Here is a 117,858-nt window from a genome sequence, read left to right as displayed (position 1 = left end):
CATGAATTTAAATGTGTTTTGAAGCATTCTCCTGAAAAGTAGCACTGCTTTTGTAAAGCACTTCTTTACTGCTTGTATTGTAGGTGAAGGGAAGACTTGAAACTATTTTCAGGCAGGGGGTCCCCCAGTGGAAGGAAAACATATCTTCTTTCTGTGGCAGCTTGACCTCAAAATCAAAAAGTCTAAAATTTCCAGGTTTATATTTATTAAATAGCTTGCCTTAAAAAAAAAAAGCCAACCAAAAAACAGGGTATGTAATTCACACAATAAAGGTAGAATTGGATGACAGGACTCCAGGAGTGCAACTACTGCTAAAGAAAAGCGGCAACAAGCCCAGTCACCCACGTGGCTCAGTCCCAGCTGGGGTGGGCACTGTCCTGGCCAGCTCTGGCTGCTGGATGGGTTTGGGGATGCAGAGTGCTGGGGCTGCCCCCAAAGGCAGCATGGGCATCTTTCTTCAACCCAGGGGGGTTGCCTCCCTTGTGTCCCAGCATCGCACCCCTGGGCACGCAACAGGTCCCCTGTTTCATGTCACAAAAAGCGCCCTGCTGCACAGCCCTTCCATCTTCCAAGACCTAGGCCTGGAAAAGCTTGCAAAAATATTGATTATGTCTTTGGTGGGGCTAAAGAGGCACCACGAGGGGCCCGGAGGGGACCCAGGGCTGTGTGCTGCATGCCATGGATGCGGGCAGCCTGCTCCCAAGCCAGGCACAGCCGTGTCACCTTCACAGGCTTGTCCCCCTGCCCTCCTTTGCTTCACAGCAGTAGATACCTGAGAGGAGAAGGGCCATCAAAAGTTGCACCTTCTTACATGCATGAGTACTGAGTGTAGCAATTTCCCATCAGGAACCTGGGGATTTTCCACCTCCCTGCAAACAAACTGACTCAGAACTTGGTGTTTCCCCCAAAAGACTAGAGGAAAAGTTTGGCAAGAAAGGAACAAAGATTTGTAATGACAGGTTTTCCTCTGGGTTTTTTCTGAACAAAGAGTGAAATCTGGCTGCACGGAGCTGACGAAAGGCCTTGATACCTTTATTTACTCACTGAATTGCACAGGAGGCCAGGGGAACCTCCCTTTTCTCGTCTCCTGCCATGTCAGGTGGACAAAATACTGGAGATGGAAAGCTGTGGGCAGAGGGCACCGACGCCTGCGTGTGGGGATGTAGCAAATGTGGGGGGCAAGCAGGGGTGAGAAACCAGCTGGAAGAGCAGGAGGGGGAAGGGTTGGTGCACAGAACTGAAATCGGAGCTCCCGTGATACGCCAGCTGCGTGGGACGGCTGAGCCATGGGCACGACCCATGTGCAGCTATAAAAAATATGGGATTCTCGTGGAAAATTTATGCGTGTGAGTAAAAATGAGCACTGCCGGTCTGAAGAAGTTTATCAAGTTAGGACGGAGCGATGGCTACTCTATGGGCTCTGCTGAAGGGCTCCTGGCCACTGCAGTAATTTGTCAGGACACTTGTTACTGACCAGTGGACATCTCATGTCCCCACAGGAGGGTTGCTGGTCTTAGCACCCTCTTGCTACGGTCCATCAGGATTCAGTCAGTGCCCGTCTTCCTCATCTGACCGTGCAGGGTTGCCCGTCAGCGTCCAGCGCACTGCCCCGATGCCCTGGCCTTGCGGCCGTTGCAGCCAGCCCTGGTCCCTTTGCTGTGCCAACCCCTCGGCCCGGAGCATTTTGTCATGTTTAATGTACCCAGAGCTGCTCGAAGCGGGACTGCTGTTTGCTTTCCCCGGCTGGTATTTAATGCCTGCATCGCTGACCTTGGGCTGGCCACTGAAGGGAAGGACGGCCGAGGGGGAAGGTCACGCAGGAGCGTGGGGGTGGCACAAGGCTGGAGGTGAGACCATGGCCCGGCTTCTCCTCCCGGGGTGGGCAGCAGCCCCGGCACCAGTTTTGAGGGGATCCCGGGGCACGCTCTCCCGCCCAGCCCAGGCATGGTGGCGGGCAGGGCTAGGCAGGCTCCATGCGTTCTCCCTCTCTTGCTGACCTAGGCATGAGCAAAGCAAAGCCTGGCCTCAGGCAGGCCCAGACTCTCCAAAAAAGTAATGGAGAATGTGTTTGGGAAAGCCATGCTACTATAATGACAGGTAGCTGAATTTGTACGTACGAAGAGGGAGGTGAAGGCCCTTCCTCCCCCATTGGTTTGCACAATTAGCAAGCTTGAGTAAGAAGCTTGAAGGCCTCTTCTGAAGCACCATGTTTTAAAAGCTAGATCCAGGCTGAGATGTTATCCCTCGGAGATGTTGCCCTGAGCAGACACGGACGCTGGCACGCCTCGGCCAGCGATGGCTAGGCCTGCTTTACCCAGAGCTCCTCACGCGCCATACCTGCTTGTGCTGCTTTAGGTTTGCCCGGCACCGAATGGGAGCTCGGTGTCAATGTTAATAAAACATTAACTTCGTTCACTCGCGATAACGGCACCGATTCCTCCCTCCTGAGGAGGCTGAGCAGGAGGTGGTGGGGGAAATACCAGGAGGGACAGGTAACTGCCTGCTGCCTCACCAGAGCACCGCCAGCGCCATGCCGGGGGCCCAGCCTGCGGGTTTCGGGCGGCCCCATGGCGCTGCCTCTCCAAGCGCCATGATTTCGGCCTGGGTCCCCAAAAGAGGGGGTTGCCGGGGGGGTCGTATGTTAGGGCCGACATTTGAAGTGCATCTCCTGTGGGAGAAATGAGGATTTTGCGTTTCGCTTTGGCCCGTGGCTGTCTTCTGTATTAAAAGGTCAGCAAGTGATCAGACGTGCCAGGCTTGCTCTGCCTTTCTCATGGGGATGGTAAAGAAGATTTTCTGAAAATTTCTGAAATCTAAAATTTAGAACGTAAGAGTTCGCAGCAGAAATCATTGCCAGCGCTTCAGATGGTGGAGCGTGGTGAGGGGATGCTTTTCATGTCCAAGGTTGTATTTTGCTTAGGAATTTGGGGGTTTGGGTTTTTTTTTTTGTTTTTTTTTAGCTGGTTTGTGTGTTTCACTAGCAATCCCTTTCATTTGCCTCTCTCCTATGTTTTGCAGGTTGACAAGAGAAAACGTGTTGGCATTTTTCAGGCTTGGGGAACACAGTTATTCTGCATTTGAGAATAAAGACATCAGATCTGCAGCCTGAGCAGTTCAATGGAAGAAAACAGTGAAAACATCTTGGAGTTTGGTGTGGTTTAACCCCAGTCGACAACTAAGCACCACACAGCTGCTCACTCACCCCCCTCCACCCGGTGGGATGGGAGAGAGAATTGAAAGGGCAGAAGTAAGAAAAGTCATGGGTTGAGATAAGAACAGTTTGATGACTGAAATATAATAAAATAAAATAAAATAAAAATAAAATAAAATAAATAATAATAGTAGTAGTAGTAATGAAAGGAAAACAACAAAAAGAGAGAGATAAACAAAACCCAAGAAAAACAAGTGATGCAACCGCTCACCACCTGCTGACCGATGCCCAGCCAGTCCCCGAGCAGCAATCGCTGCCCCCCGGCCAACTCTCCCCGGTTTATATACTGAGCATGACGCTATGTGGTATGGAATATCCCTTTGGTTGGTTTGGGTCAGCTGTCCTGGCTATGCTCCCTCCCAGCTTCCTGTGCACCTCCTTGCTGGCAGAGCATGGGAAGCTGAAAAGGCCTTGGCTTCGTATAAGCAGTGCTTAGCAACAACTAAAACATCAGAGTGTTGTATTTATTCTCATGCTCAATCCAAAACACAGCACTATACCAACTACTAGGAGGAAAATTAACTCTATCCCAGCCGATACCAGGACAGAGTTGAACTGAACTGATGTTCCCACTGTTTCCAGCCTTGGGCCAAGTGATAAGAGAAAGCAGGGGGTTTGGCAGAAGCACAATGCTGGGCTTAAAATAGCACAGAATGATCAGGGCTGTGGAAAAGACAAAGCAGCCTCTCTTCAGGGCTGACCTACCACTCACCCTGGTTCTCCAGAAGGAGCTTGGCTGGTCTCTGCTTTTCTGTCCTGCTCCTGTTTGTCCAAGGGCTGCTGAGCCCAGTCCACCATGAGCCCAGCCAGCTCCCTTCACACCCCCTCCGCCGCCTGAGAAACTAAAGGAAATTATTGCTATGAAAACCTGCTAAATTGAATGCAAAAATAAACCTAGCAAAACCCACTGATGTTCCTTTCAGACACGGTTGAGTGCCAAAGCCTGCTGTTGTAGGGGCAACATACTACTGCTCACAGTCTCTTTCAGATGATGGCGAGTAACGGGGTCCTTGGGAACATTAAACATCCCATGAAACACCTCCAGCAGTTCTGGCTTCATCAACTTTCACCAGAGGGATTTCTCCATCTGCACAGACTATCACAGGCCATAGAGTTTCATGCGGCGTTGCAAGGAAATAAGCCACGTGCCCAGCCAAATGCCCATCTGCAAAGCTGCACCCTGGCTCTCATTACACTCAAAATCTTGTTCATGGACAAAAAGTATGCTCATCAAGTAAAGCCAAGAATTTATTGTTAGTGTAATTGAAATTTTGAGAGTCTAATCATTATTACTCCAAATCTAGCTGTTGCAGGAAAGAATAATGATGCAGTTAAAACTGTACACACACTTTTTAGCCTCTACCCCTTTTCCTGATGTTACGTTCCCCTTTCCCCTGCTCCTTAGGGTCCTGAGGTTGGTGGTGTCTTGCTGTTGGGTCTGGTGGGGGCTATGGAGAGTCATGAGCATCTGAAGTCCTGCACTAGGACCAAAGTGATGTCTGTCTTGATGGCTGCTTTGGTCTCACTCAAGGAACCACACAGGGTCATTTTTATGTTTGCAAACACGCTTTTGCACCTTGTTCTTTCTTCACTGGTCTGCAGCTTCACGTTGCATCAGAATTTGCTATGCATGGTGTGTACTGTCTGTGTTGTTACCAGTTATTCTGCCTGTTAGGCCTGGTTTCTCTGCTCTCGTCCCGAGCCCTGAAGCCCCTTCTGCCCAGCTCCAGGCCGCATATCCTCACCTGCCCCTCCATCAGCTCTTGACAGCTGGGGGGGTCTCTATGTATGAAACTATATAGTATGAAGATAAAAAACAAGTAAAGCAAGTGTGCCAAGGACACCTGGTCCACTAGAAAAGCTGCTGCTACAACTAAACCAAGTAACCCAGATCTGCTGGCAGGTCGAGAGAAGCCCAGGCTCAGCACGCCCAATGGACCTCACTCCTGAGACTCATTGCCAAGCCCATGTCCGGCCAATGGTGATGGCAGCCCTGTACCAGGGGCACCCCGTCACCCCTGGGCAGGCCAGGCACCCCTTGGGGACGACAGCGCATGGCTGGGGGGGCGTTGTGGGTGGTGGGGACCTGTTAGATGGAAATCCCATCATATTTAAGTTATGGTGGGCTCAGCCTTCAAATCTGTCCAGATGTGCCGGGCTGGGCTTCTCCTCAGCTCTGGCCTCACCATGGCTGTAGTGGCACCACCACCTTCTCCTCACCTTTCTCTCCTTCCTTTATGCCTCTCTGCTTCAAAGACTGTTAAGATATTGCTTAGCCATGCTATTAATAATTTAATAACTCTTCAATCGTATTTCCTAAGCCAGTTCCGCCACACTCTGTTACTGCCATTTTCCTTTGAGCTTCTCCCAGCTTGTCAGTGTCTTGGGGGTAATAAGGTGCCCAAAATTGAATGGTGTTCAAGATGTGGCCTCACCAACCACAAACCCACTAAAATCTATGGCAACGTGCCCATTGGCTTAAATTTACTTTGGGATCTGGCCCAAGGAGAAGAATACTGCTTTTCAGCTTGGTAACATGATGTCTCAGCATGAGCCACTCAAAATGACTTAGGGCTTTTTTTTTTACACAGCTCTATGAAATTGCAAATTTGCGTATACTTACTATCCAGCAAGTTCTCCAAACCGCTCTGAGTGCTGCTTCTTCTCACAGTCCTTCCTCCCATTGAATTTTAGCCATTCACATACTTGTCCTCTGGCTTAGTATCTTGTACTTTACCACACTGAAATCATATTATTTTCTAGCCAAGTTTCTAATCCTGCCAGACCTCCCTGTGCTCTTGCTTCTTTTTTGTTGCCGAAATCCCCTGCGGACAGGCTGACCATCTCTCCTGCATCGGTAGCAGATGCGTGTTGATTCTCAGTTTTTAACTGCGATGAAAAAGTAACAATGCAGAGCCTGGGTCTTAATTTTAATGTACCTTGCTTAGTCCTCATCCAAACATGTCGAAAGAGCCTCATTTTTAAAGGACACCCCGCTCAATTCCTGCGCCTCTTTTTCAGAAATGAACTCTGCACCCAGCAGAGCAAAGGCAAGCCGCTTCACCATTTGCTGACGTGCTAAGGACAAGAGATGGGGAAAGCTGTATGTGACAGCACTCAGGCAACACCAGCCATCACTCCCATGCGTCACTCCCTTGTTCTGGTGCAGCAGGTCTCTATATTACAAATGATACCCTTCCGATTCATGACTGCACTCTTCACCCAGCCCCTGCTAGATAATTAATGACACTATTCAATAAATCCATCACTAACTCAGGTAGTGCATTACCAGTGATGTAATGGTAAGGAGGTAATCAAGTACCAGTTCCTCACTACACCTATAGTGTATTTTTAGGGAGAAAGATTCCTTCATTCAAGAATACCCTCCCAGTTTACAGGAAAGCATGGATAAGTACAGATAACTGTTGAAACTCCGCTTTGAGAAGAGGTTTTCAAATGCTTGTGAACTCACCTGACGGTTATTTCACCTAGATCCCATTGTCAAAGTTTGCTTGGAGAAATGCTAAGTGAAACAATTTAAAACCTTACCTAAACCAAGATATGCCGAGTTTACCACCTGCCCTCCTAGGCAAAGCAAGAAATGAGACTGGTCTGGCATTTTCAGCATGACTTAACTCACCCTATGAACTTGTAGGTATTTATAAACTGATTGTGTAATCCTTTTTCTAGCCTATTCATCTGCATTGAAGTGGGACTGACTTATTTCCACAGGTCCTTCCTTTCTTTTTTTAAACAAAGGTGGTGTATGTACCTGTCTTTGGGCCACTAGGAAGGCGGCTGCTCCTCAGCAAGATTTTCAGAGATTGCTTTGGCTCACTCCTGAATTGCTCTGCTCTTGGCCAGCTGGAAAACACTTGTTTATCTACACGTTCTTTAACCTTATCTCGCTTTTTTCTGGCCTGCACTCAGTCTGATACTGGGCTGCTGCTGCCTGCCAATTGCTACATGAGCTTCCCCCAGGTAATGGGTGAATCAAGGTATGGACTCCCCTTCCCCCCCAGCCAAAACAGATGAAGGATGTGACCTGATGTCAGCCAAAGCGGACACCCCCCGACCATAGCGGGGCCCTGCCAGACCCAGGTGACAAGATGATTGTTTTCTTTATCACATCTTCAGAGCTGGGTCCTCTGCAGGCACTGAAGGCTCCTGCCCTGCCCACCACCACAGACAGCCCAATCGAGGTAAGGAGCGGCCAGCTGCAATTGCCTGGAGGCATCAGGGTTTGTCTGCACACAGTGGGTTTATGCAGCCTTCGGGTGCGCTGTTTTGGACGTTAACTCTGCGTCAGACTGGGCAGGGAAAGGTCAGCTTCAACCGGGTAAGAAATCGATACCAAGCAGAAAGCGGTGTCTCAGGCTGTGGGTGTTAAAATACCATTGGGAAAATCTGCTTTTACGCATGCCCCTCAGACTCATTGACAATTTCCCTCAGGTATGCATGGCTGATTCCTCCTTTGTTGTCAGTCCGAGCAATACTGTATTTGTTAAGAGCTAAATTCCCATAGGCCTTATTTCCCCTGCTGGTGCCAATGATATATATGTATGAAAATATATGAATATGTATAAAAATACTTATATATGTATGAAAATATATGAATATGTATAAAAATACTTATATATGTGTGTGTGTGTGTGTGTATATATATTAAAAATATATATATATAAAAAAAGGCATTTTTTCCAGGCTGATACAAGAAAATGAGGCCAGCTAGAAAGTATGGAATTGTCTTCCAGTATAACCACAGTGGCTGGTCAGCGGTTAATGAGCTCACTTTAGCATGCAGACATCCTTCTACACTCCCTGTCCCTCTGGAGCTGCTCAGCCGTCCTCCTGGCTTTGTTATAACAACAGACCGATGCTCTTTTAATTGATGTGGCTCCTGTCGCTGCATAAAGAGATACTTGTTTGTGTTGAATAAAGTATTCTGAGCTATCAAAAAGCATGATGTAATGGTGCTATGCTACAAGGGACCCCAAACTCAGGCCAGGCTGTTTCTCGAAGAGTCACCTCACCTCTTCTTGTGGCAGTAGGGGTGATGGTGGGGCTGTGTTGCTGCTGTCCTGCACCCGTTCACGCAGCAGCAGCAGGGTGCTGGCACGGGCAGCCACCGCAGCACCCCTTTGGGGCTGCCCAAGAGCATGCAGTGCAGGGGGAACAGCCCCCAGTGTCCTCCTCAGCGAGCTGCGCATGATTGCACGGTTCTGGAAACCACTACAGATCTCCCTTTGCACATCTCCTGAACCATGCATGCTGAGAGGCTTTTTAAAACGGTGCCTAAATGATTGAGGAAATGGCAAAAATGATGCATTCAGTCTTTATCCAGAGGCAGAAATATTTCTCTTGTTCCAGTAAATGTTAGGAACTGGGAAAAGACGATGAGGTTTTTCCTGATAGTGGGACTGTAAGTGCTAAGGAGGGATCCTCAAGAAAAGAGGAGGTGAGAGAAATCTGAGGACAAGGGCTGAGCACAAGCAGGTTTTAGTATTAAATGATCTCTGTGTGCCTACTTGTGGAGCTATTAAACCACTGGTCTAAACTACACCATCTTCTGTACCAATCTTATATTTAGTGACCTGGCATTAAAAAGGTACATGGCTACAGATGAAACAGTTCCACTTTTGGCTATTTCACTACAAGACTTAGAAAACTCTGTTTTCAGAGAGACAAGATGAACAATTTTAACGGAGATGTCATTAATACAAATGCTGGCTGAATCAACATTTCAAGGGAAGGCCAGATTGAGAAAAATTATTCTAAAACTGAGTGTTTCGCTAAAATGGGTTGGGAGCATTTATGGCACTTTCATGTTTAGCTGTCATCCTGCTGAGATGGGAACATTTCAGAATATGGCTATGCATCAGAATTTAAATATCCGTGCATCTTTATATAGATTTGAGTGCCTGGGATCAGCATCCATAATGGATAATGAAGCTTGTGATCCCAAGGCACCATTATGAAGACCTGGTATTTGAATTAACTACTGCTATAAGCAGAAGTTGTGGAGATACTTGTGAATACCAGGCCTGGCTCTCGAAATGTATCCCAGTTGCTATAAAGAGCTTGTTCTGTTCCTAAACTATAAGACTGGCACAAAGATGTATTTGTTGCATTTATCAGTTGCCTCATACCTGTAGCTAGATTTTTTCCTTCCTAGAAATAAGTATTAAGATTGGCAGACTTGGCAGGATCCATGGCAAAGATCGCTGGCCACCCTGCAAGACAGCGAGCCTGATTCTCATGACGTTTACAGCATGGCCAGAAAGCCAAACTTGTAAACCTGAACTATCAACTGCAGAGAGAGAAGACAGCAGATCTGATTTAGCTTTCAATTTACCCCAATGACTTGAAAGACCTGTTTGAGATTCGTGATACAGATTTCAATAAAAATTCCGTCGTCCCCCCCCGCTGGGTAGGGCTCTTCTTGCAGAGGGTATTCAGTGAAGTGAGCCATGGCGAGCCTGTGGCAAGTCCAGCTTCTCAGATGCCAGGGTCACATTTCAGTGAGTTTCTTTTAGTGAAGGAACAACAAATCAAAACACGGTTTGAATAAGTAAAGAGCTTTTGATGCCATTTTTAATGCTATTCAGAAGGAAATATGCGATAGATTCAGTAAGCCCCTTCAGAGACCAGTGCTGGGCAGTTCAATATGTAGGAGTCTCTCTACTGCCAGATCATTGGGGCAGTATCTGAGAAGCGTTCTTACCTCTACATTAACCAGGGAGAGATGCCTGAATAATGATAGTCCTCAGAAAACTGCTGCTACCAGAGGAAAATATTATAATGGAGAGAAAGTAAAAGATCACAGAATTGTTCATTGGCATCTTTTAAATAAAGGAGTTAAATTTATCTTTTTAAGTAGTTTATACAAATTGCAGATCAACCAGAAGCACACGATGACGTGGTCCATACCAGGGTCACACAGCATCTTTCTGCAAGCCTGGTGTGCTCTGTGCTGTGCACTGCCCCTCGCTGCCGGGGCTCTCTCCAGCCGGGCGTCGTGGGCTGCGCTCCCACCTGAGACGATGCCCGGCTGGCACCGGCGGCACGGCAGCACCCGATGGTGAGAAGCCTGCACCAGGGTCCTCCTGCCAGGGTGCCCTGCACATCAGGCATTTTGGTGGCCTGAGGAGGGCAGCCCGGGCGTCCGGTTTGCTTCCTACACAGGAGCCCTCGCATGGCACCCACGGCTTGCTTTGCCGAAAGGGAGGATGTGTACGTGCTCAGGGAGGGAGGCAGAGCTTGCATTTCACAAGCATTAGGTAAACTATGTGCTTATGAGCGTGGGGTCACACCGTGTCAGCCGGCTGCTTTTGGTCCCACGGCGAAGCCCCCATTGCCCTCATAAACCTGTGGAGCACAATTTGACCTCTGATTAATGAAGCTTCCTTAGCCCTAGTGCTCTGCGTACTCTTAACGAGTAACAGCACCACTTCATACACAGCAACAGAGATCCACTTACCCAGGACCCTAAAGCATTCTCAAAAGGAGGGCCAGCACCCCTATGGCATGCTTACAGAGGGGGACACGGAGATGGGAGGCATTCATGAGACTTGCCAAAAACATATTTTGGACACAAACGTGTTTGATAATTCTAGACAGGCTTTTTCCAGCCCTGAAACACGTGTCCAGAAATAGATTTTATCTAGTATTTTTATTTCCCTCCCTGGCCAGATTTTCAGCTGGGCATGAAAATGAATCATAAGTTTATCTTTCAAGTTCAGAATTATAATTTCAGGGCTTTCAATTAAATTGCAAGAGCTTATTTATTTGCTCAGTGAGTGAGTCTGAGCAGGTAGTCATAACATTTTTTCAGGTTATTCTGTTTACATGGATATTTGTACTTTATATTCCAGGACACACCCCGGATGAAAAAAATACCTTGCAGATACAAAACTGTGATGAAGACCTCAGGCTGCAGTGTGGCAGTGAATCAGATGTTAAAGATGGGGTGATAACCTCTCACAGTCTGTACTGAATACTGTTTCCATATGAAGAAAAGTGAGTAGGAAATATCTTCTAAATAACTGATTTCAGCAGTGCCGTAGGTTGTTGTCCAGAGGCATAACGGCACAGGGTCTTTGGTCTGATTGCCCCAAATCACTGGCCTATCTACAGACGGTGCCCTTTTTTTGTTGTTTTTCCCCTTTGTTTAACAATTCATGTTTTTCCTCCTGCCCTTTAAACTCCAGTTTGCAGTCCACTGCTGTGAAACTGTTACAATCGAAGCCTGACTTCGCACTTGAAATGCAGCTCAGTAATAATAGATCATTTGGAAAGTGTCTCATGTAATAGCGCTCAGCTAAAAACAGAAGGAGTGGAATGACGCACAGCAGAACCAGGGGGAAACAAGCACAATAAGAGAGGACATAATGACTAATATCTATGACAGGCAACAAGATACTTTCCAATTAGAAAGCCAGGGAATTAGCTGAAGAGTTTCTTTCAGTTTAGAAAGACATTAAGGCTTGTCCTAAGGGTAACCATATACACGCAGAAATCCAATAAAACTTGTCTTTACTTCAATCACTAAAGTGCAGAAACATCTTCATAAGGACATAGGGGGATGCTTTTTATAAACCTACTTTAGGACAGCAGAGAAGATTATAAAAATTCTCCAAGTGCTCTGGAGAATTGCAGACTGGTGGAGAGACATCTCAGGGATGGCTCACAGGGAAGTCAGGCTGCTAAGTAGCAGTTAGTAGTCCTTTCTCTTCTCAGTTACCTTGTGTATCCTTGGCTCTTCTTGCGCATGCAGTGGATAAACAGACCTCCAAATGGTCTAGCATAGACTCTGCTCTTATTTTGTCATGTTGTTTTTGCTTCCTGCCCTTGCTCTCAGCTGTGAAAATACTCCGCAGTGCTTCAGTGAAACTTACAGCTTAGATATCCTGGGGGATCCGGACCTTAGGCACGCAGGTGCCCGTGCCTTGCTGAAAGTGGATAAAATGTGGATGGCTAGGGGATGCGTTCCTGCTGCCTGCCTGCTGGCATGGGGACGGAGCACCTACACGACCAGGCAGTGCTCCCTGCAGAGTCAGCGGAGAAACAACACCCAATTTGTGTTATCTGAAGCTTATCTGAAGCTGAGTATAAATTACTTATTTGGGATCATTTCTGCATTCCCCAGGCTGGATGGAGGCCATCTTGCGTGAATTCTGGCCCTGCCGCTCTGCTCGTGCGGGGTTTGCCAGGGCAGAAGGGGAACTGTGTGTACGCACACGGAGTGGCCCCACAATGAATACCAATGTTATTGTAGTGCCTGGGCAGGCACGTCAGGGGAGATCAGTAGCTTTATTCATAGGTTTCCTTAGTCGGATTTGGAAGTTTTCAAGTTCACACTCTGGGAAGCAAGCTCAGTCTCAACCCGACTTGGATCAAGGTGGGATCCAGATACAGCCTCCTTTTGTCTCCTTGTTTTGACAGAGCATGAAAAGAGCCCTGCAGAGACTAGAGGAGGGAAGCAGTAGGCTGCAGCTGGACCCTGGAGAGGCCAGATCCCTCAGGCACACAGCAGTGCATGCTTTTAACTAAGCGAAAGTGATCTGCAAAATTCAGATCTGGGCTGCTGACATATCCCTTCAAGCATCTAGACTTAGATGAAAAATCCCTTAAAGCTCATGCCCATTCTCAGCGAAACCCCATCATGCCTTTGGTCTGAACTGCTGCCCTACTGCTGAACTCCCAAGATTTGTAGATCCACAAGAAATCCCATTTCACATTGCCAGGACTCTGTACTGCAGTAACGTATGTGGGTCCAACCACTGTGGCATCTTAGCACCTTGCAATACTCCTGTGAGGATGGGGGGGAAGGTTGTCATCACGGTTTTCAGGTTGGGAATGGAGGCAAAGACAAGCTCAGCGATGTGCCCAAGGTCACACAGCGGCAGAGGAGGAACTGACAAGTCCCTGAATAACCCCTGCATTAATGGTTGCTCCAATTGGCCATATGGGCAGTCATGACCTCAGTTATATGTGGAGCACTAAAATGTCCTAAAATCCAAGTCCAGTTTCCCTTCTTCAGCTGTGACAGCAATAGCATCATTCAGTGCACGGCAAAACTGCTGAGCGGGCTGTTCCTTCCCGCGGCCCCAAGACAGCAGCACCCTCTTAGGTGGGGACGTACGGGGCGGAAGGGCTCTCCGATGATCTTTGCTGTCTGCCTGCTTTATGACTATGCCCCTGTAAGCAGCTTCTTTTTCTTGACTTAGTAAAGTCACTTTAAATGCCAATATTGCAAAATGCTGTTATGGATAAATGAATTATTAGTGGGCGGCTCTGAGGATGGGTAACAGGATACGGAGACTTTCAGCGAGAGGTCACAAGACCTGAGCTGAGGCCAGGGTGCTATTGTGGACACTTAACACTTTGTGGCCTGTGTGGATGCCTGCTGGGCTCCAGAGCTGGGCGTGGGGTGCAGCTGGGTGGGTACGAAGGCTGTCAGCTACTCTTGGAAAGGACGGCTGGGACCAGACACAGGCTGTGCTGAGCTGGGGTCCAAAGTTCCCCAGTGTTTTGCTGCCCCCCTCCAGCCAGCCAGCACAACTGCACGTGAGACGGTTTCCAAGCCTTCTTATGTCCCAATGACCCAGTTTACCTCAATGCCCTTAATTACCAGGTATTTCTAACCTTGGATCACTTCCATAGATGCACTTCTGCTGGCGGATTGGGGGGAGGCAATATCTGGCCATTGTTGAGTAGGTGGAGACGGTGCTCCCCCCACCTTTGGGGCAGCAGCCTGGCCTGCAGCCCTGGCCGCAGCTTTGGGGGCAGTGGCTGCCCTGGAACCCCGTGCTTTGACTCTGCCAGCATTTCCTCACATCCCCTCATCTCTCCCACCTCGTCCTTCAGGCGCTGCAGAGCCATGGGGGCATTTCCCCAGGGCGCCTTGCAGCAAGAGCTGCCCTGGTTACAATGAACACCTACAACCACACAGCCAAAAAATTGGGGAAATGTGGGTAATTTTCAATTCCACCAGAACACACACATCCTCAGGGATCCAGAGCTCTGGCACTGAAACCTGGATGAAGCTGATGAACTTTGGGAGAGAAAGGAAAACTTTTGATGCACCTTGAGGATAGCAAAGAACGCAGTTTTGCTCCCTGTTGAGGTTGCTCACGCTTTCTCCCTCCTTCTCGTCTGCTGCTCTGTTTCTCTCCCGCGTTTCAACTTCTACTTCCTTGCTCCTCCTCTCTGCTTTTCCAGCTGCTCTGAGATCCTGCTGCTCACCCAGATTCCCCTCCCACCACGTATCCTGCTGCTGTTTGCCTCCCTCCAGCTTTGTCTGTCTTGTGCTGCTGCCTATGGAAAGCTTCTGAGGGGGGCACCTGACCTTGTTCCTGGACATGGCAGCTTTCACATCACGGGTTGTACTAAAGTTGCTGGTTTTGGGGATTTCCATCTTAGTCATATTAACTGCTTGAGGGGCTGTCAGGGCCCAGACCACAAGGCCAAGTGCATTACCTGTGCTCAGTAGGCAGTATTCCCCCTACGCTGCCAGCCAAAAGCCCTGCAAAGAGGATGTGCTTCTGCTCAGCATATTCTGCATATGCTGAAAAGTGCTTGCTCTCTACTAAGGGCCTGAAAAGTGTGGGCTTGTCTTATGTAGGAAGTAATCTAAAATAATTTTTGTAAATGTCCAGAGTGTTCCTAGTTGAATTCCTATTTACATCCCCACCAGTTCATTGCAGGACTCACTAACAGATACCAACACTCACCCAGAGTTCCCGCGCCCCCCAGACATACTGGACAGAAACGGGGTAGCTGTGTATATAAATATATTCCCATCGCTGACTTGTATGCAGTCTCATTTCATTGAAACACATAAAGTCTAGTTGTTTGGATCCTATGTTGCTGGGGCTATAGCAGGGGGAGTATGGATATAGACTGACAGCATTTCTTTCTTTATTTACGTCCATGAGGAACGCATGTGCATGTGTCTGCTCCTTCCTAAGCATTTCTGCAAATATATTTGTAAATCGATGTAATTTCATCCAGACAGCCAAGAGGATGAATAACCACTAGCACTCAGCATACTATACAGCATTGATCCCCCTCTCTTACCTGCACAACATGGAGTAAAAGCAGAGTGTGTGTGGTAGCTGTTAGAAGTTGCTTTTCAAACTACACATTTCATGCGTGCGCATGTGCAATTGCACTGATCTGAAGGACTAAGGGCTAATTCGGTCAATACATGCCTTCCTCCTAGACAGTGAGAATAAATGAGATGGCAGACTGTAATCTGGCACTGCATTTCCAGAACAGCATCACGGGTGCAAAGATTCAGCGTGAAGAGTGGCAGATGGAGAAACCTGTCAGGGCATTCATCGAACATGGGAGTAACAGCTGCTGTGGGAGGGCACTCCTGCCAAATCAGACCTGCTTCTGAGGGTGAGGACACGTGCCTGTACAGGTGTCCTTAGCGCAGAGGAGGAAACAGAAAGGCAGAGCTTTTTGGTACTGGTGTGTTTCACCATTCGTTATTGGTCACCTTGCAGAAAGGGCATGATTAATAGAAAAACTTCTATATTCTAAAGTAAGGTTCATTTTCCATTGAAGCTGTTTTTACTGATACTTAGGGAACTTTATTGGCTGAAAGCTAGGGAAATTAAATTTCTCCAGAGCTAGGTGTGAAGTACTGAGTATCAACATTTTATGTGCTTATGCCCTCCTCGGGAACTTTATCCACAGGTTTTCAATTGTAATCAGCTTCCGAAACTGTAAGCTAAGAAATCACTGTAGCAGAGACGGGTGGAATTTCATGATGTGTGTTGTATAGCAAGGAGTAGGAGCAACCAGGAGGGCTTTCTCTGGCCTCCAGCAGCACTATGAAGCAGTGTGGAAAGGGTAAGGAAGAGTCTTTTGGGGACAGTACTGAGAGCTCAGCCTCTCAGCCAGCAGGGACAAGCACTGCCAAACTTTTTCACCAGCAAGTTTATGGACTGGACATCTTCTTAGGTGTCTATTGCCTGTTATTTCTTAGGTTCTAAGAAATGCAAGTCATGCAGTGAATATGCGAAAGTAAAATGTTTTTACATTTTAGTTCTTTTAAATTTATTTTTAAATATTAGAAATTAATACATTTCCCTTGTTGTCGTCTTCTCTCATTGGTTTAATGGATTTGCTAAGTTCAGATGGCTAAAGACAACCCAGTTTCATTAACCTATGTTGACTTTGAGAAGAGTTTTACACAAGGAAGAAAAGTGACCTTATCTAATATATTATATTCAGGAAATTATGATTTGCTTTCCTATAATACATTATTCTTATTTTCCTGCAGTTACAGTAACAGCTGTTGGCTCTCACAACAGACATCCAGAAACTCCGGGTCATGGATGCTGTTGACTCCAGCAGGATGCTGTTCAACGCTGCTTTTGCAGCATCCCTCCCTGTCAGCTCTCAGGGTTGGTCTCGTCCAGGCTTTTCAGTTGCCACCAAATGGATGGAATCATTAAATAATGTAAATCTGACTGTTTGAGGAGCAACCTGAGGAGGGCATATAAGGTATCACCAGTGCACACATGGGATGCCGAGGGAGCTGAACATGATCATGTGTGCTCCGGGTCCCAGGAGGAGGCTCAGAGGCTGGGATGAGGGGATGGTCTCCCCAGCACACACGCTTTGCATTCAAATTACTTTTTGGGGTTTTTGTACAAATGGTTTGCAGGACATCGCAGGACAGGTATGATGTGGGTTTTTCCTCAGCTCAAGTGGCTGAGCCCTGTGAGGGCCCTTGGTCCAACAAATGCTCCACATCCTGAGACCGCTCTCCCAGCGAGACACAAAAGGGTCCCCTTTGGCATTATCCAGCCCCACCATGTGCCGTAGGGCAGGAAGCCCCGGAACATCCCCACGCTCAGGCGGCCACCATGGGCTGGGCTGGGGGTGGGAGGCAGCTGGGGGGCTCCTGGCAGCCTTCCTCCAGCTGCCTGCCATCATGTCTGGGCATAAGACGCAGACCCAAATGCCTCCGAGGGATAAGGGGACAGAGAGACACTTCTACCATCTGAAGCAGTGGTGATGACTTTCTTTTCAACAGGTCTGGGTGCTTTCTGAGCTCAGGTGACCTTTTAGCCTACAAATGGCCTCTGGCAAGGCAGCCCACGGATTACCTGCATATACCTGCAAATACACAGGTATTTTTCAGTCCTTTAAAACTGCTGCCTGACAGGCTCACTTGCTGCCCTGTGCTTCTTGGACTAGGAGAGACAGCCGGCAACTGTTCCCCGCTGGCTTTCTTCTTGCCATTCGTGGTGTTACTGATCTCCCTCATGCCACCCCCACTCATCTCCTCTTCAAACAGAAGAGCCCTCCTCGATTTAGTGGTTTCTGGTGCAGAGGCCACTTGGTACCTTTGATCATCCTCACTGCCGATGCACAGATGCATCCTGAGGCATCTCCGCATCTTTTCCAGTTCTGGATGTGGGGAGAAGCACACAGTATTCAACTTAAGAAACATCTCCTCCCCCTAAAATCAATGTATCTGTCCACTGCAATATTAACGGTGCCTATCAGTCACTTACAGAGCAGAAAGCAGGATGCATCCAGGAGGGGCAGACAGATATTCAATCCCATTAAAGCCCAATAAATAAATGATAGATTGCCTAGGAGAGCAATCTGGGCTATCAGATGTCCTTTCATAATAAGGAAGTGTAAAGCCTTGCTTCTTGCCGAGAGAAGGTCCCCCTGCAAGCAGCACTAACCTGCCTGGGGAGGTATTACTGGCTGCTGCATGTCTCCTCGCTGGGTTTTGATGGAAAACTTTGCTTCCCCCTTCCTATACCTGCAGTCCACCATAATTCCTTTCAGTGGATTTCACAATTTTTCCAGGACATTGATGAGATACTGTGACACAAATCAGCATCGTTGCTTTGTATTCAGGAAACCAGCCGGTATACCACCACTTGTGTTCACCTTAACTATGCCATATGGACTGCGTGGAGAAGAAATGCTGTCCTCTTCTATATAACGGCATAGACTGTTTGAGAAGCACAATCTATAACAAGAGAGGAAGAAAGCTGACTTACTTACTTTTTACTTTTCACTAGATATTCCTTTTCTGTAAGAGCTTGGCTATGAGCACTCAGCAATTGATTCTTGAAGGGAACAGTGCCAGGGATGCCTCCTGAACACTGTCTATTCGAGTTGTTCTCAAAAGAAGAACAAATCTGCTTCTGTGGATAAAACAAAACTGAGCTGTACTGAACAAGTCCAGTACACCTCATCTCTTTGTGAATTTATTGGGAGACTGAAAGACACAGAGGCAATTCATCTACATGCAGACATGCACTTGATGTTGTCAGTGTGAACGGTCCATCCCGGTTTTTGAAGTTAAGACGATGGGCAGAGGCTGTTTCCCGTGTTTCTCTCCCCTGTGTGACTTGTGGTTGCTCTTTCCTTGAAACTCTCCTGCAGTGACTGCACTAACTTACTCCCTCTCCCTTCATTATCTGGTTGCCTCTTTGCCCAGCTGTGTTATCCTTGAGAGGTCCAGCCCTCCGCCAAGTGTGATTATGTTTGGCCGCTGGGTTCAAACGTTATTACAGGGGACTGATAGACAGCACAACTGCACAAGTTTCAGCTCCAGGGGAAACAAGAATGAAAATCCCGCAGAGAGAACAAAAAGAAGAAAAATAACCTGATTTAAGAAACCTCCAAGCATTCATTGGCTAAAACGTGGGTTGAGCAGGGCTTTCCCAGGCAATGCTCTTCCTCTTAAACACGTGGAAGAATACCCCTGCGTTGCAGACAGAGTTATCACACAAGGCTGGAACTACAGATGTTGTATGGACAGATATGTTATCTGCGTATCAGCTAATAATAATCTGCAAAAGAAAAGGACCTTACAATTATTCATAACATAGAGACTGTAAAAACCCATGAGTTTAGTGATGTCCATTTTGGAGTGCGAAATAACAGTAGACATCTCACTTAAAGGGGCCTCAATTTCAAAGGGGCCAAACCTCTCCCAGGTTTCAAGAGGCAAATCAGCTGCATGGAGGATTTTCATTTGTAGCCGACATGCAAACCCCGTGCTTTATTTACCTCATCTAACCCAAGCTCACCAGTCCTTGAACACTGTGCATATGCGTGGGTGTGGATTTGCTTTCTCAGTTCAGTGAATGTGACTCTGGAACCAGGGTCCAAAACGCCAGAGCATTTCCGTAGGTGAGCTCAACTTCTTGGTGACTGCCTATTTGGGAGGTAGGTATCTCTGTTTTCACCCCAGAAAAAGGACAGAAGATCTCAGATTCCTCCTGATACGGGATGAAAACTCATTTTTTCCATGAGGCTGATTCTTGCTTTGTGGCTTTATTGCCTCTTTCTGCAGTGATGCCCTTTAGAGCATATAATGTATTAAGCGAAGTCTTTCTAAAGGAATGAGATATCACCTCGGATAGTCTTAGAGCTCCTAACTGGCAACCTAAGAAACCCAGCATTATTTATAAATGAAAGCAAAGCAATCAATAGCAGCAATACAGACTCAGGATTCAGTTTCCCTGTCTGAAATTTCCAGCATTGCTCTACTCAGCACCGCAGCTCAGAGCTGGCTGCTGCTGGCTATTTAGTGAACTAACAACTCAGCCAATATGAATTGTACTTTCCTTCAGTATTTGCTATCTAACTGGGTAGGATACTTGCAGTACTTAGGGATTTCGGGTCTTTTTGCTCCTGCAGAGAAGTCTGGCTCCAGTCAAGCTCTTTCTTGCTTGTTTCCCAACTTCCAGATCAGCTTCTTACATGCCAGGTGCTTGCCAGTTTTTTCCCTTTCATGATCTGTAATATGAATAGATGGATTTATTATCTCTTTCATTTATTCCTTTCCTCTGCTCCAGCCTCCAAGTGATGGCCTAATCATCTTCCTGGCAAGGAGGGCTGGCTGTCTCCTAGGATTTTAAAAAAGAAATGTATTTACTTCAGTGACTTTGAGGCAATTCCTCTCTGGCTGTGTGGAGGGCTGGCGTGAGGATTTTTAGACGGCAATGACGGCACATATGAAGTATTTCTTATGAGTGCATTTTACAACCTGTGCCATGCACTGCTTACACTATGCCGGTGCCTCTGGACCACGATGCAAAATCATTGCTTCACCTAACATCTCGGGGCTGGCAGCCACCACTATGTTTTATATTTGCCCTGTTGAAGACAGGCAGGACAGTATGGTACCAAAACTGATTCCCATTTTGTAGCTCACAGTACCTTCACTGTTGGGCCTGCCGAGCTATTTGAAGATTGCCACCACATGCAGGTCGTGCTGGTTCAGGGTCTTCATCCCCTGAGGTAGAGTTCGGATCACTACGCCTGCAGGAACTGCTCCTGTTCTTGGCCAATGTCAGAATCCAACAAGTCTGAGCTTCAGGCGAGAGATGAACAGCACTAAGACAAGTGGAGCCTCAAAATCCCCAAAACAATCTCTTGTACCCAAAGATGGTAAGAAATAATTTGGGGCCTTGAGGCAGGTCTGTTGCAATTACAGAGAGACAATGCAAAAGATGAAAAGCAGATGAGGGAAGAGATGGAGCATGATCAGAAGCAGTGGTTAGTAATCAGATAGAAGGCACAATTAAGAGTGACTGTTCTGCGATGCCAAGTGGAGGAAGGGAGATAATCCAATTCCAGAAGCGCTGCCAGAGCACTACAACACTCTGCCGCCCATTTATTTAGGCAACAGGATAGCACTACCAAACGCACATCAAATTAGAAAAGAAGCATTCATTTCTCTCTTGTTCACTGTGCAATTAATTAAAAAGTTATCTTTTATTTGTAAAGTCACCATAAGGTTGGGCTTAATTTATGTCTTGCTGAAAGCACAGTCACTATTTGAGGAGTTAAAATGCTGCAGCATTTATTACCTGTGTCCCTCCCGGCTCTCCCTAAATCCTTCCTCTGGCATTCTCCTTCCTCTGCCAAAGTCTTGCCTTAGCCTCTTGGTCCCGTATGACCCCCTATCCCACATGACGTGTCCTTCTGTGCCTGCCCCCGCGCTTATTCACCCGAAACATCTCAGAGGGTGTCCGGCCACTTGTGTTGTGTGCTTTGAGCTGAAGTCCAGGGGTGCCCCTTTGGCCAGGGTTCAAAAGTTGTTAGTGAGACACCTCCCAAAAAACACTTGCAGGCAGCATGACTGCTTCAGCCACGTTTCCAGAGGAGAAAATCAAAACAAAAGCAAGCAGGACATGGCCAACCTCCAACCCAGTTAAGATTTTCATGTCCCATTTCCTTTCTTGCCATTTGTGTTTCTCCTTAGGTTTAGGCTTTCTAAAGCAGGCACCGGTCCTTCTTTTATCCTTCAATGAGAAGCCAGGACAGGCTGGGTGCTGCATGAACAGCACATACACAGCAGACTAACCGTACATGTTCTCCTAAAGGTGTCCTTCTTCAAAATGAAAAGGATAGAAGTTTCCACAAACAACTGTCATGCAGAAATAGATGAGGAGGTAATATTAAGATTAAAGACCTGGCATCCTTGCTTGGTAGGGGAAATGTAGGATGCTGTTTAGCAGGAAATTTTTAACACAATAAGAAAATTGCAGCTTATAAATCAACAAGTAGCTTCTAGTTAAAAAACAAAAGTCTAAGTAAGAAGTAAAAAATGGAACAAAGTGCTCTAGGAAGGAAATGCTTTGTGTTTATTTATGGTGCACTATAGTTAAAAGGATAAAAGAAATGGTAGGCATTTATGTCCAAAGCGGAGCTGAACACCCACATGCATGCACGTGAATTGTTTACTGATAATTAAAAATCTCTGAAGGCTGGGTTAGATTAAGCTTTGTTGTCAACAGGTAGCCATAATCTTCCAGACTGATGAAGACTGTTTTGTTCAACTGTATGGAAGTCCTCTAGATTTATGAGGATTCTGTAGTAATTAAAATTATTAAATGTTTGTGTTCGGAAAGAACAACCTAAATATATCAGAAATTAGAAGGTGTATTTTTATTTGACTTCTTTCAAAAGTTGCTTGCATTATGGCAGGAATCTTGGTCTCAGCTCTTGTTTTATTCCCATCGTTTATGCTGCTTTATTATCATTTTTCAAATTAAATATCTTTTTTTCCAGTGAGGTGGAAAGCGGCCTTGTGTTTATCATGGATAAAAACCATGCACATGGGCAAGGCAGGAATCTGATATATATAAAATGTAAACTCTAGTTCAAACCATAGTAAAATGGGTGTTTGCCCATAAGCTGAAGATCCTACAAGTTCTGCCCAAATTGAACTCAGACCTCTGAAACAGAGGCAGCCCAGGGACTGTCATGCAGAGTATAGGGAGTTAGGCTTTCGCACATGGCATCCCAAATGTTGAGCACGCTGAGGAGGGGCCATGAAGAGCGGTTTATAGCAATCCTATACTCCAAGACTTAGATACATCCCAAAAGGCTGCAGGTAGGTGCCTCTGTCCATTTAGTCTCCTTTACAGGGCAAAAATTCCCTGCCTTTGCTTTCAAAGCATCAGTGGAGCTAACACTTTTCTATAAAGGCTTGGCCGAACACGTGGAGACTGTGGAAGAGATGGAGTACGTTGCAGCAGGACACTGTATTTTAGTGGTTAGAATACTCGTCTGACGTAGGGCAGTTGTGGCCCATATGCCAAGAGCTATTTGTGCATTTTTCATTAAATACTGGCAGGATCAGAAACAAAATCAGTGCCTCCTTGGTGGCCGAGGCAGTAATGATGGCTCACCTTCATTAGCAAATGTAAGTAGCAGCACATGTCCTCCTCCCAAAGTACTGTTGGCCTAGTGAACACAGGCTGTCCTCAGACAGAGGCTTTCCACTCTCCAAGTGAGCAGTGTTGCCACGAAACTATTAAATAAAAAGTGGTGACCACCTTATTTTTAAAAGGCGCTTGGGCTGAGGAGAGGTGCTGAGCTGCTCGGGCTGGGAATGGCCCAGAGGTGCGCAGAGGTGGCACGCTGCTGCTGGAGTCAAGCAGGGAGATGCCTCCGGTATTACCTGGCAGCTGCCCGCGGGCTTTTTGGGTGACAGCTTTGGCCATCAGCTAGCCTCAATGTAGTTTCAGTTCCAACCCTTAAGCTGTTTCTTCTCATCCTAAAAGACTATGGCATTTCATATGAGTATAAACACTCAAGACCAGCCTACAATGGCCAAAGGAACAGAAAGAATTTGGCTTTGTAGGCTGGATTTTGCAGTCACCATCTCAGCTGTAACATGTAACAACCCCAGTGGTATTTCTCCTCTCTCGTACTACAAATGAGCCAAAATGGGGCTGAGTTTTTGCCCGGGGATGTTTGTGCCGGCGACATGTTCAAAGGCATCCAGGAGAGAGAAGCTCTTGTATTTCTGTATCCCACCATAGTCAAGGGCTACTGAGGACCTGGATTAACGGTGTGCCCACTGTTAATGGTGAGTACAAACCATAGCCCTGTGACACTCAGCTATCTGCTGCTAACAAGGTAAGTATAAGATTTGAGGGAATAATTGCCAGCAACTTGCGAAGAGAGTTTATGTAGAGGTACGAAATGATGCCTGGCAAAAGGAGCTTTTCCAAAACCAGGTCTTTAAAAACACTCTGTCCTCTATGTTGATATTAAATAACTCTAACATTCATATTGCAGTTTACGAGTGAGTTCTGTTGGTGTTCCAGCTTAGTTCTCTCTGAGTGCGTTCAGGAAACCTGTGTTCAGTTTGAATCCTGAATACCATCAATAGTTCCCTTGTTTTCTTCTGAACAGTGTGAAGTTCTGGTTTCCAAAGATTGTGACTTCAGGCTTAGCTCATTTGACTTTGCTAACCTGAACCGTGCCAAATTCTGACATCATGTGTAAAAGCTTCAGTACAGATGTAGGAGGGGTCAGACTCAAAATCTTAAATTACCCTAAGTGTACTGTCAGGGCAGAGAGCCCTTTGGTCTGATGCCACTTCCCTCGTGCACGCCAGGCTGGCATCACGCTTAGCAGGAATTTGGATGCAAAGGAAATGCAAAATCAAGGTCCATAAAAGCAGGCTTGGTCTAGGACATAAATGTTCCCAAGTGACTAGAAAGTGACATTGGAAACGTGCATCTTTAATCTCTGCTCAGAAAGTCCTCCAGGGACAATAGCCAAGTGGATCAGTAAACTTAGTTATTACTAAGGGAGTTATGTTGAGAGAAGAATGCCTTGACTTGAAAGAACCTAAATCAAAATTTAACAGCCAAATGAAGGCCCTTTTGAAAGTTTTATGAAAGGAGAAAGCAGTGAGTACCTGTAGCACTTGAAATAAGCTGCTATATACTAGTAGCTGTGATTGCATCTACTGACTCATTTGGACCTTTGGGGTAAGTATTATTTAAAATGAAAGACACACATAGTATGTGGAGAGCTGGTCATTCAAATGCAGAAAGCAGCTATTTTTAACTAGGTCCTCTGACTCCTTTCTGTCTTGTACAGCCCAACAGATACAGGGAACCACAAAACTGCGCCCTTCTCCAAAGCCAGAGCTCTCTTTTGTGAATGTTGATGCAATTCAGGTTTACTGCAAAGTCCCGGTTTCAAGGTCGGTTGGTTTTTTTTTACTACAGTGAGCCCAGTACTAAACAAGACTCACAACCGTTTCTTCTTTATAACTGCTAAATGTGTAACTTTTGTTACATGTTGTTTATAACCTTTGTGTGGGTGAGATTTTTTGTTTGCATAGATGCTCAGGAAATGGCTATTCTCTGTATAAACACATATACTGATTAGCAAACAATAGTATAGGGGGTATGTCAAATTGTGATTCAAGTTCATTTTAAGAGGTTTATTTTCCTTGGCAAGGTGCAGAGGCACTGGGACAGGAGCAGGTATGTTTGTGCAATGAGGGCTGAAACCTTGGGTTTGGGAGGCATCAGGTCTCCCTCCAGCGTGGCGAGGAAGCCTCATGTCTCCTTGCACCTCAGCGGGCATAACGCGAAGCTGAGGGTGCACAACAACACTGAGGGAGTATTCTGAAGGGAAATCCTTCATTCCTTCCTTCTGGGGCAATCCCATCCCGTGACCATAGGAAAGGCTTAGAGGTAGATGACTGATCAGACACAACAAAAAGAGAGAAACAACAAATAGATCAAGTAAATGGCTTATTTCTCGTTTTAAATTGCGTCCTTAGGATCAATTATGGTAGCAAATATATGTATAGAGCTAAGGATCAATTCACAAAGAAAGAGTCAAAGTAATTCAAAGATTTACAATTAGCTGCAAAAAAAAATCCTACTGACTCTGAGCCCCACTAAGGACTTATGGTATGGCTCACATTTTTATGAATCCAACAACATGTTTTAATGGGACACATGAGCGTACATATTTAAATAGAAATAGATATGCCTATATAAGGGAGTTATGGCAGTGTGACAGCTTTAGCTATGTGCAATTACATTTCATCCACCAGGCGTGGATGTCCCACTAATCTGTATCCTTTGGGCCCAGTTTGCACACTATAAATCCCTGATACTTTCAAACTGCTGCTGCCACGGAGGATGAACAAGTGATGCCCTCCCACCAGCAAACGCTGCCTTTCTGAAGATGGATCTTTCACCGACTCCATCTCACAGGCTTTTCTGCCTGTCCTCACGCCCTTCGCCATCCCAGGCAGTGAGGCAACGTAGCATCCTCTCCTGAAACAGTCAGGCTTAAGACTTGAAATCTCCACAGGCAACAAAGCCAGGACTGAAGGCTTTGTGCAAATGGAAATGGAGATTCCCACCTTTATAGCCGATCTCCTGACAGATGGTCCAGCTCCTAAAACTGAGGTATTATTGCACATGGAAAAGCAGTTTTAAATAACTGTCAGAGGATTCAGAAACTTACCAGTCAGCTTCTCACTCTCTTTTGAGTCTGGTCCCTCTGTTCTAAGGCAGATGGCAAGAGAGTCACATGAAAACTGTCAGCAGCATAGTTTCTTAAGTATTTTTGCAAAGAAGTACCTACAGCAGTTTTTCTACCACTGTCCAGTATATATAATGTACCCTTTCGGAACTGCTTGGAGGTGGTACGTGTTAGGGATAGCCTTTCTAAAACCTTCAGGCCTTTACCATATACCAGTTGCTCAGGCATTTGCTCAGTCATACTAATAAATCTTTATTACTGCACTTCTATCAGTTCTTTCTCTATATATTGGAAAAATAAAAGCTTATAAGCTTATAAGACCCAATCCTGCGCTGACTTGTGTGCAAAGGGCACTTACATGTTTTAGAGACCCCCTGAAGCCCATGGGCCAGGCTGAAGTCAGAAGAATTTGCCTGTGGGTTTGCAGGATCTGCCTTCTTCACAGTAGGACCACAGTAGAGGTGCTGTGGGGTGTCCATGGAAGCCAAAGGGACGCATCGTAGGGCGGGATGTTAAGCAGAAGCCTACTAGGTTGCTGGATCAAGGTTTTCAGTATCTATTTCAATGGCTTCATTGGTAACAACAATCATTTAAAAAATAACACTTCCAGATGTGACCTGAAAAAATACGTAGGAAATCAAGATGTTACAGAACTGCGCGAAGAGATATTCTCTGTTTTATCAACTCAAAGTTTCACAGAAGATGAGAAGATACAGCAAAACATAATAATAAAGACATGCTGTTGATGTTCTCTTTAATGGCATTTGTGACTTATTTATAATAACTAGATAACACCGAGGTTGTTCTTGGAAAGGGAAAGAGACATGAATGTTAGCATAAATAAATATTCAATATTGTATTCTTGTTGGAATTGGCCAGCACATTTTTCTAAAAGTTCCTTGCATTATTTGCACAACAGATTCATTGAAAAAAAACACAGACGCTTGAAGATGATTTATGAAAAAAATAGGTTTATTACAGCTTCATTTATCTTATCAACATAAACAAAAGCTCAATTTGCAGATAACTGATTACACTCTTGTAGATTCTCAGGAAAAAGGGCCAGAAATCCATGAATCATCTGTTGCTGCTGCATTTATGCTGGAACCAAGCAGATGCTTGTGGCTAAGGGGAGCAACCTGAAAAATGATGTCTCGATCAAAATCTGGAAAGGAACTGTAAGGGACCTTGGAGGCAAACCTGTAATGGCTACTTACCACCTGAAGTTTACATTTATTCAAATGAACAGTTAATGTAATATAGATGTAAACCATCATTCATAGTCTGTGAGGCAAAAGGATGGCCTTATTTATCAAGGTATCTGTTTACTATGAACAGTCAGCTCATCTCCAAATATAACCTATTATTTCCTTTAAAAGTCTATGAAATCAAGAACGACGCTGGGCACCATTTACACATTTACCTCTGCAGGTGTTTCAGTGCATCCAGCCCACACAAGCTGATGGATTTCACCTCTCACTCTATTTTTTCCCCACCCATATTTCAGTGACCGTTTTTTTACTGGCACTGGAAAAGGGCACGATAGGGAGACTGGTTTTCTGCTCTCACACTAGTTCTCTTATCTATCCGCTTTCATCTGTGAATAGGCGAAGAATATGTCTCTTGTTTTGCTATCCAATGCTGTAGCTTGTTTGCTGAGGAGGAATACAGCAGCTAATTAAAAGGCGGCTGTCTTCAGTGGCTGCACTCAGAGAGTTTGAAACTCCTCCTGAGCAACTGCATTTGTCACCTTTTGAACTGCCTCCCTGGGCTGTCACCCTTCAGCTACCCTGTACCACTGCCAACACCGGCAGGGCTTTCTTCCAGGGTAGCAGGCAGTTCTGCATGAACGAGAGCAAGCAAGACAGAAGGGCTTTGGTTTTGTCCTACTTCTTCAGGAGCACCCTCTTCATCTCTGCACAACCCCTTGCATCCAGCATCCTAAGGGCTGCGTCTGTGGGGTCCACAGACAGGAAAGAAGGACATTTATTAACGGGGATGCAGGCCTTGCAAATACCAGTGTGACTCATGGTCCCTCTAATCCAGTCTCAACATTTATTCACGGCTTAAATCTTGTCAGGCTAGAGAGGTTTCTCTTGGGTTCTTGCGGGTGCTGTCCTGCACAGTGGAAAATGCTGTTCTTGTGGTCTAACCGCATAAGGTATGGGGACTCTGCTGCTTAAGTCACAACTTCGAGATCAGGAGAAATGTCTATGACTGACAACTGAAGGAAACAAAAATTAGGGACAGAATAGTGATGTGTGCTTCCTAGACTGAGTTTATTGCTATCATTAGCATCAGAATATGATGACTTCACAGAACACTTTGTTGGGACAATGAGGTCGGAGGGAAAAAGAGGAAGACATGTAATGTGTTCCCCTTAACCACTCTGAATATGAGGGCCTCAAAGCTGAAAAAAAGAGGAGGAAAAAAGGAAGACACTTTTAAAAATCTCCAGATGTAGTTTTCTTCTATGCATTTTTTCCTTTGTAAAGTGCTTTGGGCTGCAGTGGCTCTGCGTCTTTTGTCCTCTACTTGGATGTCTAAACCTCCATGGCAGCAAGCCATAGTCCATCTCCTGGTTGGTTAAACCTCCCCAGCAGCAAGTCATGGTCCACCAGCTACTTTTAACTCTTTCCCTTATTGACAATTTAGTCACAAAACAAAGTGCCTGGAAGACTCTAAACTGCTGCTGAAACTGTCTTGGCCCTGAGGGTAGAGAATGCATTTTGAAATCTGTCACCTTTTTTTATTTCAATGCTACATCTCCTCTTTATCCCCACAAGCAGCCCATGTCACTACATGCACCATTAATTCTGGTACTTTCAAATCAAGCAGAAGAAATAAACCAGGCTGTAGCCCTTCCTTTGTGCTGCCATAATGAACCAAGCTAGGAATTTGGAAGATAAAGCGCTGACATTTTAACTTTTAATTGAAGAATTTCTTCCCCCCAGGGGTATCAACAGGGAATGGAGCATCATCCTCCCTTTTAAAATTAAAGGCCAAGTTCCTCAGCTGTTTTTGAGCCAGCAGGGGTACAGCCACAAGTGGGACGGTGTAAAGGCAGCCCCTTCTAGGGCTGAAAGGCGCAGCTGAGCTAAAGCAGTGGCCACTGTAAGTCACTGGGCTAGCTAGTGAGGCTGGTGGAGAGCCACCTCGACTCTGACAAACAGAACTCACTTGCTGTTTGCGTATCCTGCACTGTCTCCAGCTAAATGTGATTCACCCCGTTCACTGCCTTATTCTGCCAAGTAGCCAGGAATCCTCATCTCTCCAGCGTCACACAGTGTCCTGCAGGAGGACCCAGCCTCTAAGTCTGGTTTTATGGCCTTCTTTCTGTTACATCTTCACATCTTTATTAAATCCTAAACACCAGCTTTTAAGAATTGGCAAGCTGCTTCTCTCCTGTGCGAAATAAATGCTGCCGTTGTGGTCTTTTCAATGGATGTGAGCACTGTAAAGACCCTCAGACACTGGACTACAATAGAAGCCCGCCATCTTATCCCCCTCTAAACACCCGGGTGGTTCCTAAGGACCCTTTGGGAGGGAGAAAGAGACCCACTCTACATTACTGGGATCCCTCTCCACGGCTGGTGCATTTCCTTCTAGAGTGAGCTTCAAAGGCTGACCCACTCGTCTCCGCTCACCCTCTCCCTCTGCTCTCTTCTTCCCAGTTGAGCCACACTACCACATTCACCAAACTTCACTGTTCTCCTTACCAAGACATTTGTGATACAGTGGAAACTGCAGTGCATGTCAGAATATTACTCTAATTTCATATTTCATTTTCCAGAGTTTCTGAAAAGTACTGTGAGTTATTTAAGAAGTACACCAGTAAAACAACTAGGAGATCAGTTTAGCAAATGTTGCAGTAGATGAGAACTCTCGAGGGGGTTCTCAGTGTGGAACTTGGCTCTTGCCTCTCCTGTTTCCATTAAACTGTAAAACAGCCCATCAAGGGAAAGGAGGAGAACCTCGTAACTGAGACTTTAAAACTGAACTGAGCAAAGCTGTTCAGAATATACTGAGGAAACAACCTTGCATGGAAGAGAGAGGTGCAAGGAGCTCTTTTCCCTCACTGAGACTGTATTATACTTCGTCCTTGACTTTAACAGTGTCTACTACAGCAGACACGAAGGGCGCCTGACTAAATTAGGCACCAGCTCATACGAGGAAAGGTACAGGATGCCTCACTTACTTCTGGGCTTTAAAAAAATTTATAATTTGAATGGATAGTATAATTCACTGTGCTATTAAAGGAATTTTTGAAGATGCCTTAAGATAGGCAAAATAATTAATCAAACTTTATGTTTACTACTTAAAAGTGTAATTGAAATTATGCCTGTTATAAAAATATCATTACCACATCTGTATTTCAGATTGAATTATTCTTTTGGTGATGGCGTATTTTTTAAATTTAAGCTGCATTTTGCAGAGCAGTTTCCTCATGCGTTCCAAAAATTGATGATCTGTTCCTGTTTGGACTGGTATAAATACCTCTGTATATACATTTTTACCTATGTACAAACTAATGTAACAGTTCACAAAACAAAGGGCTTTTTTTGTTCAGTCACACTTCTGATGTGTTATTGTTGGTGCATTTCAAACATGCCTTTATTAATCATCTCGCAGAGGTACACATCTGGCTTATATAAATAAGAATATTTAAAAAACAGGTATTTCTCTGAAAACCTTTTTTAACTTTAGTTTTCAGATATTTTTTCCAATAAAATGGCGTTCTGTTGTGCAGTCTTCACTGTAACACTGGATTATTCCTCCAATAGGAATTTCCTGACAAAGGTACCTCTCAGTCATTGACCTACAACTACCCAAAGAAAGTCACTTTAATCTATCAAAGGAAGAGTTCGATTTTCACAGATTTTATTTCTGTATTGAGTCAATCCTTTGGAAGGCACCTGAAAGAGTGTTTTACTCCTGTTTTACTAAAACCGTGTTGACTGTTCCATGAAGTAAGATTAGGGTACAGTGACTTCATTTAGTTGTTACAGATTTATGCAAACCCTTAGCATGTTTCATTTTCATAGTAGCACATTCATATAATGGGTAGCATGTCTTCTGATATTTCATGTCTTCATAGTCTGTGTTAATGGGGACATATCATTATTAGGACTCTAAATATGTTATATTTGACACCTTTGCATTTTGTTATGCTTTTCTCCAAACTACTGCAAAACACCTTAATCTCTGTCCTTTGGTTACCCCTTGCATTTTGTTTTGTCTTCCTTTCCTAAATCCTTTGAATGGATGAATTCCCTTCTCTCACTGAGTGATAAGATTTTCCTGAAGGAAGGAGTGTTGTCATCAGCCCAGCTAAAAGCCAGTTGTCAGTCTTCAGCAAAGTCAAGTCCATTCCCCACAATACTGTTGCCTTGATACGGTTATGAGCTACACCACAAGAATGGTCTCCAGTGCATCATCTATACCACTTCTCATTATCTAGCTTTATTAAGAGATAACTAACATAATGACTTTTGGTATCATGTAGCAATTGTTTTTTTGTACGGACAATGTACCTTTCCTCAGGTACATTCTGCTATGACTCTAAATATACCTGACATTTAACCTGACTTTTATCTTGCTCTTTTCTATTTGCTTCTTGCTCCCACTGGGATATCCCACTTCTTCACACAGCACACAGATATCCATGGAGCTCCTTGTCACAATATGTTGTGAATGCTAAAAGTTTATACAGTTCAAAAACTGACTGCACAAATTAATGGGTGGAAAGTCTGCTGAAGGCAATTAGAGACTTTAAACCTGCTTTTGACAAACATATACCTGTGCGTCATTCATTTATCTCAGATGCCTCTGAACAATGTTATGAATAGCTATGCCTTCTCAAGTCCCTTTTTAAGCTGGCAGACAGAGTCTTTTAAAACTTCTGCTAATAAAACCACACCACACCACACCTTGGAAACTGGCTGCCACCAGGAAGAAGAATTTTTGAAGTGACTTGTCCAGCAATTGTCTTTTAATAGCCATTGACTCTTTCAGTCAAATAGTCAGTGGCCATTAACCTCAATCTCATGGCTACTCCTCTTGTTCCTTTCACTTCCTGCATGATTTCCTTATACTGCCCATCTGAGCTAAGGCAATGTATTCCTAGAGGGATTGTACCAGTAACCATGCCAAAAAATCCTATTTATAAATTATGAATAAAGGAAATCTACTTACCTCATTGCCATGACCCTGTGTGACCGGGCAAGCTGGCTTTTTAAGAATCCTAAGTTTAGCCTCAGCCATGACTGGCTGACCTTTCTGTTGGAGGTTCAAATAATGGGAGGAGGAGACAGGCCCCGAATTTTGAGGAATACAAAAGCAGTCCAAGTACTGTAGTGAACAGTTAAGAGCATTGGGGTCATTTAAGCTGCTTCACACTGGCAGTCTCTGTGACTGGATCTCTGAGCCTGGGCCTGTTTCTCTGGGAAACAAAACCCTGCTGAGAGCAGGAGTCATGGAGGAGGGCTGGAAGGAATGTTTTTTGCTTTGAATTTTACTAAAAACAAACAAACAACCTTCCCCCAAAGACCACCAAACACCACCACCACCAAAAGCCCGCAATGGATTTTCAAAAGAGGTTACTGAGAAAATAACTCTTGCAAGAGAATGAAGCCAATATAACAGGACTTAGTACAGACCAGACCAGACCCTCCTACAGAGAAACAGTGTAAATGACAATACTACACAAGGGATGAAAAAAGTAGTTGGAGAGTCATGCCTATCAACGGTTCTGGAAAGTGCTGAGGTGCTTCCATTGTCTGGTACTATTCAGTATTGTCACTGGTGGCCTTGGGATATAAGGCATATTAAATTTGCAGAGAATATAAAGTTGGGAGAAACTGTTGAGTATCTTGGAGGAAGTATGTCAGTAGACAGAATTCGAAATAATTTTGAATATTGCCCAGCCATTGGGCATCGCCCTTTAAGAAAGATGGGGCCCACACAGAGTGTGATGACACAGAGACTAGAGGGAAGCAACAGAAAACATGATCTGTGAGGAAAGACCAAACAGATTGGTCTTGTTTAAAATAAAGAAGAAAAGACTTCAGGGATACACAGGATACAAATTTCACGTGTGACCAACCTCAGCTCCAAAGCATTCACCAGCATAATGATGACCTGTAGGACAAAAGACAAAAACCTTCAAAGCTGCAGTGTGCCACAGGAAAGGAGCAGGAGACATCCCGAGCATCATGGAGGCCTTCAGGCCCATTGCTGACAGGGTACTTTTTAGATGAGGATGCAAAGATTATCCTGACAAATAGACCATGTTCCATGCAACACACACATTAGAAGAACTCTTAACAGCCTTGCCAGCCTAACCTTGGAGTGTGGGGACTCCTTCTGGGCACAAATCTAGCAAATAATTTAATTTTGACGTATAAGCAAGGTACATGAGCCAGGCATCTGAGAAACAAAGACCTTAAAAATATTAATTAAGAAAGTTCAGGTCCAAGTTACACATCTCAATGGTGAAAAAAATCCTTTTGGCTTTAGAGACATCCAGTAACATAAATATAAAATGAAGTTCTGCCACACTTACAATGCATTGAACTAATTAACAAGTATTAAATAACACATCCTAGAACACATCTATTTAGCAGTCTTTGCATTGGCATCATGCAAGCACTGTCGGTGATACACAGATCCCTCCTCAATTTCACTGAACTGGGGAGACTCCAAAGTTACAATAAAAGTTCTCATTGTTAGTTTTTAAGTGTGTAAGCCCCCACCTCAACCCATTTCTAATATGCTAGTATGCTCCTGATCCCGTAGTCCTCAGTACTAGCAATGTCTACCAGCTTTGTGATGGTCACACACTTCATAACCACACATACAATCCTTAAACCCAACAACACCAGTGATCTTGCCTCCAGACTGGTCCCTGAAGTGCACCTCAGACAGCCTGCCTTTTTCAGTATCTTGGCTTCCCTTTAGCAATCTCCATACCTGATGGTGACCCGTACTTGTAGCTCTCTGCTCCATGCTAAGTCATTTTCTCTGAAGGACTCTATTAAATGTGTAGCATAATCCAGACAGATTTGCTTCACTGCATTGCTTTTGCCTCAGGAATCACTTACCTTATCAAAGATCTTGTTAGTCTGACATGATCTAGCTTTGATGAACCATACTGTAGTTGAACCCATCTTTCACTAACCTCTAAGACTTTCCGCAGTTAAATTAACGGGGCATGGAGTTGCTCTTCCCCTCACTCCCTCTGCCTTTTTATAAGAGAGGATTCTTATTCTCCAGTAATAGTGCTTCACCTCCAACTTGGCTGATTCATGAAAACATTGCTCAGGACTTGAAAAGATAGCTACCAATTCTTTCAACATTTGGGGTGCAATTTTCCTGGGCCTGTCACGAGAAACAGCCAAAGTTATCCTTCCACTTCACATCTGTTAATGTAATCATTTATGTTATCCTCACTTGCTTTAGGTTCTCTGCCAATACCCTCATATAAATCATTTTTTGACTGAAAACTGAGGCAATGCATTCATTCAAGATTTGGAGCAGCCTCAATCTTCAGCCCATTCCTGGCATTTAGCAACGATACATCTTCCTTCTTTGAATCGTTTTTATTTATATAGTTGAATAATTCTTTGTTATCTGTTATCCTTTTCTTTGCAACATCTGGCTCAGCTAGATTTTTATCCACTCTTTCTCTCTCGTTTTACAGTTCTACAGTTCTAACCCTGCAAACTGTAGCTCTGCTATTTCCTTTTCTGTAGGTTCATTCTGTAATATTTCTGTAATATTCTCTTTCAGGTAGTTACTTATCCACTAGGTCTCTTTGGACCTGGGACAATAGGACAGTTGTTCTAGTCCTATTCCAACCTCTTTTAGGATATGAAAGTGCTATACAGGATTTTTCATTTTGGATTTAAAGTAAGTCCATGATTCCTCCACATTCAAATGCTTGAGTTTTTAGGTCCAAGCAGCCTCACCAATCATTTTTCCATAGTTTCTTAATGTTTGCCCTCTGATATCCAGGACTGTAGGACCAGATCTATTTTTGACTCTCCTGAAATTTGAAGTGAAAAACATAAGTCATTCATCAAAGGCTATTTTCTATAATCAAATTATTTTAAAAAGGATTTATAATATCCTTTTTGTTTACTGAAAAGAAGTCTAAAGCAGCTTCCCTTTGGGCTGTTGTGTCTGTTCAGTGGCTGCTGGTAGAAAAAGTTTATTGCCCATCACACCCAAGAATACATGCTGCATATGGTATTTGTTTTCCAAACTGTCTGGGGAATTAAAGACTTCCCCAACCCTGTTATTTACTGTTGATGGAAATCTCTATCCATAGCCATTCCTGAACCTCAGGGTCCATACCAGATTTTGGGGCTTTTTTTATCACTCTTATCACTTTTATCACTTCCAAAGAAATGTTTTATTTGTACCATCACCTTTTCTGTCTTCTCAATCCCTTACTTCATTAATTTCTATTAATAATTAGCAGTTAATGGGTAGTACAAATACTACCTCTATCCCCATTTTTCTCTTTTCTATACAGACTACAGCCTTCAAACCCTCTAGATTAGAGGACGCAAAGTGAAAAAGGTGGCTTTGACTTGGAGTGGAAACAGTTTGTGGTTGGCCTTAGCTCCTGGCTTACTTGGCTTCATAGACTAGGGGTGGTACCTGAGAAAGTTAGAATCATAGAACCATAGAATCATTAAGATTGGAAAAGACCTCTAAGATCATCGAGTCCAACCATCAACCCAACACTCCCATGCCCACTAAACTATGTCCCTAAGCGCCTCATCTACACGTCTTTTAAATACTTCCAGGGATGGTGACTCAACCACTTCCCTGGGCAGCCTGTTCCAAGGCCTGACCACTCTGAGTAAAGAAATTTCTCCTAATGTCCAATCTAAACCTCCCTTGGCGCAACTTGAGGCCATTTCCTCTCGTCCGATCGCTAGTTACTTCGGAGAAGAGACCAACACCCACCTCACTACAACCTCCTTCCAGGTAGTTGTAGAGCGCGATGAGGTCTCCCCTCAGCCTCCTCTCCTCCAGACTAAACAGTCCCAGTTCCCTCAGCTGTTCCTCATAAGACTTGTGCTCCAGGCCCTTCACCAGCTTCGTTGCCCTTCTCTGGACATGCTCCAACACCTCAATGTCCTTCTTGTAGTGAGGGGCCCAAAACCGAACACAGTATTCGAGGTGCGACCTCACCAGTGCCATCTAACCATTTTCTGGGGAAATCAGCCAAAAACTGAAGAAGTTAAATACATAGACACATAGACCTTTAGAGGTTTGTGCAAAAGACAAGCAAGAATGTTAAATAGAGTTGTGTTTGTGGCAAGTGGGAGAACACACCTTAGTGTAAGCAAAGCTCTTGCAGCCTATCAAAAATATTGTCCACAAGAAAATGTGCTTACGTTCTCTGCTATGGGGAAGTCCAGCAAAAGGAACAGCAGGCACCAAAACAGCACAGCGTCTGTTGGGTGTTTCTTCTCAGTTGTTCCCAGACTCTTTCAGACATGTCACACATCCCTGCAGTCGGTAGCACTAGAAGCAGCAGCTAGCAGTTCCTGGGTAGCAGCAGGACAAGTGGCAAGATTTGCTGTGGGAATGAAAACTGAGAAGGAGAGAACCAGTGAGGTTGAGAAATTGATAGACACCATGTAAGAAAAAGAATAGCCCTACAGTATCTCTTGACTATTGACGTTGCCTGTCTTAGCCTACGCCTACTTTAACCTACGTTTCCGAGATGCCTGTTTTTGTTACTGATTTTATTAATATTTCTGGTTGCTGTGTGTTTTATTTCTGATTGATATTGATTTTTTTAAAAAAGGGAAGAGGAAAGCTGAAAGGAAAACTTGATAATTCTGATCTCCACCAGGTGACAAATTGGTCCCCTGCCATAGGCCAAGAACAAATCAAGAAGCGAAGCCAAGCCTGGGGCACAGGTAGAACATATAATGAATTAAGTTTTGACTGCCGTGCAAATAAAGACCTAGTCCATCCCCCTCCCTCCCCTCCCCACAGGCTCAGAGGACAGCCTGGAAATGAGCTGCTTACGGTAGTCGGGAGGAGGAGGATGCCGAACCAAAATACAAGGAGAGCTGTGCCTCGTAAAGGAGCAACCAGAAGGCAGTGAGGAAACGGGCCTGCACCCGGAGCCGACCGGTGGGACTTGGTGCCACATCTTAGTTTTCGGCCAGGGTGGGTGGACACGGGCAGAGGCCGAGGCCGGGGAAGGGGAGGTGTGTGGTGGCTGAGGGACCCTGGGCAGAGACACCCGGTGCGCCCGTCCTGCCCACCGGGGCCACAAGGGAGCTCGCCAAGAGGGTCAAGAGGTACCGGCTTGGGCCGCTTTGTTTTACACGGGCCATGGAACCGCCGTTGAACGTGACCCTCTAGCGCAGGCGGTGCCCTGACCGCTGCGGCTGCCCCTGGGGGGCTGTGGGCGGGCGAGGGCGGCAGGGCAGAGGCGCGGTGCCCGCCGGGGGCCGCCCCGTTCCCCCCGCAGGGCTGCGGCTCCAGCCGCCGTTAGCCGTTGGGCAACGGCCGGTTCGGCGTTAGGAAACGACCCTCGCCACCGCCGGGGGCAGCGCCGCTGGCCCCGCCCCCGCTCCCCGCCGCGCTCCCCCGCGGGGCGGGCCCGCCGGGCCGCCCGCACCCCGAGGCCAACACCGGCCGCAGCGCGGCGAGGCGCGGAGCGGAGCGGAGGCGCCCGCGGAAGATGATGGCGCCGCCGCCCGCCCCCTCGGTGTCGAGTCCGCTGGCCGTGCTGGACCCCACAGGTGAGCCCCGGCACCTGCCCCGCCGCAACTTTCCCGCTCCGCCGAATGCGTGAGCCCCGGGGACACAGCGGCGGGGGCGCGGAGTGGCGCCCACGCCGGCGGCTGAGGGCGAGAGCGGCAGCCGGCAGCCGGCTGCGGGGGCTGGACGGCCGGGCGAGGCTGGAGGGGAGCTGGCGGCTTTCCCTGGGGAGGCGCAGCTGCCTCCGCCTCAGCGCCTCAGTTGAGGGGCGGGAAAGGCGCAGGCGGGGGCTCTGCCCGGGCCGCGTCCCGCGGAGCGGGGCGCCGGCGCCGGGGGATTTCAGCCCGAGCTTGCCAGCCTGGTTCGTGCTACCGCTCTTCCTCTCGCTCACCGAGGTGTTTAAAAACACCAGGTTTTCTTCTGAGCCTTCCGCCGCGCTTAATGAATCGCTGTGCGGATGGTTTAACGTTAGAACGAATAGCTTCATACGGGACGTTAATAGAAAATTAACGTAAGAGGTGTCCTTATGCGCTCGATGAAAATGGCCAGTTGCTGTGCTGGAGCAGGTGGAAATGTCCGCGGGTGCGGAGCGGGCTGGGGGCGGGTGGGCGGCCGGGACGGCCGTGGCGCGGCGGCTGGCGGCGGCAGGCTTTTGCTCTGTGTTTCCACTCATGTCGTGGTGCCTTGCTAAAGTGGTGTGCTGCTGGTGTTTGCAGCGTACGTCCCGAAAAATGAAGACATAGGCAAAAGAAAGGACAAATATGTCATTATTCCGGTGAAACTCATTAAAGTCAAGAAAATGCAGAACGTATTGCTAGGAATTACTCCGTGTGGTGTTTGAGAGGGTAAACACAGATTTTGCTAGGTACCCAAGGATTGTAACAGCCAGATAAAAAATGTATTAGACCTTAATTTTTGTCTTAAATTTCGAGGAAAAATGGTATCCGTGTTGAAAAGGTAGCAGTGGAAGATGTGGTGTAACTTAAGAACGTTTTCAGGTAATTGGCAGAAAAAGAAGAATCTGTATGCTAGCTTTAAACTAGTGGTTAGCTGCTCATTAAATTATTTATTAGTGAAACAATTGCTGCCAAAGCAATGAAGTCATAGTGATACTGCATGATATCCCTTGCTATAGCTATACTACATGGTGTCAAAGCAGGGTTTGTGGCGGTTTTTTGCTTGGTTTTTGGTTGTTGTTTTTTTTTTTTTAATAGATTTGTAAAAGCACAGCAGTGTTTCCTATGGTCTTGAATATATAACACACTCACGGATTCTTCCTCAACAAATTCATAATAAAGATAAGAGACAGGCCTGATAAAAGCTGCTATCTTGTGGCTTGAAACAAATGCTGTTGCATCTGGTTTAATTAGTTCAGCACTCTGGACCAGTCAAGCATTTAATCAGAAAGGGGAAAGTAATCACCAATAGCAGGTGTGAATATCTCTTTTAAGCATTTCAGTCCATCACATTTAATTTTGGGAGGCAATGTAGGATTAATTCAATTTCACTGGCATAAACCATTTTTGAAAATACCCAATGAAAACTGTAGCCAAGAGAGAGATGGCACTGAAGTGAGCACTGCAGTAATTAAAAATTATTAATTTAGCTCCAAAGATCTTCCCTTAATATTTTCTCGATAGCAGCAAAGCAGCGGATACCTTTGATACTATACTCCTCTGTCTCTGGTGAATTTCTGCTTAAATTATCTTATATATGGTTAATGCCACTCTCTGAAACATGTCACAATTTTTAGTAGTATTCATTAGGTAATAAAAATGCACTGTTTTTTCTGCTACAAAACTTTCCTCCCTTATCTTTTCTCATACTACAATGCTAATATACATTGGGCTGGGGCATTATTTGAAACAAGTGTTTCCATTTAGATCACCTTAACTAGATCAAAGAGGAAGGTATGAAATTGTGTGGTTCTAACAGTCAGCAAATGTGATTGTGATCCCAGCAAATTGCTCCATCCTGCAGCGATTCTTTCCTTGCCAAAAATCGTTCCACGGTTTTTAATAGACTATGACATTTAGAGCTGGATTTTAAAAGGAGCAGTGAAGTTAGCAAAGTATAGTTGCCTTGGTCTAAATGTAGACTTTCTTTGAGTTAAATTGCAGATCATATGCAAGTTTTCTAGAGTTCAGAGATGCTGTTTCACTCTATTCTTTCTTTCCCTTGACCATTGGACACATTCCATACCATGGACACGTTTCATCGTAAATTTGTTCGTTCTCCTTTTAAACTCACCTTTTGCTTCATTCAAATCCAGACCCTACCATTCGCCAATAGATCTACCACTTTGCATTCTACCACCAATCTGATCTATACCCTCCCCACAAAACCATTCATTTTCCATACTGTTCCTACAAATTGAATTTATCCTCCGGCCATCGTGAACAGAGCATTGTAAATACAATTTTGTTTTCTGCAACTGATGAACGGACAAAAGATTTTGCTGAGTCCAGCAGAGCTTTGTCTTCAGCAGGCACTTTTTCTTTTTACTCTCTGGAGGATGATCTCTATTTCTGTGCTCACGGGCCTTTCTCTGTCCCAAGGAGACACCAGTCTGGTGTCTCTCCTCCTTGTCCTGACGGCGTTCTCTTGCCTTCCGTTGGGGTAGCAGGGCTGAGTGGCTCAAGCAGGTACGTTGCCTGACAGACATTTAGCAAGCAAAGCAGAGAATGTTTCTGGAACTGTTCCTTTTCATGCACAATTTAAGTCTATATGCCAGGCAGAGCACAAGCCATGATGTGGAAGCAGCATTACCTCTCTAATTTATCTCCCAACTTTTATTGTAGTGCCCATTGCTGCAGTATCAAAACTCAGTTAAAACTTCGCTGGCCAAAACTGCTGAGCAATATTGTCAGTAGAAGGTAATAACATGTTCACACCCTCTATTGACCCCGGCCTCAAGCTAATGCTAATAAGGATATGACAAGAAGATTTCTTTCTTCATGCTTGATTTTTGGTGTGCTAGAGATACAAATTTGAAGCTATAACTAAATTGGAGTAAGGTCCAGGCTAAGAGTTTATATGTTCATACTGAATCATTGTTAAAGAATTTAAAGGGGATAAAGGTCAAAATTCTTCTAAGAGTCACTTCAGTATTAAAAAACTGGAAAGTCAATAGCCTACATTAACTGTTTTCTGCACTACAGGAACATCAGTGTTGGAAGAAAATTCAACCTAGAAATACTGACAGCAGCATTTCCTCTGCTCTTAATTTAACTGCTGTTCTTGTATATGGTCAGCCTTTGGTCCAAGCCCTGCCACAGAGAGTGTCAGGGAAGAAGGCTGGGCCAGCCCCTCTGTCTGTGCTGTGGACAGGGCTCCTGAGGGAACAGCCTGGCGTTGGGTTTTGGCTGGAAGGGACATTAAAAACAGATCCAAAAAACTGTATGGTAACTGCTACAAACACCAGTAAACAAAGACTCGAAAAATCTTGGGAGCCAATATGACCGAAATAGCAGAAGGGAGCTAATAGTAGGAACCCGTTGCAGCTGTAGCCTTTCTTGTCTGAAGATATTATGCTGCTTTACAAATATTACTTAGGCCTCAGAATATGCTGCTGACTTACATATGTGTAATTATACACATTTTGATAGATACAGCAAAGATTTTTATTGGTGTGACAGACAGAGCAGAAACCAATTTAGACCTGATTTCTACCCATCTTCTCTGAGCATGTGACAGTCTTTGAGGACAAGGGCTTGCATCAGTCTCTGCTCCAGAAGGGACCTTTCCGTGCTGCTGCCTGTAAGTCATGTCCACTAAGGGTGGATTTTATAGCTAATTACATGTAGTTATGAGAGTTTCCAAACTGGAGTATGAAAAAGAAGAGATATGATTGGATATTTGTAGCTGATTTGAAATGCAGCTGGTAGTAGATCAACAAATCTGAGGATTGAAGGGTATCACATACATAAATTGATTATGCTTTCTGGCACACATACATTTTGAAGTTAAAATGTAGCTCAGTCTGAAAAATGACCCTACAAATAATGATATCCTTTTCTGTTTTATCTCACTAAATCCACATCCGATTTACTTCAATTACAAATAAGAGTGTGCTTTTCCTAAGACATTTTCCAGCAAACTCAGTCTGGGCAATCAAACTCATGTCTTTCTTTTTTGCACATCATTATTGATAACCAAAACTCTGGAGGGCAGGTTGGACCCTTAGTTTATCTCCATGCAATCTGGTTAACCTTTGCCAGTACAGTGTTACTTGGAGAAAAATGTGAAGGCTTATTTCCTCAGGTACTTGTCATAAAAGCAGACATTCAGTGGTTTCAGAAACACTTGGGTGAGGAGCGTCTGTCCCATTGACTTTCAGAAGGTTTGTGTTCCTACGTCCCTTTAAAGTATGTCTACATTGCAGCTGCAGTTTTCATAACAGTCGATATGAGTGCACATACCCAAGCCACCTTTAGTCTAGCTGTCTTGACTCATAAAACCGTAGAATAATTCAGGTGGGAAGGTGCCTCAGGAAGTTGCTGGTCCAACCTCCTGCTCAAAGCAGGGTCAACTATGAGGTCAGACCAGGTTGCTCAGGGCTTTTTCTGGTTGGATTTCGAAAACCTCCAAGGATGGAGACAGCACAACCTCTTTGGGCAACCTGTTCCAATGCTTAACCATCCTAATGTTGAAATTTTTTTTTTCCTTATACTCAGTCTGAAACACCTCTTGTGTTTCAGTTTATGTCCTCTTGCTGTGCACTGCTATGAAACGCCTGAGTCTGTCCTCTTGACAACCACTTCATAGGCACTAGAAGACTGCTACTAGCCCTGCTAAAAGCCATCTCATCTCTAGGCTGAGCAAGCCTTGTTCCCTCAGCCTCTTCTTACACAGCGAGTGCGCCAGCCCCCTGACCTTCTTTGGGATCCTCTGTTGAATTCACTGCAGTTAATGGATTTATTTCCTGTACTGGGGGCCCAAAACTGCATGTAATATTATATGTGGTCTAAAAAGTGCTGAATAGAGGGGCATAGTTACTCCATAGTTACATCCATCTACTGATGATGCTTCTGTTAATACAGCCCAGGATGCTGCTGGCCTTCTTTGCTCTCAGGGCACACTGCTGGTTCATGTTCAGCTCATTGTCTACCAACACCCCCAGGTTCTTTTCAGCAGAGCTGCTCCACAGCCTGGCAGTCCCCGACCTGTGTCATTGCAAGGCATTATTCCTTCCTTTGCTCAGGACTTTGCATCTATCTGTTGGATTCTGTAAGGTTTCTGCTGGCCCATTTTTCCAGCCTGCCTAGATCCCTTTGAATGGCAGCCCTGCCTCCAGGGTATCGACTGGCCCCCCAGTTTTGTGTCATCTGCCAGCTTGATGAGCAGGCATGCTACCACTTTGTGTAGGTCATTGATGAATACGTTAAATGGGACAGGTCCCAAGACAGACCCCCACGGTACCCCACTTGTTACTGGCCTCCAGGTAGAGTACAGTCCATTAACCACTCCCTCTGAACCCAACAATCCAGGCAATTTTTTAACCATTTGCTTGTCCACCCATCCAGGCCATGACATCCCAGCTTGGTTATGAGAATGTTGTGGGATACCATGTTAAAAACCTTGCTAGATTTGAGGTAAAACACATCCACTGCTCCACAAGTCCAGTCATTTTGTCACAGCAGGCAGTCGGGTTGGTCAGGCATGATTTGCCTCCGGTAAATCCATGCTGACTGTTGCCAATCACCTTTTCCTTATGTGCCCAGAAATGTCTTACAAGAGGATTTGCTCCGTATTTTTGGTCCCAGCCTTCCAGGAACCAAAGTGAGGTTGATTGGCCTGTAATTCCCCAAATCCCCATTTTGGCCTTTTTTAAAGATAGGTGGAGCATTTGCCTTTCTTCAGTTATTGGGATTCCCAGATCTCCATGTCTTTCAGAGATGACAGAGTGTGGCAAGGACATCAGATATTTTTTAAAATCTGGTAGATATATTGAATGAATCATTTTAGTTTATGGGAAGGGAAACTGATTTGTGGAGTTAGAAGTCTGCTTTCCCCTCTTGGCCATGTGAACTGGCTTCATTGAAAGAACTGCCTTTAACCCCATACACTTGGTGAAGAACTGATTGATAATGAATAACCTTTCCGTTTCCATGTCCCCAGTGACCCTCCATGGATTAACAGGGAATTGCCAGAGGAATACAGCTGGGGCACAGGCTGGAGGGGAGATGTCTGGAGAGTCCTGTGAATTATTTCTTGATCTTTAGCAGGAAGACTTTGTACATGCAGGCGAAAGAGACTCGTGTAAGCTCAATAGATGATACTTGTCTTCAGTAAAGTTGCTTGCATTTCATACTAAAAGACTGGACTCATTTTGGCTGGTTGTTCTACTGCAGAAATGTAAGCAAACACAGGTTTTTATTATAAATGCATTTATTTATTCATTGAAATTATTTGACTTGGTTTGCAAACATCACCAATCTAGCCTGGCTTTTGAACTGTAAACATTTATCATAGAATCACAGAATAGTTTAGGTTGGAAGGGACCTTTAAAGGTCATCTAGTCCAACCCCCCTGCTGTGGGCAGGGACATCTTCAACTAGATCAGGTTGCTCAGAGCCCTGTGCAACCTGACCTTGAATGTTTCCAGGGATGGGGCATCTACCACCTCTCTGGGCAACCTGTGCCAGTGTTTCACCCCCCTCATTGTAAAAAATTTCTTCCTTATATCTAGTCTAAATCTACCCTCTTTTAGTTTAAAACCATTCCCCCTTGTCCTGTCACAACAGGCCCTGCTAAAAAGTTTGTCTCCATTTTTCTAATAAGCCTCCTTTAAGTACTGATAGCCTGCAAAAAGGTCTCCCCGAAGCCTTCTCTTCTCCAGGCTGAATAACCCTAGCTCTCTCAGCATTTCTTCATAGGAGAGGTGTTCCACCCCCCTGATCATTTTTGTGGTCCTCCTCTGGACCTGCTCCAACAGGTCCATGTCTTTCCTGTGCTGAGGACTCCGGAGCTGGACGCAGTACTCCAGGTGGGGTCTCACCAGAGCAGAGTAGAGGGGCAGAATCACCTCCCTTGGACCTGCTGGCCACGCTGCTTTTGATGCAGCCCAGGACATGATTGGCCTTCTGGGCTGCGAGTGCACATTGCTGGCTCATGTCCAGCTTTTCATCCACCAGTACCCCCAAGTTTTTCTCGGCAGGGCTGCTCTCAATCCCTTCATCCCCCAGCCTGTATTGATATCGGGGGTTGCCCTGACCCAGGTGCAGGACCTTGCACTTGGCCTTGTTGAACCTCATGAGGTTCACACGGGCCCACTTCTCGAGCTTGTCCAGGTCCCTCTGGACATCCTGTCCCTCAGGCGTGTCGACTGCACCACTCAGCTTGGTGTCATCTGCAAACTTGCTGAGGGTGCACTCGATCCCACTGTCTATGTCATTGATGAAGACATTAAACAGTACCGGTCCCAATACGGACCCCTGAAGGACACCACTTGTCAGCGATCTCCATCTGGACATTGAGCCGTTGACCACTACCCTCTGGATGCGACCATCTAGCCAATTCCTCATCCACCAGACAGTCCACCCATCAAGTCCATACCTCTCTAGTTTAGGGAGAAGGATGTTGTGGGGGACCGTGTCAAAGGTCTTACAGAGGTCCAGACAGATGACATCTGTAGCCCCTCCCATGTCCACTGATATAGTCACTCCATCATAGAAGGCCACTAGGTTGGTCAGGCAGGACTTGCCTTTGGTGAAGCCACGCTGGCTGTCTCGAATCACCTCCCCATCCTCCACGTGCCTTAGCATAGCTTCCAGGAGGATCTGTTCCATGATCTTCCTAGGCACAGAGGTGAGATTGACTGGCCGGTAGTTCCCCAGGTCTTCCTTTTTTCCCTTTTTAAAAGTGGGGGTTATTTAAGCGTGTTACCTAACTTTAAATTGGCCATATAACTCAAGTGACTCATTGCAAACGGCTTCTGCTTGCTTTTTGACTTCCCTGCACTTCCCCTGCTTTTGCTTACAGCGGCAGCAAGATGCCTCACCCACAGAGCCTGATCCACAAGGCTGCCATCCCCTCACCTACCCGCCCTGGCGAGGGCTGTTGCCTCCAGTATTCAGTGCAACACCACAGCCTCTGCCTCTTCCCGAGACTGGGCGCGCAGGCAGCTTCGTGAGGCCGCGGCGGGGAGAGTCACTGGCCCTGTGCTGTGGACAGGTTGTGCTCTCGCTGGAGCTTCATGCTGCCCAGTGGCAGCCCGGGGTGGCACAGAGTCGTGTGGCCCAGAGCTCATGGGGTGGTCCTGCATACTTTTGCCTTGCCTTTCAAAGCAAAAAGGATCAGAAAGGGGGACCACAGTTTGATTCATCAGGGTGCCTTTTGTTAGTTAGGGTCACGTATTGATTGCTGTTTTTAAATAAGTCTGTGCTATGGACTGGGGCTCTGATGTCAGTAACCTGTGGTTGCAGCTCAGATATGCCGCCACAATAACAAGGTTAAGTGGCTTGAAGCAGGCTGAAAGCAGTAGATGAGCCTGCCGTTTTTCACTTTCGGGTATCTGAATCCAAATCCCAGTGAGATCGAATGTATTTCACTGAGCAGCAACTGTTTAAAAAGGTAGTCCCGTATATCATTATCTGATCAACCATATTACAGGTTTGCTTCGGAGATACAGATTGGTTTGCTTACCCTAGTAAATATGAGGAGCACATTCATTTTCATGATAGTATGCAGAGCCTCTGCTAGTCTTGTTTAAAATGTAAATTTTTATGTTCTGTCCAGGTAGAGTCACATTGGCACTTCACATAGGTAAGTGTTTAAGGCCTACAGGATTTGACTTATGGATGTGAGCAACACTTAATTATGAACGTTACCGAAGGCAAGGCATAATTATCATTGCCACCGACTTTCAGTTCAGCTTAATAAAAACTCATCTCATGCATGTACCCAATGTGTGTGCAGTAAGCTATGCTGAGCTCTAGCTAACCCTGTGGTTTTTAATTCCCTCTGTTGTCTGCCAGCTTTTTTCCTTAGTGGGAGAACAGCAGTGGGTTAACAATAGAAAAGATTAACAAAAGAAAATCTTCTGTTACTTTGTATTTGTTCTGCCATGATTGCAATGAAAAGCTCTCTTTTTTTTTTTTTCCTCACTCCCTACAGGACAATTTGCAAAAAGGAAGAAGACTTCGCTTTGGTTCACAGTCTCTCTGCTGGTAGTGTCTGTTTTCATACTGACCATAGGTCTGGCAGCTACCACAAGAACAGAAAATGTCACCGTGGGAGGCTACTACCCAGGCATCGTTGTGAGTAAAGAAACCTATTTTAGATTATTGGGTACATCCAGATAAATTATTATCAGCTGGATATGGGAAGGTCTGATTGATTAAAAAAAAAGAAAATTCAGTCCTGTTGCATTTCACAGGAGAGAGATGCTCCTTTGTTTTGATCTAGATCTAGTCTGTATGAGGTAGAGGGGTAAATTCTGTTTTTCTGAAGTGCCCCAGAGAGGAGGCTGTTAGGGGCAGAAGGGGGTCAAGGTTGCACTGCGCAGCCATATGCTCGTATCAGGGGCCTTTGTGAGAACCTGTGCTTGACTTGCCACTGATCTCTATTAAACGTGGGCGTATAAGTGACTGGACAGGGTAGATTTAAATGACCTTTTAAAGGTTTACTACTTTGATGGCAGAAAGAGCCACTCCGCTCTCGTGTCCATGTGCCAGGAATTCTGCTGGGTCCATTGCAGGTAAAGCCCTGCGGATGGGCATATGGAAGCTTTTCCCTGGAGCCTGCTTAACATCCTCTTGTGCAGTCTTGCTGTCAGTCCTCTTGTACGAGATCCCCTTCCGAAATCCTTAGTCTTGTTTTTGCCTTGGGAACAGACCGCTTAAACACGTTCCTGCACTGGGCAGAAGGTTAGAGTTGCAGCCCTTTGTGCCTCTGAGACTTCTGGGGAGGGTTAGCCCTGCCAGGCCCTTGCCAGTTCAACCCCCATGGCCCTTTCTGATCTCAGAAAAAGGAATCGGTCATATCCGAAACCCCTGGATTAAAAAAGTTTTTTGAGATACCTGAGCTGAGTTTTAAAAAGGAGGAGTACGGGCAGCAAATAGAGAAAAGCCCATCTGCCTCGTTTGGTCTCCCTGAGCCAGCCAAGAGGAGGCAGAGGGTGCAAGGTGAAGAAAGAAACTCATGTACTTAGAGTTAGGTACCTGCTTAGGTGTGTGGCTCCACCACTACCAAAATGTGTTGTAAGGTGCTGTTATCTCTTGTTCTCTATGGAATGAAATGCCCAAAGAAGAGCAATATGTGTCTTTTAATACTGTGCATACATTTTGCATTGCTGTTAATAATTTGTGAGTTAGAACTGTTCCTCCTAAGCAAGTCCTCTTACATCTTAGTGTCATGCTGAGAACAGGTCTTTCAGAAAGATAATTTTGGGATAATGATCTATAAGGAGTGGTGTTTTAAAAATAGAACAAAAAGTAGCTCCAAGAATAGAACCTTAAAGGAATGAATTTTCCTTTCATTAAGCTAAAATAGATAGATTAATACTGATAAAGGTATCTTCTTCTTCTATAATTTGAATTAAAATATTTTACAAGACCATATTATCTGCATTCATTCCCTTGAAAGAAGTTTCATTTTTAAACTGTTGTCTTTAGTAAGTGTAATAAGTAATAAACCCATGTGCACAAACCAGTTTATTTCAGCATTTAGTTTCTTTTAGGAATAACGCAATGTCTATTCACTCAGCTGAAAAATATAATCTACTAAAATACTTTTTAAAAAAATCTTGGAATCGCTAAACCCAGATAGAATAGCTAGAATTTATCAGAACACTTTGAAAACAAAACCTTTTATTAATAATTTTCCCCGTCAAAAGATTGTTGGAGCTAAATAATTTTCATAAAATTCAGAATTCTTTTTGTGCACATGGGATGGATTATTGAAGTAACTGAGAGAGAGTGATGGGTAATTGTCAGTGTAAACTTTATTAATACACTAAATATCCCAAACATTTAGCAAGAGTTAAAGGTGCTATGCAAACCGTGCACGGTATCTTGCCAAAAGCCTGGTCAGAGGTGTATGACAGCACTGCTGCGTTCCTGCCTCATTGCCAGAGGTTATTGACTCCAGTTCAGCATTGGCAGATGGAATATGGGGAGGCCTCTCCTCCGCCTCCGTGCAAAGTCAGCCATCTCTTTCAGAATGAGCTGAATAACCCTCAAAAGGTGCTTCTCTTCTCCGCTGACAGTAGAGGGAGCTTAGAAAACCAACATAGCACTGGTTCCAAACTTTTAGATACCTAAAGCTAGGGGAGTGAATTGGACACTACATATTTAACTGTTGGGCTCAAAGAAAAGAAGGATTATGAGGACAGACAGTGTTAATTACAACTGAAAATAAGGTCTAGTTCTCATAGAATTCAGTAGTAAAATATTAACTTGAGAGCTGGTAGATGAGATCTACCTACTGGCCTTAGGTAAGGGATTTTGGTCTTAAAAACCATGCAGAATTAGGCCCTACCTTGCAAACACCTACAAATGTGAATAAGACCATCCACTTGCATAGATTCACTTGCGTCTAGAAGCATTTGCAGATCAGGCCTTTAGAGCTAGATCCATAATATAATTTGGGCTTCTGCTTAGTTGCCATTGGCTTCAAGAAGAGTTAGGTGCCTTAATTTCTCTGTTTATGTGGTCACTTGTCATTTGTTTTGGAAAAAGCTTTTTTCTAAGTACATCTTTATAGTGGTAGGTATTATCTGCATTTATGCATCCAAAGTAATTTAACATAAAATATTTCTGTGTGTAGATGAGTTAGTATAATGTTCCACTTTGCAAGGTGTCTGCATTTATTATATTACTGCTTGATCATCAGTTTGGGTTTAGGGCTGTCATTGTGGAATGGGCTGGAAAGCCAGAGTTGGAGCTTCTTCAACCTCACTTCCTTATAAATATTGTTTATACTTAAATATTTAATGTCACTTCTCTATGACGACTGCTTGTATTATTTTCATTTGCTGCTTTTATAATCTTTGAACCAGGAGTCTACAGGGGCCAATTGTCCCAGTCACCATACTGACCTGGACTCCCAGAGTTCCCAACCCAAATAGCCTATTCTCTAAACAGACCAAAAAAGCAGTGCATGTGACCCTAAACAATCTCAGCAATGCTGTGGCTTAAATCGTGATCTCTATCTGCTCCTTCTTATTTAATTGCTATTGTTCCATATTTGCTCATTTTTTCTTCACATGGATTATATTACTGCGCTCTGTGTCCCCTGCATCAGCCATAAATGGGGCTTTATGGATTGTTCCTGTTGGGATGAAAAATGGGGCTTGGAACCAAGTGTCATTTTGATGTAGTTATCTTAATTCACAAAGTTGCTGTCCCCTGAACAGAGTGTCCTTGCTCAGGGTTCCAAGTCTCTCTCCTATTCAGCTGTCAGCATGGATGCATTTGCGCACTCTTTCTTTTTCAAAGTCTCTGCTTTTAGTCCTTGTGCCTCCCTTTCACATAAATCTTCCCAAAGCACTTAAGAGCAAATCTCCTTTCCCTACATTTGCTTTTTTGGGAGGGAGTGACGGATTCCTGTTGTGATACTGAGCGAGTAAAGTGCTTGCAGGAGATTTGCTTTCTGCTGCGAGCGGTTGTGCATAACAGCAAGGAGTTCATGGGCATTGCTCAAGTCCTTGGCTGGGACGCGTCATCCTTAAAAACTTAACTTGTGCTTGGAGGAGAGGCTCTGAACCAGATTCAGAGACCTCGTTACAGAAAGGGGCTTAGATTCCTTAGCGGAAATGTCATGCCCTGTCCATGGGGTGGGTTGGGTGGGACCTGAGGGGTGACGGGGGGTGTGTCTGGGCAAGGAGGAGTGTCAGCCCTAGTGAAGAGGGGATCAAGGAGCCTGAAAGTGATGGGGGATTGAGACTGAGGTGACCGCAGGGCAGCGTGTGGCCAGGTAAGGCAAAGAGGGACCTCTATGGAAAGAGCCTGTTGACACTTGCACTCCAACTCTGGCTGCTTCTCAGTCTGCGGCCAGCTACATCTCAGGTGTGTGGCACCAAGGAGACCCCGTTTCTCCAAGCCCACGTGAGCCCAGTGGGGATCCTGACTCCAGGAAGGTCTGATGAAAGGCTGGTCTCACCTGTTGCTGCTTTACCTCATGTTAACCAGGAATCCAAGGAGTTTCTACCTCTCCAAACCTTCATGGGCCCATCATAAGGAGGGTGTTTTTCCTGCCAGCCTGGTGTTGAAGCAGCACTGGTAGGAACAGTAAGGCCAGCTTCAGCCTCCTTTCCTCCTCTCTCTCCTGTGACTGTTGGTACTGCAGCTGTACCATGTAGAAACTAACTGTACTGGTCCTTTTGGCATTTTAGCAAGAACTTTTTCTGGGATATGTGATAGCGTTTAGTCATTAAAATCAAAACAAACCCAACCCTAAGGGTTTAAACTTACGTCTATTGTGTGGCAACAACACATCCATTTTTTGAGGAAAACTGTTTGCCTGCAGTTACCTAAAGCTTTGCAATTTTCCAGAATAATGATGTATGGGCTAAATGTAAGTGTTCTTTTCTCCTACTTCACTTAATTTTTGCTTTATGCTGTGTAAAACTATATGTGACTGTGGTAACAGTAGCCAGGTTATAGAAGCGTATGTCTATACAGGCTTCCATTAACTACATGACAAGTTTTCCTCTGAAATATCAGAGTTGTGGTTCTGGTCATTCCCCATTACATTATATGATTTACGTCCAGCAGTAACTTCCACCCTTTCCCCTGACCTACCCCAATTAGCCCATCTGTATGATACATCAGCTCAGATATCACTGTAGTGCTTTGGTATGTTGACCAAATAAGCTGACCTCATGTGTTTCTATTGGTTTTGTTCTTTGCCTTAGCTTGGCTTTGGATCTTTCCTAGGGATTGTTGGCATCCACCTGGTAGAGAACAGAAGACAAATGGTAAGCAACAGCCCTTTTCATTTTCATTTTTTCGTATCAGAATGTCTTAAAAACACAAAAAGCAGGGATTTCCAGTTGACTTAAAACTGCTGCATCTGCGTCAAAATGCTAGTCACTTGTTTCACCATTTCTGAGAAGTTTCAGAGAAGCATGAATTGGCCAGTGAGTCCATCTGTACAGGGCAAGGGATGGTTTAACTTCTGATAGAAGCAGCCTGGTTTTTTTTACTGAATTACTTTACTGCTAGTTTAGTGAGTTGAATTGACCCAGGGCGGGATCAGATGAGTTCCAGAGCTTGGCCAGGACCATGTAGCTGGGAAAAAGATGGGAAGAGAGACAAAATGCATGGGTCGTGCCAGTTTGGGCAGCAACGAGCCACACAGTCAGCTCAACCGTAACAGGTGATCTCATCCTGCACAAGAAGTTTAAGTCAGGAACACTTTCCCGAAACTGTATGTTTTTAAAACAAGAAAAAACTCAGAGCTCTTGCTATCAAGATTCCCTGGCTAGGTCAGACAGGATCTGATGACACTGTGTGGTTTGTTTTTAGATTTAGCTTGGCTTTACAAACCCCTTGCTTTTATTTATGTGAGGAAGTGATAGAAAGTCCATGGGGCATCTGGGTAAAGGAAAGTGTGTAGGACTGGATTTGTGGAAAGTCTTACACTTTCCTTGCTCTCGGCAAAAAATGGCAGTGTCTTGGTTGAATAACAGCATGTCCAATGTGCACTTTACAGTAGACTGATTATAGCCAAGCATCATGAAATGTGATTAATTTCATAATGCAGAGCCTTCACTGGTATAAATCAAGAGTGGTGTTAAGCTCAGGGGAGGAAATGATGGACTTACTTTGCTTTTTACTAACAAGTGACTACTTTACTTCCAAGTAGTCTGTTGTGATTTCCTGTTTTCTTCTTCGTAAACACAGTCGTCTTGTCACTATTTGTAGGCAAAGCCCTTTCATAATATCACTTTTTTTGCATTGCCTTTAAGTTTCAGTGATGTATTTGGAATTATTCCCCTGCTTTTAACTTTTGTTTCTCGCTGGGTTTTCCAAAGGAATGAGATTTATAAAGCCATGATGTTTGCCCGTGTCTTTCTCTGTTCCCCATTCCATGTTTTGAACGTATTGACCAATTTCAGGCAAATTCAGCAGGGAGGTAGAGAACTTCAAAGGTATGCAGTTCCTTCAAGTTTTATAAAAATTCACAGGTGGGTGGAGGAGAGAATTATGAATTAGTTCCCCCTTGGTGGTAAATGCTGCAATGTCAGCTCATCTCTCATTAAACACTTGAGAATCCAAATGGCACATGACCTATGAGACACAAATCTGCAGCAGGCCTTGTTAATTTTGCTACTAAGAAAACAGCTTATTTGTTTTTAAGAACTATTGCTCCTGGTTTCTACATCAGAGACTAGGACGAACAGCAGGTTCCAAGTTGCAGACTCAGTGGAGGGCAGATGAAAATAGCTTTGTCTTCCACAGCATTCATGCTACTTTACTAACAGGCATAACATCTAGGGTTGTTTTATCTTTCAGTTTTTCTCTAATCTGCCTCTTAGTTTTCTATCGCTTCTGTCCTTAGCAGAAAGTAAAATGGCTGAAAAAGATGTAAGGTGGGTAAGCAGCGGTTAAACCATGTAATACTCAACGTGTTGTGTCATTTACGCAAGGACTGTGGAGAAATAAATGTCCAGTCTGTTTGGTATTAGTGCCTGTTTGCATTTCCCAGCATGGAATAAGGAAAACTGCTTTCTGCTCATAACACTTAGTGATGATCTGGCTGTTGAAAGATTGGGTTTTTGGGGAACAGACGAATAAAATAACTCGAAAGTTTAGTTATGCTTCTTGCCTTGAGTACCGTCCACATTGGGCTAAGCCTTTTAACACTATCTTCGCTAAGGCTGAGCTGCTTGTTTTCAAACGTTACGGAAATGAGATTGAAAGGGTTTATGTCATACTACAACTGAGGGCAGTAATTATTCCCCGGGGTGTAACTGAGTATATTCGATTGGAAGGGTTTAGAGCAGCTTTAACAAATTTGCAGCCATCAATAAAATTGTAAAGACTTATATAAGCACAGATACGTAACAGAAATGTCATATTCCTGTAACTAAAAATTCTATGCATTGCAGCAGAACAAAAGGGGGTGGGAAGGAAAAGAAATTGTTTACTCGATTGCTTCTATTTTAACTGGACTTCCCTTGAGCACTTACTGCAGTATAATTTAAGTTCAACCCAGTGTAGCTCTGACAATTGTCTGGCCCTTGTAATGACTCAATACTTCATTTTTGTTTTTTTAAATTGAAAATGAATGTAGATTCAATTACACTAGGAAAAAAAAAATCTATTTTAAATTGACCTTTTCTCCTTAAATCTATTTCTCTTTTTGTCTTGAAGTTCTATTTCCTTGTGACCCATCCTCTGTAAGTCCAGATTTATTCATGGTTGATGAAATGCTAAGAGCAATATGAAATATGTGATGGTTAGTAGAACTAGTCCAGCAAATATCCAGCACTCAATAAATGCGAGCATGGGGTTTGAGAAAGAACGAAAGCACAGTTTGGCAGAATGGACAATGGTTTGTTCTTAAAACACAACATTAATAATGTTGCACCTCTTTGACCTCGTTCTTGGCATCTCAGGGCCCATAGTGGGAGTTCAATGTGCTGACCAAGGTATAACCCTTAATTCAAAGGAACTGCTGCTTGCAGAAGGAGGCTCTGCCTCATTGACTAGCATGATTTCACTTCAGCTCTTAGCTTGGCACCAGCGGAACAAAATTTCCGTTTGACTAAAGATTTGCACTGATTTGGGATGTTTCTAACTGGCAAACAGCAGAAATAGAAGAATAATGTGTTGCTGTCTCTTTTTGCCTCTCTTGCCCCCTGCAAAGCAGCTCACGGATCAAAGAACAGGGTATAGCTGTAAGTTGTTTCGTTCCAAAGGCACACTTAGTCCAGCCAGATGGGTGGAAAATATATGATACCGCTTAAATCAAATGGATCTGATTGTAAGACATGAAGTGTCCTTGGTTGTTTGCTTGCTTGCCATCTCCTCACATTACAGTACAAAGTATTTCCAATTGGAAAATGAGATGCTGAAATTGCATGCAGAGATGGGGAAGACTGGATGCGCGGGGGGCTCATGAGCTGAGAGCAGTAAGTAGTGCTGAGGGAGTGCTGTAAAAGGTTTCTCCTCAGATAAATCTGGAGGTGGCATGAGCTAGCACCCAGAAATGAGGAACACTCTAAATGCGCAAAGTCGATGAGACACCATGTATGTTGTTTTAGCTAACCCGATGGATAAACCAAGCACTGGCTCACAGTTTCCACTCACACATCTTTCCAATGCCAGTCTCATCAAGCCGTACTGTTCACAGGGCTGAAAATGAGCATGCTGAAACTGTGGTGCCTGGAAGAGTGATGGGAGATGCAAAGGCACCATAATAACTGTCAGGATCTCGAACATTTGCAATATCACAGCGCTGCCTGCAAGAGCTCTTGGTAGGGTCGTGGAAGTCACCCGACAGTGGCGCAGCTATGGCAGAGAGCAGCAAAGGCAGGAAGGGGGTGGGAGGAGGTACAGGAGCATGAAGGACACAGAGAGGACAGGGAGGGGTCAGAGAAGCAGGAGTGACCCCTCAGGAAGTGTGAGTTAGTGCAAACCTTGGTACTACTTACAATGAAGACGTCTGAGACCTGAATTAATCCATTGCTGAGTCTTGCTTGCTTTTTCTTCATGCTAACACACAGTTAATTTTCTTGCTGACATGTCTAGGACATACTCAGATATAAATCTAATGCTCAGCTGGCTCAACTTGGTCCTTGACGACTTGTTCAGAGAGATGGTTGTAGTGATTTTAGCCGAGGAGACATTGCTTCTGACAAAAGTGGAATTTGAAAACATGAGGAAGGATAAAACATGGAGCTCTAGACACAAGCAGAAAATGCAAAACTATTTCTTCAGACTTCTCAAGGGATGCTCAGGTGCCTTAATATGCTTGCTTCCCGATCTCTGTCAACAATAATTAGATTTCAATTTAAGTGCTGAAAAGCAACTATAGCAGAAGTTGGAGAAACAAAGCAATAATTTTCTCTTCTATTTTCAGTTAATAGACTTCCTTGACAGTGCACGCATTCCTGCCCTGTGTTGAGATGTATGTGAGGTAGTATTCCAGTATTATCTCTGATTATTTTCTTGCCACTGGAATTTGCATCTGTTTCAGAAGAAAAGCTTTTTTAAAGGAGTTACATGTGTGAGCCATTTTTCAGAATTATAAGAGCCAAACCTCTTTCGCTTTTCAAACCTGATATATCTTGTAAATTGATTGTGTCCATCAGGAAAAGCCCACTGGACATTTCCAGTCCCAAGGTGGTGGTTATTAATATGTACACCAAAAAAAGATACTGATACGGATACCTACTCTGCTCTGTTCAAACATATTGTGCTTCATCTACTTTTTCAGGCAAATCGAACATTCTGGAAGAAACTGGCTTTAGTGCAGATTTTGATCAAAGATGCTAATTGCTGAGAGATTCCATATCACATATTAAGCTAATTAAAGCAGCTTGTTTACATAAAGAGAAAAATCATTACAATTCTGTAGATCTCCTGAGACTATCTTTGATGTTCCTGCACAAATAAATGGAAGAAGTCTTTATTGTAGTGCAGGGGAAATGCAGGTAATGTAAAGGCAATCATTGTCATTACCAAGGTATTATTTCTTTGTTGAACTCAAGCTTCAGAGAAAGTTAACAGCACTTCTTTTTTTCAGTGATTATTTTTTGTGTGCTCATATTTCACATAGTTCAGGGAAAAACAATTATCGCTGATGTAAAAATGATAATAATGGAACAAATTAGCAATTGTCCTTGTCTTGTTTAGCACCTTTGAAATGATTAAAACTGGAAAGACTTATTACTATCTTTTCAGTGATAAATGTGCGCTAGATTTTGTGGTGTGATCTAACTGCACATTTCAGAAACAGACGGTGAGATTTATGTAAAGATACAGGTTGACATGGACATTTGTATGAGCTCGAGCATGGCTCTTCTTTAGGTATCTGCATTCCTTTCAAAATATAACAGCATCTTATTAGGTGGTGAGATCAAGCAGCTTATTCTTTGAGAGCGTCTGCCTGCTCTCTCATGCCTAGCTCTTAGACCCCTGTAATGCGGTGCCCTTTGGAGGCATCTCGTTCTCTCCTTAGGTTCTGGAAGGAGCCTTAAAGGGTGATTTAGACTAGACTCTAGAGTTTTAGATAGCTAAGTGTGGTAAGAAGAATCCCATGTTGAGTGACAATTATATTTCTCTTCTATAATATCGAGATTACAAAAGATATCATACTATAACTCTGCCCAGTTTTGAGTTTAGAGCAGAGCAGCCTATGTATAGACTGTCCATCTCCTTTTATGCTATAAACAGGGTGCAGTCTTGGGTATTAGCTGCCTTATTTGGCAGGAATCAGCTTTGTGACCCCTTTTTAATCCTTTTTGGGAAGGATTTTGAATGTGGTCTATGCATGGCAGGTCTGGGAAATCTGTATTACTCCTTGTAATGCAGGAGAATATTCAGCAAAGTCATGGGTGGAGGCAAGGCAAATAACTGGAGATTTTGAAGGCTCAGTTATTTCAGCTGAAGAGGAGGAGGACAGGTGTATGTCTGTGGGCATGAAAGCACCATCCAAAGTGAAGGCAAGTGAAATTAAAAGAAGAAAATTTTATGGGCAATAAAAATGTAAATAATTGAAATGTTTATAATTTATTTTAGTTAGTATAATATTATGAGAAACATTATGCTGTTATTAGTATGATGTATTCCATGAATGAAGGACCAAGTAAAATATTTGGGATTGTTTTCAATGCAATTCTTTGACCTTGAGCATGTAAAGTGAGGATTTCCAATTTATAATAAATATATAAAGACACAGAGAGGTGTTCTTTTCTCCTCTTCCCTCCTTTCGTCCTTCCTCGATCTTGCCGACTCCTTCTTCTCCTCTTCCTTGCCCCAGCCAAAAATAGTTTCCACTGGATTAGTGAGTTAAAAGGTTCATAGCCAATTGAACATCAGACATAGCAAAAGTAACTGGTGGGGCTGCATGGCTGAGGTAGAGAAGAGTCTGTGGGAGGAGGGAACAGGACTTGTCCCTTTTGCTAGAAATAAAGTGTTATATGAACTCACTATGCCGTAAAATCATCATCTAAGTGCTGTCAGTGAGTTAAATGCCTGAAGTTAAATAGTATAAATTTCCCCACAGTGTGTTGAGAACTTTGAAGTTCAGGGACTTGGAGGCAAAAATAGATGCTTTCACTGTGTGAATTACCAAAGAAAGTGTGGGGGAATGTTTCAGCTCTTCTCTGCCTCGTTCCTTATGGAACAGCGTTTCATGTCGCGTATCTCCAGGTCTATGCTTTCAGATTTTACCAGTACAGATTCAACAGCTAGTTATGCAAATATTTATTTATATGTAAATATTATAATACATAAATGTACTATGATATTATAACCATATAATATATAACTTGTAATAAATGTTCACACATATATATATATATGTATTTACAACTGACGTGCTAGCAAATACCTGGCATAATGACAAAAAAGACTATGCCACTATGCCCCTGACTCTGTCTTTACTGTGCAAAGTGCTTTTTGCACTCTTTATAGCTGTGTCTGCCAGGATGGTTTAGCTGTTACATTTGTAATGGGAAGTACAGTCAGGTCTGTAGTAATCTTTCTGTTCCATCATCCGGGCTGTGTCTGTCTGACGTACCTAGAGAGGTGCCACCAAGTACATCCAGCTGCAGCCCAGCACAGTAGTTCTTTCCCTCTCATACAACCCTATGCTGATCTGTTGGTTGTACCAGTCCCAGGTCTTACCCACCCCAGCTTCCCCAGCTTGTGACCCAACAAAGCGTTAGCTCAGTCTCAGATAAGAAACTACCATGTTTTCACTGGTAGAAAGAAATGGAAAATTTATTACAAAGGGAAAAATTCAGGAAAGAGAGACTTTGGCTTCTATTTGGAGAGCTTTCTTGGCAACCAGAATGGCTTCAGTTTGCTTCTGGAAGCTTAAATTCTATAAAAACAGAAGGGAGATACATACCTACATATATATGAATATATGCATGCACCAGCACAGCTTATTTTTGACACTCCAATGTTTAAAGGCTGGCACTGTTCTTTTGAATCAGAGACTCAAGCCACCAATTCATTTTAAATCCTCCCATCTTATTAAGTAGAAGTCTTTTGGGATGTGGTTCCTTTAAGATCTGTGCTTGGAAACAGCACACAGAATTAAGTGCATAATAGGACACTTTTTAACTGCCAGTTTGTTTTCTTGTGCTGTTTATGTAATATAAGCATTACTGTCACACAGCTGAAAACAAAAGTAAACTTTATGACCCATGAAATGTGTTTGTGGAACAATAAAGAAATCAATTACTCTCCCTAGCAAGCAGGAGCAGGGGATAAAAAGTCTTGGTAGGGAATTTGGGGTGAGTGCTCGTGTGTGCAAGGTGGAGAAGGTGAGGTGGAGCGTGCCCTATGAAAAGGACAGGCGGTTTCTGATCTCGTTTTTGAAGAATGAGATCAAATTAAATGGATGAGTATCCCTGTTGGCCAGATATAATCTTCCACACTGCAGGTAGAACTTCACTACACGAAAGCTTGTAATTTAATTGTAATGCTTTTCTGATAAAGAGTGTGTGTTTCTTGAGAAGCCAATGCAGTCACTGTAATGTGAAAGAGGATTTGTGAAGATGCTAACAGACTGGTGTAAAAAAAGTTCTTGCTACTAAAACAGTGTCAGCTGTAGTAGTCTTGATCTGTGTCAATTCCACCATTTTTTACCAGGAAGCATAAACTTTTATGACACATGGTATGCTATTTATTTCTGGTTTATTGTTCTCATACTGCTCTGAACAGCTGCCTCTGTTTAAGTGATGAAATGATCTTGTTCCATTTTAATCAGTAAAAGAGCATCCATGAAAAGAAGTATGTGATGGATTCCTCTCATGTCAGCACTGCTGATCAGTGAATCTAAATTTATGTTTCACTTTTGTCCCCTTTCTTTTTAATGCTGTATTTAGTTTTTGCTTCTTGACTGTATTTGTTATCCGTAAATCTGTAATCATTTTTAACCATTCTTAGATAAGTTGATGTTTGCAAGGGGAAATTCTTACCAGTTTCAAGTGCTTACTGGACTAAGGCTTGCTTAGGCTGGTTCCAAAACCATTAGCATTTCTCCAGCTGTGAAATCCAGCTGATTTTTTTTTTCATCTCTATATAATATCACTCCATCAAATCCCAGGCATCCTTTTCTCCTTCCACATACTCCCCTCCCTCCTTTGCAAGTCCCAGGCAGTGACTGAAGGAAAGTACTGAAGTGAAGAGAAAGCAAATGTCAGAGCAGCCAACATCAAGGGAATGAAAGAAGTATTGACAAGATGTGGGTTTTGGCAGCACAGATACTTCCTCATCTAGGCTACCTCTATAGCCAGTGGAAAAAAAGACAGATACCATCAGAAGGTAATTCATCCCATTCTACAGTATGTGTAGAAGGTACCTGGAAGTGTCTGTCTCTCCATTGACTACAGAGGAGCATAGAAAACCACCTGAGACAAATACTTGTATTTTAAGAAGCTGGAGTTATGTATGATGAAATCTACCCCATAGGAGAATTTACTTAGCAGCTTCACCACATACAAAACACTACTCTTGGTACCACCCAGCGGCATGGATAAGAGCTACCGCTTCACTTTGGATGGAGCACCGCAACATGCCCCTTTCAGAAATGCATATTGAGGTTTCACACCCTCTACTTCTACTGAGCAGAGCCTAGCTGATTCCCAAATACAGGCCCATCTGCTTCGTGAAGGCATAATGTTCCCGTTTTTGGTATCCCCTAGTCTATACTTATATCCACACAAATGAATCAAGTCATGAGGATATAATACCAAATGCTCCAATAATTTTGGTCTCAGAAGTCATCTGGAGTCAGTTCATGTGATTTGCCATAGAACACGGCAACACACCCCTATGAAATAAAAAGCTAAAACCCATACAGATGTAAAAAGATGAAAATGAATGAAAAAGTATATTGCCAAAAGACAGCTCTTGAAATAAAGTAGTAATTTTGGGGTGCCAACTCTGATTCTGAAAGTGACTTTGGAATAGGGAGACAAGGACTCGCAAAACCAGGAGAAGATGGCCAGGGAGCAGTGTTGCCTGTAAAGGCACACTGCATCTGAACTGCTCTGGGAAGCCCCAGTGCCCCTCTACCTACCAGTAAGAAGCTGAAACAGGGGAAAGGGTTTGATCATATAGTCAGCACCCTGTTTAATGGGCTGAAGGAAAAGTAGAGCAGCTATTTAAACAAATCTCTTTAAAAGCAGCTAAAACATAGATGGAGCAGAGCATATGTATTGCACCTGCTCAGACTAGAGAGGGTCAGTCGTTAGGGTGGTTGTATGAGCTCAGACTAGGGAGGAAGTACAGCAGCACTGTTTGAGCTAAGTGAACCTGAGATGGGATGCTGCTGGCAGGAAATCAGTGTGGTAATGGTTACTGGGATATAAACAGGGGTCTTCAGATGCTGTGGGGGCTTAAAAGAGCACCGGTAATAAAACTAACGCTGCCCCAGGAAATTAAAAAAAAAGGACTTTTTTAGGTTGCCTTCTGTTTTTTGTCTTGGAAAATGTGAACCAAGTACAGTTCAGTTTTTCTTCCAACATTGTTTTAATAGTATCTGCTGGATTCCAGTAGCTGGAACTCTCCCAAACTCCCAAGGGACATGCCAGTGCATCATCAGTGGTGACAATTTTAACTGAGTCAAGACAAGTATTTACTCATCAGTGAATGAATTATCTGGAATTTAATATGTGTTCATTTACACATATATCAAATTCATTCTCTGATTGCAATATAACAGTGACTCCAGTTTTGAAGTCTAAATGCACAGAAACAGCTTGATATAGGTAATTTCATTCAGTAGGTTGGTCATTATAGTAAAGATTTGCTCATCAAACAATTTGAAATAATTTCCTGACTGTTTTAGGTCTGGTTTTGTAGCTAATATTAGATTATGAGAGAAGAAAGAATATATTAATCAGGTAACCCTTCTCAATAACTTTGTTTCATGTTTCATAGTGGCTATTGATTTAATTTCCGCCATTCTTGCATTGCTTGAAGATAAAAATACAGGAAAAGTCATCTTTATTTCATATAGCATCTTTCACAGAAACTGTATCTTCAAATGCTTTAGCATGTTAGAAGAAAAGACAAGATAAATTACAGAAAGAGTAGTGCAAAGTGGATTAATGCTCAAGATAGCATTTCTAGAGGGTGAAATCAACTGAAAGACCTAGACGGGAACTATCAGAGTTAACATACAAGGTTTTTATTTGGACAGTACAATGTTAAGGCAAAATGTTTCCATGCCATTTTTCTAGATGTCTGGAGTTGCAAAAGAGTTAAGCTGCTGTACTCAACCCATGTGAGAACAGCACAGCCGCTGCTGGCTGGCAGGGAGCGGGGAAGGAGGATGGGAGAGATGCTCTATGCGTGGATGGCCGGGGAAGCCTTGTGAGGAGTTTAACAACAGGAGTACTGAGGAGCAGTTTTGAACCATGGGCTTTCATGTCCTAAAGAGAAATGGCAAGCAAAGATGGCTGCTTGCGAGTGGCTGATTCATATAAGGTGATATCATTATGTCCCTATTGTACGAGGCAGTAGGTGAAGAGCCATAAAGGAGAGTTTCACAATTTTGAAATAAAAGCGTGGATTTAAGACTAATAGAGGCAGGGAGACAGTAACAAACATGCCGATGGATGCAGAAGTAACAATAGATGGATGCTTCTGGAACAGGATGCTGGATTGTGAAAACCATTAAGAAAGCCAAAAGTGATGGAGGAAGAAGTTGAGATGGGTTTTCCTGTGCTTCTCCTCAAGAAAATTCTTGTTTTGAAAAGATGTAGCGAAATGAGACTGAACCAAAGCCAGTTAAACGTTTAGTTAGTCAAATCTTGCAGGGAAATTTGCTGGGAAGAAATCACTGAGCATGTATGGAGATATCCATAGCAGAGTACCTGCAGCAGAGAATCCAGTGCTAATACTAGAAATAGAGAGAAAAGCAGAGAGGATGAATACTGCCCATTGACTCGGGTAAGCGTATTTGTAAATGTGTACAGACAATTATGCTGTATTATGCATTTAGGGAGAACACGATACGGACACCTGTTAATTTGCAGAGCTCCCTCAAGCTTCAGGTACTGAGAAGAACATGAAGCCTGCTGGTCACCATCTCATGCCTCCCACCATGCAGCGTGGCACTGCTGCCTCTCCCTTGCCCATGAGAGACTGGCCGCTGGATATTGTGTGGTATTGGGTTGCTCAGCTGTGCCCGATGAGAGATGTCCCAGAGCTTGGAGAGACAATGGCCTGTGTGGCAGCTAGCACATGCTATATCATTATGTACATTCCTCCACGACAGCTTGGCTGTGAGCCACCTCCTGTCTTTGGACCCAGCACACCTTCACACAACCCTGGGCATGTGTTGATACGATCAGATGCTAATTTCCCCCATCTCTATATCTGTCACAGCAAATGGTGCATATAAAGTTCCCAATAACTCAAGAAGTCTGTTTACCTGACCAGTAAAGAAACAGTCCCTGTCCTAAAGATGTCCGTGTGTGCCTGGAGGAGCTGGAGTAAGCAGGCTCAGATGCCTGTGCTCCCTTTCTTGTCTTACTCAAGCCCTCTTGGACTGGGGGAGAGCTGGGACTGTTAAGTTGCTCTGTGGCGCATTGCCTGACCGTGAGCACTTTGGTGGTCCCTTGCCCTTATGAGTAGCCTAATTGATGAACTATCTGCAAAAGTTGAGCATCAACACCACTGGAAGAGAAGAGAAAACAATATACATTAACTGTGCCTACATATGATATAAATTAACTGTGAATATCTAAGGCGTAACAAAAGATACTGCGAATTATGCCTTTCACCATTCTGCCCTTCAGGATATGGGTCAAGAAAAAAAGAGAAATTTTCTGAATGAAAATGCTGCCTTTGTTTTGAAAGTGGATTTTGATCTTGTTTTTTCTCCTTGGCATAATAATTGATACCTCTCATGTGGTTTCTGTATTCTTTCCCAACATTGGTTTATCTAATTAATTCTGCCTTTTTATGCATGTGAGGTTGCTTAAATTTCTCATGGGACCTCTCCCCTGCCTGTGTTACACCAACTGGCCTTTTCATGTTGCTATTTTTCATAATTATCCCTGACACGATACTGAAAAACGGGAAACTTACAGGCAGTAAAACAAAAGCCTCCTTGACCACAAACAGCAAAATAACCCCAGTCCTTATCATTTATTCATTACAGCTAAAGCCTAGCTTTTATTTTGATAATCCCTAGGAGGGCAAATTACCTGAAATACGTGAGACACTCTAATAGTTGCTGCCAGCACTTCTACCTCCTTCCCTTCTGTCTTGGCCACGTGGTTCCACCCGCTCTGGGTCTAACGCTCATCTCTCCTTACAGTTAAAGGATTTAACTCATTTGGGGGAACAAATACTTTTCTGCTTAGTGAGCAAATTGCCCTGGCTTGCTGTGTATTTGGGCAGGCACGGGAGCAGGTATGCAGGGACGCACCTCTTTGGGAGAGAGAGCAGGAGAGAGGCGGTACAGCAGGGAACCAAACGAAGGAGAGGAGAGCAAGATGCCATTTCAGATGGCCGTGAGCAGTCACACAGGCTCAGCTCTGTGCCCTGAGGTGCTATTAACAACAGCGAGAGGGAAGAAAATCTGAATCAAAGATCAGTGTTGTTGCTGATAATATTCAACAACGTATGACTGGACTTGCTGAATTCAACAGTGAAGATACTGTGGAAAGGCTGTAGGTTTCTAACTTGGTCACTAAACAGAAGACTTGATCTAAACGCCTGACAACATCATGTGTGCAGCGTCTCTCTCTGAAGGCTTTCCTGGTAATACAGGTATCTGCTGTGGGCATTGGCTACGTTATTAGGTGTATTACATTCAGAAGCAAGTTACGTGTTTATGCATGGGATCCCAGCCCCAGTCTTTGTCTTCCTGAGCTGTACCAAAACTGGTGCTCTTAAAACCAAGAGACATTTAGTGTTTACATTTTTTTCTCTCCTTCATCTGGAAGCCAGTTTAGGAAATAGTTCTTCAGGCATAGGTTGGGCAGTCATAAAAGTCTTTCATCATTACGAATTTGAGTAATTGTAACTAGTGCTATGACTGGAATTGGCGTTAATGAATAATGAACATAACATAATCCTATCTGCTATGGTGTGACAACCCTCCAGCCCAGCCTCAAGCACAGCAGCGCTGTTACTGAAGAACCAACCTTCGGAAAGAATAGGTTGGCAGGCCATAAATTGTGAAGCACGTTACCTGGTGTGGCGAGAAACCTCCTAATTAGGCCAGTTGTGAAAACTGACATAGTAGGAGCCATGCCTGAGCTTATTTTTCATCACAGCAGCAAAACTTCTGTCCCAAGGGCAGGGGAAAAAGGTGGCCGTTGTGGGAGGGGAAGGGACCACACAGGAGAGGACTTTCCAAATTAGAGAAAATGAACTCACGATTAAAAGTACTTTATATTGTCTCACCTCACAAGACAGGCAGCGTTTAGTTGATAGCAGCATTGGAAATGCAATTCAGTGAGTTTAATTGTCTTAGTGTTGCGGGCTATTAAGCTACAGCTTAGTGTTGCTGAGGTGCATGGTAACAGGTGCAGCTCCTGGTTGAGATTGCACCAGGCTGAGATTGCACCTGCTTGAGATTGGGAAGTCATTCTCTGTTTTGGATTTGTGACATAGTTTTTGTAAACTTCTGCTCTTACATCTTCATCCTCAGTGTACTGAAAAAGTGCAGCGGATTTGTTTAAGCCTATATTATGTTCGGAGCTTGGAGACGTAGGGAAATCAAACCTGTGAAAATGCCCATAGAATTAAACTGTATTTTGGGGAATGTAATGTTAGGGGCAGCCTACAACAAACTGCCCCATGCATTTCTTTTCCAGATACATTTGCTTGAACCTGTGTGGGGATAAAAAGGGCTTTACAAACCTGTGGCATAACATTTACACAGCCTCTTGCAAAGCCTTCACTTTCCAGAGCAAAAGGTATTGGATGACAGTGTTTCTCAATTTACAGTGATGAAGGTAATTGTGATTCTTCCTCTGCCTGGAAAAAAATCCCAGAGAGACTTGATGAACAGCACGATGGTTGGAGACATTGGGGGCTGTGCAATGCAAAAATAGCCATTTAGCATGAACAAAGTGAGTCTGTTAGATATAATGTAACTTATATCTGATAGCAAGGTAATTTGGAAAACAAAAATCCATGCAGATCTACTTAGTCTAAATTGGGAGAATGAGGCATCTCACACAGCATCTGGTGCTAGAAGTGACTGTCACTATCTGAGCAGTTGTGCTTTTTGACTGAAGGCAGGTAAGGGCTAAATGAGAGCCATGAGGAAACCAGGTATGTGCGAGAACGGAGACCTGGAGCCTAGGGAGCCTCACAGAGGTGTTTCACAGGGATGTTGGAAACAGCCGGCGAGGTACCAGCCTGGTACCAGCGAGGTACCAGAGCTGAGCCCTGTAGCAAGCGGGTGCTTGTGCTGGGGAGCGATGTGATTTTCTGTGCGTCTGCTGGCGAACGCTGGCTGCACGTCTCCGCGTGTCACACAGCGGGGACACGGTGCCAGCAGCGTGTGATTCAGCACACAAAGTGCCTGGGGACCTGAGGTGTGGTGCATACGTGAGAGCGTGGCTGCAGCCAGGGTGGCCGCATCAGACTCCCCATTGGGAGTCCACGCCTGGCAATCGTTGTGGGAGACTGTTAATTGCCAAGTGCTCGTGCCAGGTGCATTTCTGACAGCTGAACAGCGTCCGTGACCAGCTTCCACGGCCACGGGGTGTCCCCTGGCTCTGCTGCCTTCACTAGGCTTGCTTGCACGGCAGGGTGACACAGTGCAGCCAGTGGTGCTGTATGCCTGCTGAAGGACAAGAGGTTGTCTAAGACAGGTGAATTCTGCAATAAGATGCATGCCTCTTCTGAAAGAAGTCAGCATGCAAGAATTTAGCAGTCCAGCCTTTCACTAGTTCTGCATTTTTGAATGTTTTCATATTTCTGTGACATGACTGAAGATAACAGCTCTTCAGTTAATCTGCAAAAGTCCCTTATTCTAAGTGCTATTTTGCTCTCCCTTTTGCTAAAACACCTCTGTTAAACAACTGGCTTTTGGTTTTGATTGTTAGGCCTACACAGTACAGTTTTCACTGTTTAATAACTGGCTTCATGGTTCCCTTGTAAATAACCAAATTATTGTATTTTGTACCAGAACCAGGAGTACACGTGTTCTGATAATAACAGCTGTAGAGAAACCTGGCTGAAGAACAATGGAACAGCAAGAGCAAAACTGTTTCTTGAATAACTGTTAAAATATGTTGTTATAAATAATGAAGTTTTTCTGACAAAACATACTGCTATTAAAAATGGAGATGAGATGATGTAATGGATCAGAATTTATTTTTTTAAAAGTGCTATTTCTTTTACCTATCAACAAAAATTCTCTATGTTTAAATGAACTGCACTGCTTTTCTTTCTTGACAGTGCTAGGCTCATGAACTCACAACTCCAGCAATCATCTACCACTCAGGAAAATTAGCTTTTGAATTTACAACAGCTCTTCATTTGGCTGTCTTGGCTGCAGTTTTTAGAAGTAATTAATTTTGTACTTTGTTTATGTGTTTCTCACATTCTCAATAAGCAATGGGAGGTTTGAGAGAGAATATAAATCTGTAATTTTACTTTAAGGATTTCTTCATGTTGTTCTTGTATTATTACTTCTTTTATCATTCTAATACCTATAGAAGTCAATTTAAGTCATAAGAACCCTTGAGTGTCACATTCTGCCACTTAGGCATTGTAATAAATATTACTTCAGTCAAGGAAAGGCCCTCTTCATTTCAAAGGGACCACTCACTGAAGTAGTTGCTAGTAAGCATGGATAAGAACAGCAGACTCTCTCTGACAACCTTTGACTTGCACACAACTCCTTGAATGGGTAGATGCTCACCAATATGACTGAGGAGTGCAAAGCCAATTCTATAGCTTCTGTCTATACTACAATTTACTGTGCACCTTTATATGTGGTCTCTTATTGCTATATGGTGAAACTGAAAGGCCAGCATACTCATTAGGTGATTTAAGCTATCTCCATGAGTGGAAAACGTTGGTTTGGGGATTGTAGATCATCAATAAGTCGCTCATGTGTGAAATGAAAAGCCACCTTGAGGTCAGCTTCCAGTAAATTTCATCCTGAGCTCAGGCAATTCAGAAACACCCGGCTAAGCCCACTAATTATTTGATTGACTGCTATGACTTGAAAAACAAGATAGAGGTATCAGACAATAATGACTTAATCTGAACTTTCAAACACCGCTGCTTTTTCAAATAAAGAGATCAGGGTCCGTAGCAAATGCAGCTGCCACAGGGCAGCACAGCCACTGATCTGCAGTGATAGTAGCTCTCTACAAGGAGCCCACAGCCTTCTTGATGTGGCGAGTTGCATGCCAAGATCTTTAGACAAACAGATTCACGAGACATGACCCGCCGTACTGGGGGGCCGAGGGATAGCAGAGGTTGCAGGGCGATGCAGCCAACAGTGCTTTCTTAGGGTTTCTGCCTCCTTACGGCAGGGTGGAGCTGGCTGCGGGGGGGATGCAGCGGGTTCCCGAGATCAGGCAGTGCCGTCGGCCTCAGCCACTTGTGTGAGCCTCTTTCCTCCCCACACTGGGGATTCAGATTACACAGCAATCCCTGCGGCAGTGCTGGCTCGCCTCTGATTGCATGATCTAAGAGCCATGACTTAATGGGAGATTAAAAGAGTGTATCAGAAAGCATTTGAAAGCTGTGATTCTTCTGCTTTTAAGTTGTACTTTTTCCTGATTCCGTGAGAGCTCTGATTTCCAGATGTTTGATATTGCTTTGATCTGTGTGTCCAACGCTAGGGGCTTGTAAGGCTGTAATTTCTTACCTGCCCAATATGCATTTCTTTGAGGAAGTCACCAATGCTCCGTCCCCTGTTGAGACTATTGACATTGTACTGTTCTTAGCCTAACATAAGCTAAGGAGTCCCTTTTTCAAGTGAGTTTGTGATGCCTTACAAATTTTACACATGTGAAAACAGTATTTAGGTAATGCAGATATGAATTTTGTATAGGCAAAAGGGATATATGAATTGTATGGATGTAATTTTAGAAATCTATACCTGAGCATTTCTGAAATACGTGTTGTGAAGGAGCGATTAATGACTGGTAAATAACAAAGAGGTTCCAAATTCTTCACTGAAACCCTGGTCCGTGTGCTCTATCAATTAAGGATGCTGTCCTGTCAGTTTTCAAGGGAATTTTTTAATCTCTTGCAGTCATTAACTATAGCTTAATATTGTTGTAAATTAAAATTAAGCTATCATATAGGATGTTTCTGAGCGTTCCTCTTGTGACTTCACATCAGAAATGCCAGAGATGTGAGAGATGTACATTAAATTATATTAAAAACATAGCCAGAGAGTGCACATTAGGTTCACCTTATATCCTGCAGGTACCCACTCATCCAAACTCAAGGTACAGGGTCCTCAAAGTCACAAAACCTTCTAATCTGAGTGAGGAAGGAGTGACAGCATCTCTCCCTCATCTGATGGTGTTGGGGCTAATGAGGCCAAGGGGAGCACCTTGCCAAGCACACACAGGGTTTCTCTTTCAGGACTCTCTCCATCTCACCTCGCTCACAGCACCGCATCCTTCAGACATGCCCTCAGAACAAGCCCGTGCTGTCTAAAGAGTGTGCTAACAGCACGCTGACTGGTCTCTGATGGAGATGCATGCCAGTGCTCGGCCTTTCCGAGTCGTATTGCTCTCTTCAGAGTGAACTGGGCAGTACGCTTGCCATATCTGGGGTTGTGCTAGCCCTGCAGTTGCTGCTAGAGCTGCAGCTGTAGTCATCCTCAGAGATAAAGTGGGCACGGCTAGCAGGGGCCTCAGCATGCCCAGCCTGCTGCACAGCCTTTTCCCCGAGCCCTCCCTACCACCACCACCACTTGTGCTAGAGCAGTGCTCTAGCGTTACACCATTCGCAGTCCCGTTGATAATCAATTAATAATGCTTAATGAATGAAGCAGCTTGGGAGGTAAAATGAGGTCTGAAGCTATGGCTGGTAGGCTGTCAAAGACAGTGTGGAGTCTGCGCTGCAGCTGGGACATGTACTGAGCTCTGCTGTGCTCTGCCGTGCCCTCTCTGAGACTGAGGGGCAGGCTGGGAGCCCCAACAAGGGCAGGGGCCAAGGCAGCACACCTCAGCCCTTCCAGAGGTACCAGTCCTATGAGTCTCTGATTTTCTTGTGGCGTAAGGTATCATAAGCTATTTGGGATGATAAAAGCTTTCTGAGAGTTCGCGGGCTAGTTATTAACTTACTACAATGTCTTTATTTGTATGTGTGAACTACTACCACTGTAGTAAAGCTCTAGAGATTGATGTGAGCCAACAGGAACATGGCTTTTTGCCATGCTCCCTATGGACACCACTGCTGTTTTATTAAATAAGTTGATTTAGAAGAAATCACAATTGAATTTAATAACTCTTACAGCTGACCTAATTTTCTCTAGAAAGATTTAAGCTTTTCTAGTAGACTTGATGGTATGTCAACCCAGCATCAAGAATTTCTGCCTTTTTTCTACTGCGTGACTGGCATCCTGCCACACTGATCTAAAGTGAATTACAGCAGGTGGAAAAGTCGTTTAAGAATACTATACAAATTAGTGTAATGTTTTACTTAAAGAATTATATTGAAGACATTACTCAATCTGTTTTTCTCTTCTCAGTTAGTAGCCTCCATCGTGTTTATCAGCTTTGGCGTGGTAGCAGCGTTCTGTTGTGCAATAGTTGATGGAGTGTTTGCAGCACGACACATAGTAAGTACAGTGATTTTCTGTCATCTTTCATTTTTGATTACTTATGTCATTTCTAGCAGGAAAGCATTTTCTTTTGGTTTATGTCTAGCAGCATATTAGCTTTTTTGATAGTTCTCCTTGTTGGAGAAATGTCTTTTGGCAAAAAATCGACAGGAAAGCCCATCATGCCAATACTCAGAGATGGTGCCAACTGCTTATTCATCTCTCAGGGAGTTCCAAATACAGAGGTGATGTAAAATGATGTAATGACAGGCATGCTAAAATGCATACCTGCCTAGGAAAGGGAAGACACTTCAGCCCCTACCAGTATTTGTTTCCTTTTGCACAAAGGCTTTGTGGGCACGATAAGGATTTGGAACACACCAGATGGTGATGAGCACCAGAAGTCCCCATGGGATCTTTACAGGGAAGTGGATTGCAACAGCACAAAGAGAACATTTTGTTGGAGCAAAGACAGCAGCGGAGTGGCAGGCTTTGGTTAGAGGTAGTATGAAAGGGGAACCTACTGAGTGACAAACAACCCAAAATCCACCATCTGCCTGCCATCAAAGGGGGGGTGGGTCATTTAACCAGAGTGACTAGTATTTCTAGTGTGTTTTCAAAACCCAGTCCTCCTTCTTCCCCCAAACCTGTTGCCATCTCTGCTTCAAAAGGACATCCACAGTACTGCAGTAGCAGTAGTGTTAGTAGTAGTTCTCATTACTGTCTATGAGTGCCTAGGAGTCTTTCTCATGACCTTCTTGTGTAAGTGCTAGACAAACTTAGAACAAAGTGGTTTTTTTGGTTTTGGCTCGCAGAGTTAAAATTAAAATATTAGACAAAAAGGATCAATAGAAGAACAAGACAGACTGGGTTGTGGGGTCATTTGAATTTGCCAGTTTACATGTTAGATGTGTTGTTTGCTGTTCTATCTTTTGTGACAGAATGCCTAAAAATCAGTCTAAACCCAACCTTTTAATTGAGCTTTGATTTCCAAAAGCATAAGGAAATAATTAGTTATATATTTTAATAGACACTAGAACTCAAATGTAGTGTGCTGCATAATACAGCAAGTATGATGGTATACGACCCCCTCACTGCTATGAAATATCATGGGCCTGTTCATCTTTCTGCTTATGTTCGTTGAGGAGCGGCATAACATCACTGGCATCAGTAGAACTATGCTTAATTTTCCGTTAGTGAATGCATCAGAATAATTAGGCTTTGGATCATTTGGAGCATAAAGCTGTAAACTGATTTCTCTTTTACTGTGATTGAAGAGGACTTTAAACCAAATGTGGGCTTCAGAACCTCACGTGCATTGCACAAGGAAGGAGACGTCTATTGATATAAACAACTGAGTTGTGCAATTTGAGCATGAATAAACACTCTGGATTGTAATCATGTTTTGTGCTAAACAGACCCTGCCAGATGCTGAAGTGGCCTGCTTTTACTCAGATTCGCCCTGCTGTTGCTCTGGATGACACTTGGTACAACTTTGTCTCTGACTAGCATGAGCCCAGGGAGCCTTTCCACGGCTCTATTTAAAAGAGGAGTGGAACAGATTCCTACTTAGGTTTCCTGCTCCTGAAAATTCAGTGGTTGTGCCCCAGAAAACCATTGCCACTTACTCAAATATTGAACCTGTCTCCTGATTTCCCAGGAACCAGACTTATTTTTGTCCTGCTTCAATGTGATCATTAGAAAGTGTTCAGACAGCACTTGTACAGTCTTACACTTTATAACTGCAGTGCAACCGTGCAGCCACAGCCCCCACTGCTGAGATTAGACACGACCTCGCCTTCTCTGAGGCGAGTTGCTGTGTCAGAGGACAGTGTGTGTGCCCAATCTCAAACACAGGGACAGGCATCGCCCCTGTCATCTTTCTAGGTGTTTCCTTTGTCAGTTTGCACTCTTTTGGCTTTAAGTTCCTTTCACATACATTACTTAGCTGTTCTAGAAATGACACTGCTTCCTATCTAAATCAAACAACAATATCATATTCGAATATTATTGTACCCTTATATCTGGAGAAACAGCATCTCACACGTAATACCTAGAGTTTATATTTGCCTCCTCTTTACTGCAGCATAAATAGCTGCGTGGCATTGCTTGCTGTCATGACATGCCCTTGATGTGTTGTTACGGGTACATCATTGTAGTGCTCATTGCAGTGCTCTCCAGGGAGAAAGCGGGCCAGCGAGTTGTCGTAGGAGAGCACCAAGGCACAAAGTCATTGCACTCACCCAAGAAGAAAGCATCTCACGATCTTGGGTGCAGTTCTGTACCTGGCTAAGTCAGTGACTGGGTATGACTGCATCATCTGTGCAGACTGGAAGGGACTGGTCACCATCCAGCCATCCCTCAGGGTGCTGGAGACGTACAACCCGATGACATGAACCTGCTTCAGTCACGGCATGACATGCTTCATGGAAAGCCGTTTCCAGCTGTTTGCGCTTGGGCTGAGTTTTGTTTATCACATCTGTCTCTTCTGGTCTCCTTCACATATTACAGAAGAAAGAAGTACTTAGTAGTAGCGTTTGTTGGAAGACTAATTTGTGTGTCAACATGATCATACTCACTTCGTCTCATTCTCCTCCTCTGTCTAATAAGGAGCTTAATAGGATCAGGTGAAATAAAGGTGTACATCACCTAATTTCTCTGACTAACACACCTGGGGAAATCTGTAGGGGTGGTAAGTACACTCCCAATATGGTTTACAGGAACAGTGGGGCCTTATCAAAAGAAGGGGTGTCATGCAGACTACGGTGTCATTATCATTGCGTTACGCCCCCTTTGCGTCACAGCTGATTTCCTTCAGGGAGAGCAGTAACGCCAGGTTCAGTCCATTCCCCACAGGCCAGGACCAGCCATTTTCAGACCTGTGTTGTGCTGTTGCTACTTTGGCCACTGCCTTTGGGGGATAACTGCTGGAGAATGGGACTAAACTGTCCTCCATTCAGGGAAAGGACAGACTCCTGGCCTGCCAGAGCAGGTGCCCAGGTCTACACTAAAGCCATAAAGTTTTCACGAGGAGGAGTTGGGCAGTGTTCATTTTTCTGTCTCCAGTATCAGGGTGCTGATACCAAGGCTCCAGGTCCCTTTTCTCCCAGAGGGAGAAGTACTTCCTAGCTGAAGCCAGGCAGGCTTCAGGCTGACAACAAATACAACATCCTCCTTCACATCAATTTGGAATAAGAAATGTCTCCTGTTTTTCATTTTATTTTTAACTTCATTTGAGTTGGGAGGGATGTGAAGAAGGCAAATTACGTTATTATAGATATTTCTTAGTGTGTGCCTGCTGTCAAATGGAGACTATTACTGTTGCACATTTTTTCCTGCTCTTGTGAGACTGTGGACAGAATAATAAAATACTTTCTCTGTTTTATTTTCTTCCCAAGAAGGCATAAAATTGACAAAAATTCTTCCAAGAAAGGGATGTATTTCAGAAAAGAGATATTTGAATTATTTAAGACTCATTTTAAAACACTTTGCTTAATAGAAAGCTCTGGAGCACAGCACTTATAAAACTAAGAACACTGAAGCAAAAATAGCTTGATTTAAAATAGCAGTAGCTTATTTAAAAAATAATGCAGATGTAATTTACTGTGTAAAGTTAATTTCACCATTGGTCCCTTTAGCTGCACTTTTCACCTTCAAAACAAAAAAGAAGCCACAATCAAATGAAACAAATCAAAGCTGGAACTAATGTGCAGTGATGTTATTTCAGAAAAATATAGTGATCACGGGAATCCATTATCTGAATTTGTGTTTGCTTGAGATGTTTTGTTATTTAGCAGATGAGAATAGCCTAGCTGCGCAACAGCTAATGGAGATCATTCAACAGCCTCCTCTCACTAGACAGGGAGACCCTCTGTCCCACCTCACATACACATTCCCTGCAGTACCTACTATCCTCCTATCCATGACTGCAAGCCTCAGCCACATGATCCTTAGCTTTGCAGGTATCCCCCAGGCAGAACCTAAAATAGCCAGCAGCAAGAAATCCAGTTATGAAGTGAGGAAATATTGCCTACAAGAGCTTCTTGAGAAGGTTAGGAAGATGACAGGTAGCAAAAGCATGGGCAGATATTTTAAGCTGTGGAGACAAATGCTTTGTATCAATCTTTTACATGCTCAGCTGGGGATCATGGAACTGACACATGACCAGTCGCGTTTTCCTGAAATATGGGATAAAAAGAGACTCTGACGTGCCTGAAAGCTGTAGGAGAAACCAAGGGCTCAGGCAGGTGAAGTCCTCTCTGCTTGACTATAAGAACTGCTTTTTGATCTTGTAGAGTGGAATTCATAGACTACATGCGGACAGATTTATTAGAGGGGATCCACCAAAAAGAAAAAGCAGGGCTGAAGGGCTTGGGACAATACCAGTGAGAACACCAGAAGATACAGCAGTGAAATTGCAACTTGGGACGGTTGCCATTACCCTTTCCCTACGCAGCTCTTTAGCTTTGTCTTCTCTGTAATAATTCTTCAGCTAGTTCAATACAGCAGTAAATATACCCCTAAACCTTCCTTTCTTCTCATTGAACAAGCCCAGTTCCTTCAACCTGTCCTGGTACATCCTGTACTTCAGTCTTCTGATCATTTAGCAACCCTCCGCTGGTCATACTGTAATTTGTAAAGGTCTTTCTTATATTGGAGAGGGATTAAAATTGGACACCATATGAGATGTGGCCTCATGAGTGTTCAGCAAAAAGGAATAATCACTTCCTCCAGCCTCCTGGTGATGGTTTGCTAATGCAGCCCAGTACGCAGTTGGCCATCACTTTTGCAAAAGCACCCTCCTAATATATGTTCAACTTTTCCACAAACACATCCGTTTTTTTCTTTGCCAAGCTGCTACCTAGTCAGCTTGAACTGTTGCCTGGGGTTATTCCAGCTCAGATGCAGGATTTTATATTGATGCTGTACAAAAACTAATAGAATACAGTCAAAGAATTTAGATTCAGGTTCAACTATTTTTAAAGATGCGCTAGATTTCTAAATTTCTATAACCAACAGAAAAGAACAAAAAATTTTGGATGATCTATTAATTGCCATTTCATTACTATTTTTGGCTTTCTTTTAAGCATGAACTGGGCTGAATTTTCTGTGTTTATAAAACCTAAAACTTTGATAATGACCCTTACGTACCTTATCATTAATTACTACTACATCCTCTTAGCTGAAGTTCTATTTTAATGCAGTTTATGGTCAGGCATGAACTTGCTTTAAAAGGAAGTGATTTCTAAGAGCGTCTGATTTTATGTGGTGCAACGAAGAGACAGCATAAATCTACGGATCAGAACTGCTGCACGTACGCACTGTCCTGTCCCCTTGTGCTTGGAACTGGGTTCCTCTGCCACACAGAGCTGTAAGGTTCGGCGAAAAGCTCAGCCAAGGGCTGTGTAGCTAAAGTGTCTTAGAAGTGCTTCCAAGATGTTCCTCTGAAATAGTCATTATTTCAGGGGCCTCCTAAAAGCAGTCTCCATGTTTTTTATCTGGGTGGGTTGAATGGACATATCTTTGAATGAATGCTTGGATAGGGTAATGGATGGTGACCCTTTGAAAGATTATAAGCTGCTTACAACTTCTGGTTCTGAATGGTGAAGTGACAAATCGGCAGAATAATCTGATGCACTTCAGGTTAGCTTTTACAGGTAGCCAACAACATGGCTTACTTCATTACTTTATTACTAACAATTTGAGAAAACACCATGATAAGGTACTATATTAGGAACTGAAACCTGAAATGGACTACGCTAAGGGAAATCACGTTATAAGAGCCTGAGGAGAAGAACATCTTGCTCTGTTATTTTGCAATTTCATACCTCTATTTTTATACAGATAGACCCTAATCCATTCAAGAATTTTCTTAAGTGTCCATAAATAAGAAACTGAGAAAGTGGTGGAATGTGAAATATTGGGAAAACTGGTCCAGAGAAAGGAAAAAATCCTTTTATCCATAAGATTATCCTGCCCAAGATCAGTGGGGGTTTGCTCATCTTCACTAGAAACCACAAACCCAAATGGTTGCTTTGTTTATGGAGATCTGGGGACTTTTTTGTTCTTGCTACAGACTGCCTTGGGTCATAGTAGTGAAATGGCAGAGGAGTGAGAGATCATCTGTAGGTTTTTCGTGATGTAGGATAATTCTGTAAACAGTAGTTATTCTGAAGGAGACTAGATCCCAACTGTAACGCCTCTGGGATAAAAATATGTTGCAGTGGCTTTGAAATCATGTATTGTATATACACATGGTAAGTGATCTTGTCTAGCTGAAGCATTTTAATGTGACTACATATATATAGAGGAGAGGCTTCTTGGTGCCTTAGGCATGACATCACTCACTTCAAGAAAAGGTTCAAATCCCATCCTGCCTAAAAGCAGAAACATTAGATTCTGATTTACAATAGCAGATTCTCACAAGCTGTTCTCAACACTTCAGATGTGCAAGAATTGGAACAGAAAAAGAGTCAGGGTCCAATCCTGCGCTCCCATTTTGCACTCTTTCTGACTTTATGTCTATGTGCCAGCTTTACATCGATGACTGAAGTTATCAAAACTCCTGTAGCTGTTAGAGGAATATGTGTGTAAGGAAAAGGAGGGTGCTGTGGAAAGGCAGAGTTGCTTGTCTATCATGAGATCTAAAATGCGTATCAAACCAGGCAGTTTGTCCCTTGGATTCCTCTCCTCTTCTGCAAAGCCACTTCTGTGTCACATTGATTTGATTTCATTTTCAGCTGATCTAGTTTCTTCCTCTTGATAGCGGTGGCTTAAGGAGTTAATTAAAATAGAACATACCATGAAGCACTAAGCTCTGAAATGAACCTGTAGCTGAACTGGAGGACGCTACAACACTTATCCCTAGCATGGGACCTTCACCCACATGGTTTAAGTGCAGCTTGTGGATTGCTGAAGTGTATCAGCTGGGTAATTATTATAGATTTGGGAGTTTAGAAACTAAACCTGAGATATTTGTCTTCTCGTTATGTATGTTAACTGAAAATACTGGTTAGTAAAAGTGGCACTATGTAAACTCACCTTCTGGGAAGCATAGGGGGGAAAATGAAGTCTTTCATCTGGGAGATGCTGATGCAAATTGGGCTCTGGTTGGTAGAGCTCAAAAGCTGCTGTACTAAGTAATATCAAGATGGCAGCCCCCATCCAGTGAACAAATAACTACGTTATAAAACTGCAGTCCCAGCCAACCCTGGCAAAAAATAATGTGAGTGGGTGTGGGTTTTGGTTCTTTCAGCTTGTCCAAAGGATTTAGATCAGGGCTGTTTTGCACTGTACCTTTCTGTGCTACAGAAACCAGATCAGGGAGTTGAGTGCTGCTTTCTTCTCACAGAAAGCATGTGTAAAATACTCTTAGTTATGTGGTATTTTATGCCTTTAGACCGAGAAGCTGCGAAATCACCGTGGCCACTTGGTGCTCTAGCTTCCCGCCCGAGGGGAACAGGGAAGCTGCATTAGCACTCTGAGGTTTATCAGTCTCAGCAAACATCAGCACTTCCAGTGTTTTACGGGTTACAGAGTACAGGTCAGCTGTCCACGGTAAAATATGTGTGGGATTTTAAATAAGGGTGGCTGTCAAAAAGTGGTACCCTCCTTCCCCTGGTTTCACGTTTCTGCCTCACCTCGTGCGCTAAGGCGCAGGAGCCTGCCTAGGGCAGACTGAAGGGGAAGCTCAGCCCCTGTGCTTTCCCCCTGCTAGGCTGGCTGCCAGCGGGATTGCCCGTCCCGTTTATCTCAGGCAGACAGACGCACAACTGTCGGTGCCAGCCCAAGGCGAGCGGTGGGGAGGTGTAGCTGAGAGCTGGAGGAAAGGCAGGATCAGTTTTTGGGGCTGCAGCATTCACTTGGCTCAGCTTAAAGCCAGGGTTGAGCCAAGTTAGAAGCGGTGAATCCAATGACGACTGAAACAATCAAACATTATGAGACCTCAGCTCAGGATGTTAGTTAGTCAGAGAAGTACAGTTTGAAATGCCATGAAGATTTGATGATTTCCGCTGTAAGCGCAGGACCCCAGGCAGGGACGCCCACCCAGCAGCGAGCTGCAGGTTCCCTGCTGCTTCCCCAGGCCTTGGGCAGAAGAGGCAAGTCCTGCCCGTGTGCGCTTAAGAATTGATGACCCCATCTGGTGGTTGCACATGCAGTGGCCGAGAATGTCCATCCTCCTCCCATCTTTGAAGCTTCTTGTGCAGATTACAGACACTCAAGTCAAGAATTGCTGCAGTGGTGCCCAGCAGCTTCGCTGACAACCACTGCATTTAACTACAAGGTGACTTCATAAGCCCATGGCTTGTTACACAGTTTACCATCACGCCCCAAAGCCTTCCACACTTCAAGCCAGATCTCCTAAAAAGCCATTTGAAAATGTTCTGAACAAGCCTGTTGGCCTTTCCTTTGAAGAAAAAAAAACAAATAGTTGTATTCCATGTCTAACAAAGTTGTTACCTTGACGACTGGTGGTAGAAAACGCAACTCAAAGAGTAAGTAATTTCTTATTGCAGTTAAGTTAGCTAGCTTCTCTGGAGGACAACACTAAATGCATTTTACTTTCTCCATGCTGCTACATGAGACAAAATTACAGCTAATTACTTTTAATTCCATTTCTATCCTGTATGACGCATTAATATAATAGCATGGCATAACATATATCATAAAGGGTTTTGTTGGGTTTTTTTTAGCAGACTGAGCACTAAACATTTATAACTGAAAACTAGCGCTAGTTCAGTAGTGATTTTTATATTGTTGGTCCACTGAGATGAAAAATGTTTTTTTGATAAACTTCTTAAATACAAATTGCTTAAGTTTGCAAGCAGTGCATTTTGAAGCCAATGGGCAACTATCCCACAGTATTAAATACTAGTATTAGACCTTGCATCTGACACTGAGATGGGAAGCACAGACTGCATTCCTACAGTACCACTTAATTACAAGGGGAGATTAATTCTTTTTTATGGACTTAATTTAAGGGTTGGAGCAAAGGAGGACTCTTGCAAGCTAGTCTGCTAAGATTTCTCTTTTGTACTGCAAGATGACCACATTCACGTAACAGTTATGTTCATGCATCCAAATGCACTTGAGTGTACTTTAAGTCAAAGGACAAATACTCTTCTTTGAACATCACAATCCAGATGGTAGAAAAGCTCCTCATGCTGGATAGGTCTCCAGCCTAATGGAGAGCCCTGGAATGAGTTACAGATACCTACAGATGTCTGATGCTTCCTGCCACATCACAGCTTGGAAGCTCTGCTTTGCTGTCTGCTCTGGCAAAATCACCTACTTTCAGAGGAAGATCTCCCCCACAGTAACTGCAATTATATTGGTGCTGTGGTAGGTTATTATGGTTTTGCCAGAAGAACCTTCCTGGGCCAAAGGAGGGGTTTTTGGATGCCTTTTTGCCGTGCAAGTATTTTCAGCTGACGCACAAGGAGCAGAGTAGAGAAAAAGGACATCTTAGCTCTACGGTGGAGCCACTGTGTTTTGGAATGCAGCAAGTCTAAGGAGCGATGAAACATCAATGTGGTAAAAAATCTGAATGTAAAGTCATCTTCCAGGGAGATACTGTAGTTATTGAGCTAACATAACCCATGAATTAGTGGACAGTAGCATCTACTAGGAAGAGGAAGCTGAGTTATCTATAATGACAGGTATTTTGTAAGGTATTAGTGGCCATGTCTATTCTGCTGCTATGGAATACACTCAAGCATCAGACCTCTGTCTAATGGTTAGCTGCCACTTCAGCTCAGTTTCAGACCACCCCCACAAGCTCTCTTGAAAACAAATCTGAACTAGAGGGATAATGCTAAGCTGTGTGGTGTGAGCAGTGTGGATGGGACCATGTGGCCTCAGGTCTGGAGACTGCTCTCTGGCTTTTATTTGGCAAATATAATTTGTAATTTGTTTATCAAAGAAAAGGTTGAGAGGTGAATTGATCTTGGCCTCTCTAAGGTATCTACACAATCAGAGATTATCTGATAACAGAGGGTTTTTAGTCTCTCACACAAAAGCACAAGTAAGTGCAGTGGGTTGAAGTCAATGCTAAACAGATTCAAACCATGAAGCTGACACAGTTTTGACAATAACGAATTATGGGAGCGGCTTTATCAAGAGTATGGATGGTTCTCCATCACTGAAATATTTAAATCCCAAGCTTCTTTTTACATGATCTTATGAAGCTGATCCAGAAGTTATGAACTTGACGCAGATGTCGTGGGGTGAAATTATTTAGCCTCTGTCATTCAGAAAGTCGTTATAGAGAACTCATCTTCAAAGAACGGTTCTGTGAACTATTTTTATGTTCTGTGAACCATTTCTATTGCCTCTCATCAGCAGGTCTCTCTGTGTGGTGCCAGGACTTGTTCCCTGCTGGAAAACATTTAGGGGTTCACAGATTAAAAACAGTTGAAAACCATTTATCAAGATTTCTGATACAGGTTTGCTGGTCTTCAAATCTGCAAAGGAAATGCAATCTTTAACATGAACATAACTGAAATAATATCTCTACTAAAAATGTTATTCCTCAGATATTGGATAACACACAAGACAACTCAATGATGAATATATTGGATGCATCCAAGGGCTTGAGAGCAAAACTCTCATTTTGCTAATGTTTTCTGGACTAGAGCGCAGAGAACTTACACTATATAAGGGACAGGGGAGGGCTTCAGGGTGTTTGTCCCCAAGAATCTGCAGTCTGATATTCCTCTGTTTCCGGACAGGTACGTATGATGCATACAGCCTGAATATATTAACGTTACAGAGGAGCTTGTAGGATGCTTTAATTTGGTTGCCAGATATTTTCCAGTAAGAAAAATAATGGCAACCCTTTTTTTGGAGAACCTCTTAAGATCCCCCCTTCCAGTTTGCAGAGCCTCTCACATTGGCAGGGACAAAGCCCCCTCGTTATACAGCTCCTCTTTCTTTTATTTCACTGAAATTCCTTTCAGGTTTAGCCGAGTTGCAAATTCTTTAAAATCCCTTTTTTCTTCCCTGCTGTGACTTGTTTTCCTGGGGGAAAAGTGTTGGAATTGCACCAACTAAACACAAATGTCTAAGCTATTAGGCAGCACATGCATTGTGTTTGGATGCCAAAGAGCAATTCGTTTTTTGATGGGAAGGAAAAAGAGAGATTCCTGGTTCCTTTCCCAGCAGCATCTCTCTAGATCTACCACATGGTCTCCTCGTGCTGTTCTGCAGCCCCAGGACAGGGGCAGAGAGGAGGCTGTCTCAAGCCCTCCTGGCTCTTCATCTGTGCCACTGTGTAGGATAGAAGCCTTCACTGATGGCAAAACCAAGGATTGGTCCAGCTTCCCCTTGCCCCGTGACACAAACATTGGTCCGTTGGCTTCCCTCGTTGAGATGTAACAGCCCACATTGAGATCCCTTGTTAATGTCATTAGTTTGGTCATTCAAGCTGCAGTAATGCAGCTTTGAGGTAAAAATTCTTTAATGATGCAGTAAAGGGCATCTTACTACAACTGCGTGCAATAGGGTGGGAGTAAGACTGCTCTTTTATTTTAAATTAGGAGTTTGAACTCTGAGAAGACATTAAGGGAACGACCCACACATTTGGGGGAAATTTGGGTTTGAAAGCTAACGGTTAAATGCCGCTGCCATTTAATTACATGATTCTGTCTCACAGAGAGCACAGGGTCAATGCACAACAGGGTAGAATTTTCAGGGCATTAAGGTAATAGCAAATCTGGCACTTCAATTTCTTTGACTCTCAAAATTAAATAATTTTCTCTTAGCTTTGCTTCCAGTGTAATTAGATAGGTGCGAACTCCACTGAGTATACTGTAAATCTTCCATAGATCATAGTCTTCTGCATTTGTACATAGATTATAGTCTTCTGTAATGTGCATCTGTTTCCATAGCTTACAGTCTTCTGCATCTGTGTGGCTCCTATACATCCAAAAATCAGTTAGGGGGAGGATTTATTTAGCAATGATGTAGAATAGCAGCTTGGATCAAGGGAGATTAACTGTCTACTTCCATCTTTAACCTTACTTTACAAAGCACTAGCCATGATGGAATTTATGCAAAGCATACAAAGCAAGTTAATTACAGTTTAATCCTAGGAAAGGTGGGTGAATGGGACAAAGGGCTTGCATCAGCTCTGAAAAGCATAATCTGCTTCCCTCTGATGTGCTGCCAGCATAAGATAATTTCCTTCATTGTTTCCTATTCTCAGAAATGTTTCTAGACTATCAACAGATGTTTCTGTTCTATGAAAAAAATTCAAAGCTGCTACACAGATACATAGAGGGGAGAGGGAGTAACCACCTGCAGACTTCAGACTACAGCAAAAATACTCGGCATTTTTTCCAGCATTTGTCAAAGGAAAAACAGTGCTTTGACTTGCCCTGTGCAGAAGCTAGTGGAGTAAAAAAGAGGAAGAGGTGCTGTTTATTCACATGGGTCGAAATCAGCAAAGCATGTAAAAGTCCTTAAATTCTACTAGAGTAAAAATTTAGGGTATTTAAGTATGCTGCATTTTGCCCTAGCAAAGGGTTTCAAAAAGCCAGAGGTTTTATTTGTTTCATCTTTAAAAAGAAATCATGATTAGTATGAATAATAATATCATGTAGCAGGAATTTCTCTCTCTGTGGGTGAATGATTATTCAGTTGCAAATAGTGTGCATGAAAAGTATGTTCCCAGGTATTCAATAAAGTTTTGATTGATGATTATTTATGGCTCTAGTAAGAGCTTATTAACATATGTGTTGATAGATTATGAAAGTTCACACCTGTAATATATTTATTTAGTCTTTGATGAGAAATTCCAAGTTTGAAAAAGTATGTTTTTAAGATACCATAGTTAAAAAAATTTTTTTACTAAACTTGCCTAGAATTTCCTTGTGTGTATGCCTCAGTGCAGTTCTCTCCACACTCCCAGCCAGCAGAATATCCAGTGGCTTTTTTGCCTCTGGAGCACTGAACACCATGTATTTGAACATCTCTGATCTTCTGAAATGCATGTGAGCTTTGAAATGACAAGCCAGTGGAGATGGGGAAACACTTGTTGTACCTGAGCAATCAGGGTATGCATGAATCATTTCACTAATTGTTTAGACCATCTTAATTTTATAACTCATGTCTTTCCATTCCTCCTGGAGCTTCTCTCATGGACTTTTTACTCTTTTATATTTTGGGGCCTAGTCCTGCAAGTCCCTTCCATTTGGACGAGCCCTGTCAGCCTGGCTTCTAGTGTGCTGTGATGTGTGTCGATGGGGGTCTTCCCTTTACAGGAATGATAGGGAGCTTTGATGGCAAATTGCTGGGCATAAACATCTACTTTCTGTGTGTTTTCTGCTCAATACCTAACATAAAAATTTCATACATAAAGTTATTATTACATTTCTTGGATTATAATGGGGATATTTAAAGGTCCCTGTCAGTGGTGTGCCATGCCCTGAGAATGAAAAATCAACACTGCGGCATTAATTAAGCCTCCAGCATTTTATTTGTATGGGTAGATATTCAGTATATATATTGCTCAACTAGATGCATTAATGCAGCCTCTTTTCCTTCTCTTTAATGTAAAATAAATCCAAAAGAGCATTATAAATGTAAACTCCCTACCTTTCAGTCAGCAGGATATTCAGTATTTCAGATGTGTAAAGGTTAGTGTGTAGCAAAATGATATTTTCTGCAGTAGTATACTTAGAGACTTACATATTTTGTACATATTCTGATAGCGTTAAGGCAAAAGGGAGGAGATGGGTTGTATTTAATGTATTTGAGTTACATTACCAGAAACAGAATAAACAGTTCTTGCATTCTTGTGGAAAAGTTAATTACTCACATGGCACAACATCATTATAATCAAGACAGAGCAATCAGTTCATATAACAAACCCTATAATCAAGGTAATGTAATCAATGTAAGTAATCAACTATAATCAAATAAATATCTAACTGCATCAAGCAATAAGTAAAATTACAGCCTTGAATAATATCAGCTAATGGCATCATTAGAAACTTGTGTAAAAGCCAACCGTAAATCTAAGGTTTTAACTATGCAAAATAGCTGTTGCAGGTATCATGGGAAGGTCTACAGCCTCATCCTGAGAGACATTAGCTAGCAAAACTTGACTAAAGAAAAGCAGTCATATTCCAGTGCCAGGCTTGGATTTGCCAGAGGGCTGGGGTATTAAGGCAGGAGCAGGCTTCCTTGCTGGAGCCTTATGTGGCCCCAACTCCCCAGTACAGCCAGAGCAATTGCCCCTGATGACATACTGGTTTGCAGCACAGCAGCCCCCGAGCAGACGGGCACGGCAGCTCCGCACACACCTGGCGTTCCTGCCACCACCTACGCCTGTATCAGCTAAAGGCACCGGGGCTGCTGAACTTCCATGGGGATGTGCAGGGGAGTCGGCTCCCATTTCTTCTGCTTGTCCCACTGCACTGCGTGTGCTGGTGAAAGCTGATGGGCTCTCCTCCCACCTTCATGCCAGGCAGAGTGTGGCCAAAAATCATTGAAAGAAAAAAACCTATTTGAAGAGGATTTAACCTCTCCTAATAGAACTATATCCATCTGAGAACGGACCTGTCTGTCCACATCAAGAATAGACCTGTCTGTGCACATCGTCTAGCAATGGGGCAGCTCCAGCGTCTGGAGGCTTTTCATTTGACTGAAGCAGTACTACCAGCCCAGAAATCTCCCCCAAATAAAGGAGAGTGAGACTGAGGCTACCACTACAAAATATTTTAAATAGAAGAAAAATCAATGAGGAAATACAAAGTGAGACAGCTCTATGTATGTGTGTTTTTCAGCCATGACAATATACAGGTACTGTGAGTACTAGCTGGTTTGAAAAAGTTGAAATGAGTATCTACTGCTCCCAAGCATTAAGAGAAGAGGATTCTGTAGAATCTAGTCTTTCAAATTAAATAGAAATCCTAAAAAGAGCCCTGGAAAGCACAGTGTGAAGTGAATCTGGTTTGTGAGAGCGAAGAAGTGTTTAAGCCACACCAGCTGCTTTTCCTATTTTCAGCACTGGAGTTGGGTTATTTCAGCATAGCAGATGAGACGGGCAGGGTCCCTAGGCTGGAGCCCAGCCTGTCTGGAAGAAGATTAGCTCCTAAGTTAAATTCTTGCAGGGCAGACAGAGAAGCACGAGGAAGGGGAAGTGATGACTGCAGTCTAGAGTGAAACTCTCAGCATTGCTGTCATGGCATGACCTCACCCAAAGTATGTAAACAAATACTGTCCTGACTGCCTTCTAAGTATTTAAACAAAACTGGGAATGTGTTATTTGCACCAGGGGATCACTAATGTTTTGTAGTTACAGTAGGAGTATGGCATGGACAGAAGCGTCCCATGTCTGTGTCTCACTTTGCATCACTTTGAAGAGTTTGTTCAACTGTACATTTGGGAACACTTGACTTTGAAGGCAGCGGCAATACATGTGGAAGCTGAATCAACACACACTAGCCAAGTCTGTAGCTTAGGTCAAAAGAACACGTGAAAATCTAGTTCTAGGGCGTACAGTTTCTTAATACAGTTTGCTAATTATTGGCTGAATTTTGAAAAAATGGCAAAAAATTTGAAAACATTCTGTTCCTCATGGTCCAGTCCATTGTAGCCCTGGGCAGTAGCATAACCTCAGGGCTAGGCTGGTGCACACAAGTAGGACTGTGGGAGTCCAGAAATGGCTTGCTCTTTTTTTTCAGTGCTCACCCGTCCAAATCCCAGCCAGCATGCACTGTGCACTCCCTGACAGCCCGGGACTTTCTGTGTTGTTAGTCAAGGTGATGCTCTCAAAAGGACAAAGCACAGAAGAAAAAGTAGGAAACAAACACTGGTATCAGGGGAGGGAAGCTGAAATGCAGAAATGGCAAGACTTAGAGGCCCACTTGATGAAGTAAAACTAAACTGACGTTTGGATTCAAAAGCTGATGATGAGCTTGGTGGCAATGAGATAAAAGCTGTTAAGTCTAGAAAAGACTCTCTTGGTACGTGGTCAAAATGCGAAGCAGGTAGGAATTGTCATAGAATCATGGAATCATTTAGGTTGGAAAAGACCTTTAAGATCATCCAGTCCAACCTTAAACTTAACACTGCCAAGTCTACCGGTACAGTTCATTTTCTTCCCATAACTGTAGTTTCCCAACTTCCTTAACTTCGAATAAAATGCAGATTTTTTTTAGAATTCCTGTCTTTTAGACATCTCTCCATAGTGTTCAGGACTTTATTTTCTAGCATCTGGACTTCCTTTCAGGGTCATAGTTTTTTAAAACCTGGGTTTTTTTAGCAACCACAGCATTCCAGATTGCTGTCAGCCAAATGCTTACAGCCAATTTATTATGTGTTTTGAGTTTCTTAGTGAATAAGAGAGACGGAGATGCAGTGGCTGGTTCAAGTACCATCCCTTTTAGCATCCCTGGCACTGATGGAAAGAGCACTTCTGCTCAACCCAGTGCAGCAAAGGCCAGGAGCTGATGCCTGGCACTCCCATAAGAGCAGTCCCTGACGTTGAAGGGAGAGAAGAGAAGCCCACTGAGCTCCATGGTGGTGGTGGGCAGCTGCAGGGCACTGGCCTGTCCAAGGAGGCACCTTTTCCTGTGGGAGGACATGCTCTGTCCTGCCCAGAGACTCCTGCCATTGGGCAGTGACGCCTCTCTTCCCAGCTGCTCTCTGAAATGCAAAGGTTATGAAAATAATGCCATTACTTACAGAAATAAATTTCAATGGGGCATATGAGGAATAGTATTTTAATAACTACCTGTAAACTACGTGTACAAAAATTTAACATCTCATGAATTATGGGTAAGGTATTCTGTTGGTCTACCAGGAGGGTAAAGATTCTTTATCAAGCACAAGAGAAGATATAGGTCTATAAGAAACTAGCCAGTTTAAAATGGTTATTGTGATTAGTTTATTTTCTTTTCCATCAGTTCATGTGTGTTCAATATTCAGAAATCTGGAACTGGAGAGTTCGGGGGGGGTATTATTGCTGCTCCTTTCTTAAAATGGTGAAATTATACAAGATAAATTGTTTTCTGAAAGCCTCTTCTGCTCCAGAAATTGCAAACTGAAAACTGAATTGCATGTTTAGCTGCCAACGAGTAAAAGCCGAAAAAAATTCTCAAAAACATCCGCCCTTGTTTCTGATTCCAGAAGGTATAATCATGTGCTTTATGGGGACTTGCAAGGCTGGGGAGCAAACAGAAGTATAAGATGTTTTGTTTCTTAAAGCTGATAGCCCCTCACCGCAGTATTGAGGATACTGACCTGTACCTTAAGCTCCTTAATACCCATCTTGTCACAGCCAATATGGAAGCTGTTCATAACATTTTAAAAATGCACATTTTTTTTTTTTAATGAGTGAAAGCACAAAAGATGTTTGCATTAATCAATCCTATGAATCTCTGAGATCTCCTAGCAGTGCTCTTCCTCGGGAGACACCCATCTCATTGAGAATGTTGTTGAAAAAGGCTGAGAAGCAGCTCTTGGTCAGAGAGAGACAGGAATGACAAAAGATCTGTAGCATTTCCTCTCATTATTTGTACAGAGTGGGATCCAATCAGCGTTAGCTCAGGTCCCCAGACAGTGATCCAGCCTGCCTGCTTTCCCAGACTCCTAATATGTTGGCATCTTCTTCCATGAGATTCTTCTGTCTTTGATCTGAAAGCTCTCAGATGAGCCACGTGCTCTCAGATAGTCAGTGTGAGGCAGACACAGATACCTATGCTCCATCTAGCCATCCAGAAAAGCGTAAAAGCTAGTTGCTAGTAACATCTATTTGTTCATATTTGCGTGCCTGCTTTCAAAAAGTTAGCAGAGGGCCTGATCTTGATGGAAGTGATAATCTCCAGAACACCCAGCTGTTGGCACAGGGCTGAGCTGGCACTGAAGGGTTACGTTTCGGTTTGCTTTTAGGATTAAACTTGAAAAATCTTGGCAGCTCCCTCTCCTATTCATTGCTAGCCATGCTGTAGATGAAAAGGACCTACAAGAGTGTTGTAGGAAGAAAACAGAAAATGAGAAACTTCAAGTTAATGAGCCACTAAAAGCTTTAGTCTGGTTTTGAACTCCTCAATTTTATCTATAATTGTCTTTTACATGTGCCCAGGACGTTCTGTGGTCCCCAGGCCAACTGGCATGGTGAAGCCCACGTCCTTATTCTTAAAGTCTCTTAGAGTCACAGGCAGCATGGCAATGTCCACATTACTTACTGGGAATGGTTCTTGGCCCATGCTAATTTCCAAAACATGCCCAAAAATTATTTTGGAAGAGTGATAGTTTGCCCAGGCCAAAGCTATCACAGGCGCAGTTCTAACAATTTAATGGGCTAGGTGATTGAGTTTCAGGCCTGGGAACATTCCCTGGCACTGATTAATCTACACTTGTATTGATGCAGCCATGGAAGCTAATACTGAATAAATACTGTAATTGGAAAAAAATAGTCCTCGCTATAATAATTATTTCAATAAATTATTAGCCATGTTTTGTGTCTGTGAAGTATGGCATAAATTTCAGTCAATACAGTTTATGCTATATCTCAGTTTTCAGAAAGTGGACTTACACATAAAGGAGATGGAATTTTCCCTATGTTATCCAAAATATATGTGTTCTCCAAGGAAACAAAAGCTGGAATAGAAAAATATACTTTCCATACCTCAGTTAAGAGCCGTACAACCTCCTCCCCCACAGACATCGTATCAAATCCACCAAAGATACTGTTCGAAGAATACTTTCCTTACGCAAATAACGTATTGCAATGCTCCCACCATCAAAGAGAATGTGGGGTTTTCATTGTATGCTCTTAAAAGAAAGCAACCAACCAAAGCAAAACCCTCTATATTTGGACCAAATCTTCTCTTTCTTGGCATAAAGCCTTCCCTCTTAGCCATCTGTTCGTCACTCCCAGGTTCTAATACACATGCAAGCAAAATATTGAAATAAAACCCAGGCAAGATCAGGGAGAGCTACAGTTTGCTCTGTAGGGCTCAAGGCTGAGCAATTCTGATTTGCCTGAAATTAAAGGGAATTACTGGGTGTCCAGATTTTTTTTGACACCTCTGAAAATTTTAACCCAAATTCTAGTATGACTAGTGATAGGCCTTGTAGGAGCCATGAGAGTCAAATCTCAGAGGCTCATGGATGTTCTTCAGTAGCCTGATCTTAATCTGTTTCTGCTGAATTGAGCAGCAAGGCTTCTTTTGACTTCAGCGCATCAAGTTTTCATAGTGAGTGCCACAAGTTCAAAAGTATTTCCCAGCACAGCATATTACATGACCAGATTTTACCAGGAACTTCCTCAACCACTGTTATTGGAACAGAGCTATGCAATATCTCCCACTAATGTGTGATATTAATATATTAACATGTAATAAATAATGCATTCCCCTTCTCTGCTTCTTTGAGGAACTCTCTTTAACTGGAAATGGGCAGGTGGGAAAGATCTGTGGTTATATACACAGAGGACAAACAGCAGTAGGCTGGCAAAAAGAGGAAGAATTCTGTATAAAAATGTAGTTGCATGCTTGGGTTTATTTACTGATGTAAAGAAAAAATGGCTGGGTTTCATTCAGTCCTTCTGAGCACTGGAAGAGATGATTTCTTAGCTAATTGTGCTTGGGTTTGTTGCAATTATTTGTTATCTGTGTTACCACAGCGCTTAAGAGTGGTAGTCATCTTTTCTGCTCTGTGTCTGCATATTCAGGTCTTTTTTATTATATGCTGATGCCATTTTTACTTTATGTATGAGTGTGTTTATGTATAATGGGCAGATACAGTCAGATTGCCATCAGTCTAAGTTTAGAAAATGTTTTTTTAATATAACTTTACTTATTTCTAAACAGTGATAAGTGGAGATATACCAGAATATTGTTGCTATATACTTTAAAGCCACTGTTAATAGATGATATCTATATATACTTACATATATAATATGTAAAAGTAGCTCTGTCTCTACCAGTATTGCTATAAGCAGTAGAATCGAGTTGAATCAAGGACTGGTGGGTATCCTATATTCGTACACAGTGTGCAGTGAGCAATACGAAAATATAAACTATTTTATAAGCAGTCTATCAGGAATACTTTTATAGCTTTGAAGTATGTCTCATTTGCCTTTGTTATCAGAGAGGCTGATAAAATCCGATGGGTACTAATGCACTGTGACATACTGTTGGATAATTTTTAAACACTTTTTAATGAATGTGTGGTGCCTTATTCATACAAACGCCTTAGTAGACAGACAGATCACAACACCTCTGTGGCATGAAAATCTAATTCAAATAGAAACTTTTACCAATGCAACCTCTCGGCATCCCCAGTGTACCTCTACTTAAAAGCTGCATGCTTTACATGTTGAGATCTGTGGATGTCTGGATAAAGTCAATGTTATCTAATCTTTGTAATTTTTATACACTCGATCATCACTCATTTATTTTGATTTGGGGTTGCCAGTCTGATTGTGCATACAAATGCATTTAGAAAACAGACTAAATGCAGCAAGCTTGCTTTTCCAGATTAGGTGCATGAAGGAAAGTACTCATTTGCCATGATTGTGCATGCAAATGTATTAACTGTATTCACAGTGGTCGCTTCCATGTCACAGCTCTGACCTTTTTGCTGCACAGCAATATGAAATGATAATAGTGGGTATGGATTAATCAATCACCTCTCTCCTCAGGGAACAGTGCTGCTTCCAGTCACAAGCACCCTTGTGCTAAAATACCAAACCAATAAAAGGACCAATTTCTTTTTTAAGAGGAAGGAGCTGTAAAGGGTAGGAAAGCTGTGTGAGCCAAGAGATCAGGTGAGGGTCTTCCTGTACTTGATGGAGGCAGATCAGACAACTCTCTCACTGCCTTTAACAAGATATAGAGCTGTCTGAGGGGAGGATTAGCATTCAGGGCCAGACACAGCCTCCTGGTGTGATGTGGTGGTGTCACCTGTAGTAAGGACATGCACGCCCAGAAGGTAAGGTCAGAGGTGCTAAGGTGTACAAGCTAAGGTGTGCTAAGCTAAATTCACAACCTATGGTACTTTGAGAGAACTTGTTAGTGTGCTTATATCCTGAAGTAAGCTCTGACCCTGTTCACAAAATCAGAGTTGCTGTGGCTGGGCAGCACCTCTGGAGATGATTGTCTAATCCAATCCCCCCTGCTCAGGGAAGTGCCAACTAGAGGAGGTTGCTCAGAACTGTGTCCAGTTGGGCTTTGGGTGTCTCCAAGGACAGAGACTCCACAACCACTCTGGGAAACCTGTTCCAGTGTTTAATCACCCATCAAGTAAAACAGTTTTTTCTTATGTTTGAATGGAGTTTCTTGTATTTCAGTTTGTGCCTGTTGCCTCTTGTCCTTTTCCTCGGCACCACTGAGTCTGACTCCATCTTCTTTACTTCCCCCATCAGGTATTGATACACGTTGATAAGGTACACCTGAGCCTTCTCTTCTCTAGGCTGAACAGTCACAGCTCTCTCACTTCTTCTCTTATGACAGATGCTCCAGTCTGTTAATTATCTTCATGGACCTTTTCTGTACTCACTCTGGTATGTCCGTGTCTCTCTCATACTGGGGAGGCCACCACTGGACCCAGCACTCCAGATATGTCTCACCAGTGCTGAGTAGAGGAAGGATCACCTCCCTGGACCTGCTGGTGATGCTCTTCCTAATGCACACAAAGATACTGCTGGCCTTTTTTATCACAAGGGTGCATTGCTGTGGGCCATTTCTTCACAGTCCTCTGGTGTTTCAGCCTCTTCTCCCATTTTTGTATCATCTACAAGTTTGCAGAGGGTGCACTCTACCCATCATCTGTTCAGTAATTAAGGTGTTACACAATATTATCCCGAGTATTGACCCCTGGGCTAGACACTATTGAGTGGCCTCCATCTGGACTTCATGTCACTGATCACAACACCATGACCCCAGCAGTTCTGCCAGCTTTCAGTCCACCTCATTGTCCATTTATTTAGCCTTGTCTGTGACTTGTTTGCCATTTATTTAGCCTTGTCATCAGCTTGTCTGTGCGAATATTATGAGAGACTGCCAAAGGCCTTACTGAAGTGAAGATAAACAACATCCAGAAGCAGATGAGTGAGAAGCTCTACTCATCCACCAAGCCATTTACATCCTTGTAGAAGGCTAACAGGTTGGTCAGACATGATTCTCCCTTTGTAAATCCATGTTGACTACTCTCAATCACCTTCCTGTCTTTGAGATGTTTCGAAATGGTTTCCAAGATTATTTGCTCCATCACCTTTCCACCAGTGTGTAGTTCCCTGGATTCTCATTCTTGCCATTCTTGAAGATAGGAGTGACATTTGCTTTCTTCAAGTCCTCAGAAATCTTCTCTGAACACCATGACCTTTCAAAAATAACGGGGAGCAGCTTTGCATTGACATCATTGAGCCTCCTCAGTACTCATGGGTGCATCCCGCCAGGTCCCATGGACTTGTGTACCTCCAGTCTGTTTAAACGTTCCGTAACCTGATCCTCCTCCAGCAAGGGTAAGTCTTTCCTGCTCCAGATTTGCCCATTGCCCATTGAAGACCAAGGCAAAGAAGGCATTGAGTACTTTGGCCTTTACCATGTATTTTGTCACCAGGTCGCCTGCCTCATTCAGTAGTGTGCCCATATTTTTCCTAATCTCTCTTTTGCTGCTAATACACCCATAGAAGCTCTTCAGAAGGGACAGGCGAGGAAGCAGAGGCGGTGGGGTAGCCCTGTATGTTAGGGAGTGCTTCGATTGTCTAGAGCTCAACGATTGTGCTGATAAGGTCGAGTGCTTGTGGGTAAGGATGAGGGGGAAGACCAACAAGGCAGATATCCTGCTGGGAGTCTGTTATAGACCACCTAACCAGAATGAAGAGGCAGATGAAACTTTCTACAAGTGGCTGGCAGAAGTCTCGCAATCGCTAGCCCTTGTTCTTGTGGGGGACTTCAAGTTTCCGGATGTCTGCTGGAAATACAACACAGCAGAGAGGAAACAGTGGAGGAGGTTCCTGGAGTGTGTGGAAGATAACTTCCTGATGCAGCTGGTAAGCGAGCCTACCAGGGGAGGTGCCTCGCTTGACCTGCTGTTCACAAACAGACAAGGACTGGTGGGAGATGTGGTGGTCGGAGGCCGTCTTGGGCTTAGCGACCATGAAATGATAGAATTCTTGATTCTTGGTGAAGTAAAGAGGGGGGCCAGCAAAACCGCTACCATGGACTTCTGGAGGGCAGACTTTGGCCTGCCTAGGACACTGGTGGAGAGAGTCCCTTGGGAGACAGTCCTGAAGGGCAAAGGGGTCCAGGAAGGCAGGACGTTCTCCAAGAAGGAGGTCTTAAAAGCGCAGGAGCAGGCTGTCCCCATGTGCCGTGAGAAGAATGGGTGGGGAAGACGACCGGCCTGGCTGAACAGGGAGCTGTTGCTGGGACTCAGGAAAAAAAAGAGAGTTTATCACTTGTGGAAGAAGGGGCGGGCAACTCAAGAACAGTACAGGGATCTCGTTAGGTCGTGCAGAGACAGAATTAGAAAGGCAAAAGCCCAACTAGAATGCAATCTGGCCACTGTTGTAAGAGACAACAAAAAATGTTTTTACAAATATATTAACAAAAAGAGAGCCAAGGAGAATCTCCATCCTTTATTGGATGTGGGGGGGAACATTGCCACCGAGGACGAGGAAGAGGCTTCTTTTTTAATGCCGCCTTTGCCTCAGTCTTTAACAGTCAGAGCAGTTATCCTCAGGGTACTCAGCCCCCTGAGCTGGAAGACAAGGACGACGAGCCGGATAAACCCCCCATAATCCAAGAGGAAGAAGTTAATGACCTGCTACGCCACCTGGACGCTCACAAGTCTATGGGGCCAGATGGAATCCACCTGAGGGTACTGAGGGAGCTGGTGGAGGAGCTTGCCAAGCCACTCTCCATCATTTACCAGCAGTCCTGGTTTACAGGGGAGGTCCTGGACGACTGGACGCTTGCCAATGTGACACGCGTCTACAAGAAGGGCCGGAAGGAGGATCCGGGGAACTACAGGCCGGTCAGCCTGACCTTGGTGCTGGGGAAGATTATGGAGTGGTTTGTCTGGAAGGCGCTCACAAGCCATGTGCAGGACAACCAGGAGATCAGGCCCAGCCAGCACGGGTTCATGGAAGGCAGGTCCTGCTTGACCAACCTGATCTCCTTCTATGACCACGTGACCCGCCTGGTGGATGAGGGACAGGCTGTGGATGTGGTCTACGTGGACTTCAGTAAAGCCTTTGACACTGTCTCCCACGGCATTCTCCTAGAGAAGCTGGCGGCTCACGGCTTAGACAGGTGCACTCTTCGCTGAGTAAAAAACTGGCTGGACGGGTGAGCCCAGAGAGTTGTGGTGAACTGGCGGCCAATCACGAGCAGTGTTCCCCAGGCCTCAGTTTTGGGGCCGGTCCAGTTCAATATCTTTATCAATGATCTGAATGAGGGGATTGAGTGCTCCCTTAGTAAGTTTGCAGATGACAGCGAGTTGGGTGGCAGCGTTGATCTGCTCGAGGGTAGGAAGGCTCTGCAGGGGGACCTGGGCAGGCTGGATCCATGGGCTGAGACCAACTGTATGAGGTTCAACAAAGGCCAAGTGCCGGGTCCTGCCCTTGGGTCACAACAATCCCATGCAACGCTACAGGCTTGGGGAAGAGTGGTTGGAAAGCTGCCCGGAGGAAAAGGACCTGGGGGTGCTGGTTGACAGCCGGCTGAACATGAGCCAGCAGTGTGCCCAGGTGGCACAAGAAGGACGTTGAGGTGCTGGAGTGTGTCCGGAGAAGGGCAACGAAGCTGGTGAAGGGCCTGGAGCACAAGTCTTATGAGGAGCGGCTGAGGGACCTGGGACTGTTTAGTCTGGAGAAGAGGAGGCTGAGGGGAGACCTCATTGCGCTCTACAACTACCTGAAAGGAGGTTGTAGTGAGGTGGGTATTGGTCTCTTCTCCTAAGTAACTAGCGATAGGACAAGAGGAAATGGCCTCAAGTTGCATCAAGGGAGGGTTAGACTGGACATTAGGAGAAATTTCTTTACTGAAAGAGTGGTCAAACATTGGGCCAGGCTGCCCAGGGAAGTGGTTGAGTCACCATCCCTGAAAGTATTTAAAAGCGTGTAGATGAGGTGCTTAGGGACATGGTTTAGTGGGCATGGTGGTGTTGGGTTGATGGTTGGACTCAATGGTCTTAGAGGTCTTCTCCAACCTTAATTGTTCTATGATTCTTGTTGCCCTTCACAGCCCTCACTGAATTGAACTCCAGGTGGGCTTTGGCTTTCCTAAAACCGTCCCTGCATGGTCATATAATTTCTCTATTTTCCTCCTGGTGACTTGCCCCTGATTCTTGTACACTTCCTTTTTATGTCTGAGTTGTATCAGAAACTCCTTCATCCATGCAGGCCTCCTGCTGCCTTTACTTGATTTCCTGCTTGTTGGGATGAACTGTTCTTAAGCTTGGAGGAAGTGATCTTTGAATATCAACCAGCTCTCCTGGACCCCAGTGCTTTCCAGGACGGTATCCCATGGGATTCTTCCAAGCAGATCCCTGAATAGGCCAAAGTCTCCTTTCCTGAAGTCCAGGGTTGGGATCCTACTTTTTTCCCTGCTCTCTCCTCTCCAGATCCCAAACTCCACCATCTCATTATCAGGGGCAAGGATGCCCCTCACCTTCACATCCCTGACCAATCCTTCCTTGTTTGTAAGTATGAGGTCCAGCAGAGCTCCTCTCCTTGTCAGCTCCTTAATCACTCATGTTAGGAAGTGGTTGTTAATGCACTCCAAAACCCTCCTGGATTACTTGTGCCCTGCTGGGTTGTCCCTCTAGCAGATACATTGTGCCTCCCCCAGATACTGGGGTAAAGTCCTTTACTACTTTGAAGTAGTAAAGTATTTAAAGTACTCCACGAGTGCCTGGGCCTGGGAGTACGAGACTTCTTCCAGTTGTCTGAAGAAGCCTCATCTACTTTTTCCTGATCAGGCAGTCTATAGCAGACACCCACCACACTGTTGCCCATCTTGGTCTGGCCTCTAATACTGACATATAAGCTCTCAGCTGGCTCCTCATCTGTCCCTAGGCAGAGCTCCATGCATTCTTGCTGCTTTCTCTCATAAAAAGCAACTCCCCTTTCTGCCATCCTGCATGTCCTTCCTAAAAAGCCTGTGTCCATCCATGGCAGCACTCCAGTCCTGTGAGCTATCTTACCATGTCTCTCTGATCCCAATGAGATCATTGCCCTATGACTGCACACAAACCTCAAACTGTTCGTTCTCCATGCTGTGTGTGTTAGTGTACAGACACTTCAAAAATTGCTAAGTTTCCTAGAAAAGAGATGAGAGCTTTCCTTGTCCTGTCCTAGGGTGCTTCCTCATTCATGTGCATACACTTGAAGTGGGCCCCATTTAGCCCTTTTATGTTGATTACGAGATTTCTCCTGTCCACATCACCATGTTCACTTCACTTGTCTCATCAGTCCACTACTTCCTCACTTGATTGTTGGTCCTCATCTCCCTCCCCTGTTGCTCCTAATTTAAAGCTCTCATCACCAATTGACTAGACTGTAAGCAAAAATGCTTTTGACCTGATTAGTCAGGTGGATCCTGTCTCTTCCAAGAAACCCTTGATCATGAAAGATGCTCTCATGGTCATAAAAGCCAAATTCCTGTTACCGACACCAGATGCACAGCCAGTTGTTGACCTGCTGGAGCCATCTAGCCCTCCTCAAGCCATTTCTCCTCACCAGCAGGATTGAGAACACCACTTGGGGTCCATGCCCTAGACCATTGCCCCCTTCCAGGATCTTCCAGGATCAAACTGAAACTTGTTATTGTTGTGAATATGATGGACAGCAGTTTTTCATAGATTTGTTCCTCATGGTAGAAAAAGCTATTTCTACTGCTGAGTCCCCTTCTCTCTCATTTCATCCCCATGCAACAGATAAAATCAGGGTTGGAGTATGATACTCGATGAAAGAAGGGCAGCACCGCCTTTGGCTGATCCTATGCTTGCTATACTAGCAGAGAGACTAGAATCCTGTTAGTCCTCCTAACCAGATCTGTCTCTGGAAGTCATGGCTAAAGGCTAATGCTTTCCCAGGCCTATGGAAGAATGTTGTCCTAGTTCAAGACATGGCATGCTGTTTGTGTGGTATTTGCTTTTCCTCTAGAGAAAAAGAGTTACTGAAGCATTTTTTCTTACACTTGTGTGATATAAATAAATATTTTTGGATGCAGGAAGCTAACCTTTCCCTAACCCTTGGGAGCTGGTGTCCTTGGGTTTGCCAGAGTAATCAGAAAGGCAAACAAGCCGATGGATGAGCTTTATTCAGTGACCTATCTGCATTCCTGCCTAGCTCTGCATTTTCACTGATTATGTATTTTGGGTCAGCAGATTTATACAGTACACACTTCATTATCCAACAAGCATAAAATACTCAGAAGTGATCTTTAGTGCAGATCTTTCTGCAGTTTCTGGGTTATTCTTGGATGGGTCATAAAGCTTTAAAATGCAATGAAAGTTAATCAGCAGATTTCTGCTAACAATTTAAGTAGTCCTTTGCTTGTAAGTTAGCATGCAAAGAGGGGATGGCACATAGTGCGTTTCGATAGTGGGTTCTCTCTTGGAAGTGGTCTGACTGACGTACTGGAGAGCACCTGAGTGCTTTTGAAGGCACAGATCATGACCTAGGACTAGATAAGTGACAAAGTGGAAGACGACTTTTTTTGCCAACATAAGTCATTCCCGCACTTTGCTTTGGGATAGACATCTGACCACAGAAGAGTCTTCTGTCATCAAATCCTCCCTAGGCAAATATGGCCTAGTCCTGGAACTGGCTGAAGTGTGCACCCTCTAGCCTTAAAGTGGCCATTTGCCAAGACCGGAAACACACATCTTCCATCAGGCCAAGGATATTTCATTGTGTTCTTCCTTTATATCAACTTGTGGGAACCGTTACAAGCAAAATATGAAACATGAGCAGTGAATGCATCTTTTGCAATAAGCGTAAATGGAAAATAAAGCAAAAACAAACTTAGTGCAAATTACTTCCCCTTTATGCCTTCATAGTTCATTATTTTTTGTTTTGCTTTTGGGGTTTGAAGTGTGTGTAGTAAGTGGAATGCCTGAAGTATTAGCTATTTTACTTGGTTTTCACTACGGACATTGTTGAAATCCTTTAAAAAGAAAGTCCCATATCTTGAAGACAAATAGCAAAGTAATTTTTTCTGCTAGGTAAGAAACTGTACCAGGAAAAAGAGTGACTGGACCATTCTCATAGAGCAGTACTATTTGACATCAGGGAAGGAAGTGGTTAAATGCCAGGGGTGATGTCTTCTTAAAAGAGGTAACTGCTGCAGAGAAAAATAAATGATACTCACATAGCTTAGTGGCAGAGCGAGGAAGGAAAATGTAACCCTGAGGAGACCCATTCTGGAAAGAAAGCCAACACGGGGGTGTGTGAGCCGCCTACCCAAGTGTCTGCATTGGCTTCAGCTCCACAGAACTGTAAGCATCTGGTGTGGGGACATGGGACATGGTGCCTTCACACTTCCTCCAGACTGAGTACTTTTTTGGCTGTTTTTCTCTTTACAGGAACCCAGACCTTTGTATAACAAAAGGTGCCAGTTTTATTCAAGTGGTATAGGATTCCTATATGATGCCTACCAGACAGAGGTAAACAAACTCACCTCATCACGTTTGTTTCTGCTGTGCTTTGAGGGGCTGGGGAGGAGGGAGGCAGGTGTTTGAGAGCACGTCTGTGCATGTAGGTCATGGGTTGATAGAAACCCTACTGTTTTTTCTCCCACAAGTGACTCCCTGCTTGTCCAAGCCTCTGGTGATTGCAAATCATTACAGCCAGTGAGGTTTTGAGTCATCATCAGTGTTTCTATCCAGCACATTACTCTGGGACTGGAATGATTCCTAGTCCATCTATACTGTATAATAGCTGTCTGGAATGTGTTTGTCACATTGGCATCTTTCTCTAAGGAGGTTTTTGTAGACTTCAAATGGAATAGGAAATATCTAAATGAATCCATTTGCATTGTCCAGAAGACTTAAAATCTCCTCTGTATTTATCCAGCACAGGCCAAGAATGTCAGCGGTTTGAATGCAGCTTTTTTATTATCGCAATGACATTAACGTGGTTGGAAAAGTGCCCATACCCAAGTGGCTAGCCTCCTGAGAAGTCCAGATTTAGTTTCTTTTCCTATTTTTCATTTTATTATTGTGGTAAATTGGTGAGAGTGAAAAGGAAATCAAGCAGAGCAGGATTGAAAACAGCTAAACAGTGGTATAACTTAAAAGAAGCCAGATGTCCTTCATCACCATTCCTCCCATGGCTAAGAAAAAGTGTATGGGGAATGTTACCGTTAATAATTCTAGACAGCTTAGCAAGGTATATTACCAGGTTAAGCAGCTAATACTGCGTAAATCTTGCTGCTAGGGCACCCCGTTGTTGATTCCAGAAAATGTATGACAAAAATATTTCATTGACCTGCTTGCCTAAAGACCTAGCCAGACAAACTTATGATCTATGATGACACCCTTTCCTTTAAGTTTTACTCCATCCTCTTTTAAAGTGTGCATGCACACTCAGACACAGACATGGCCCGAGAAATGCTTCTGATTCCTGTAATAAGCGTGTAGCTGGCATCACACTGACCACAACTGCCTGCAGGTGACCCCAGCCTCGGGCTTCTGGTCAGACAGGTTTCCCCAGCTCTGCAGATTCTGGGAATGTCTAAAGTTGGGCCACCCAGAGCTCCTTGCTCTATTCTGGCAAATACCCCGTATCTTTTAAAAGCGTAGTTAGTTTGTAATAACATTCTTGTCTGGTTGTCCACTGATCTAGAGTCAGCACGTGCTAATTCAGAGTTAATGATACGTGGCATTTGAACTTGGCTTTTGCTTTTCCAAAGTTAGCCAGCTAGTGAGCAGGGGTCACGCTCTGCATGCCAGGCGAACACCTAACTAGGAAGGCAGATTGTTTACTGAGTGCAAGTTTCCTTTTGATTGCCATCTCTAGCCTGTGAGTGGTCTCCAGCTCACGTAGTTTGCCTGTTTCGGTTCTTCTCTTTGCTCAAAGCAGAAAGAATTTGATTTTCTTGCAATTACCATGAGGTGAGAACATCTCTTCAATTGGTGCTGAGGGGATAGACAGGGACAAACAGCCAGAACATGAAAAAGCTAAATGTCTGGTCACTGAAATGAAATAATAGGTCTTGACATGCAGAATACACACAAATGGCCTGTTTCCACCACCCTTGATCACACCACACAGTAATTTGTTTATTTTGGTTTATTCACTGTTCTCCTAAAAAGGAGCGTCTTGCTCTTTGTGTGTTTTAAAAATGCAGTGATAAAAATAGACAACTACAGTAACTCCCTTGGCCAATAATATAATATGTCTTATAGCCTAGAAGCAGCTAAATACATGTTTAAGATCTGGTCCATCTCCCTCTTTTGTATTTCTAGCCTTCTGCAGTAAAAAGGGGCAAACTGGCCTTACTGATGCTTGGAGAGGGGAAAACTACATTTATTTCCTATCAGAAGTGGTTCCCAAAGCCATGCATCAGAACAAATCACCTTTTTAGCAGCCCACTCCATCGTATGAAACCCTCTAATTCCAATCATGCATGTGTAATGGGAAGAGAGTACCTATGCAGGTCCTAGGCCATTTTGACTGCATACAGGGGGCCAAACCCAAAGTCTTAAGTTCCACTCAGTGCAAAAGCAAAAGCGTCCCAACAAAATGGCTGTGGTAGCAGGTGCATTGGCACACACTGCTCCAGGATCGGTTTTCAAACTGCTTTGAGAAGTAGCCAGGTGTGATGTTTCAGTCACTTCGGAGCTGGATCTTGATTAAGCCGATACAGTTGTTGACGGTAGCGTGCTCCTCTTCTGCAGTAAATTGCAGCTCAGGCTGAGGACAGCTGCAGCTGAATGTGACTTCAGGCCAACAAAGCCCTTATGTGAAATTCCAGTAAGTTCAGACACAACAGAACAAGGTTGATGAAACGAGGTCCTATCTCAGGGTGAGATATTCTTGTGACAAGTGGGATGGTCTGTATCAAGCTGTGAGCTACATTTCCAGATTGCAACCTAGACTGAGACCGTCCTTTTATAACCTAACTTCCGTTTTGAGTTAGAAGAGCTGATTTGTATGAGACACTAACCACAGGTACAGCCTCGTCCTGGGCAGCAAAGCAATCCCAAGGCATCATTTTAACTTTAGCTTTGTCACCCAACTTCCATTGCTCAAGCAAATCCTGTGGCAAGTCTGGGACCAGCTGCAAGATGAACTTTCTCTGGTGCTGAGTGTGCATGTGGCTTTCCTTTTTGCTGGGAACAAACGTGTGAAGAGTACAGATTCATCAACAGCGGCAGTTTTCACACTAAAAAGGATGCACAGATCCAGAACTCAGGAGCTGAAAAACATCTCCTGTGGAGACTGTCCCACAGACGAACACATTCATAGCTAAGCAGAACTGTCTGACAGAAGCTTTTCAAAAGCAGGCATGTGTTCCTAAGCATGCTCCTTCTACTTTTTCATTATGAGGAATTTTCCATTCAATAATACATTTTATTTGCATTTTGCGAACAAAATACTTCTCAGTGGTTACAGTACATTTTTTCTATCAAAATAAAAACTATAGAAAGAATGTATTTTCTGACCTGCTAGCTTTTAAAACCTGACAGTTCTCCAGGATTTCAAAGTCAATAAGCTAAAAATCTCAGGGAAAAAAAGCCTTACATATAAAGTATTTCAATTGGTCTGTAGTGCCAAATAGAAGTGATTAATCCTTGCCACACTTAAGGAGTCATTAAAATGATTTCTTGTCTGGATGGAGAGTGGCTTATGTGTGCCTACCTTTATTGTTCTAACAGCTGTCCATCCCTGCAATTCCTGCTCACGCAAATAAACCTTTTTACTTTTCTACTCAAGAGCGTGCAGTAAACAGTACTTATTTGCTGAAGTGCTTGGATCTTTTCTGAGCGGTTTTGTTTGTGGGTTTGGAGATTGTTCTTCCTGTTGTTGTTCCTAATTATTTCCTTCTTCAGGAGGATGTTACCGAAAGGAGAGAGCTCTCATTTATTGGAAGATACTGTTCAGATAAATTGGCTTCTTTGCCCATTTCCCCACTATAATGGAGTGGTATTCTTATCCACTTCAGTGGCTTGCTGTGGTGTATCTCTCAGGACCCAGGGTCCCTGTGTCACAGCCGTAGGGATCCGCATCTGGCAGCTGCAGACTCTGGGTCTCAGCAAAATAGAACCAGGCACTGCAGCAAAGTGCTTGAAAACTCTGCCAGCCGTGGCTGCAGCTCGCTGCTGGGGGCTCTGCGCTCCATAGTGCAAATGCCCTGAGACCCAGGGGCTGATGCCCCAAATGAAACTCCTGGGAGCTCAGGGATGTCCTTCTGCCCTACACTCGTGGATTTTGGAATCTCAGGATCTTTCTGTACAACAGATAACAAAACCTGACACTGCAGTAGCTGCTGCTTTGTGGTCAGTAGGATGATTCACACAACACTGAAACACTGAGAATAAAAGTCAGTCTTTTCTTTTTTGGCAGGTGACATGTTATACCTTAAACAGCAAGTGCCAGCTGAAAGTAAAGAGTAACACGTGTTATTGCTGTGACCTGTACAACTGTGAGAAGTAAGTACCTGTGTGCAGTCCATGGCCTCCGAGAAATCCTTGGTTGTTTCTCCCTAATGATAGGGGGGGTGCCCTTAGGTCTGGAGAAGCAACACAAGGGGCTTGTATGCTGAGCAATCCAGTTCCTCTGCAACTGAAGTCCTGATGCCAGCAGAGAAGAGGTCAGAGGTTGCGTATTAGTGTTGGCATTATTTCAGTTTCTTTTTCTTTAAATATGTCCATAAGCTCTTTGCTGTGTGGTCAAAATCAACCACTCAGTCATAGCCCTGTCAAGATTTAGTGTTGATCTTGCAGTACAATTTTCCCATTAGATTTAATTAATCCTTTTTTTTCCCTACCAAACTGGGGGAAACAAAATAAATAGGAACATAGGTGTCCATGAGCAGAAATCATGTTGTAGGCATATGCAGAGCTCTTTTGTTAGCAACAGCATCTGTAGGCATGGGATTTTGCTAAATTGTCATAGGATAGATACAGAGGGTCTTGTGAGTGTTTTCTGAAGCTGTCCATTTGACTTCATCACTACCAAAGCATGAAATGTCAGAAGGTAAGAGAGGAAATGTCTGGGTATGCTTACGAAGATCAGGAAGGTTAGCACAGGGTTGCCATGCAGTGATTTAACAGGAGTAAAAAAGGGTGGTTAGGGAAACTGCATCACAGCAAAGTCCAAGGATTTATAGTGTGGAAGGCAGATGAAATGAACTCGCACAACTGGCTGGCCACCTGGCACGTAGAGATTGCAACTGCAAGCAGCATCATATCTTGCCACACACAAGAAACTGGGGAGAATTTCCCAGAGCAGATCTTCTGCCTGACGCACCCTCTGCACACCTCAGTATCATCTTACTATGCGCTCTCATGCAACCTCTGCAACCCTCTGCAGTTCACCCACAGTCACTCTTCTTTCTTTCCCTCTATGTATTTCTCATCTTTCTTCCTTCCTACATCTCCTGTTTTATTTTGGTTTTGCCTCCTTTTCACATGCTAGCAGCCCTGAATAACCCCAGTCCTCTGTAAGCCTTGGCTAGCATGCTGCCAGACATGAACATTTTAGGTGTAGGGGAATGAGGCTGGCACAATGAGGCTTCTACACAAGGCTTCTACATAAAAGAGTAGCTCTTCCCAGATCCTCACTCAACGAGAGAAGCAAAATGAAATTTGGGACTAGAGGGAAGTCATCTATGCATACGTATTTCTCATGCACACAAGAGACACAAAGTGAGTGCAGGTCTATGGAATGGATTAAAATTCCCTATGAATGTTAGAGTTTTTTGCTTGTGTAAGAAGTGTTAAATCTGGACATGATGGAGATATACAAAACAAATGACATGGGAAAGGTAGAGTATGCACAACTTTGGTACCTTTTCTATGATAGACGAATGATGGAACATCATAGTTGCAATGCAGTATGTTTACACTGAGAATGCTTTCTTCCATGGTACACAAATAACTGCTGGACGTTAGCACTGAATCGAACAGCCCAACCCAATACAGAAAAGAACAGGGGTCTTAAAGGGGTGAAAGCATTCAGAGTTATCAAATAGAGTTACTGAAACTCTGTTGCTTAAAGCATAAGGTAACAACAAGGAGAGATCAGGAATACTCCCCCTCCAGATGGAGATCCTCAGTGACATTTTTCTAAGACATTGGATTTGTCTGAAACACCTGGGACTGATCACTGCTGTGACAGTATTCAATGATACAATTAAACATGTGTGTTCTGCCATTGTCAGCAATCCACAGTGGACGGCAAGATCTTATGGCACCGGCATGGACAAATCCAGAGTAAAGAAGCGATCTTGCTGCTCTACAGACTTGGCAATTCCAGTTCATAGGACGGCTAGAGAGAAGTAGGAGGAGACACAATCACGAGAAGTAACTTGATATCAGCCATGCAATAGACCGGTACGCAGGCAGGAGCACAAGTCAGATTTCCTCAGCCTCATGGCAGCTGAAGCTATAGGTTTATTTAGTTAAGCAACATCTGGGCTCCTGATAGGGCCGAAGTGAGCTCAACAGTAGCAGATCCACAGTGCCAGAACCATGCCCCACAACAAATGATTGGACATTTCCAGGAGTTACTGTGCTTGGCTTGGTTCTTCCCAGAAAGGTGGGTTTCTCCACGCTGCTAGCTTTCTCTGCAGAGCTTTCCCTAACCACCATCTCCACTGCTGCCCCGTGCGCTGGGGATGGAGGAACAGAAGAATGAGCACAAACTGCTCACTTCTGGTTTCCACCATAATCTGATGGCAGTTTCCTAACAGTGCAAAAAGAGACTTGGCATTTAAAAAATCTTTCCAACTCAAATAGCTGCTCTAGGAGCTCACTAGTGGGCTAGCATTAAGGCAGGTACTGGAAAGAACTGCAGGAAACTGTGGTTTCAAATTTTGCAGTAGGATATCTGATTTTCGGCAAGACAATGAGGATTAACTTCACAACATGCCTGATTTACAATAACCAGTGCAGTGTAGAAATATGAACAAACAAAGATTTCCAGATAGTACAATCCATAGTGTAAAGGCACATCTTTATACTGTACTGTGTTGCATCTGTTAATTTCGAACCACAGACACCATAAACAGATGTAGCCAGCTGGCAAAATCTCCCTTCCTGTGGTTGAATTAATGCTTAAGCAACTTGCCTTCCCCAGTTTCAGAGATGCCAGCAGATTTCCAGGTGAGCTGGGAAAAAAAGCAATGCTAAGTCTGCTTTAGCTGGTAGCTAAATGACAAGGGCAGCATCCATATGCCAGGACTATGCCTGTGTTCGGGGACCCTGAGCAAAAAAAAAAGAGTCCCTGCTGGTGCACAACACTGATCAGCCAAACTAGGGTTGGTATTAATTGGACTACATGTTTAATGCTGGCATTAGCAGAAACAGTTTTTGTCTACAGTAGAGCTTTCTCCAATTCATCTGAGCAGCGTTTGGTGGGAGTATGGATGAAGTACTTTACCAAAGAGGAAAGTAAGCGGGAGGGATTCAGATCCCCTGGTGCTCTGTATTATGTGCAAAACCATTCCCACCGCAGTGATGTTGTCTGCATTCCCTTTCAGTTCAGAGCAGTCCTCCAGCTACTATGAATTTCTCGGCGTGAGCAGCTGTCAGGACGTGCTTCACCTGTATAGGCTGCTATGGTCCTCCACAGTCCTCAACATCATCGGGTTGTTTCTGGGGATTATTACGGCAGCCATTCTTGGGGCATTTAAAGACATGGTAAGGCTCAGAGTCTTTTGCCTTATGTGAGGACTTCTGTGCTTGTTGACATTATCAAATGGGTTAAAACCAAGGAAGCTAAGTGTACGAAGGAGGCACTTTAAACATGTTTCCTGTGTGATCTGGGAGTCTGGAGTCATATCTTTAGGCTAAGCTGTTGCCAGCTGCTCACAGCTAAATAGGTCAAGCCTGGTCAAACACTTGAGTGGAAGGGAAAAAACCAGGTGTCTGTGTGAACAGATGCTGGCGATTCACTTAGTGGCATCTTCTTTTTCTTCTAATTCAGCACTGAACATGTGGGCCAGCACAGAGTTTGAGGGTGCTAGTTTGTAGGTAACATGTAAAACTCAAGTCCTCGGTGTGACTATTTAACCTTATGTAGTTCTTTTCCCGAGAATGGGGATTAACTCTGAAGTACCAGTCAAGTACCAGTTGTTTTCAGGTCACATTAACCTCCTCTTTTGTTTCAGTAAGGAATGCCACCCTCTAACTGCTCCCTGTGCCACAGCACCATGTTGTGCTGATGTGCACCACTGCATTCAGAAAAGCCGTGTGCTAGGAGGGATTCTGTAACACAGTGCCTCATCTGCCTAGATTTTCTGACACGTTAAAAGGGTGAAGTAGCTGTTCCTGGAATTATCACTGTCAGTTTGCTAAAGCAGTGCCTAAAGACCTACCAAGTGGCTCATGATTTACTAGGCACTCAGAAGAGTAGATGGTCCCAGCCCAGAGAGCTTCCAAACTAAATGGGCAGAGGCGTGGGGATGGAGGTGAAATGCAGGATCCAAAGGGAGGTATGATAGCAGCACAGGTCATCTTAGATCCGTGATGTTTCTGATGACTATTCCAGAGGAGAAAACTAAATAGAAAGACAGGTGAAAGGAAAGAAGAGAGGGATGGAGCAGGGAAGAGAAAGCAAGAGACACAGGTGAGATGTACACCGGGGGGGGGGCAGACTAGAGGGAAGGGGCTGCTCAGAGCTGGCAGCCAGCGAGCCAAGGACACAGTCAGACTGGAGGCCATCCAGGCCCTGCTCTGACCACCCAGCATCCCTTAGCAAGCATGTCCAGGCTATCTACAACATGTGTTGGGTGCTTAAAACCATGTGACGGAGCAGGGCCATATGAATTATTTGAAATTCGCCTTTGTTAATAATTGCAAAATGTTTGCTGGAAATACTCCTTTCTATAGCTTAAGGCAAACAAGCACACTGAGCCTTTGCATGTAAGAAATGTGCAGCTGAGCTGTCCTTTATGTGAGGGGCCTCTTACAAGGAGCTGATAACAAATTGCAGCTAGCCAGTAAAGAGTTGCAGCTACGCGACAGGTGGGTGTGGAAGCAGCTTTCCCAGCTTAATTCATCCCCTCCCTGCGAGAGGAACAATGGCAGAAGGGGAGTAGAAACAACAACAGTGGAAAACGAGGGGAAGAGCAGCTACATGAGGAGGGAAAGGCAGGCATCATCTACAGTAAGCCCTTGGTAGAGCATTGCAGCTTTCCAGTGCTGCTAAGTATTTTCCCCTGCCTAGCAGACGGGTGCAAGTGCCTCCACCAAGGGCAGCTGTGGGAGTTGCTAGTGCTCCCCTGAGATGGGGAAGGGTGCAGAAAGCCCCTCTGAGTCCACCTAATCTGTCTCACACAAACAGAGACTTACATGGGATTTGGGCTGATGCTTCGTAGCAGGGTGAGCTCCAGGCCAGGCTCACCTCTGTGCTGCGCAGGGGCCATCGCTGCACTGCTCATGAGGGACGCCAAGCTGAGGAGACGTTCCTGGGAGAACTGGGGTCTCCATGACCTGGCACATTCCCTTGCTAGGAGGCAGAGCCTGGGTCAAAGTCTGGGTCCTCCGACTGGGCGGCGTAAAGCCGTGCAAGGAAATCACAGCAGCAGTGGACGTGCAGCTTCCCTCCAGGCTCTGCTGGAGCCAGTCTGTCAGGGCTCCAGCTAAAAACCTGATCTGAATAAGCTGTTTAATGTCTCCTCTGCAGTGGGAGTGGAAAAAAACCCCTCACTAGCTTAAGGGAAAGATGAGTTTGTGTCAGTTACCTCAGCACAGGAGCTATGCTATGCTTGTCAAAGTGTTACTAAAGCAGCAATCCAAAATGCAATGACTGCTCTTTGCTCCTGCCTGTGCTTTTTCAGGGTCCTTTTGAGTGACATACCAGAGCTGGTTTGCTAATCTGCTGCTCGCTTTCGTTACGAAAGGAGTAACTCTTGGGGGAAGACGGTGGCCAAGAAAACATCAAGCAGAAGAGGGAGAGAAAGGGGCATGGGACTGAAATAAGAAAAAAGACCTTCAAAATGTGTGGGAGAACAATTTTCTCTCTTTCAGGATGTCACCTTCCCACAGAAATGCTCACTGGCATTTTGCAGAGAGAGCTGCAAAGCCCCCTGAAACGCCTCAGGGGATTGCCCCGAAGTTGACTTCCAGAAAACACAGGGCCAGGCTGACTAGTCAAACAAAAAACATCATGTTTATCTCTGGGGAATGCTGGCAGCCAAAACATGTTACAAAGGGGATAGTTTGCAAAACAGTGCCGTTGCCTCTAAACCCATCACATTTCCTGGACAGAAAAAAAAAGAAGTGTTGTTTTGGTTGTTGCGGGTTTTCTTTCTTGTGAAAAATTCCGTGCAGATCCTGGCACGCTCCCTGTGGTTTTGCTGCCTGCCAGAGGGCTGTGCTGGCTCAGTGGGAAACATTTCATTCTCTCCTGACCCCCAAGGTGTCAGCTCTCAGTGGCCCCTGTGTCACCTGTGGGGCTGTCCTCTGTGATCTGCTGGGTGCTGGGGGAGCTGCAGTGGTTACGACGGTACCCTCCTTTTCAGATCTATAGTGTGCTTGGGTATAGGACACCAGGTAGGCAGTTACCTTAAAGTCACCTTTAACAAAAAGCAGATTAAGATATAATGCAAATAGAAGTATGTACTTGGAGTGTCCAAAATGGTAAAACACGGTGATTATTTCTTACAGAAGACAGAGGTAAAGAAATGCATGGAGAACTTCACTTGTGGTACTAAGAGTTAATCTAGAAACTCCCTTCCCTGCCCCGGTATTCATCTGATGACTTGTAGATGTTTTCCTGACACACCTTGCCAAGGAATCTGCCTGCCCAGAGTTTAGAGTTGCATTAATCAGAACTACTGATAGTCCTGGGGGGGTTGCTGGCTTTTTTTTTTTTCAATTAGTCTCCTTCTTGGAGTCCTCAAGGGAATCTGAACAGATTAAATCTCATTCCCTTATCCCCTCTCCTCTTCCCTCACCCTGCTCTAAAAAGGAAAACAAAACGAACCCCTAATTACTGAGCTACTTGCCATGTGTTCATGTCTTAGCATTTGTGCAACTAAAGGTGCAGTCTGATGTTAAAAGTAGTCGCAGCTCAGAAATAAACGCTTTGGCAGGTCTGTGTCGGATCGGCGAGCTGACCTGCCTTGCTCCGCAGCCGCCCAGCCAGCAGACAGCGAGCAGCGGCTTGCGTGGCCGGGTGGGGGGTGGCCAGACAGCCCCTCCGGCCACAGCCTGGTTTCCCCACGCTCCCTGACCCGAGGTGCCCGCATGGCACTGGCAGCGCTCCCTGGCCAGTTCACAGCTCCTTATCTCTTTGGCTTGGGTGGTGGTTCAGTTTAAAACGTCACCACCTACCCTTGTATTTTATGTGACTAATTTAACATGGTGTCATTACTGGAATACTTGATAAAAGCCTCTAACCAGCTTCAATACCTGCAAATCGTTGCTGGCTCCAGGCTGAGACCAGGAAGCCTGATAATAAGGTGCTTTGATCAGTGGCTTTGGGGTGGAAACGGTCTTCTAGGACTGTTGTGATGTTCATCCTTAGCAATTGGAGAGCGTTGCTGCTACGGATGGAGAGAACGTAAGAGGACTGAGAGAGGTTCCAGGGAGGACAGCAGCACCCAAAGGCACCCACACCAGAAAGTTGGTGACAGATGCAGAACAGGCATCTGTGTTTCACGTTGGGCAAAACAAGGGTTTCTTGCCGCTTTTACATCCATAACCAGAAGGATCTGATGGTGCCAGGGCCTCCCTCCTCCAAGGAAGGGCACGCTCTGGGAATGGGCCCAGGCCCGGCTGAGGTGAGCCATGTCGCTGGCCCCAAACCTTTGGGTCTGAGGCGAGCTCGTTAGCTGCTTCTCACTACTCCTGTCTGAAAGGCAGTGTCTCTCCGTCTCTCCCCACCATATCCACCCAGCAGGCCGGGTAGAAAAGAGGTGTTCTGAGGAAGGTACCTTGAAGATCTTGCCTTCTGCCGTGAAACAGGCTCTCTGCTTTCGACCCCAGCCTTTCCCTGCGCCAGCTCCTGGGGTGCTAAGTTTCTCCAGAGGGCTAAGGCCTAGATTGTCAGGTAACCTCATGAGGTACATCAGTGACCTAGACAATGTTTTCCATGTACAAACACAATTAATATACCTCTTTCTCAATCACAGAGAGGTCTCACACTATCTCCAGAGGATGCAGTGGTTTATGTCTCTCACTGATAAATCTGAAAGGAAATGCCGAAAAAAAAATCCTGGCTGCTGCTTTCAGCATTTGTCTGGCAACCACCGTATTTTATTATTTCAGTAAAAAGCAAATTCCATGCTCTCATGTAGAGGAATCTGCTGATAAAAACAAAGGCGAGAAAAGAACCCACTGGATTTGTCTCGCTTTACAAAGCAGAGGGACATGAAAATCTTTCTCGGAGCTCTACTGTCCTTCACAAATAGTTATATAGCACAGGGGTTTAGGGTTTAATACAAGCCCCCTTTCACATTTAGCTTTTGCTCTTTTTTTTTCTCCCCCAGTTGTATTAGCCGGTTTAATATGAGCTATTACTTCTTCCTGCAAACCTCATCTCGCATTGCAGTTAAGGGACATGCCAATAAAGCCACGGGATATGATGAAGGATTTTATGCAGTAGGAATGAGATATGCACATGGGGGATGCTGTTGGACAGCCAGCAGCAAACTCCATTTCACAAGTGAGAGGGAGCTGTGAGAGAAGAGCAAGTGGTCTGGAAAGGGAGATCTTTATAGATCTGTGTAGGAGAGCAGAGAGGAAAGACATGAGGGCATCAGGTAGTTGCTATTGGAAAGAGTCTGCAGCAAATTGTGAAGGACTGAGTGTTCGGTGCTGGAGTGGGTAAGGAGAGGCGGTCAAAGCTGTGTGCTGTGCTCTTCAGGGTGTCTCGGGTCTGGAGTCCTGCCAGTGCTTCTGTAACTGGTGCTAGGGAAGTATCAGCAGTCTTTTTCCAAGGGAAGAAGATTAAAATAGCTGTGTATTTCTGGTCAGAAAATTAACTCGAGATACACTCTCCTCTCATTCTGTCTGCTCCTTGGTTTTTTGTAGTACCAGTATTGTGTTGGAAAATAGAAAGTTGTTAAATTGCCCAGCTGCTTGTGTCCTGCTCCAGCCCCCTCTGCGCTGTGCTGATATATTGTTGTTTTCTGTGCTCAACAGGTACCTCTGTCCCAAATTGCTTTCAGTGCTGCACCTCCTCCTCAGATCCTGTACAATCCTGCCCAGCAGATCCTGACATACGCTGGGTTCTGTCCTTCTGCAGCAACTATTTCTACATATCCAACCTACCCGTTACCTCTTCAGGTACAGTACAAAATGGCACCCTTCTTACTCCATCAGAAAAGCGTAAGCTGCTACTCAGTACAGACTCTGCAGTGGTAGATCTTGGCTCCTGGGGGTTTGAAACGAGGCAATGAGGTTGGATCCCAACTCACAGACTCGCCTCTGGGACAACTTAGTCTGGGCTTAGTTCTCAGGTCTGTTGTCAGATCTCAGGCTTTCTCTGGTTGTCCTTTGGACTCTGTCTGCTGACCAGGAATCCCAATATGGGATTAGAGCTGCGCTACGGTAGTCATGAAGGTGAACACAGCCCCCAGGTTGGGCAAGATAAAGCAGCAACAGAGGAACTGGGAAAGCCAAAAGAAGCATCTGATACAGGATTTGCAAGGAAAGTTTACACACCTTAGCCCACCTTACTCTTAAGAGAGTAGATAAGTAGATTAGGACTCATCAGATGGAAAGGAGACAAGAAAGGGGAGGAAATATGAGGTCTGTGAAACTGAGTGGTATGGAAAGGATTGTGGATGGATATTAGTGATAACGTCTAATCACACAAAGTTTTGGTTGCCCTAGTAAAGCTATTAGGTGGCAAGATAAGCCAGAAATAGGAAGTATTTTTACACACCAGAGACGATTCAAATGCCACAGGATGTTGTGGAAGAGTATAAATGAAGGGTTAGGAACATCAGCTGCTGTTAAATACAGGGATTCAGGTGTCACTTGCAGCCCAGCAAGTCCCCAAATGGCTGCCTGAACAAGAACTGATGGGGGCTCATCAGAAGATGCAGCCCTTTTTCTTTTTGCTTCCTATAAGCATCTGCTACAGGCCACCACTGGGAGACAGGTACAGAGCTGCAGCTGACAGTGGTTGGTGAGCCTTGCTGAGGAGGGCCAGCTGGCCTGAAGGCAGGAGAGAAAGCTGTCGGAGGTGCAGCTTTCTCCCCTTGTGGGAGGGGATACCACATGAGCTGAGTCAACACTCCTTCACCTCCTTCGGAAGGATGAGATGCAAGTTGTGCTCCAAGCCTGTGCTGCATCCAGCCAGAGCTGGCCTGGAAAATGCAGGGAGTGGTGCTGAGGATGGTGTTTGCTTTTTTTTCCCCCCCCCAGAGTGAGGTGAAGAACATAGGGTGAGCTGGTAAATAACTGAATGTACTGAGACCCTGGAGCAACCAGAGGAGTTTTTAGATTTTTTAAAGCACAGTAAGACAGTTTTGTTCCATCCAATGGGTTGTTATACTTTGGCTGTGTATTGCTAGACCAGTGGGTACCACAAGTTTTGCAATACTTCTTAATTGAAAACACTGCATGTTTAGCATAAACTAGCCTCCTGGACTATGGGTTCAGAGCCAATAAGCTACCAGGCACAAGTAGTGGGACATGATGATCATCCACACCAGTGAATTGTTAGCATGCTCCTGGTATGGATTTGGCCCAGACCACCTAACAGTCTCCCAACAACGCTCAGGAAGGGGTCAGAAGATGTCAAAGGCAATGGTCCGTTCCTGGTAGGTAGCGTGCATCCTGGCAGTCACACTGGTTTGGTGGTAAGAGTTCAGCTGTAGGGATGCGATGTGTGCTGTGCCAGTTGGCTTCACAGCCAGAGAACAGTCCTTGGCACGTCTTATTTATTAACATAAACGGGGCCAGACACTTTTGGAGACCATGGGTTGAGAGGAAAAAAAGAACATCTCTTTTTGTTTGCTTTTAGCTGAAAAGCTGTGCTGTTCTGCAGAGTTCAGTTAGCACGTAGCCAAGAGTATAGAGAGAAGGGGATAAAAACAGATGAAAGAAAGCAATTAAGCTGCAAAGATGCATGTAAGTAGTCATGAGGATCAATTGTAACTGTTTGGTCCTGTGTCCACTGAGGAACAGAAATACATCCTATTTACCCCAAATTCTTAACTGCATTCCAAAATAAACACAGTTCTTTTCCTAGATTTGTAATTTTTCTAAGAAGTGTGTTCGTTTGTCTTCTCTCCCCTCCATAACCTTCAGAGGCAGACACCACTAGCTGTCCCCAAGCCAGGAGAGGTTAACGAGAAGCACTGGGCTCCAAAAGGGAAAGCGCTTAATCCTTTTCGTGGGGGGGGAAAAAAAAAGGGCAAGCCGCCTTCCTGCATGTATGAGCTCATTATGTTGTAGTTTGGAGAGAAGTTATTTCTGCATCAGTATATGAGTTAAAAAATCATAATAAACTTACTCAAAGCTACAAATGGTGAATGTTAGAAGCAGGCCCAATTAGGAACAGCAAGAAGCTTAACCATCATCCGCTTCTATTACTTGCGAGCCATGGGCTGAATCCATGGGGCTGGAGGTCTTCACGACCCATCTAAGTGCTCCAAGCACTAGCCAGCTGCTGGATTCAGGCCTTCACAAGCCCTGTTCAGCTGGTCCTAGTCCTTTAGGCAACAACAGGCCCTGGGGCTGGGATTCATCTGGCTAAACACAGGGGCTGTTGGCATGTAGGGATCTAGTGCTGCCTGATAATGAGATCAGGTAGCCACCGGGCCCCTGCTGCCACTCCAGGAGGGTCCAGGTCCTGTTGTCCCTGTGTCACATCTGTGTGGATGTCTGGGATATCCCATGGCATCCCAAAAGGGCTGAACACTTACATGTGGGCAACTGAACTGAGCTCTAGCTGTCCTTAGTGTGGGAGACCCTGTCTGTTCGCAAGACATCCATACAGGGCTGGCTGATGTGGGCCATGAAACTCGCATATATTTCTGGAGCAGCTAGCTGAGGGTGCCCTTGGGCATCTCAAAAAGCATAACGGTTTGCTTCCACATAGATCAAGATCCACATAAGGGCCCCAGGACGCACCTCTGTTCTCAGCGTTCCCTTTGGTTTGCCGAAACTTTGGCTAAACACTGTTCCTAAGCCCCTGCATTTCACATCACTGCCCTGCACCTGCCCCCAGTTGGGGCAGGGTCACACACGTGGTAGTTCAGTACAACAAAAGGAGGAAAACCTTCTTCAGCTAAGAGTTAGGGGAAAAAAGTGAATTGATGCCAGTTAATGAAGTAAAGCAGTTAGCAATCGATTACCAACTAATAACTCTAGTTTGAACCCTCACCTCAACCAGAGGAAATCCACAGCCATAGTTTCTCCTCCTGGGAACATATCCCACCTTGGGTCAGTGGGCAACATGCCTAACCTAAGCACTGCCCCCACTTGCATGGCCTGAAGCTCCATTAGCTCAAAGGCTATGAATCTGAGTTCACCTGTGGCTCCCACCATTGAGCAGATTCATTCCTAGGCCTCTGCTGAATGCTGTATCTCATTAAATAAATGCTTGCTGGAGAAGCAAACAGTCTTTAAAAAAATCACAACCTGAGTTGGTGGTAACACTCCTCAGTTCACCTCATGCTTCCTTGTCCACAAGCAGAAATCAGCCAAATGCAAAAAAGGAAGGGTGATAACAAGAATGCGTTTTGACAAGGATGTAACCAGCATTTCTTTTGTTTACTGTGGCATGTGCTAACAAAATAATTCATCCCTTACTGGTACAGTTCAGTCACAACTAGTCTTGGTAACAGGCCTGCCAACTGGTCAGGTAAATGATTAGCTGTGCGGGGTCTGGTGGTGATGACAGCAGTAAGGGTTGTGCCAGTCATTCCTGCCAGAGGAGAACTCATTACAGAAGCAATTCCAGGCAGACAGATGGAAACAGTGGCTACAGTTTGAGGGGGGAGGGAAGCAACAACTCCAAAATAAATAAAAAAACCCAAACCACCCAAAACCCCAACAACTATGTTTGGAGCCGATCTAGCTAGCAGGTCTGTCAGTATACCTGCACTGCCTTCTGCAGAATTAAAGGGCATAATCAACCTTCCTGTCAGGACATCCCCATTCTCACTCACAAGTCACCCTGTGATACAAATGCAGGACAACATTCTCCTCGCCGTGGGGGTTTGGCCCAGGGCAGCAGCCCCTGCTGACCCGGAGCCCCATGGAGAAGCCAGGCACCGTGGCATGGGGTCTGCCAGCGCTGGGCAGCTCTGAGATGCCATTGTCCAAGTGCCAGCGCTGGTATTGGCCTTCTAGATGGTAACTATTAATTTTTTTAGCAGCAGGGAGCAGCGTTTACTTGCCCGGATTTTTCATTTCCCTTGAAAAAGATCTGTGATTACTATTTTTTGTTTTGTTTTTTAAATTCCAGGCACTTTAGGCCTGAACCTGAGGGGAGCTGAGCACAATTCTTCTGGTGAAGCCCATGGACTGGCATGTGTTGGCATATGAGGGGAGGAGTGAAATCCTGACCCTCTTGAAATCAATGGCAAAACTTGGTTTAAAGTAGTTGTAGGATTTTATCCAGAACATTAGTCCCTACGTGCATTCTTTTGTTTTAACAAACTCTGCTTGATCCTGAACATGGGCTGCTTCCTAAGCTCTATTTTTTGTGCCTCTTTCAGCCAAAGCCCCATTACAGCTGAGACAGCCAAAGTGAAAAAAACCTACAGGGAGACACATGCCTACCTGTAAAATTTTCTCTTAAGAGGAGTCTGCATTTGGCACAGGAATAAGACCTTACATTTACGCAAGTATTATAACTGAGATTAACTACATCTGAGATAATTTAAATTTCACAGTGATGCCTGGAAATGAGCAGCTACACCTAACCTAATCAGCCAGTCAGGTGCAGTGCCTCACCCCGGAAGCCAGAGCATCTTTTCTGCAGAAATTCCTGTTCTGCTCTATTGCCTAGCTGTATGCGCAATATCTATTAAAAATGACTTGGGTTACAGATGGAATCTGTCTTGTTTCACTAGACACCATCATTGCTATAATTAAACAGGTGCTTTAAAACTAAAGTGAGTGTTGTGCTGCAGAGCATGAGAAATTTAATCATGGGGCTTATTATATATCACTTACATGGCAAACACTTAACGTAGAGCTGCAAATGGGGTTGTAATCCTTTACTGAAGAAGGTATTTTTCTTTGTCTATATACAGCCTGCCAGCAATTTTCCAGGAACATCATCTACTGACATTTCTTTATCAGAAGAAACTCAGCCTCCATCTCAGTCCAGCTCCAGCTATGGTCTTCCCCCCAATGCTCCAGCCCTCTATACACCAACTTACTTCTTGCCTGGAGAAAAGCCTCCACCATATGCACCATAGAACAAATAATTTATTTTAGGTAGCTGTTAGGCTTTTATTTTGTTTTTAAAAACCTCTGGAAACCGTGCTGTGCAGGCGCTAGACTTCCCAAGGAACCCACTGCAGAGTGTGTTACGGCCACTCTACTTTTACCCGCATTTCACTGTGAGCAGAGCAGAACCCTGGAAATGTAAGGGCAGGCACATCACCGGCGGGGTGACCAGTCACCACCAGTTTGCCTGCAGTCAAATGCAGTATTGCTTTCTGGCCACCATAAGCATGAACTTTTTCCTTCTCCATCTACTGGAGAATGATTTTTCTTCAAGAGAAGAAATGAAGAAAGCAGCCCGGATATATGTTCTGCTCTCATAAACCCGTATAGAGGGGTTTTAGCCTGTGTTGTCTGAGTGGGTAGTCTAGAGTTCTCCGAGTCAATAATTTTGGGTAGGAAGAGACCAGGTGTTTGTTTGCTTGTCGTATTTATTTAATAACCCTTTTTGGTGAAAGTGTTGTACCAATTAAAAAAGTGTGGCAATTATTTTACAATAAAATTGACTGTGTGTATTTATACTGTACCTAAGGCTGTGTATATTTGTAAGGACAGGAAAACAAAAGAACAGAGGAAAAAGTACCCTGCCAAATAGTTCCCTCTTTCAAGTTTCAAACAGAAAGGTTAGT

At 44.2% G+C, this 117,858-nt stretch overlaps 1 protein-coding gene across 1 annotated transcript; it reads left to right on the top strand.

The window, feature by feature from the left end:
• The first annotated feature begins 37,686 nt into the window (after window positions 1–37,686).
• On the top strand, window positions 37,687–117,201 carry TMEM255B (transmembrane protein 255B). Its single transcript, XM_075136552.1, has 9 exons — window positions 37,687–37,806; window positions 46,883–47,025; window positions 51,624–51,686; window positions 70,601–70,690; window positions 99,224–99,304; window positions 103,209–103,294; window positions 106,348–106,507; window positions 111,959–112,102; window positions 117,034–117,201. The coding sequence occupies exons 1-9, from the start codon at window positions 37,746–37,748 to the stop codon at window positions 117,199–117,201; spliced, it is 996 nt and encodes a 331-aa protein (XP_074992653.1). The 5' UTR covers window positions 37,687–37,745.
• Window positions 117,202–117,858: the final 657 nt, after the last annotated feature.

This window comes from Calonectris borealis, chromosome 1 (assembly GCF_964195595.1).
Source record: "Calonectris borealis chromosome 1, bCalBor7.hap1.2, whole genome shotgun sequence".
NCBI lineage: Eukaryota > Metazoa > Chordata > Aves > Procellariiformes > Procellariidae > Calonectris > Calonectris borealis.
The sequence above is the reverse complement of the archived record's forward strand: the minus strand, read 5'-3'. Positions and strand labels throughout refer to the sequence as shown.

Excerpts from the sequence above, each read along its gene's own strand:
- TMEM255B (XM_075136552.1), top strand. The coding sequence starts at position 37,746 with ATGATGGCGCCGCCGCCCGCCCCCTCGGTGTCGAGTCCGCTGGCCGTG. Across the intron at positions 37,807-46,882 it reads GGCCGTGCTGGACCCCACAG|GACAATTTGCAAAAAGGAAG; the intron begins GTGAGCCCCGGC and ends CACTCCCTACAG. Across the intron at positions 99,305-103,208 it reads ATGATGCCTACCAGACAGAG|GTGACATGTTATACCTTAAA; the intron begins GTAAACAAACTC and ends CTTTTTTGGCAG.